At 37.2% G+C, this 112,581-nt stretch overlaps 2 protein-coding genes across 6 annotated transcripts; one reads left to right on the top strand and one right to left on the bottom strand.

Annotated features, from left to right (window-relative positions):
* Window positions 1–10,084: 10,084 nt before the first annotated feature.
* LOC113516605 (rho guanine nucleotide exchange factor 17) lies at window positions 10,085–107,866 on the top strand. 5 transcript variants are annotated; one of them, XM_052902009.1, is made up of 22 exons: window positions 10,085–10,538; window positions 36,264–36,409; window positions 37,021–39,058; window positions 89,625–89,702; window positions 94,115–94,297; window positions 95,135–95,363; window positions 96,280–96,592; window positions 97,447–97,538; window positions 99,467–99,755; window positions 100,548–100,639; window positions 100,751–100,881; window positions 101,124–101,350; window positions 101,637–101,729; window positions 101,987–102,182; window positions 102,218–102,365; window positions 102,779–102,796; window positions 103,490–103,670; window positions 103,947–104,014; window positions 105,109–105,239; window positions 105,324–105,501; window positions 106,154–106,324; window positions 106,594–107,866. In XM_052902009.1, exons 2-22 carry the CDS (start codon window positions 36,372–36,374, stop codon window positions 106,884–106,886), a joined length of 5,187 nt encoding a protein of 1,728 aa, XP_052757969.1. In that variant the 5' UTR covers window positions 10,085–10,538; window positions 36,264–36,371; the 3' UTR covers window positions 106,887–107,866. The 5 variants fall into 5 exon arrangements, with proteins under 5 accessions (XP_052757969.1, XP_052757967.1, XP_052757970.1 ...); XM_052902007.1 differs by having other exon boundaries at window positions 36,264–36,402; XM_052902010.1 differs by having other exon boundaries at window positions 10,086–10,538; window positions 36,264–36,402; window positions 99,521–99,755.
* A 1,587-nt stretch (window positions 107,867–109,453) lies between these two features.
* Window positions 109,454–112,377, bottom strand: LOC113516606 (uncharacterized). Its single transcript, XM_026901031.3, has 2 exons — window positions 112,292–112,377; window positions 109,454–111,406 (listed from the first exon to the last, which is right to left on the bottom strand). Exon 2 carries the CDS (start codon window positions 111,393–111,395, stop codon window positions 109,773–109,775), a length of 1,623 nt encoding a protein of 540 aa, XP_026756832.2. The 5' UTR covers window positions 111,396–111,406; window positions 112,292–112,377; the 3' UTR covers window positions 109,454–109,772.
* Window positions 112,378–112,581: the final 204 nt, after the last annotated feature.

A 112,581-nucleotide genomic window follows, 5' to 3' on the forward strand; every position in this document is an offset into this window, starting at 1 on the left:
TATTCATCCTCTTGCGCCTAGAACAGGGGCGCTCGAGTAGCCCACTCTCATCTCCACTGAAAAGACTTGCCATCGAGGTCGACCGCGATAACATGCTGTCGATCTCGCCCCAGGCCCCCAGCCAATTCCTCATCCGTCGCCGGATCCACCTCCAGACTCCGACTGGCCTGACTGGCACGACTGTGGTCGCCAGTCCCGCCTCCATTACTACCTCCTCCATTACAACATCTCCTACTCCACTCTGGCCTTCCGTTGCACCCCCCAGATACACGGGGCTGACCACCCCCGGCTGAACCGGTGCGGTGGTGGCGGATTCTCCGTCTCCCGACGGTACCGCCCTGGGGAATTCAGTTTTGCGACTGGCCATTCTCATGTTTCCTTTTTTAACGGGGAAGGTCCGGTTAAAGGCGAAAGGAAATTGAAAATGAAAAATGATAGAAAACAACAAAACGACAGAAAGAAAACAGAAGATAGAAAAGACGACAGTAAAGATTCAAAACAAAAATAAAACAAACAAAACAAAAACGAAGAATAACAAAAGGAAGACGAAAGAAAACGAAGAGCGAGTCAGGCAAGTCCGCAACACAAATAGTGCGTCACGAACTCGTCCCACCCGCGGCGTCGGAAGATTAGCCGTCAGTAAGTGAGATCTCTAAATAGCGAGAAGTCACTTACTGCCGTTGCCCAGGATGCACCAGGCCCCAGCCATTGTCAGCCACCGTTCCCGCCGGACGTATCCGCACCAGGACAAGTGACCGTACAATGAGCCAGGGCACTCTTGGAGGTTTTCCGACCCAGCACCCCAACCTAACCTAACCTAACCTAACCTAACCTAACCTAACCTAACCTAACCTAACCTAACCTAACCTAACCTAACCTAACCAAGGGTGCATTGCGAAGATTTCTCTCCGTTTATACAATGCCACTCTTGTCTGCAATTCGGACACATGAAATCGCGCTGTCCTAACGAGATCAGACGTTGCGCACATTGTGCGGAGAGTTCTCACACCGACAGTGACTTGCAAAGAATAGCACGCCCAAATGTTATAACTGCTCACAGAATAACTCCAGATATCAGACTGAAAATAACGTCAAACACAAGGCCACATCACCTTCATGCCCCGTAGTCATCACTGTAAAAAGGCGAATAACTTCTCGAATCAATTATGGACCAGAGTAAATTAATCAAGGTTATCCAATGCAATTTAGATCGTTCCAAAGGCGCTTTACTGGAGTTCACTCGCTTTTTCGTGGCCGGCGAGTACTCCATTGCTCTGGTTTCCGAGCCGTACGTCGACTCGACCAATCTTGTCAAATCCATCCCAGGTGTGCAAATATTTCAATTCCCCAATGCCTCATCTGATAGAATTAAGGCCTGCATCTTTGTTAAAGAGGGCATCCCCTGTTTTAGTGCTTTAGGCTTCACCCAGTACTCCTCGCCCAACCTATCTGTTGTGCAATTAAAAATTAGAGCGACCCCACTGTTTATAGTATCGGCCTATGTAGAGCCAGACGCTGACAACCTGAGCACAATCGAGCGTCTAGACGTTTTCCTCACCGGCATTGGCGATTCTCGCTGTGTCGTGGGTGGTGACTTCAATGGTTGGCATCCCATTTGGGGCAGCGAGAGAGCTAACGCCAGAGGTAGTGCACTCACCGATCTGGCACATGGACACGACTTCTTCTTCTGCAACACCGGAGTGACACCCACATTTGAGACCATAACCCATGGCAGACACAGGACATCCATCATCGATATAACAATGGCCTCGGCATCCACCGTTGATTGGATCGAAAATTGGACAGTCAATCTCGAAGCATGTCCTATCTCCCAGCATAACGCAGTCGTTTTCGATATTCATGCTCGTTGTGACCGACACTACGGGGGTAACAACGCGCATTCCACCTTCAGGTATAAGAGTCACAAAGCCAATTGGGTCAAATTCAAAATTGAACTTCACACACTCATGACTAACACAGATCTTCTTGATATCCCCTTATCCAGCCTGGATGAATACGGATTGGAAAGCTTTGTGGACAGGATCATTGAAACTATACATGCGGCTTGCACGGAATCCATGCCTGCCAAGGGTTCCGGCGGCCGCTACAGACCTCCTTGGTGGACCGATGCACTGGAAAGTCGAAAGGCTGAAGTTATCGGTCTCCATCGTCAGCTTCATGCTGCCAGACACCGCTCTCCCCAGTTGCAGGATGAAATTGACCGACTATCTCATGAAACCCAAACCAAACGCACCCTGTATGCGCAAGAGCTCAGAGATGCATCGACGGCTAACTTCCGCGAATTCTGCAATCGCCAGAGCAAAGAAAATGTCTGGTCCCTGACCAATCGTCTCCTCAAGGAAACTGCACCTCGGCGTCCCCCTATCACTCTCAAACTCGGTAGAGAGCACACCACCGATGCGCAACAAACCGCCAAGGTCCTACTTGACCACTTCTATTCTGATGATTCACTTGACTCCTCCCCCAGACACCGTGACCTCAGACAACGCACCAACGACCTGCCTGACACCCCGGATGAACCCCCTTTCGTTGTCGAGGAGGTACTGGAAACTCTTAAAATGATGAATCCTAAAAAAGCGCCTGGTTTGGACGGCTTGACCTCCGATATATGCATGCAATTTGCCTTGGCATACCCCAATCTCATCACGGACATTCTTAATCGTTGTCTTGAGTTGCAGATACTTTCCTAGACAATGGAAGAAAGCTTTTGTCAAAATCATCCCTAAACCAAATAAGTCCGACTATAGCGATCTTTCTTCTCACCGTCCCATTGGTCTGTTGTCTGTGCTTGGCAAGTTATTGGAGAAGCTACTCATAAAGCGGGTTACATTTGCTGCTGGAATTGCGGGGAAATTAAGTGACAGGCAGTTCGGCTTCAAAGGCAACTAACACAAAACTGTCCACAGCTCTTGATGTTATTAAGATCCGCTAAACAAAATAAGGAATTGGTGATCGCCGTTTCCTTGGATATCAAGGCGGCTTTCGACAATGCTTGGTGGCCAGCGCTTTTTGACGGCCTTCGTCGCATCGGCTGTCCCAAGAACATCTTCGGTCTCATCGGCAGCTACTTCCAGGATAGGGAGGTAGTCCTGAACTACGGAGATGAGCGCGCCACCAAGTCTTTGACGAAGGGCTGCATCCAGGGATCGGCGTGTGGCCCTATAATGTGGAATATAATTTTAGACGAGCTACTCGATATCCAACTACCACGAGGTTGTCAGCAAGAGGCTTTCGCCGACGATGTACTCCTCGTGGTACACAGGTTTAGAATCGAGGATTTACAGAGGCTCACCAACACCGCGTTACTCCAAATTACTGAGTTTTTACATAGCGTAAATATATTTAGCCCCTCAAAAACGCACGCTATTGCTTTCACACCTAAAGCCAAAGGAGCCACCATCAGAATGGCAGACACCGCTCTCCCTTTCATGAGAGAGCTTAAGCTTCTCGGGGTCACACTGGATGAAAAACTGTCATTTAATAGGCATGTACAGCTCATCATCGACAAAGCCACGCGCATATTCAACAGACTCTGTCTCTTCTGTCGTCCCACCTGGGGAGCCCATCCCGAAAACGTCAGAACTATATACCAGCATGTCGTCGAGCCGATCATCACCTATGCTGCTGGTGTATGGGGGCAAGCGGCTCTTAAGAAAGGTGTCAAGAGGAGACTGTTGAGTATGCAGCGAGGATTTGCGATTCGAATTATTAGGGCGTTTAGGACTGTGTCCACTACGGCAGCGATCGCGTTAGCAGAACTCACTCCTTTGGACCTTAAAGTTCTCGAAGTCCATCACCTTGAGCAAACCCGACTCACAGGATCTACGCATCTTCTGCGCAGTAATATGTCTCTTGAGCGTCCCACCCCGCCTCATAAGTTACTCCACCCTGCTGACAGAGTCTCCATCACTTCGCTTCCTTATTCCTCTCTCACCACTTCACAGTCATCCCTCACCATTTATACAGATGGAAGTAAGCTGGAGAATTCTGACACCGGGGCCGCTTTCGTCGCATATTCTCTAAATAAGCGAATCGCTGTTAAGAAGTTTAAACTCCATCGATCTTGCTCGGTCTTTCAGGCCGAGCTTCTCGCCATCCTGAAAGCTTGCACGTGGGCTAACTCGTTCCACTCACATTCACACATCACCATATTAACCGACTCCAAAGCGGCCCTCGCCGCATTGCAAGATCGAAGCAATACGCATCCTTTGGTTTCACAAACTCATGCACAAATCCATTCGCGCACATCCGGTTCGTTTAGCTTCGTGTGGGTCAAGGGACATATAGGCGTAGACGGGAACGAGGCGGCTGACTCTGCGGCCAAGCACGCTGCCGCTTCACACTCCTCTTTATCCTATGCTTCTTATCCCATGTCCTTTGTTAAGCATAACATCCGCGCTGAACACAACCGTATATGGCAAGCAAGATATGAGAGCTCATCTCAAGGTCGTCATACGATTTCTCTTCTCCCCAAATTAACTGACATCACCAGATTTAGACAGCTAGTCAAAACTTCATTTCATCTTACTCAAATATTAACAGGACACGGCTATACAAAGCAATACTTGCATCGCTTCAATATAGCCGCTGACGACGCTTGTCCCTGTGATGATTCTACTACGCAGACTTTTGAACATCTTCTAGAACACTGCCCTAGATTTAGCTCGAAGAGACTAAATCATGTCTTGCTTTGCAACAATCTGAGATTGTCCCCATTTAACATATTAGAGTTGTTAAAACACGAATCGGCCATCAGTTCATTCGACACTTTTGCGAAACACATCATCACCAATCTTAAAGCTTTCAACGGCCAACTAAGATCATGACAGACTACTTGCGTCCATATTAATATCACCTCACCTTCACAAGTCTTCACCTCTCACTAGTACATCTATCACACTCACCTCACCTCCATTCCATTGTATATTTGTCAATTCATCATCATCAATTCACCTTGTTCCCCCATTGACATTCGAGTGATCCTGCGGATGTGGGGTATGGATAGCCGTATCAAATCGCGTCTGCCATTCCCGCTGCCGCAGGGGCCTATGTGGGAACCATGTCACATTCATTAGCAAACGTCCACGGTGGGAGAAGCTCACGTATCTAATAGCGGAAGCTCTCCCTTCCGTCGACATCAGCGCAAACACATAGATGACAAATTAGCGAACATCACCGCATATGTTAGAATATCATACCACTGCGAACCAATGAAAATAAAAAAAAAAAAAAAAAAAAAAAAAAAAAAAAAAAAAAAAAAAAAAAAAAAAAAAAAAACCTAACCTAACCTAACCTAACCTAAACCGTAGGTAGTGGATGGTCTATCGGGAATATGTTGAACGTGAGAGAAATCTCGATATCGCCTTTTAGATTGTTTGTCTCGCCATCTATTGTGTAATAGCTGTATTGTAGTTTTAGGGCGCCATCTGCTGTATTGTCGATTTAGGGCGCCATCTGCTGTGGAATATGTGGAAGTGTAAATTGTTGTTATGGGCGCCATCTATTGTGGAATAGGTGTAAATTATTATAATTATTAGTTTTACCATCTATTGCGTAATAAAGTAGGTGTAAATGTGTAGTAGTTTGAAAATGCCCGTGGACTGTTTGTGATTAGGCTTGACCAGACTCATATAGCCCTTACGAAATACTACGGCACTATGACAAGTATTACAAGATACCGTTACGCACGACCGTTGTATCATTAGATTGTCTCAAGCCCGCCTACATCTACGAAGACTCAGAAGACTACACAGTTTCAAATACGACGAGTACAAGTCCTACTGCTACACCCGTTCCTGTTTCATGACAGCCTCAGCAACCATACATCACAAGATATGGCAGCAAATGTACGCTTTGCTACAGAGGGAGTCATATAGGTACTTAGCAACGCACGTGCTAATCATTACCTAATGGTTACTTGTCCTGGTGGATTCGCCCGGCGGGAACGGTGGCTGACTATGGTTGGGGACGGTGCACCCCGGGCAACGGCGGTATGCGACGTCTCTTTAGAGATCTCGCTTACCGACGGCTAATATTCTGACGCCGGATTGGGCGAGTCGGCGACTTTAAAGGTTGGTGTGTTCGCTTTTTCTTCGCGCTATTTTCCACATAATTTGTTGAGTTGAGGATCACATACTTAATTACAGTGAAGTTATAAATAGAGTTTATACACTTATTATTGAAGATGGATAAACGAAAATGTTTAATACTGGGACGCCTGAATGTAAGGTCACTTAATACCGGTAAGGATGAACTGATATACTCTGTGGAGAGGTATAGTCCGGATATATTAGCATTAAATGAAACTTGGATAACAAATAGAGAGACATCTGGAGCGCCGGTTATATCGGGATACATATTTAAACATACACCTCGGCCAAATAGCAAGAGAGGAGGAGGAGTGGGCTTTTATATACGACGGGACCTCCGTTTACAGATGCGTTCGCATCCACTGTCGAAATTGGAACAGACGTGGCTGGAGGTCTCTTTACCCGGTGGGATACGAATCGCCATAGGAACTATATACAGAACAGGCGACCTCGGTACTGAAGGCGGTGGATGCACTGAGCGACTCGGTAAGCACATTTTCATATTGTGACCATCTTGTAATTCTAAGTGACTTTAACATCGATATGATGACCACCAGCAGCAATTCAGCGCAAACACTCCTGACGGTACTGTCTCAACACAATTTGAGCAACTTGTTTTAACTTTAAAATAAAGATTAAAAGGAAAAAAAAAAAAAAAAAAAAAAAAAAAAAAAAAAAAAAAAAAAAAAAAAAAATTGTGGACCTACATAAAACGCAATTCATCTCTATGAAATACAAGTGTGCCTGACTTACCTATAAACCTGAGAAACCCGGATGATATTAATGACTATTTTTTTTTTTAATACGCCAGGAAGTTCAGTGCTTGATGTTAATACGTACCAATATTTCAGTAATAATAAGAATAGTGACGACGCTGTATTTAATCTGAAAGAAATTAGCGAAAGTGAGGTTTTAAATAAAAAAAAAAAAAAAAAAAAAAAAAAAAAAAAAAAAAAAAAAAAAAAAATATTGAATGGCATTAAGACACAAGCAGCGGGTTTCGATAACATCACGGCGGGAATGCTGCGTATGACTTTGCCAAATATCCTTCCGGTAATAACTACTATCATAAACACCTCGATAAAAAAAAAAAAAAAAAAAAAAAAAAAAAAAAAAAAAAAAAAAAAAAAAAATTTCCTGATCAGTGGAAATTAACAAAGATTAGACCGTTACCGAAAGGCAAAACAATAGAGGATTGCAAAGATCTACGCTCTATTAGTATTCTCCCGGTCATGTTCAAAATTATTGAAAGTGCAGTGCGTACGCAACTGACCAATTATTTAGAAAATGAAAAAAAAAAAAAAAAAAAAAAAAAAAAAAAAATACTGCCTATTATACAATCGGGTTTTCGAAATGGATGCGGAACAGATACAGCATTAGCGCATGTCACTGATGACATAATTACAGCAACTGACGCGGGCTTGTGTACTGTTTTAGTATTACTAGACTTCACCAGGGCATTGACTGTTTAAATACAGAGTTGTTACTGTTAAAAATGTCTTACTACGGTATTTCCACAGGTACTTTGGCGTGGTTTAAGTCGTATCTGAAAAATTGTAAACAATATGTAATAATAGAGGGAGCGCAAGGGGAAGATGCACAGTCAAAAATAAAAAAAAAAAAAAAAAAAAAAAAAAAAAAATCGACAGAGGGACGCCTCAAGGCTCTATCATCAGTCCGTTATTGTTCATATTGTACACTGCAGATTTGCACAAACAAGTGGAAAACTGTAAGGTACATTTATATGGTGATGACACACAGTTGTACTTCTCATTTTTTGCAAATGACATTGACAAGGCCATCGAACTAATTAACAAGGACCTTGATAAAATTATTTAAGTGGGCGGCGTGTAACAAACAATCTGATTTTGAATCCTAAGTAATAGCAATATATAGTGCTGGGTCCCCGACACCAGTGTGACTTGGTGGTAAAACACAATCCTAATATTGTGATAGATAGCCAACCAGTGGAAAGAGTGAGTATTGTAAAGAATCTTGGGCTCATGATGGATAGCGCTTTGCGGTACGAGGAACATGTAAATATGAAAATAAAAAAAAAAAAAAAAAAAAAAAAAATATGCTTTTTATAAACTGAAAGTGCTTTATGGGTTGAGGGACTGCCTGTCAGAAAAAAAAGTAAGAGTGACACTTGTAGAAACACTGGTTTTGTCACATTTCAACTACTGTGACACAGTGTATGGGCCTAGACTTCTAGCGCGAACCGCTCACTCCGTGCAACGGGTTCAAAACGCATGCGTTTGTGCAACGTTTCTGCTACAATATTCCGAGGCGAACACGAATTTAAATAATAAAAAAAAAAATAAAAAAAAAAAAAAAAAAAAAAAAAAAAACATCTTGCATGCCTGGAGTGCCGTGCCGTGCCATGCCTTGCAACCAGAGTATCTATATAACAAACTCACCTGGATGAGAGATTTACATCCTCTTAATACACGTAGCAAGAGTGGCAGCGGGTTATCATTACCTACACATAGGAAGTCGACAAACAGAGGAAGCTTTAAGTTCTTCGCGGCTAAAATTTGGAACGATCTGTATACAAATAAAAACTTCTTTCTTTTTTTTTTTTTAATTAGTATTGAGAAATAATTTTTGTAAGAAGTAATTTACAGTGGTACCCTGCACTTTGGTTGTTTTGTTAAGAGAGTGACTGGCTGAAAACCAGCGCTGTGCAGCTGTTCACATTGCGTTGGGACACTCACAGCATAAGCTGAGCCGGTTCCTTTTGCCTAGTATGGGACACTTTTGTATATGTTATTTATATTTGATATTGTAATTGTATGGCAATAAATGTTTCTATTCTATTCTAAAAAAAAAAAAATATTGAAGCGGTATGTATATTTCAATGCTTAGTCATAAAAAAAAAAAAATAAAAATAAAAAAAAAAAAAAAAAAAAAAAAAAAAAAAAAAAAAAAAAAAAAAAAAAAAAAAAAAAAAAAAAAAAAAAAAATAAAAAAAAAAAAAAAAAAATATTTTAATAAAATTTGGCACACAGGTAGTTTATAGTCTGGATCAATACATAAGCTACTTTTGATGGATGTACAAAGCATCGCCCGCGCAAGTTGTGGATAAAATCGATTCTATCTAATTATGTACTACAACTATTGAATCTAAAATAATGTTGATCTAAAGAGCAGGTAGCAACCCTGACCTAATTTTTAGAGGCTATTAAGCCGGCTAAATTCCTGCAAGTTATTCTATATAAAAGAAAATTTCAACTTTTACACAAAGCTAATTAAGACGGAACGAAATATTGAATAGTTTTTTATTTTTTTTTTTTTATAAAATCATATATCTGAACCTGATAAGATACCTATGATCGTCAAGAGTTCTACTCTTACTTTTGTAATGATCTATTCTACAAAATAATATATATATATATATATATATATATATATATATATATATATATATATATATATATATATATATATATATTATTTATTTAATATTTATAAATTTTTATACTCCTTTTTCCCATATAGTGCTATAAGTAACTTTTCCTTTTATTGAAATTTAATCAAATGAGTTGCTTATATAGAGCGTTCACTGTATATGTGTGTGTAAATTTATTAATATTAGTTTTAAGAATATTGTTACTTGTAAATATTTAACGGACTAAGAAAGTCCGAAACAAACATAATTATTATTAAGCCTACTTGGATGTAGACGTCGTTCTGTGCTCTGCGTTCTTTTCGTTAAATTTCATTCGAATTAATGTTCGTTTTGTGCTCGAGTTATAATTTCTTAAGCTATGCTATAATGTAATGCTTGTCGTGACGTAAGTTATATGTACTTACCTGTACTGTGTAGTGTAGTGTAGGCATCGTAAGCAGAGGCAGAGAGAGAGGCGCGAAGTGAGCCGCGCTGCGGGCGCGCTGCGGCCGGCGGTAGGCGCGCGGAGTGCGCGGGGGCCGTGGGGGCCGCGGGGGGCGCGGGGGGCGCGGGCGGCGCGGGCGGTGGCCGGTCACGATCGCGGCCGCAGTGCGTGCGCCACCACTTCACACCGGTCGGATCAGTTTTAGCTCGGTCTGCGCCCGCGCATGCATCCGCCGCGTCGCCGTCGCGCCTGCCGATATTTCCAACGCCGGCGCACCACCGAGTGCCATTACACTTTATTTCTGACAATTGAGACCGATTCCAATAAGTATTTTCAACATCATCTCATTGGAATACAGTAGCGAGTGGTGAATCGCACTATGTTTGTGTGACAGCTATACTTTTGTGCGCCGTCTGCTTCGCGATGTTTTTTTCGCGTTGCAACTTTTGCATCGTGTGTAAGTGAAGTAAAGCTTGTGATACAGTTCTGTACGCGTGAAGTCGCCTTTGCGATACTACGGAGCGCAGCGCTCGGCCGCTCAGGCGATCGCTCCTCGAGATTGTTGTGGGATAACATTCATATTAAAAGACTGGTAAGTAAATATAAAAAAAAAAAAAAAAAAAAAAAAAGAAACTAGTTCACTTTATTACCTTTGCTTCATTCATTGATTGTGATTGAAGCGGTGGTATTGGTAAATGGCTTACAACGTAAGTAGTTAGGTATAAGTACTCCTGAATTGAAGAGAGGTGTGCTCTAATTAAGGCTCCTCAAGGTGGAAGGGGACTGTGAGTAATGGGGCCTCATAGCGCTATGGCTAGCAATATAGCGTGCATTGCACCACGTTGCTGTGATGACAGAACTGAAATGAATACTTGTTTGCGTGAAGTCTACCTCGTCCTTATATAAGGAACTGAATGCTTTTCCATGAATAGGGTCCCAACATAGCTCAGATGAAGATGTTGAGATGGGCAGGAGGAGATGCCCTACTACACAAAATGAGAAAAAAAACTATATTTATAGTAGCTTTAAGATCCACACGGCTGAGGTGGCATGGTCACATTATGAGACAACTACGGAACCACATGAATAAGGAAGTTTTAATCCTTGATCCCCGTCCGAAAAGGCAAGGAAGACTTGGCAGTTCATTACAACAGTAACCTGAAGCGGATTCAAGCAAACTACTTGATGACCCAGGAGAGATGTATCTGGCGAAGGTTGAAGAAGAGAGTCGACCCCTATATAATAATATAATAATAATATAATAATGGAATAAGGCCAGGTAGAGAGATCGAGTTTAAAAATAATGTTGTTTAAAAAAAAAAAAGTATATAACTGACAGATGCATAGTTAAAAGTATTGTTTGTAATCTGTTGATGTACCACAGAAATAAATAAATAAATGTATATAAGAGAGAAATTGTTAGCAAACTCGTAAATTATTTTGTCACCTAATGTTCACAAAGGTATTGACAGATTCAAAGGATACTCGCTAACTTCAACACAGATAGCACAAGGTTTAATCACTGATTACATCAAATTATAGTCTAGATTTAATTTAAGCAAACCTATGTGAAATTTAAGCAGGTTAATATGTAATTAAATCATATTCAGAAATTTTATTACAAAAAAAAAATCTATACTTGATGTATCATGTCAATGGATATGGTGAAATCGTCGCCTCACTTCACCGATATGAGGGAGCGGTCCAGCCTGTCCAAATAATTACAAGCAGTTAACGTATGCTGACAGTGACATTTTCGAATTAATGATCATATTCATGCTAGCAGAGAGGAGTATCAACCTGCCTGTGAGCCAGTCTCAAGACTAAATAAATATTTTACTTTACATATATATATTTCGTAATTCTAGATGATGTATAAACAAAAATGTAATACTGAATACCTCTTATCGACCTACGAATATATTATTTTTTATAAACACATGCGACTATTTTTCCAGTTTTATTTGTTTTGTAGAATGATTTGCACAAAATTTACTTGTTACGTAGCATTTGACCAATTCACATGTTTAATACAGCGCAGTCATTAGCTCTGCTTGTTTTATGTAGATTAGTCTATACTATTATAGTTTACACTTTGGATATAATATACATGTCTGAGAAAAAAAAAAGCGCTCATTAGTTCCGATCATAGAGCGAGGCGCGCGAGCGTCGCGAAATGCGACCACTTTTTACTAGCTGTACACCGAATAAATTATAAGCCATTACAAGTATTTAAGATAATATCTTGCATGTTGATAAAGGTGTAATATGAAACACGCCATGTCATGGAAATGTCTCGACTTATTACTCACCTACAAGTACAAGTTTTTGTTGATTGTGTACATACTCGCACCAAGATGGCAAAGTTCAATAAATTAAATTTTAGAATATAAGTGCAACTTACTCGGAGAGGAAGTGTTCAAATATTATCTGCTTACTTATTTAAAGACAAACCAAATCTATTCAATAGATTGCTATAGAAACAGTCCTATTGCAAGGATGATATGTTAACACATTTTTCATTGTATTGTTCTACTAACGATCATCAATGGAAAACCTCTAGACATACTCGCACCAAGATGGCAAAGTTCAATAAATTAAATTTTAGAATATAAGTGCAACTTACTCGGAGAGGAAGTGTTCAAATATTATCTGCTTACTTATTTAAAGACAAACCAAATCTATTCAATAGATTGCTATAGAAACAGTCCTATTGCAAGGATGATATGTTAACACATTTTTCATTGTATTGTTCTACTAACGATCATCAATGGAAGACCTCTAGTCGGTGCCCTTATTTTTGCAATACAAATTTACTTCATTTATGCAACTTAGAATGGCAAACAAGCTGACGACTCACCTGATGGAAAGTGGTAACCGTGGCTTATAGACATGAGCAGTATTATGGATATAGCAGAGTATACTGTCTCCTGAGGACTCAGATGTTATTGCTCTCTACCGTATAAATTCACTGCCATATCCCACCCTTCAACCCGAAACACAGCCATGCGAACACAACTGCTTCAAGGTAGAAACACGAATGGGACAGAGGTACCAAAGCAAACGACTTTTGTACAAAGTTTTCCTCTAGTAAACTCACTACGTGTTCTTTCGGATATATCTACAAATCCCAAAAATATGCTATTACATTTTAAGTTGGTGTTTTTATAAAACTTATTTACTTAATACTGTAGACACTAGTAAGTTATTCTTGACCTTCCATACTAAATTCAAGATTTTTAACACTGAATAAGATTTTTAAAGACCGTTTAAATTTTTCTACTGTATTTTTTTTTTAAATATTCGTTGAAATGAATGAGACTTCAAAACTCTATGGAAGACCAATAATTCTTCATTAATACCATATAATTCATTTGTCTTCCTCAAATAATTAGTCATGGTAAAAAGTATTCAGGGCCATGTGTTCTAAATTGTATCTCTTGTTGTTATCTTTATTAGTTAATTGTATGAGGTTATTGCTGAAATGACAAATAAAATGCAAGGAAAGCATTTTCCGGGACCGCTGTAGGTGAAGAGCTCCCAATATTGACTCTGCTTTGACACTGGCCCGCCGCCGCGCCGCCGTTGCGTTGTACTGTTAAATACACACAAATGATAATTTCGCACTGGAATAAATATTTACTTTAGATATGTGGTGTCAGTTGACTTGGAGGTGGCGCTGACCATGTTTGTAGCATTTTGCAGAATTTCGCACAACCTTGTAGGACCGCATCGCTTGCGCGCATACTTGTGAAATGTTTAATGGCTATAATAATGTTATGGACATTGAACTCTGCTCACTGTCTTTTTTTGCAACTTAGAATGACAAACAAGCTTACGGCCCATCTGATGGAAAGTGGTAACATGAACAGTACCATGGGCATAACAGAGTATATTGTATTGCCCATGATACCCTTCATACGATGCTATTCCTGAGGACTGAGGTTGAGTTATTTTTTTTTAACTTAACAACAATGCGTGAAGTAGCTCGCGGTCATTGTGACCGTTCGTTGTACTTCAATAACATCGCTGAAGATAAGGATGCCACCACCACCAAATAACCTTCTGTTATAATGTGCGCGATGATATAACTCGTGCCTACTAGTATCTGTGCTAGAACATATTAAAGTATTCGCAGCACGCGACACTCATATGTAGATAGATAGATAGATTTTTTTTTATTCACAAGCACATGATTTATAATTTATAACCAAAATAAAAATTTAAAGATGGTTTTATGTGTCGCACCGGTGAAAAGGTTACTAACTCCGCTTTTAGCTGCGGATTATTACTTCGTTGGTTTGAGTCCTACTTAGACAATAGAGAGTTGAGAGTCGTAGTCAAAGGCTTTTTTACATCTCTTCCTTACAAATCCGTATCAGGAGTACCCCAAGGATCACATTTGGGTTCGATTTTGTTCCTGGTCTTTGTAAATGACATCGTCGAGGTTATAAAATATAGTAAATTCTCCCTTTTCGCCGATGATCTTAAATTATATAAGTCCATATCAGTGTCAGAGGACTCTGATCTTTTACAACAAGACCTTCAATCGGTACAAGAGTGGTGTGATGCTAATATTATGGTTCTGAATTTTTCTAAATGTTATCATATAAAATTTACTCGAAATGTTAATATAATACCCACAAAATATAAATTATTGAATGAGTGCATTGAGGAGGTGGCTAATGTAAGAGACTTGGGAGTGATACTGGATTCAAAACTATCACTTAATGGACATATTGATAATATAGTTAAGAAAGCCAATAAAATGCTCGGATTTCTTAAACGAACTTGTAAAGAATTTAGAGGTGTTAGGACATTAAAAATACTCTATAACGCATACGTCCACAGTACACTTGAATATGCTTCTCTGATATGGAATCCCCAATATCAATGTCATATCGATCGTATTGAGAGAGTGCAAAGAAGTTTCACACGTTACTTGGCTTATAAAGATAAATTATGTCCAATAACTGCATCTTATACTGATCGTCTGGAATTCTTCGGGATGAAGTTACTGAGTCAGCGTAGAAAGATTATAGATCCTATAATGTTATTCAAGATTTTAAATGGCCTTATTTTGATGCCTGATGTTCTTAAGGATATACGCTTGATAGTACCACGTAATTTCAATATTAGATCTGCTAAAATAGTTAACTTAGGATCCAATTCTCCCCTCAACAGAATGTTATCATCGTATAATAAAGCCGTAAACGTTGACCATGATATCGACATCTTTGGTAATTCTTTTGTGCAGTTTACTAGACTTATTAATAATATGGATTGGTAGTTAGGTCTTTCTAATTGTATAATTGTTAGTTAGTGTACATTGAAGCTTATCTGTGAGAGCTGTATACACCTTTAATTGATATGTTCATATAGCCTTAAGCTTGGTAGTGAGGAGTAAGATTTTTTTGTTCAAACTTAGATTTAAGCATTTTGTAATAGTAGTTTTTCTCTTGTACTTACTAATAACATTGTATATTGTCTACTTAATTATTGTGAGCATATTGTTGGTGTGTCTTTTATAAATAAATAAATAAATTATCTGCAGCGCTGATATTTTGCTGGTACCATGTAAAAAAAAAATAACTTCCAACTGTTTGTAATTATAAATAAGTACTCATACTAAAGTAGTTGCTAAGCTGAGTATTTTGTGCGAGGTAAATTTGCCTCTAGGAGAAATGTTTAAGAAATGCAAGAAAAAACTATTGAAATCAGAAAATTGTGTGTATTTTTTTTAATTTTTATGAAGCGTATATATTATACGAGTATGAGTAGTTGTATGCAATATACCAATGAAAGCAGTACGATGTGGTAAAGGTCAGCTAGGAGAGAGGTGATGCTAATGGAAGATTGTAGTGGCGGTTACGTAATATAATAGATTGTGGAAAATGGAACACAAGTCAAAAGTCAATCACATAATATACACAAATCACATATACATATCACTTTTATCATTTTGAAAATAAAAAACATTCAATTTGAAATTAAATAAAAAAAAATCGTCTGGCAATGTTGTAATAAGGAATAAAGATAATCTCGTATCGGACAAATACAAATGCCCGATAGGACAATAGGTATAAATAGAAAAAGTACTTAAGTGATAAGTAACATTTAGTTGTGCAGTTGATAACTGAACGGTTGATAAATACAATAAATCATAATATAAAATACAAACACAACAAAAATAAAAAAAAATAAAAATATCGTTTACAACAAAATTACATAGAAAATAGTTGAGATCACTCATGGTCAACCGTAGATAACTAGCACTGGCGTATTTAAGATTATTTTCCATGGAGTGGGGGGGGGGGGCTCTCTAAAGAAAACTCATGACTTCGACATGTCTTTGCCTAAAGCTGAAAGTTCCGCTTCTAATCCTGGGATGGGTACCAGACAATCCTGAGGTGGACACGGCTTGATTGACGACTTGACTCCCCTTCGCATTGAAGGGGAGTATAATAACTATGTATCTATATTGTATTAATCACAGTTAGAACAGAACAGAGAACAAACAGTCAACGGTTTATGGATATAAAGCACGATAAGCATTGAAAGTAATGTAGCGACAATATATGAATACTTTTGTATTTGAATACCTGCGTGGTAACAATTCAGCAGACTGCAGTCGTGCCGTGCGCAAGTGGTCGCGGCGCGCTCACTCAGCGCATATTATGAAAAGCTAGCAATCATTGGCGCCAGTCTTCTACAAGGCTGTGAACAACACCTTTTTTGCAAAACTTACGTCTCAAGGCAACCAAAACAAAAAATTGTAGTGTTTACCGAATATTACTTATTTTGCACGCCCATCATCATCATCATCATGTCAGCTGTTATCTGTCCACTGCTGAACATAGGCCTCCCATAGACTGTTATAAGGAACGGGGCCGTTCCTTATAACAGTCAACCATTGGAGGATTTTGCCAGTAGTTGCCACGCTTGGCAAGCGGGTTGGCAGCCACAGTTTGGCTTTTAGTGATGTTCTGGTGTCCATTCATCGACCATTAAGTTCCTTTAGTCTACTTTTACGACACCAAGGAAGATATATTCATATTACATCATAAAGTGCAGTGGCCAAATAATTCCCTGATGATGATCTTTTAATCAGACGACTGCGTGATTTATGAAGAGAGGACCGTGATGACATAACACAAAGACAGACTAAGGCATCACCTGCACAGGTTTCGTTTAATAATACGTTTTGGGCCTGAATATTGAAACAAACTGTTTTCATCTACCAAATAACATTAGAGAAGGAACAGCTCATACAGTGTTTAAACGTAAACTTAAAAATTGGCTGTTATGTAATGGGTTTTATACCATTAATGAATATTTCGCTAAAAAAACAAATGCACTTCACAACCTACACTAGAGATACAGTTGTTAAAATATTTTATTAATTTGGACAACTATTGTACAGGCTTTTGTTTTTTCAGTTTACTGTAATAAATAATAATAATATATTGTATGACTAAGGAAAGGAAATATAATGTAGATATATATATATATATATATATATATATATATATATATATATATATATATATATATATATATATATATAAATATATAAATTTATTATATTGTTAAAAATTTGCACGCCGACATAGAGGCAGAATGTACACGGGAAATATAAACCTATATCATCTAAAATTACCTGCATTCTAGCAAAATAAATTCATTTCATTTCCTATGTTGTCAGCAAGAATGTACTAGTAGTTGTCGGTTGGTATATTCGTACGTAGGAAGGTATGTATGTATGTATGAAGGTATAGATTTTTTTAATTTTTTTTTATTCCATAAATTTAAACATTTTTGTTAATTAAAATGCATAAAAAAATTAGTAAAACATTTTTTTTTTGCATTTTGTTAAAGATTATGATCATTTAAAGTCAAAATCGTGATCCTTTAACTTTTTCAAAAATTTGAACGAATAAAACAAACAAACGGCTCGATGGATTGAATCGAAACTTTGTGGGATTTTTGTGGGCATATTGAACTGTAAAAGGCATACTTAACATTACTCGTTTTCTTGGTATTTCCAACTTAGCACCTGATGATCTCAAAAGCCCTTTTTTTTGTATTTTCAAATTAACGTAAAGAATTTTTTTTTTCAAAACACCATAGCTGAATTTTGTCGGAAATTTATTCAAGATTTCAAAACCCTTGTGTGATCAGCGGTTGCTGAGATATTTATGGTTAAAGACAAAAAGATCCTTTTTCATTCAAAGTTCGATATCTCTGTAAGAAGTAGTCGTATCGAACTTTGCAAAAAGCAAATTAAAGCTGAATGACAAAGCTATCCGATCCATATAGTGGTTAAATTGGAAAAAAAATTCCCAAGTTCGTAAACAAAAAAAAAAGAACCGAATAAATTTTGAAAAATGTTTTGTTTCGGTATTCATTAGGATTGAATGAAACACGTTGCTTAAAAATTTTTTTTAACATAATATCTCTAAACTAGAAACTTTGAGCTTTATAATCCTTTTTTTTTAATTCCAATACGACCATTTTTAAGGGTAATACACCTAACCTAAAAAACCTTAAAAAATTTGGAATTTTGTTTTTTGATCCCTTAATTTTTTCCTCTAGTGTATAAAATAATAAAAAAAAAGTATAAATGGCCAAGGTTTATATTGGACGGAATTTTAAATAAGGTGTTATTCAATTAAGCCTCATTTAAATCAATAATAAGTATAAATCAAACCGTCCAAACACCGACCCGTGTGGGCACACACATTCGCAGCTAATGATTTACATGAAAGCTTAATGTGACGCTATTTTAAATGTATTGGCAAAAAAAAAAAAAATGATACATGTGGAGTTTATAAAGCCATTAAGAGAAACGACTTGTTATTAGCGTATCTGTATACATATGTATGGGAATATGTAATGCGCGTCGCACACACCGCTGCTCACCACTCACGACCTGTTACATATTCACTGACGGCACCTTCAAGTGGTCTGCTATTTTCAACTAGTTGTATCCCGCGGGTCTGTCTGCTTAAATTATGAACATTATATTAATGAGGAACATTATATCTCACGTATCAATATTGCATATATAAGTAATTCAAAGATTCATACAATTCATAGTTAGTAACCAGGTGTTAGTGCTTATGATGAAACATATTCATTTTGAAATTAGGATTGTAAACGGCATGATTGATGATGACATTGCCTGACATAAACATATAACAATAAGTATATGCCACATACAAATAACATTGTTTACCAAAATTAACATTACAGGACTGTAAAATTCATTCTTAATAAAATAATAATAATAATAATAAAGTATAACATTATTATGGCGCGGCTATCAAATCAAAAACGAAAAGTAAAAAAAAAAAAAATTTTTGTCCGTCTGTTGGAGAATAGAATAGAAATATTCTTTATACAATTAGACCTGTTTACATACTCTTTTAAATCGTATTTTTTTTATAATTCCACGTTCAAAGTACCTGATGCTGTACTGTATGGTAGTGCACGTCACTGTGGTTTATTGTTGATGACGCTCGTTTAACTGCTTTGTCTTATAAACAATAGCGATCATTTATTTGCTTTGAAGCCGGCGCTGTATAAGCATGATGTATCCTCATCGCTAAGTACTCGTTGCTGTACACAACTAACACATTTTTTTCCCACCATTTCGCTATTGCTAATAAAGTTATTATAAAGACCGCCTTTTTATTGCCAAAAATAATATATGATTTTATTATTCTGTTAGTGAATTAATTAAAACATTAATTTTTAAATTAATTGTATATATCTTAATAGACGGAAGGTGGATGTTTTGCACACTTTTAGATTTTGATGGGACTGCATGTTATTATATTTTTGTTTGTATCAGAGAGCAGTAAAAAAAATTTTAAATATTTTATTTGTTACTATCAGTGCGTATATTTAAATTATAGAATATTAATTTCAATACTGGTAGCGTATCACCCTCATCCTCTCTGATAAGGTCTGCAAATTGCGGCTTCGCCTAGGTTCTGCATCAGTAAAGACCTTCTATGCCAGTTCTTGTAGGCGGAAACAGATTCTTGAACTGAACTGAACAGTATAGTGTCCTCTAAACTTAAATAGGTAATGGATAGACAACACTCTGGGATAGTACGCAACTAATATAAATTAAATGTATTCGTGGAAAATGTCTAGACTATTACAGATGGACGTAGTTATATTACTGATGAATGTTACGTGTTATATAAGAGCATAGAACTTGCAACCGGCATAACGTGATCTGTAAAGGTTTTTGAATTTGTATCGCTCGAGATCTACCATGAGTTTGAGAGAATTGTAATATTCTCTTTTGTCGTATACAACATACAAACATAAAGCGAATGGAGTAAATTTTATTATATATATAATATATATATATATTATTTGAGACGGTTCAAAAAAAAAATGGTCCCTCGTCTGCGCAAGTCGCGGTTATGATCTGTTTTAAGTAAGTTAAGTTTTACAAAAAGTACGCGAAGTATAGTCCTTTATCCGGCTCGGCGTGCGCGCGAGGCGTCAATAAATAACTGCGTGTAGCAGTGATGCGGTGGTGGTTCCGACGACGATTCGAAAGGTCAAGTTTGTAAGTTCATTTAACTCGCGGAGGCCGCGCACTGCACGTTACCTTAGCCTGAGCCTAAGCTGAGCGCGCATCGACCGAGCGTTTTGTATTCGGTTCCCAAACCTTTCTTTATCTGGACTGTTCATTCAATTATATTTCATCGAAAAGTTTACAAATGCATACTGGTTCATTGATAATCGAGAAGCACATATGTCATAGGTAGTCTAAATCTTTACGACTTCAAGGTACATCTGATTGGAAAAAGAAAACCAAAAGCTTACTAGATCGGGATTGTATAATCGCATCAAAAACATACAATGTTAAATAATGCAAAGTTGCGCTTCGCAGTTCGCATCACATGTAAAACCAAATCAGTTTCATTGACGAGTACAGTGACCGTATCAATATAAGACATTTTTATTTCTTCACGGCAACATATTCTACTAATAAAATACTTTAAGTGCATTGCTTAGATGTAATATAAAACAAAATCTATTATTTCCATTACTAAAATGGAAATAGTAGATTTTGTTATATATTATTCTATTGTTGGCGTGCCTGCTGCTGCTGGGACGCTGCTGCCCATCCCTTGACTATTCAGTTTCCTTAGTCGCCTTTTATGACACCTAAGATAAAGGAAGGGGTGACCTATTCTATACGTGGACCACACCGTGGTTGAGAGAGAGTAATGTTTCCAAAATTGTAATCGCTTCGTCTGTTATGAAATGTTTGACGATAACAAAGAACTGCTATACGATATGTTATCTTAGAACTACAATGTCGAACTGTGACTGGTCATAACGCGCGAAGGACAAAGGCAGCGCGGGCACATTACAATATTTTTCTTTTGCCTTGTTATAATAAAAATAACATGGAAGAATGCACTCACTCAATTAAATACTAGACTTCTCGCTGGTGTGATCTGGGCGTAAAGCGTCAATCTATTAGAATAAAGGAGCAATACATTACGCAGTTCGGTATTTTTTGTCTGTTGCTTAATGATAAGTCACCATAAATCATTGTTCGCGTGGTAAATATAAGAACGTCGAGAGGAAATAAGAAACGGTTACGGGTCATTTAAATCAATATTAGACCTCCCAATGTCAATTGCTGACCACATTTGCATAGCTAATGAAGACATCCGAGCTCGCATGATACACGAGCGCAGCTCGGACGAGTCCAATACGTGATATTGATTAGATTTAGATTAGTATTCATAAATATATTATCCGTATCTTTGGAAAGAGTTTAGGTGAATGTGTGCGCGTCGGTTTTTATCTAAAGACAGCTGGCACAGAGTCTACAGCTCAAGTGCGTCCTGCTTACAATAATACTGTCCGCGTCTAATATTAAAAACAATTGTATATCATCAGGTATCAACAGGTATATTAGTAGGTATCTGGTACTTGCTGAATATATTAATTACATTGTGTTTTGTCCAATATTAGTAAACAATTATGTAGCGCGAGCATGTCTGTTGTAGGGGGTATACCTGGATAGTATTTGAGTATTTTGATACGATACGAGCTGGTACCCCCCCCCCCCTCCACCCCCCAAATGTATTCGTATAGTATTGTGAACCGTTTATAGTTTTTTTTTTTTTTATAAATAGATTGCGTACGTACCTATATAGTGTTTATGTTCAATTGATCCTTCAGAGGGACTCGCGCGCGGGGTGGTGGTTTATTTTTAAAACATGTTTCTGAGAAGTGTACAAATATCGCGACCACGCCGTGTGTTGCAAGCAATCGTTGACATTTTATATTTACCTACTAATTTAAGAATCTGCTAAATTTTTTTTTTTTTTTTATAAAACTTAGAATGGCAAACAAGCTGACGGCCCACCTGATGGAAAGTGGTAACCGTCGCCTATAGACATGAGCAGTACCATGGACATAACAGAGTATACTGTTTCGCCCATGATACCCCCATGCGTTGCCATTCCTGAGGACTCAGGTGTTATTCCTCTGTTAATAAAAATACGATTTAGATCTTGACAAAATTAACACGAAACGTTGATTTAAAAACTGGTGAAGTGCGAGGTGCGTTCGTACACGCCGAGTGTTCCTTACATATAAAGTAATATAATTTTTGTTTCCTTTTATTTCAATTTAATTAATTTGAATTAATATTAAGTATTTTATTTAGGCACATGTGTATAAATACTTAAAAAAAAAACTAATGTAAGAAATACCTGATCATTTGGTCCCGGCATAGATTAGGCCACCCCTTCATGTCCCGTGGGTTTCGTAAGAGACGTCTAAAGCAGATCGAGCGAAGGGCAGCAGAGTCCCTCTTCAAATATCTCGAAAGCGGTTTGTCGATCCGCCTGCCCAGCGTGATAACTCCTGGTAAAAACTCTCAAGAGGGAGGCTTATGTTCAGCAGTGGACAGTTGAAGGCTGATATGATGAAGCAATACTTAATACTATTGAAAAAAAAAATTCAAACGGTTGCTGATTATGCTGTGACAGACGAACACACGGACGAAGGCGCGCTCTAATATTTTTTATGTGTTTGATACGGAAACTGAAATAAAATTGGACACAATCATCAAAATTGATTTTCAATAATAAATAATTCGTATACATATAAAAAAAGATACGGGCAAATTGAGAGCTTCCTCCTTTTTGAATGTAGGTCAGTTGATATATACGAGCGGGCAGTAGGATGTTGCGTCGGCTGGAGGGGTCGTGTCATCGCCACTTCTAATTCATGCCATTTGCACCGCCGATATGTCAATATTATCTATTGGCCGCCGTCCAACTCTCTCGAGTGGATCATATACTCAGCCGCCAGTTCTCCAGTCCGCAACAACATCATTTCAATGCCTCACTACATTACACACCTGATTTATGTACAGAGAGAAAGAGAACGATGGACAACAATAGAAAACAATGATAATCATTAGACGGGAGGCAATCGAATATGATAGCGATATGTAAACCAAGAGTCTAGCTACGCTATACCGAACATACTACGACAGAGATTTCTTCGAAAATCAAACTTTGAAAAAAGTCTGTCAACTGCGACTCGAATTCGCACAACGAGGATTCCGTACAAAATTAACAATTTTAACTTGTGCTACATGACATTGCTTCTTGCCAAACTTCATGATTCCAGGTCAACGGGAAGTACCCGGTAACGGGGAGATATTTGTCTACCAACAATAAATAGTTATACATATGGAAAGAGTGCAATTATAATGGGTATTAAAGTATTTAATCATCTTCCCTTAAACATTAAATGTCAGGATAAGCATATGTTTAAAATTAAACTCAAAGCCTGGCTTTTTGATAATGTTTTTTTATAATTTAAATGAATACTTCAATCTTAAAACTAATTAAATTAATAATTAATAATAATTGACATGTAAGCGAAATTATGTTTATTTTATTTTAATTTGGTTATGATTATTCTTTGTCTTGTTAATTGTATTGTATAATATTTCATATTTATTTGTAATCAAGTAATGATAATAGTATTCGAATGTTTCGATGTTAATATAATTACCTGTTCTTAAATTGTTGCATGCCCGATAGGGTATAACTGTTGATACTGATGTCAAATTCAAAGCAATAGTTACTGCTATATGTATGTACACATTTAGCAATAAAATTCTATTCTATTCTATTCTATTCTACCCTAGAGGTTTTGATTTCTTTTGCGAATGTCAAAATATGCGACATGAAAGAAACATAAACGGTCGTATCTTTTGATTGCGTCGATTTAGAAGGTTCATTTTTTCACTTCTTTAAGAGATTGTAGACCTGAGTATGTGATATTAACGCCAACTTGATATCTCCTCGCGTTCCTAAAAAAAGGGTTTTGACAGAAGGACGGACGGACGGACATCGAAGTGATTCTTAAGGTTCCGTTTTTCCTTTGGACGCACGGAACTCTAAAAACGGAAAAGAAATTTAAGTCTCTCATACTAACTCAACAAGTAAACTAGCCGTGCTATTAGTATGGGAGGCCCAACATTTTTTATCGTTTTTCAACCTGTATTTCTTTGGTAAAAATATTCAGTTTCTCTGGTCGAACACTTCATTCGAAGACTGCTACCGATTTATTCGTATTCACAATCTTATTCTTAGTATTAGTATTATAGATCGCCTTCTGTGTAATTGTGTAAAATTTAATTTTTAACAAGTATTATAAGAATAAAACTGGCACAGTACAATAATATGATCACGAACTTGAAAACACACCAAATGCTAACTAACGGTCAGCAGGAACAACAATTAACGTATGGAAGCCGTAATAATTAAACGTAACAGTTTAAAAGTAACTAATTCACTAAAACGTGAAAGGACGACAAACGAGCATGCGGTTCATTTGATCGCGAGAGATCACCGCGGCCCTTGGACACTGACGACACCAGGGGTACCGCTAATGTATTGCCGGCCTTTTGAAAAAGGCACAATTCTCTTTTTGAAGGTCCCACTGTATTTACTAGGAAATGCCGCGTTTCTAACACTTTTTTAATGTTACATTAGTATTATCACTATGGCTCAGCGTCTGCCGGAAGAAAACTTACAGAGTTAAGCTCGTCTGTAGTACATTCTTATTCAAAATAAATTAAGACAATGTAATGTTCGTGTACAATAAAACATAAATAAATTATTTATTTATTAATAAGTCCTACAACGAAATAAAACTGTATATGTAAATATCGAGTGGGTGCGCGGGCGGCCGGAGCGTGGCGTACAGGGTTGCCTGAATGCAGGATAATTGCGATTTTTATACTTTTGCCCAAATGTCAAACATTTTTCTTCAAATTTATAGGGTTATATTTACGTTTACTCAATTACAAACTTCTGTCACTTGTATACTTGGCATGTAGCCACTACGCGAATGTAAAAAAAAAACAAAAGAAAATACCGTAGAGAACTACACTTGACTTCTTCACCTCATGTTGTACCTATACATATCAATGCAGGTAGCATTAGTAGGTATATACTTTACAATTCACAAATATTAAAACTGTCAACAATTACCTAAATCCTTCCACATTGTTACCATTATCCATAAAAAATTCTCCAACTATTTTATTTCTCCACAACTTCGCAATCATAATTTTTTTTATCCAAAATAGTGTAAATATACTTAATCTGGCAACGCTGCCAAACACAAGCGGCCGCACTCGCTAGAAATAATATAAATCATTCCCACGACCTGTCCACGGCTCTATTTCGAATTAGTTCTCTCTGTAATTCACAATAGATATCAAGGTAATTTTAGAAATGTATATTTATTTAGTGTTTTTCTTTACAGTAAACATGTCAGCAGCACACTTTAATAACAATCGCTGCGATAGATCCGATGCTGTCTATTTAAATATGCACTTTTTTCAATTTGCGCTTCGTATCTTTATTTTACCACTAATATTATTGTTTTTTACGGTTTTCTTCACGTGAATTAGAATAATAAGTAATCTATATGTCCAACTGGAATAATTGTGTTTTTATTTTATATGTTAGCGAGTAACACATACCTATACAAATGTCTGAACATCTCTAAATATCACTTTTATTCTTTATAAACGAACACAATTACTTTAATTATTTGCAAATCAACATGCACGAGTATAACGGAATACAATTGAATTTAAGATTCTAAACTAAACTTATTCAGATGAGGTCAAGCTCACCATCACTCTTGCCTCGTGGACATTGCCATACGTAATACTTGTACACTACACTACCTGCACCTACATATGGTATATTACTGTTTCTAGAAGCTCGCGAATGTTAGATTTCAAATGAATATTCCGGTGTTTCCCAACGTGGGGAACATGCTCTACAGGGGGGCAATTTGATAGTTAAGGGGGGCAATTAAAAAATGGACTCGAAGCGATCTTAACCCTCTTGTTCTGAGTCATTTAAATGCTACGAGTAGATATCGATGCCAAATTTAACAAAAAGAAGTAAATTAAAAAAAAATAAAATAAAAAGAATGCTGTAAATATTTATTAGGTATAATTTCGTTTGAAATTACCAAAATATAATTTGGGCGTAAAAATTATATATAGGGGCATAAAAATTGTTCAAGTGGGGAATGCACAAAAAAGTTTGGGAAACACTGGAATACTCACTGTATAGGATTTTTTTTATACAACTTAGAATGGCAAACAAGCTGACGGCCCACCTAATGGAAAGTTGTAACTGTCGCCTATAGACATGAGCAGTACCATGGACATAACAGAGTATACTGTTTCGCCCATGTTACCCCCCATGCGTTGCCATTCCTGAGAACTTAGGTGTTATTCCTCTATACCCAGTGAATTCACGCCATATCCCCACCCTTCAAACAGAAACACAGCCATGCAAACACAACTGCTTCACGGTTGAAACACGAATAGGACAGAGGTACCCAAGCAATCGATATTGTACAAAGTCTCCCTTTTATATTCATAAAATACCACATTCAAGTGGTAATAAAATAAAATAATAATTAAATACGAGCGTGTAATGAGTGTCGTATGAGCGGAGCACGTATTGTCGCGCGTCGATCGCGTCTCATTGAAGAAGGTGGCTAGCTATTTATAGGTTATGGTGTTCAGAAAGAGCGGCGATGCATTGTCGACATCGCCCACGGCCCGCGGGCCACGGGCCACGGGCCACGCTTGTCCAATATTAGATTGTGGTGATCACGTTTTACGTTACGTATGCACCAAAATAAACCCGTACATATTTTGTAGTACTCGTAATGTTAACGAACTGTTAATGTTCTCCGCTCACGAAAACTGTGCACACGCCACTTTTGAAATCCTTACCATACTACAACAATCCATTACGGGGCACAGATCTTTCTCCATGTAAAAGGATCTTACCCTTAGCTCGCTGGAATTCTCTTATACTGTCGTGCTTTGTTCTTACCTCTTATCCTGGGGATGAAAAGGAATAAATACTTGTCGGTCCAGTGCGTGTTCACCACGCGTCGCCAGCCGCCGCGCTGTCTCCGGACTTCAAAGGTTTGTTGCATGGACTAATTTTCGTTATAATAACATCACTAATTTAAAATTAAAACAAAAATGTTATTCGTTAATAAGTGCATCGTTTCCACAACGACTGTATCGATTTGGTAATCATTTAATGACTATACTACTGGTGTTCTGTGTAAACGAATCAAAGATGTACTTGGTGTGACCTGAGGTCCTACCATGAAATGTGTTCCGAAATTTTGGAGCCAAACGAAACAAATTTGATGTTAAAATTACATAATACTTTGTTTAGTTTGGAAATATTAAAAATGTTAAAATATCGTTCCTTTGGACTTTTATTATAGGATGTATGACGAACGAAATATTAAATTCCATTCATTGGTCCGATTGGTATAAACAAAAACACGAAATTGAGTCCGAAATTTCGGATATTCACTTCATGGTAGACCCGCTGGTATCTACTAGTATTTACTGACATCGTCTATCATAGTCATAACAGATTTTTTTTTAACTATAACATTTAAGTCGATTGGTACACATGTATGACTGTAACTACTAATAAACTGTCAGTTTTCTCTAATTGGGTTTGCTGGAAGAAATCTCTTTTGGAGATAAGCTCGCCCTTGTGCACTATTATATTTGTTTTTCCATTTCAATAACCTTTTGTGTACAATAAAGAATAAATATTCACAAAAAGTTCAATTTTAATATAGTTATTAAAGAAAAGATAATAGATTATGTTCTTCATTTCGTGAGGTACGAGGTAGATTAAGATACATTGGGATCAAATCTGATGTAACATTTCTTTAAAATTATCTCTAGAGTTTAAATTTCAGTTTGATTTCACAGTTAAATCTTTATTCTAAGGACCAATATGGACTAAATTAACAACAGATTAAAGTCAATATTAATATAAATTTTGATTATAATGGTTCACAAAACAATAATTTCGCAAAAGTATCAAATTAAAATATTACATCAGAGAAAAATTTAGAGAAATGGTGCCTCAACATCGACTCCAATCTATTCCATTTTTCACACGTTGTAAGAAGTGATTACAGGGGAACAATGCACAGTCTACAGTACATGTAATGTATAATATAATGGTACAGGAAAATAAAAATTCCGATTATCAGCGTCTTTTATGGCATGAAACCGGTGCTCGGTAGTGACACGTCAAATGATTGTTGTAGTATATAATGATTTGAAAAATAGAACCAGAGAATTCTGGTACCGAAAATTCTGGGAATTCTCGGGGATTTAAAAACGAGGAATTTTCGGTACTTTCAGGAATGAATTAATGAAAAACTTGTTCTTAGGCATTGTGTCATTGTTTTGGATATTGTCTTACGCGATTGACCACCCTAATTTCTGGTACAAATGAGTTTGCTAATTCCTACGAAAACCTTGCCTAAAGATTGTGAAATGAAGTTTCCCATGATAGGTCCTCTTCATTCTATAATCTCAGATCCTTCAAATGTAGCGTGAAAACGCACTCAGAGCGTTTCACACATCAAGTGGTTAACAGTTGAGAAAAGAACATCGTCCTTTCGGTTGATCGTACTCGTATTTATGGACCACACTATCCCTATGTTTACACAGGATTATGCGGTCGTACATAAATAAATAATAATAATTTTTATTTACCACTACAACTGGCGTTTAAATTGGGCATCAAGCTGTATCTTAGATATATCGCCAAGATATATATTAAAAAAATATAATAAAATATATATACCTGTTCTTATTTGTAGCACTATGCTTGAAATCATCAAGTGTAACATGATTTTAAAAGTACGTAAAAAGTATCGAAAGTACCGAAAATCTCGGTCCTTCGAAATATGCATAGAATGTGATGTCTGAGCATGTCTGCCATCACGTGGAACCAGCTGCCTCTCTATGCGCCTACTCCGTCTCTAGCGACGCATTGCATTGTATTATCGTGATGCTGACGCTGCGCCGGCGCTGGCGATCATTAGACGCGTGCACTCGACACGCCTTGCAGTGCCCCGTGTATTTATTCGTGGCTCACTGCCAGCTTATTTTTTCTCCACTGTTAATTTTATTAGTTTTTTGCACCTCCGCAAGTGTTTATGGGTTGTCTTTAATAGTAGGTTTTTATATGCCAATAAATATACTTAAATAAACTGTGAGGTGGGAGGACGTTTTTACATTAAGACTTATTGGGCGATATTAGTCAGGGAGGTGCTCCATGAAACGAGTCCGATACTAAACTGTAGTTCATAGTTCTAAAGACATAGTTTTCATTTCGTATTTGATGAACTCTATTTTGTTGTTATACCTGTACGACGACTCATGCATCATCACCCGAGCCATGAATTGTCTCAATGTAATACATTAGAGGATTAAAAGACACGTTTATAAATTATGTAAGTCACTCAGCGACTATCTTAATTTCGAGTTCATTCAACTAACGAGCGAACTATGTAACGAGCCGACAAAAACGTGTCAGATATACGAGGTGATGTAAAAATGAAACAAGTGGTGGAGCGGGGCTTCCTCGTCCCGTTTCGGAAGTAAGGTTTAATGTGACGGCGTCTCGTTACTGTGCGCGTGAACTTGAGAGACGCGGTCTCGACCTCTTCCGGCCGCAAATGTGGTGCTCGTATTGGGATAAATGAGATTGTATTCGTTCAGCACTATATTTAGACAGATACTGTGAATAATATCCTAGAAACGATATCCGCTGCTGCCTACGCGTGTAACCGTCCATTACCAGCCTGTTTACCATGAAAATCTTTCACTTTATAGAAAGGTTTAATATGACATATACTTCTTTATATTATGGTATTATATATTTTTATATGCTATGAGGAGTAAACGTCACGTAGTATTCTGTGCTACGATATGGATAAAACAATATTTGTAGTTAGGTCCCGATCTCAGTAGAACGTATTTCATCGTCGTGAAATTGGTTTTATTATTGCCTCGTGGGATTCAATTAATTCGTCTAAATAAAAAGTAACCATCATTGGAAGATAAGTTTAGCTATACGGGCAACTTTTCAAATTTGAATGTGCCTGAAATGTATTTATTTTTCATACTTTTACCGCTCACTTTTTACTTTGCTTCTTTGTCCATCCGCGACGCAGCCTAATCAGGGTGAATGTTACAATATATGTATAACATGAATGTTCATAGATATAGACATAATGTATATAGGCGACGGTTACCACTTTCCATCAGGTGGGCCGTTAGCTAGTTTGTCATTTTAAGTTGCATAAAAGATATTAAAATATTACAAAACAATGTGCACGCTACATATACTCGTAAACATGTCGGTAAACTTTCAATTAAAAAAAGTATTATTGAAATTAGTTTACAATTTACGTAGTAATACAACAAATATATGGTCGATCGATTCCTTTTTGAAGTCAATGTAAACCTCTTTGCTAATTCAATCAGGGTAAAGACTGGAAACAAGTTTAGTCTACATATTAGCATACTGTACAAAAGACGTCTGCTGGGACACCTCTATATCATTCGTTTTGCTGCCGTGAAGTGCTGTTGGCGTTTTAGTTCGAAAACTATCATAAACCACCTATTATAATCATTATATTAACTCTAATACGAGTAATAGTAAAGTGTTTTGGAAGAATTTGAGGGATAGAATATTAATAGATCCTTGTAAAAGTGATTATCTTCCTGACAGATTTAACGACCCTAATAGTATTAATAAATATTTTTACCCGGACCTGAAACAGTCCCTATTTCACAGCTAACCTATTTTGAATTTCATCGGTTTAATACAACGACGCCTAGTTTATATTGGAACCTATCAGTTCAAATGATGTTGCCAAGTATATTTTGTCCATACAATCAAACGCAATTGGGACTGATGGTATTAGTCGAGACATGGTTTTGCTTACCCTACCACATACTCTCTCTATTATTACTGATATAATTAACAAATCAATTGTAACAGGTGTGGTTCCTCATCAGTGGAAAAAGGCATTAATTACTCCTCTTCCTAAAGTTGACCATCCAAAGGAATTTAAAGATCTGAGAGCTATTAGTATATTGCCTTTTTTATCTAAAATCTTGGAAAAAGCCATATACTTTCAATTATTAAAATACATTGAAGTCAACAAGATACTGCCGCTTTTCCAGTCGGGGTTTCGAAAGGGCAGAGGCACTGTCACAACATTGCTTGATGTGACAGACAACATATTGGCTGCTCAAGATAATGGTCAAGGCTCTATATTAACTTTACTTGATTTTTCCCGCGCATTTGATAGTCTCAATATTTCATTATTACTCTCTAAATTGTCATATTATGGGTTTAATCATCACTGATTAATTGGTTTAAGAGTTATTTAGGAGAGCGATTTCAGGCGGTTAAATTGCTGAAGGATGATGGTACTTGTATGATATCTTCCCCCAGGTTGGTGAAGCGTGGAGTTCCTCAAGGATCTATACTGGGCCCACTTCTATTTATTATATACAGTGCCGACCTCCCTAATGTTATTAAGAACTGTAACTATCATTGTTATGCGGACGATGTACAACTGTATATATCTAGAAGTCAAATTGGGATATCTAATGCCGTTCAGAAAATGAATGAAGATTTAGATCGCATCGCTGCATGGTCTAATAATAATGCCCTTGTTCTTAATCCTTTAAAATCAAAATATATGGTAATTGGCTCGAAAAATCGAATTGAGAAGGCATCGAATAATAATCTAGTTGTAAAGATCGGTGATACAAATATTGAACATGTTTGCGAGGCAAAGAACCTTGGTGTGCTTTTTGACAGTAATTTACGTTTTGAAAACCATGTGTTGGGTTTGGTCCGGAATTGCTTTTATCGACTTAAAATATTATACAAGATACGAAATTTGTTGTCAGAAAGATCACGAATTACACTGTGAATCTCTTGTATTATCCAGATTAAATTATGGTGATCTGGTCTACGGGCCTCGTCTCCTTTCTTCATCTCGTCGAATGATACAGAGGATTCAGAATGCGTGCTGTCGCTTTTGCTTTGTTGTTTCACCTCGTAGTCACATTACACCATATTTGAATGAAGCATCTATGTTGAACATGGACTCACGTAGACGATTGCATCTTGCTGTACTTATGTTTGATCTTGTGAAATTTAAATCCCCTGAATATCTATATAAAAAACTCAAATTTCCGACTTTCAACAATTATTATGGATGTAATGTGTCTCGATCAACGCGGCCCCCGTTGGCGGTTCATAACCATAGGACAGTCGCTTTTACGGATGTTTTCGCCACCAGGCGACTAAATGCTGGAATAACATACCCCCTCCAATGAGATAGCTGCATCCAAATCAATTTTTAAAAAGTTGATAAAGCAACATTTATTAAATAAGCAAACATTTGGATTAGTTGCCTGGTAGCGACTGCTTTTAACATAATTACTGTGGTGAATTATTATTTGTATATGTTAAAAATTATGTTTAATTAATTAATGAAATATATTATTTATGCATCATCTATATAAGTATGTATCTATATATTATACCTTATATAATTTTACCTTTTGCTATTAAATTGGTTACACAGGTCAAAATAAAAGGTTAAATTGGTAACACTCTGGGTTTGTTGCACGCGTCCGTGTAGCCTTACTTCAGGTTGCAGCTGAAAATCAGTGCTTTGCTTTTAAGCAAAGGTATCACTGAGCTGTAGCCTTTTTGGGTCACTGCGACACACTTGCTGAAAACATATCTCCAATATTAATTTTTTTGTTTTATATGTTGTTTTATATTTGAAAAAATGTAAATAATCAAATTGTTTCATTTTATTTATTAATTTACGTGTGTTAAATGGCTCAAATAAAGTGTTTATCTATCTATCTATCTATCTAACCACCTTACTCCTCAGGAACTGCTATGTTTGAAGGGTATCATGGGCGATACAGTATACTCTGTGCTGTCTATAGCATTATTCATCTCTATATGTGACAGTTACCACTGTCAGTTTACTAGGGTGGATAGTCAGCTTGTTTGCCATTGTAAGTTGTATAAAAAAATGGGAATAAAATTATCATCAATTACCTATACTTATTTAGTAGAGATATATCTTGTAATAAATACATTGAAGGGCTCGTTTATAATGTAGAGTAACTGGAGTTATTTCACTGGAGTGGCACATCGCTGGTGTCGGTCGAGTCGGCGCACTCTGTGGTCCGCCTTGTTTGCATAATAACATATACACGTTATATGTTAACTAAATCTACTGCTAATAAAACATAATATTCTATCTGTCTAATATTACCAATGACCTATTAACAATAGATCGCACTCATTCGGTTACAGTGCGGTTTGTGGCGAGCGTCCGCGCAAGGACGTTACCAGGTGCTGTTCTCACAGCTCCGAGTCTAGCCTTTGGTAGTGCTTGTTAGAGACGTTTATCCCACCGCAACTACGACAATTTTTTTATACAACTTATAATGGCAAACTAGCTGACGGCCCACCTGATGGAAAGTGGTAACTGTCGCCTATAGACATGAGCAGTACCATGGACATAACAGAGTATACTGTTTGGCTCATGATATCCCCCATGCGTTGCCATTCCTGAGGACTCAGGTGTTATTCCTACTGACTACTTGCAAAAACCCCCCTTATGGGGAGGCCTATGTTCAGCAGTGGACAGTTAAACGCTGATATGATGATGATGATTGTAAAATTATTGTGACAATGTGTATTTCCGAACCGATACGACAACATTACCTTCAAGAAAAGAGCATATTCCTTTTTAAAAGGCCGACAGCACACCTGCAATGCCGTAGGTGTTGTGGGTGATCATGGGCGGCGGTAGTCACTTACCATCAGGTGAGCTGCATGCTCGTTTGCCCCCTGTGTTGTGGACATAACAGAGTATACTGTTTCGCCTATGATACCCCCCATGCGTTGCCATTTTTGAGGACTCAGATGTTATCCCTATAAATTCACGTCATATCCCACCCTTCAAATCGAAAAACAGTCATGCAAACACAACTGCTTTACGGTTGAAACACGAATGAGACAGAGGTACCCAAGCAAACGACTTCTGTACAAAGTCTCCCTCTGGTAAATGGACAATGTTTTGTCTCCATAATATGATGTGTAGGGAGGGTATATCTGAAAGTACATAATCTATGTTTTTTTTTAATGGTTAAAAATGCTTTTTACATTAAGTCCGCCATGTACACATACTTGTACTAATGAATAAATAAATAAATAAATAAAAATAGCATGGTAACCCCGTCTGCGTTATCGGTATACGCTGGCGGGGTATCAGTGAGGGATGATAGTTGAGGATGAAAAGGCAGATTCGTTAGTCCATCGTGACGAATTTAACGATAAATCAGTCACGATAGTTTCCAGGGAAGACCGCGTGGAGGTCGACCCGATAGAGTATATTGATAGCAATGGGGGCTAACTTTCCCATTACTTACAATCCCTTCCAAGTAATCTATGTTAAAACTATGGAGCCATATCTATGTTCATGCCTGCATTGCAATAAAATTGTTGGTTTACTAAGAAATTTAATAATTGTTAATTATGTATCGCCCCACCAGTTTTGAATTAATTTCCTATATTTGTATTTAGTATACAAGACCATTTTTATTTTGTCAGTTATAACCGAGCGATTGTAAATATATACATTTCCACAAACCTCGCCGTCTCAATACAATCTGCAACAAAAGTTATGCAGTTTTTTTTAATTCCGTTACAAATTTTATATTTTTACTTGGCGCACGACCTCACAGAGTCCTCAACTGTCATTATAAAGTTATTGTCATCACTAATTAAGTAGTTACACAACGAGCGATGAAGAGAGCAATGGCCAGATTTTTTTTAAGAGATAGATATAAAGTTGTGACATAGCTCATGGATGACAGTTGTAGAGGCAACGTAGAGTCAGAGGGTAGCGGTAGTGTCAGAGTAGGTGGGGGAAAAGTTACGGAAGGTTGTTTTAATACCGCGGTGTCCACTGATATCGGCCTGGAGTTGTGTGAATGATTCTTTATTTTTCTTGACCCCTTCGATTCATTCTCTCGCCAGGACTCTCATAGGGATCATTATATAATCTTAGGTAATCTAATATTAAGTTTACAATCAGTAGAGAAACATGAATAATAAGTTGTAGAAAAACGACAAAAAGTTAAGCTTTACTCACTAGCACAGTTTCTCCAATTTATTATTAGAACACTCCCTTAAAAACACACTAACAATTGATATCACCCTGTATAACCGTTTCTGCAAGGGGTTTCTCTAATTGTTTAAAATTACACTAGCAGGTTTATTTCAAATAAAAACACATTCAAATTGTACATCTTATAAGTAAAGAGACATCTACAGTGCGAATACAAAAGCTGCAGTTCGTTTTATTGAAAACAGCATAACATTATTTCAGTTCCTGAAGTCGCCCAAACGAATCCGCCCGCCCTAGAGCTCCGCGGTGTCGAGGCGATTTCACAGATGTCGCTGTAGATTGTTATGAAATAATATTCGTTTTCAATGTTGGAAAACTACAAAATATTTCCGTACAATGAATAAAACAACTAGCCAAAAGTAGTCTGATACAGTCTTCATATCAAATATGACTACGATTTTAATTATTAATAATATGATTTTGATTAATAATAGTACAATATGACTATTGAAATATTATTGAAATATGAAATCATATCCATATTTTATTAATAAATGATGGTTGCATTATTGTACAATATTCACAACAAGCTTGTCTACAAAATAAGTCAAATAAGAAAGCATTGCTGATATACTGTGTGTACGAGCGTGTGGTACATTGTGGCCTCTGTGTGCAGGTAAGGGAGGCGGGCGCGGGCGGTGCGGGCCGCGCGAGGCGCGCGCGCAGCATGCGCGGCGTCACGTGACGCGGATGGCGTCCGACGCGCGGCCGCGCTCGCCGCCAGATGGCGCGCGAAGGAGACGCGACTTCAACAGGTTCCCTGTATTTACCGATATTCAATATTATTTATTATTTTAGTATTAAAAATATTATAAGAGTTGAATTATTTAATAAGTACCTTGTTACTCGTTAAAATATTTTTTATCCAAAGTTTCTGCAGTAGGCACTTACATAGACCGACTTAATTATAGAAAGAAAAATAAAAAGAGACTAGGTTGATTGAATAGTGATTATTACGAGTTCCCTCTTGGACGATTATTTATATATGTGAAAACTGTAAACATTGGTACGAGGTCGCTGTGTCGCCAATTCGCCAACGTTCGTCTATTTATAGGCGAAGCGTCTTCCGTTTGTCTGTCAGCCACCTGCTGTCCTTGCCGCATTGATTGCACTTATGAAATATACTTTATAAAATAGGAATTTTTCGATCCACTACTCGATAGGTATATGTAGTGGTTGGAGAGAATTCATGTTCACGGAGATTTCGGTCCAATCTGGAACCCGGCGGACTGGGTCGCGGGGAATCCTCCCGGAATTCGGCGGCGAGTCGCGGGGGAAGCTCGCCCGCTCTAAATTTGTCGCACTCGCCGCCGAGCTTTTTGGCGAGGTGCGCGCGTCGACGTGTGCGCCTGACAGTGTGTTCGCGCCCGCAGGTCGCCGTACGTGACGCTGGGCGCGGTGCGGTACGCAGTGCGCCGCGCGCCGCCGCCGCGCGCCTGCCCGTGCCGCTGCTGCTCCGAGGAGGCGGTGGCGGCGTGCCTCGGCCGCGCCAAGCCCGACCGCCGCACGCTGGAGCGCCTGCAGCGCCGCCTCGGCCGCGGCGCCCGCGACGAGCGGCCCTCGCGCCACCAGCGCCTGCAGGCCCTCACCGAGCGCCTCATGCCGCGCGCGCAGCCGCCGCCCCCGCCGCCCCCGCCGCCGCCGCCGCCGCCGCACTCCGCGCCGGTGCTGCCGCCCGTGCCGCCGCCGCGGGCACGCCACCGCCACAGCCCCACACGCGGTGTCTCCGTCGACCGCTATGACGATTTTGACGCCGATAATATCACTCTGGTCCGCGTAGAACCTAGATCGATCGTCGGCTCCTATGCCCAAAAGACTATACCCTATCGCAGTGCGTCGTTCTCGCAAGGTGACTTTGCTCAGGACAAATATTATCGTGGTGGGGCGGTTCGTCAACATTCAATTTTTGACTTTGGAAAGCGTTCGGCAAAAACGGAAAACGTCAGTGCCGGAGCCGCATCGCATCGTGATGTCGAGTCTTCGAGTTTAGCTACTGATGAAAACGCAACCGAGGGTGGTTCGGTTGCATCGGTCGATTCGGCTGTGGGCTCTGATGAGGGCTTGTTGGCTCATGCATCACCTGCCGCACGATCTCCGCCACCAGATACTCCACACAAGCAACTCGGTTCTCGGTCATTGACACATCCCCTCCCTCGTCGTATTCCTCCTGTCAGAGAAGAAGGAGCGACAGATGCTGGTGGTAGTTTACCAGCGTTGATGGCTCCGCGAGTATTACACGAACTTCGAGAGGAAAGTGATGGTTCGCAAGCAGACAGTGCTCAAGCGCATAGTGAAGGAACTTCACCGCTAGATCCCGCCCAACCTTTTGCTTTTCCTCCACTCCCTGCTCCTCCTTCTAACGCGTGTGCTAATTTAGACTGTGAATGTGCTAACTTTCCAACAAATAGTGACGATTCCGTGAGTGCAGTGGAAAGTTCTATTCCCGTGCCTGTGTACGAGTGTATAGTGAAACAGTGGTCGAAAGAGTTACCGCCGGAAGAACCACAGCGTTCGGATCATGCATCAGATGGTTCGTTAGATAGAGACAAAGAAGATGAAACTATTACGAGCGAGCAAGTTGCAAACTTATTAGCCGCTGTACAAAATCCTTGCACGCCGGCGCCTATTGGAGCAAGAGAGCGACGGCGACCGTTTGACAAAATCAAAAGAAGAAAAGGCATATATATAACTACTGCTAGTGATGATGGAGGAGAGGAAGATATCTCCACCTCCATAAATGGATGTAAACGCGAGAATAGTGACGCATCTCTTCAAGAGATGCGTTTATCAACTGAGACTAGAACATCGTCATTACTGGGTGATAAGTCTGATGATTCATGTACAAATGGACCTCCGAGTCCATCGGACGTTCCTACTCTTATGTGGCCGAGATCTGAAGAATTAAGGGCAAGACGAGCGAGATTCTCACAACAAAGTTCTGACGAAAGAGATGATGATTCATATAAAACAAGACGTAAATATGGAGTAATATCACGAGGAGACTCGCCTTCCGAAGCTGAGAGCGACTCATGTTCACGAGATCGGACAGCATCCCCCTCTCCGTTCAGTCCCTCGGACACATCCGATGTAGAAGTGAAAAGACAACAGTATTCAGCAAGTAGAGGACCATTCGGAAAGAATTTAGAGGCACCTAATCGTTCAACGGAAACCGGGAGGAGAAGCTTTTCCGACGCCACAGTGCCTAGTCGAAAAACAAGTGCCGGAGCCGCGATACCTGTAAGCACGAGACCACGAGGGCCTACACACGTGCGAGCTACCTCGTCCCCATCCAAGCTGGTCGGTGTGAAGCCAGGCGCCGACCTGCTGGCTGAACTACTACGGGGAAGTTCAGAGGCACTCTCCAATTCCACAGCTTTTGATAACGTTGTGATAACTCTCCATCAACATAACGTGAGTACCTATTTTTAATTTAATTGTTTAATATTTTTTATATTAACTTAAGTATGATTTCAAACAAAATCAAAGAATAATCGCAAAAAAGTGTGAGAAATTAAGTCATTAAGTAGTTTTAAATGTTATTAATGCAACAAGGGTTTTAAGTATTGTACGTTGTAAATATTTAAGTACGTTTAATTTTAAGGTCATTGTATGTCCTTTGGTGCCAGTAAACAGGACATTTCTGTTAGCTTTTTTATTATTCCATTATCAAATTCACGGTCAAATGTTTTTAAATACATTACTGGAGTTCTGCGGCATTTCGCGGTCCAATGTCGTGTGAGTCACGCCGCAGCTGTTCCAGAAAGCATTAAAAATCGTAAGGGCACGAAAGTTTATTTACGCATCTGTCACTAGCTGTGATGATGATGTAAATATATATTTACGACGAAACGAGATTTTTGTTCGAAAACTGGAGGTTCAAAATCAATTTGCGACGAGCCTCCGTTTATATAAAACAAAGTAACGATATCTCGTAATGTTCTTTATCTGTGAGTGTATTGTTCTATTTTTTTACTTTTCAGATCAAAATATTATGTTTGCCTATTTCATTACGATTATTATCATTCAAGGCATTTGTAAGGCATGTGACTGTGTATGTAGGTAGGTACATGAATTCAGTTATACTCGTTGCTCTCACTGAATTGTTTGTACGCTGATATTCTTTTGAATCTGCTCTTATTGCTACTGCTTTACAGCTACAATCTTATAGTTTTACGCCGCATTTAATACTTCGACATTTACCAGTGTACTATTTCTGTAAGTAAGTTCCTTGGGAAGTTCCTGTTTATTAGGTTTATATTAATACATTGAAAATACAAGGAAACTGTTGTATGTACAGTTTGTCGGTTATGAAGTTGTTAGTAAACTATTGGTCGCTCCCGCTCGCTACCTACGAAATTTCAAGGCGCATGCGTTGGCCCGACCGTCGTCTCTCCTACGTGGGAACACGTCCTGCCCACACTTGAATATTATACAGAAATAATTCTTTTAGTCAGGACTCCAATGACAGTGCAACTATAGAGGTTAAAGATATATATTTATATAATTTGCGGGTGCCGTGCCGTATGGAAATCTCCGGTGCACGGCTGGGATCGATGATTCATTAGGTCAAGAAACTATGTAGTGCTTCTTTATTTAGATCCTGTCGATTACTGGATCGGTTTCACAATCGCAACTTTTATAAACGATAAGTACTACAGTCATACAGCGATCTGTTCGCGCTCAGCTCATACAAGCGTTGCAAATTGATAGTGAACCGTTGGGAATAGAATTAAAATTGCCATTGATATGCGTTAACGACGTGCTCGTGCAAATGCACTCGCATGCCCATGCACACATGCACAAAACGTACAAACACGACGTACACACGTACCTATACACACAATATGTTATGTGGCGTCAGTAGGTAAAAAATATCCTTGCGATATAAAATCTTTCCAAGTTTTTGGTACGACGTGAAGTTAAGTATTCATCTTTTAAGAAAAATACATATACGAGTACTATAGTGAAATTAATTAAATATTCTACTGAAATACGTGTTGTCTTGCGGAAATAATAAGCAATGAAATAAATTAACATCTCTTTCTACAGATCATTTAATAACAATAAAAGAAGCTTTCATGTTTGGTTTGCAATTTTCTAAAAGACACAGACTTTAGTTTAGCCGTAGCAGTAGTAATGTAGTCAAAATTTCCAATATGAGCTCTTATAGTCACAAAAATTCAATTATTATTTGACAATAGTTTAATTTGAAATTCTCTCCAATGCCCACCAGCGATTCTTGTTATTTACAGACGGCAAAACAATGTACAGGAAGTACTTACTGGTTGCTATACTGCACAGTCATGGTTTGTAGTAATACCTACTATAACCAATGGAATCTCAAGTTCCAAGAACCCAGCTAGTTACAATCAAATTTAAACATTGCTTTCTTTTCCTCTTATTATTAAACTGAACTTGCCCGTCAAGCTATTTATTAAATGCTTATAATCATAAATCGAGAAATAAACTAAAATTTATGTTTTTTTCTGCACAAAATACTGCGATCTTAGATTGTATAGATAGAGCTTCGAGCTTTAAAAATTGGCCAACTTTTTGTCAGCTAATTGTCAAATTCGTTGACTCGTTTTTTTATCAATGCTCTATATATTTACGCATAAAATGTATATTGACGTATTATTTAATGAATAAAATGAGTATTTACGCATTAAAAAGATGGAGAAATTATGACACAAAATAAATATATAAGTTATAAAGGAATCACAAAAAAGTCGAACCGATTTTCTCAAAGCTTTTCTATGGAGACCTTTTATCTATACAATTTGAGTCTGTGATTTACTTCGTGACAAAATTAACATGGGACCACCACGAGAGTAAACACAATCGCATACATAAAGAATTATTAAAATACGCTGTGGACGGTTGAACATATCGCTTAACATACTTATGTATACGTATTTTTCATTTTGTTTATTGTTTTTTTTATATTATAACTCAAATAGAAAAGAATTAAAAAAATCTGCACATACAAATACGAGTATATGGTACTTGTTATTATATGCTGGAAGAGTTTCTTACTTACAAGGTTATCCTAATTTGTAAGCCAGGGCAAAAATTATGTAACAGTGCAATTCTGTATTTTTTTTTTATACTACTTAGAATGGCAAACAAGCTGACGGCCCACCTGAAGGAAAGTAGTAACCGTCGCCTATAAACATGAGCAATACCATGGACATAACAGAGTATACTGTTTCGCCCATGATACTCCCCATGCGTTGCCATTCCTGAGGACTCAGGTGTTATTCTTCTGTACCCACTAAATTTAAGCCATATCCCACCCTTCAAAGCGAAACACAACCATGCAAACACAACTGCTTCATGGTAGAAACACAAATGGGACAGAGGTACCCAAGAAATCGACTTTTGTACAAAGTCTCCCTCTGTATTTGTTAATAAAGGTTTTACTTGTTTTGCTATTGATTCTCTTCTCCTTTTCAAATGTCATCTGTCTCGTGTTTATGAAATAGACATATGACGATTGATTCATTACTTTATATGAGCGAGCTGCGGGTACAAAGCATACAACCAGTGCATGGGAAGAAAAACTGGCAACAATCCCCATACAAAGTCCCCTGACCAGCGTACTAATAGAAGGCTAATATCCTGCTCTCATCTAAGAAGGAGTCATCCTCAGCACAGAGAGAACAATTTAAATGGAAATCCTTTTAAGGAGACTTCCTTAAAACCCATCAACATTTTACTTACGTGCTGTGCACGGGAATGTCAAGGATAGATTGAAAAGAAAACTGTTCTGCACATGTGGTTTCCAGGTGTAGATCTATTGTAGAACCTAGTGTTACGGAACTGGCGCAGGAGTGTACATAGAAGTATTTAGCGCATATTTATTGGAGTGCATAAACCTGAGAGCCACTGAACACTCTTCTCGTACAACTCAACTTTTTTCTATACAGTTCGCAAACAATAATGTGTCACATAATAATCCAATGTACAGAATGTGCAAATTGTACAATGACATTGATTGTGAATCGGTTATTGACATATTCTATCAGAAATTTTCATCGTATCGAAGCAATTTACATACATTGATAAAGTTTATAAGCATAATTTGGTAGTTTTGTTTTGATCCTTATTTTGTACGTAGTTTTTGTCATTCATACTTTTTGTGTTAAAAATCAACGTATTTCGTTTCATCTCTGTGAATGTTGAGTACAACTATAATTGGATTGCAAACTTATAACGCTACTGTTGTATTCTATTGTTAAAAGTTTTGTTTGTAATCTGTTAATGTACTACAGAAATGAATAAATATGTACATACTTATCGAATTTCCTTCGGATCATATGGGCGCGCACGAGGGCCTCCACTTACTCTCAGTTAGTTGCAAGTGCAATGTTTATTTTTGCAATGGAGTGTTTCACATCGATCGCACTGTGATTTAGATTTAGTTGCGGAGATTTCAGGCGCCGTCTCGTTTATTTTAGGTGGCCGCCACAATAATTAGGTATGTCATCGTGGTCAGAAAAACGACGGAAATTTATACGCGTAATGTAGTTTATAGACTGTACCAATGATACACTTCCATCACTTTACATATATGAAGTAGGTATTATTGTAAAGAAAAATATATATTTATTTAAAAAGGCTTGTGCCGTGTATTCTAGAAATACTGATAGACAAGTGCTTCCACAAACACCTGTACTGACGTAGTATATAAAAAACTCGCAAAGTATATGCATTAAAATTTATAATAAAATTCAAAATACGTTGAAAATGTTTCATATAAATATATTCATAAGAAAATACTATGAAATTTTAAACAAAGAACAGTTTTATAATGTTAAAGAATTCCTAATAATAAAAATAGTAACTGACTGCAGAGACCTCAATTATATTTATTTATTATTTATTTTGTCATTAAATTATTACTATTATCTAATGTCAATTTTTTACTGACATTAATGTACTTACATTTTTCATGCCATTGTTTTGGCAATACACGCATGTTCATATCATAATATTTATTAACATCTATATACCGTGTTTTTGAGCAAATAAATAACTATTATTATATAAGTGAATTTATTTTCCGTTGTCCAAATTTTAAGATAAGTCAAAACAAAAAAGTATTAATTTTTGGCGCATATGGCTGGCTCCGAAAGAATTTTTCACACCTTTTTTGAAGAACTACGAGTAGTCTGTACGCGTGCAATGGCGTTTACAATTTTTATTTATTACATTGTTTACGACGTCAGTTACGTTTCCGCTATTTAAAGCAAAAAATGTCCGTCGCCATATAAGGCGTAAAGTGAGTGGCAACAGTGGTGCGCGGTGCTCGCGTCGCCACGATTTATGTGGTACTTTGTCTCTGGAATATTGGCAACTTTCTTCAGTAATTAAGTGGAAATTTTCGCCCCTAGCTACGACTTTAATTAAACTTTTGTTGAGACCTCATAACCGAATATATTAAAAAGTATACGGGTACACGCGTCGTTAACTTATTTTCCTGGCGTTTTTTAGTAGTTTGTATGTTGGATCGATAAAATACGTTTTTTATTAATTTATATTTTTGTCTATTTCAAAAAATGTTTATTTTGAAATCAGAAATAATGACAAATGACTGTGACAGTGACATACAATAATGAATGCAAAGATATTTTTTTACTTTTGCGTTTACTCCAATTAGCAGGCATCGTTAAATCTCTTTTTACGAATATTATTAAATGTGAAATGTTTAAATATTTATTCTTCAATCGTAACAGCAAAAACTGTTATTCATAAATGCACTACAGCAAGCTAGTAGGACGAAAACGTCCAATAACAGTAATATAAAAATATAATGCGCTGATGCTTAATATTAGAAACATTTTAGCCTTAAAATGAGTAGCGTTGAATTAAAATAATATATTATTTTTCGTATATAAATGCAAATTCTTCATTTTTTATGATCTTCACTATGAATCAGTTGAAAGTGTGCGATTAATTACGAATAAATACATTATAATAATATGACACGCACACGACGGCGATATGACGACGTGATCGATCAATATCGTATTTGATTCATGACCGTTAATATTTTGATGTATTCTAACTTTTTTATTAATTACCATAGCAGATAGTATATTTTTTCAATTGTTATTACGAAAATATAATAATAGGAGCGGTATATTTACGAAAATTTTATTAAAATTACGTAACATTTTTGACAGCTGACTACAGCCGACTGTCTATGGCACTGTTTCCCAAACTTTTTGTGCCATTTGAACATTTCTAAAATTTTTATGCTTTTTTAATTTTTATGACTCTAATCGTCCAGTTGATATTTTGGTAACGTCAAACGAAATTATACCTAATAAATATTTATAGCATTTTTTTATTTACATTTTTTGTTAAATTTGGCACCGATATCTACTCGTAGCATTGCATTTAAATGGCCCGGATCAAGAGGGTTAAAATCGCTTAGAGTCCATTTTTTAATAGCCCCCCTGTGGGGCGTGGGCCCCACGTTGTGAAATACCGGTCTATGGTCTGTAGAATTCGACAAGTTCGCGAAACAATAACGTAAACCCTCCAATAAGTCTATTTTAGTTATTGAGAGCTGATTGAGTGTTTATGAATAACTCTCTATTAGAAACGTTCAGTAGCGTTATTTGACATTTTAGCTAAAGAACTCTTTACACTTACAATAAGAGTTGTCATGAATAAGACGGAGCCTGTGCCGTGTTGGTAGAGAGATCAACTTTTAAGTAATCGTGTCACTAATTCTTGTTATTATGAGTACGAGTTTATATGTGGTTGAAAAATATAGTGGGCCAAATGCGACGGCATCATTGAGTGTGGCTCGGGAGGCAGGGGGTAGGAGGTAGGAGGTAGGAGGTGGCCGTGCGGCCAGTGTATAATGGGCTATTATTAGAGCACACGCCGACTCAATAGGTGGGTGAACACTTCGTGTACACGTATGTTTTTATATCGCACGACAATCCAACTGAGGAAGACGCCGCGTCGTGTGTCACCGCCGACATGGACTTACATACTCGTAGATGTAGCAAGTGTATGTTTGCATACTTACGCCTTATACCGTTGATACGTTGCATCTCAATTTTTATCGCAGCATATATCCTCAACTAGGGATATATTTCAAATCAGATACCTACTGTAGTATAATAGTATTGAACGGCAGATTTATATGTATATAGTCGAAAATTCAATCGAAACAAGTGGATTGACTGATTAGTAATTTCATTATTTTTGGAAAAATTGTTTTTAAGTGGATTTTGCTCCGTTGCAATCAATTAGATGGGCCAAACACGCGAGTAAACTCTATCGACTGCAAGATAATGATCCAATCAGCAAAAATACTCGCATCGATTCTCTCTCTCTCTCATCGTCCACTTCATTAGTGAAGGTCGTGTCCTTGAAAGGTGGCTATTGCCTCTCTTATAATGTTATTCCATTTCGCACAGGCTACAGCTTCTCGCAGGGCAGCTGCAATGGACAGTACCGTCATGGCGGTTACTTGGTCCGACCATCGACTAAGCGAACGTCCGTGTAGTCTTTTTCCCTCTATCTTCTTTTTGGGAATCTTCTTGTCAAAGTCGTCAAGTGAAGAATTGTGAAAACAGCATTACAGTTAATGTTTTCTAAACGTCACTGAGCAGTTTAGCGGTGGCATGTACAATGTACATGTAGGTACTTACGCCGTCTTTTGCTCCGGCGTCTGTGTATGTCTCAGACTCACAATACCCTCTCCATACATCGGCGCCGACCAACAAAGGCCGGTGATTGCGCTAATTGAGTGATATGAACGGTCCACATCGACTCGGTTGAGTTCATTTTATAACAATACGTGATTATTTCATTATTAATACACCATAAGCCGGTGCCGTTTATTATCATTATTCACAGCCATTGATTTGATCTTTTCGACATAACAGAATTAAATAGTTAATTACTTTAAATACTATAATTTCATTCCGAATCAATAATTTGTTGTTTACTATTTTGCTTTGTAAGCATCTACAGGTCAACTTTCAATTATGGTCGAAGATGTCGTTCTACAAAAGTCAGTTTGGCTTAAGTCGTGTTATCTTAATTTTTAATAAGCGAGTTCGTTTGTTTGTTTTGTACAAACACCTATAGCTATTTTAGAGACGGCTTTGCTCTACTTTGCAGTTGGGTCCATCAACACGATACCTATTTAAGCAAATAATAATTAACGGTGCTGGAAACTGTTATGAGTTCGATTTTACGATCAATAAATCTCCATATTTGGTCAGCTCGAAACTTGCCATCAAATATCAGAATTTTTCAATAATATTCTTTACAGTGTCTCGTTATATTTATCCGGCTATTGGAATAAGGTATGTAATGTTTTTTTGAATATACATATACGTATATGTACATAATATACAATGTACACACATATGTCTAAATCTGTAGCACGTGTATAAGGCTGGATAGATTTTAATAAATAGAGTGTTGTTAGAGTCGCCTGCAAAATTACAGAAGCGATTATACGAGTACACTGTAAAAAATATATAATTCGACTATCGACTAATACGCTAGAAGAAAATCTTTCTATTCCAAAAAAATTAATACAACCGAATTGGGTACCTCTTCCTTTTACTTTTAATTAATTTGCCTTTTATTATGGGACTATCGCCATACATAAAACAACATTTCCTGTTTCTTGATATACGGAACCATCAAAGATATTGGTGTTAAATACAGTAATTCATCTAAGGTCTGCCTACTTTTGTCGAAATTTGCATTTAAACATCAAACGCCATTCGTGGCGCCGGTATTTTTACAACCGTTTTTACCAAAAATATTGGACTAGTTTTTAAAGTCGTAATTTTTTATCTATAGATTTATGAGATAGTTTATGTACATCACGGGGTGTATGATGTTTGTATGATCTAGTCCAGCCGCATGAAAACGTTACCGTGCCTAATACATGTACATACATTTCATTCACTAGTAGGAATCCTGTAAGAGACGAGTTATGAAAGTGTGGAAAGCAAGAAATGTATGTATGGATAGAGGGTTTTGGCATTTGGTTTTTTCTGCCTACCCCGCAAGAGATTTCGTATGTAGGAAGATAGATAATTAGGAATCCTTGTTTATATTGTAAATGTGATAGTGAGTTGGTCTGTTAGTTATATCTTGGCATTTTTAAGGTTCAATTAATGGTCATATGCACACCAAATGCATATAATATTTGGGATAAAGGAGGACATGGGCGACTTATAATCTTGCTCAAACAATACCATATATCTCGATGAATGTAGTCGAGGACAAACCGAAATATAAACGTGAGCATAGCTGCTGGCGACAGAAACACGAATGGACAGATGTACCCATTTTCACGACTGTTGTAAGAAATCTTCACCAATCTCTGGTATTTTATCAAAACAATGATTGCAAGGTACCCAGAACGTTTCCATCAATAGTTGTATAAGGTGAAGTGGTTCAACAGATACATGATAGACTATTCTTACAGGAGAAATACTGCAGCTGAATATTGTATTTATTCATAAAATTAAAAACATTATTGCTGTCTGTTTTCGGAAGAATGGCATGCGCCATCTCTCTTATTGGCGCCCCGCTCGCTGTATGACAATTGCCAGTTGATTCAGCCAAAAGTTTGTCGCGACCATTTGTCAGCCACACAGTGCCGTTTTCGTTCTTGGCATTTTATATACTTACGTACTTGAAATATATGATCTGTTCGATCAAATGATATCAGTGTAGATTCTTTAGCTCTTCAGTGAAGAATAGTAGAGATAGTAATTTAAATAATATTTCGGCTTTTATATCCTAATGTATCATTATTTTCACTCGTCGACGGTATCGTAGCAAAACTTAGTTGTTTTTGCCCTTACCTATTTTTATATTAATATTTTATGCTGGTAAACCATTATTTATTGTCTCTTCAATTAAATCTTTTATTTATTTATTTTTATTAAACCATTATTTATTGTCTCTTTAATTAAATAAGGATGGAATTTCATACTTTTATATTATATTTGTACATTTATTATGCAATTTTTCTATAGTTTTCCTAAAACTAACAAATCTGTGTTGCGGATCTGATTACTTTAACACATAAACAATGCTCTAAAAAAGAACTATCCCGGTCAAACGGGACGTACGGTCGTGTCAGCTCTACAACATATAAACGATAACGAAATTATCTATTGATAATGTTACTAATGAAAAGCAATATTATACTACTTATATCAAAAACACGTGGTGGATTTTACAATAGTATTATATACCTGCTTATATCAGTAGTACGGTGACATAACACTCGTATATTTCTACAGCTCATCTTGCAGGCAATAAGTTCTTTTTATGTAGAAACGTTTATGCAATTAAGTGTGTTACAATGTTCTAATCATAATGTTTGCAACAAATGCTTTCTTTGCATAAATTGGACTCCCGTTTGATTCTATAGTTTGTGACTCAAACTGGGGACATACAACGTTCTGACATATCTGAACAAACTTTTAAATATAATATTAGGTAACAAGATAGTGTAACCGTATAAAATCTTCTCTTAAGTGTACATGTGTATTCTAAAAGATTTGTAATAGGTATTTTTTTCTACGTGTCGTTTAATCAAACATAGCGTGGTAGTCTGTTATTGTCCATGTTTTTTTGTAAGAATTAAGGAAACATTCTTCTCATACATTATTAATGTCTGCCATTATCATAAGTAGCTTATGTAAATAAATCATAATATACGCTGAGAAGCCTTGGCCGTGTACAATTCACCTAGTTTGCAATAATAATCTGCACATATTAGTTTTATCTAGCGCGGGCAAACATTATTGCTTTAGTTTTGTATTTATATAAAACTCAGATGTTTCTACTATAGAATTTGTACGGCTATCATTAATAACAATAACAGTAAGTACCGTACATAACACAAGTCCTCATTTCTCGGTCAACCTAAAATACACTATTATAAGTTTTGATACCTTTTTTTTATACAACTTAGAATGGCAAACAAGCTGACGGCCCACCTGATGGAAAGTGGTAACCGTCGCCTATAGACATGAGCAGTACCATGGACATAACAGAGTATACTGTTTCGCCCTTTGATACCCTCCATGCGTTGCCATTCCTGAGGACTCCTCCTGCAAATCGGTTCCTTTAAGATTTATATCAACTCTATTGCTCCTATTAAATGCAGTAATTACACATTAATAACATAAGAATAAGGACTAATGAGATTAATTATTTTGGTACCAGTAGTTATAGGAAATCTAATTAATATTTTAAAGCTTGCTGTCGGGGCCATGAGATAATTGTTTTATTGTTTTTTTTTTTGAAGCTAAAGTAAATCAATAAAAAAAGTAAATGAAATGGAATCCGGTTGGGTTCCGTATGATGTTGTGGTAGGCCTGGTAGCTAGCGGGGTGTATTTTAGCAATGGAATCGCCAGTTTCTGTTAATAATTCTTCAGATGTATTCGATGTCCTGTACATATGATTGGCACATCGTGTAAGGTAAATGGCTCGAAATAGGATGAAATATATTTGTCTTATTTTGTGGAAGCGGTGTAGGTTACGTGGCGATTGCACAATTTAAATATGGCGGGCACAATCTGTCAAGTGCATTCTGTCTTTAAATTACGTACTGTGATAGGAATTTCCAAATAACGTCAGCTTACTCGGTTAGTTTTGTGGAAAGAATTCCATTGTGTGTTTTGTTTGCTCGTGCAATGATGAGAAAATGTTACTGATATTCACTGACATCACGATCTAGGTATTTTTCACAAAAACAATATTTAACATGATACATGAGCAAATATTGTAACAGGTACATATTAAATAGGTACATAATACCCATACAGTAATGATATGGACGAGAGAGAGGAAAATAAATCGGATTTCATTACTGTGTCAGTTTCATATCCTTAGAATTCGGGTAGCAGGCATGTTTATTTAATCTTACCTGTGACGTAGGAATGACTCTAGAAGATCCCAGTCTTTACAGCAAACAGATGACGTAATGAGTCTGGTATTCGGCTCTTCTTCCTCTTATATCTAGGTATCATCATTATTCAGCCGTTAACAGTTCACTGCTGAACATAGGCCTCCCTCTTAAACTGCCGTAAGGAACGCTCCCGAGCCAACTGTATCCACTGACTTCCTGCAATTAATTTGAAGTTCTCGCTCCATCTAGTATAGGATCATCCTACGCTACGTTTGCTTATACGAGGAAGCCACTCAAGAATCTTTCTTTTCCGTTAGTTGTCAGTTCTTTGAGCTATATGACTAGCTCAGCCACTCCATCTTGTTTATCCTTCAAACTATGTCGGTCGCTTTGATTCTTTTGTGAGTATCCTCATTTCTGATTCTATCACGCGAAGAAACTTCGAGCATAGCGCTCTCCACAGCTCGCTTCACATCTGAGTATGATTTATGTTAAATACTTTCAATCGTCATACTTTTTTTAATTCATCTTTGATAATTCTTTTCCTAAATGAAATCGAAGGATTTATCTTTGTTTATACTATAACAATATTATCAAAAAAGAAATAGCTTTTTGTAAAACGTTTTGTTATATAAATATTTCATCGTTTGATATTGCAATTATCTGCCTGATATTCATCTTCAAGTATCGTAGTATCGAGATTATTTAAAAAAAAAATTGTAAATTAAACTATAGGACAGGGACGTGTGTGTGTAAATTCCATTGATGAAGAAATTAGATAAAATTAAAAAGCGTCAAGCGCATTGTGGGTAGGTAGGTGTAGACGCCGCTGGCTGCCGGCGCGGGCGCACGGACGGCGGACGGGGCGCGCTTGCAAGTCGGTGAGTCGTCGCAGTCAGCTGGCACGGGCCCTGTTGACTCGCGTTTTACGTCAAAAATACACCGACGCTTTAAATAGTTCGCCAACGACTTACATATACCTACGCATATTTATTTATTGTATGTATTTCTAGTGTTTTTAAATCTCCGCAACTGCATCACGGATTTATAGAATGTTATGGTGAAGTGCATTGGTATATGCACCCGCGAGGTGGCGTTGTGTGGGTTCAGCCGCCGTGCAGGCGAGGTCGTGGTGGGTCGCAGGTTGCCGTCCACTCGGCGCGCTGCGCGATGCTCGGCTGACGCTGACGGTGCACTATCTATTTCAGAAGTACACCGAATGCCATTGCCAAGGAATTCTGTGCGCCTTATTGCGCAACACATATCCCTACCTACCTACCTACCTACTAACGTATTATGAATGGGATACACTACATTATTTTTAGTTCTCTACATTATAGTGTGAGTCATTTGTTTTGTCGTACGCGCCGCTCGAGTCCCAAGTGAGAGCTGGGGCGACGTAGCTGGGGCGACTGAGAAATGGCATAACTAGAACATAATTACAATTTAACCAGTTGTCGACAAGTAATTATTGATTCGGTCTTATGTGCCTCGTTCTTAATGTACATAGTTTTTGGTTTTTTTTTTTTGCAAATATAAAGAAAGAAAGAACCGAAATGTTTATTTAGTGCTTAATTGCAGTGTGTGCGAGGAGGTCGACCTGGTTGGGTATATTGCTAGCAATGGGATTCTTAGTCTCCATTACTAACAATCCCTTTAGAGTGGATGCTGTGATGGATGAAGGCAAAAAAATAGTTGAAAGGTCCAAGATAGTGTTTTAAATTTTACTTTACCATTCTATAAAATCTATTTACATTGGCTCAGTTGGAAGCATGGTACTCACTTATGGCACTTTACTATTTACTTGACCCGTGTACAGCCGGCTTTACTACTAAACAAGCTTGCGAGCCTAGTAACAACTGTGTATCGATATTGTGCGTTTCTTCCAATAAAGTAGATATTATTATTTGTTTACAAGAGATAGCATCGAGTACCAGGCGCCAAGAAAGCTATAGGTGTGCCTCTCGAAGAGTCATTATTGCACGTAGCGGACAACGACCCCTGTGTTATTACTTTATCAGTATGGCGATAAGATCGTATCAACACATTTTATAATAGTTTAAAACTTATAACTATATAATCTTTTTATATTACGTTATTAAACTACACGACGCGATCTATAATTCTATCTATCTATGTATGCAGCTAATCTAATCTATTCTTCTATTCTCGTCTATTCACCCTTTTTCTACAATAAACTGCCGCACAGTGAGGAAGTAGAAGTTTATAATGGTAATTAACCGACTTCAAAATAAAAGAGATTATTATTTGAATTTATATTGTTGTGGGTTTATTCCCTTATTGGTCTCATTCTAGTTTCATCAATACACAATACTATTAGACATTAAAACTGTCAAAGCGGTCAAGTGCGAGTCGGAGCAGAACAACAAGAACATTGAACCGTACCATGTTTAAGATAAATAAATTACATAGATTTGGTTTTCCATATTGTCTTGTTTTTTGAAGTTCGCTTATATTTCATGTAATTTTATATAACGAACGTGTTCAAGATTTACGTCCTGTTACAAGCCTAGCATGTACGAGTCGACATATCATTGCTGACTAACAATATCATTTATTTTCATTTAAATCAGCAGTATTATGCCCCTATATAAACTCATACAAACTCTCAATCCCTCAGTCGTAATTTAGCTAGCCAAATTACTGCCAGCTACGGATCTGGTTTCTGCCCGCCGGTCTAGCCGGTAAAATTAACTAGTTAGATTTACCATCTAGGCTCATAAAACCCTGAACTAAGTGCGTCACGAGTCAAAGTGAACCATCAAAATTAGTTCAAGTGCACTGTTAATTTTGCAAAGTAACTTCGGTGTCGGCAAAAGTTTTTCTTTTTATATTAAACAAGTGTCCCACAATAACTGTCTGTTTGTTCATATTCATAGAACTGTTCTGAAGCATGTACGTACGTAAATAATTTGGTTGAAGTCATGCGCGCACTACTCCGTGGAGACACACTTGACTAGTTGAACTGGTTTTAAATTTTATAAAAAATTTAATGGTCCTATTATTTTTTATTGATATCTGTTTTAAATTATGTACTTAAAAAATCTTAGATCTGTACGGAAGTTCGCAGCAATATGTCAAAAGCAATCATCATAATAGATCATTGTCAAGCGAGTGAGCAGCCGGCCAGCGGGCGAAAGCGACACGAGCTGGGCTCGGTTCGTTGACTGATGACGAGCGACGGATGGTATTATTCCGAGATGATCTCAGTATCAGCGTCCTCCACAGCCGCCGCCCCCCCCCCCCCCCGCCCTCCTTCCTCGCACCCGACGCCTCCTCAGCCCTGTCATATTACTGCCCTAAATACATTTATTGCCAATACATTATTGCATAGAACTTACACGTTCCTATGTTTACATGTCTTGTATATAATTTATCGCGATATTTCAAGACTGTCATTAAAATCTTCTGAATTTAATCTTAGTTACTTTGTCCCACAAATTACTTTATTAGTTTTAGTAACTCTCAATCGTATATACGTAGAATATGGTACGTGCAGATAACATACCATTCGTAGGCACAGTCGCGTGGTCACTCATAATGAGGCCGTACGTGTCTTTGATGACTATGCTAGGTATACAATTTTTTTTATTATTATTGGTGGGTAAAAATGGAATGGTAATCCCGCCTGCGCTAACGGAATACGCTGGCGGAGTACCAGTGAAGGGTGATAGATGAGAACGAAAACAGAACCGATCATAATGAATTCATCAGGAATTAACCATGATAGTTTCGAGGGGGTACCGCGTGGAAGTCGACCTGATTGGGTATATTGCTAGCAATGGGATTCTCAGTCTACATTACTAACAATCCCTTTCCCCTGCTAGGTATACAATTAAAATGATTGATTGCACTCATTCGATATATGGCAGCAGTGGTAGAGGTAAAGGTATAATATTATGAGATAAAGTACGTAGCTGGTGTCAGTCGCACTCGTGGAATAAATTCAACTTTATATTTTACAATTGAAAAGCATATGTAGTCCCATAGCGCGCGCTATCTTTGTTCTCACAATAGAAATGATGTTGATGATGATAATATTTTATAGGAAATATGTCGCTAACATATTAGAAGCTGACCATGATTAGATTTCTGTAACAGTACAGCGTATACTTATTAGACATCAGGTATTTTAATATTTCTTTATGTGTTCAACAATATATGTATGTTGTAAAAGAAAGGTCCTAGGTACGATCCCTGAGGAACTCCAGCTGGAATCGTGTAATTTTCTTTCACCTAAACTACGAATACGTGACAGATTAATTAAATAAGAGGTAACTTATCGTTACCGATCTTCGAGAATGTTAATGTATTGTAATTTTCGAAGATGTATATCATAATCTACATGATCGAAAGCTTAACAATCCTTTTTGACTCTAAAAATTATTCAAAAATAATGTTAATAATTATAGATTTTGGATTGAGATGTGCATTGAGAAACAAATTTAAAATCGAATGATTGATAAAATCGAATCAGATGGAGCTCGGAGTGGTGTGAGCTTAGTATGCGCCGAGAGAGCCGGCTCGTCTGCTTCCTCCAGAGAGCTCCGCCGGCACAACACAACGCGTCTCAATGTTTATGCTGCGAGAATGTTTGACTGACTGCCAACATTTTTGGGTCACGAACGCGGCGAACGGTTAAGTATAACTAACAGTTTAACGATGGCTCGTTATACCGCGTGATAGGATCGCAGCGTTAGATTTGGAAAGAAAAACAATAGAATCTTTACGCGTAAGGTTAATGGGGCAATATAATATAATACCTACTTAGAGGCGACGAGTCATCGTGTTTTGCAAATCAAATCCCTATAACAGTGTTCGTAACGTTATTTTAACTTTCAACATTATATTTTTGTATCTTATGCGATACGCGCTTTGTAAACATGTTATAGCAATTATTATACTAACAATAAAGGTTTCGCTTTTCGGATGGCTCCGTATCATTTCTGTTATATATTTAAGTGGGTAATTTTTGTAGACATATTTTTTTGAACAAACGAATCTGACAATCATATTATAAATTAGTTTATTTGTATTCCTCATTACCACAACGGATGTGAGAGCGCTATGGACCTGTTCAACGTAGCTGGCTATAATGAACGCGAGCGACCAATAAATCTATTAAAAGATACGACTTTTAGATTTTGGAATTTCTCAATATGTGTTATATGACTGATTTAGTATTGTGAATATTTAATTAAGTAAGTCACACTTTGTTAAGTACAGAATTTTAATTTGGGTTTTCGTGCAGAATTGTGCTTTGTTCTCTAACCACTCATCGCGACATCCTGGTGATGAAAATCAGCGGTGATGTGTCTCACTTTGTCACCTGTCACCGGTGTGGTGATGGGTGACTCAACATTCTCACTGCTATAATAAATAACACTTAACGTTAAAGCTACAAAGAGGCCAGTAACGTTATTATAGGAACTTGTCGATCGTGGCCGGTGGCGAACAAAGCTCTCTGTATTGGTGTAAATGAATTCATGTACCCAATAATACAGCTGCGACCAATAGTTCATTAAGTACCGCAGTACTGTTATTATATACATATACATATGTATGTACCTATCTCATGGTTTTCGCGTTACTTTTATCCAGTCATTGCAAGCTCACATAGGTACATACGCTATTTCAATTGATACTGGCGGGTCATTGTACCACATCGAGATGATTTTAATCTCTAAATTAAATTTGAATGCTGTAGGTATCTACTTTATCGGGTGGACTCGCATTATAATGTCATCTTTATTACGAAACAGTTCATTCTCTTCTGTATTACACTTGTGTATATGGCGCTTTATTCTTTTAATCGCCTCTTTTTTATAGATTTTTTATACTTTTTTTTTTTTATACAACTTAGAATGGCAAACAAGCTGACGGCCCACCTGATAGAAAGTGGTAACCGTCGCCTATAGACATGAGCAGTACCATGGACATAATAGAGTATACTGTTTCGCCCATGATACCCCCCATGCGTTGCCATTCCTGAGGACTCAGGTGTTATTCCTCTGTACTCAGTAAATTCACGCCATATCCCACCCTTCAAACCGAAACACAGTTATGCAAACACAACTGCTTCACGGTTAAAACACGAATAGGACAAAGGTATCCAAGCAAACGACTTTTGTACAAAGTCTCCCTTTGGTAAAAAATAATGGAACAATGGAATGGTAGCCTCGCCTGCTCTATCGGTATATGCTTACAGGACACCAGTAAGAGGTGATAGATGAGGATAAAAGTAGGCCCTCACCCCTTCGTGATGAATTCCATAAATATTAACCAAGATAGTTTCCAGGAGCAAACGCGTGGAGATCGACCTGATAGAGTATATTGGTAGCAACGGGCTTATTTCATGCGTGAAAATGACATGGTAACCCCGCCTGCGCTATCGGTATACGCTAGCGGGGTACCAGTGAGCGGTGATAGGTGAGGAGGAAAAGGCAGGTCAGTTAGCCCATTGTGACGAACTCAATGATAAATTGGTCACGATAGTTTCCAGGGGGAACCGCGTGGAGGTCGACCTGATAGGGTCTATTTATAGCAATGTGGACTTAGCTTCCCATTACTAATAATCTCTTCCCCCCGCAACAGGCTTATTAGATTCCCATCACTAACAATCGGTTTCCCCTCTAGTTAATTTTTAAGGTTAGTTCTTAATTGAAAAGGAGAATGCACTACTAGGACAGGACGAGTCGACGTTTTTTTAATTTTATTACAATAAGTTTTGCAATCATCTGTTCACTGTGGACTATCCACACGATGGAATTAAAATGCTTAAAAATAGTACAAAAACAGGGCGCATAATATGGCGCTCCCGAAATAGAGAGAGTGACGTCACGCGGTACCTAAACATACGCGTTTATAAAAAAATCAAAGAAGTAAGATTGGTCCGCGGCGCGCGCGCACTGCACGCTAGTGTTGCCTAATAGTCGTTACGAATCGATACCCAGTGAAATCATCAGTCCGATTGGGGTCGTAAATAATTTAATAACCGATTATATAATTGATAATACAATAAAATTATTTGAGCAATTAATCACTTATAATTGTATAAAACATTTGATTAATGTCAATTATTTGTCAATGACAAATTTTACATTACTAGATTATATATTCGACACAGTTTATGTATAAAATATGCAAGCAGGTTGTATCTGAATTTGATAGGGTTTTACGGCCGTATAACATTTTCTATACACTAGCCTGCTATGAAATGAGAAAAATAGCAACTGATAGATACACGAAATATACACCAATAAAAAGGACAATAGATGTCCTTTTTTGACTAATTATATTTGCATAAGAAGAAAGGAGGCAGTCATATGATTTACAGTTTTTATTTTATCATTCCTTCTATGTAATTCCTCGTTCTTAGATAATAATTGTTCAAAACTGAGCAAAGCTTCATATCGATATCGACAAGTCATTCGATGTTGATATATTCGATTAGCTGAGACTCGATCATTAGCAGCACTGGCGTACACGCGCGCCCGCCCGCGTGCGGTAACCTAACCGCGCTTGTAACAACAAGCGATACATGATTGATTTAAAAGAGTCGGCAGATTAATCAACCTATCAACTGTTCAATCAACCAGCATCGATGTGCTCGTATTATATTTAATATTGCAAACATGTCAGCTCTACATTAAATAATAACATTTTATTATTTTCGTATGTCAATACTTAGTAATACTGGCTGAAAACCAGCGCTGTGCAGCTGTTCACATTGCGCTGTGACACTCGCAGCATCAGCTGAGCCGGTTCCTTTTGCCGGGTGTGGGACACTTTTTGTATATGTTATTTATATTTTATATTGTAATTGTATGACAATAAATGTTTCTATTCTATTCTATAAATAGTATTTTTAAGGTTTCATGTTAGTTCAGGACCCTTCCGGGGTAAGCAGAGAGAAACGAGCGTTAAACGTCTCTATTATATAAAAAAAAAAACAACTTTTTATTTTATTAAGAAAATTAATATCATATCTTCAATTTTCTTTATATTTTTGACCTATTTGAAAATTAAAATTTGAGTCAAAAAATGGAGCCAGACAGAGAGTAGAATTTTTTTTTTATACAACTTAGAATGGTAAGCAAGCTGACGGCCCACCTGATGGAAAGCAGAAACCGTCGCCTATAGACATGAGCAGTACCATGGACGAAACACAGACATACAAACAACTGGATCACGGTAGAAACACGAATGGGACAGAGGTGCCCAAGCAAACGACTTTTTACAAAGTCTCCCTCTGATTAGAAGTAGTTCATATGGGGTTTCATAATTATTTATTATTTTATAAAATGTTTGTCAACATAGCACCTTAACAGCAAAACCAACCAACCAAATCTCTTTCCCATTCGTGTTGCAACCGTGAAGCAGTTGTGTTTCCATGACTGTGTTTCGGTTTGAAGGGTGGGATATGGCGTGAATTTACTGGGTACAGAGGAATAACACCTGAGTCCTCAGGATTGGCAACGCATGGGGGTATCATGGGCGAAACAGTACACTCAGTTATGTCCATGGTACTGCTCATGTCTATAGACTACGGTTACCACTTTCCATCAGGTGGGCCGTTAGCTTGTTTGCCATTCTAAGTTGTATAAAAAAAAATGTAATTTGGTATACACGTACTATTTGGATGCAGAAGGATATACGTTATTTTTCTCCCGGTCAGTGAACATATCCCGGTCACGCGGACCAAGTCGCGGGTAAAAACTAGTTATTCTATAAATGTATCGTTTACAAACTATAATCCGCCGCTTTGCCAGTGTGAGGGTCCACACCCCCACACTGGCACAGTGTGGAGGATAATAAGTATGGATTCAGTACTTTAAGCGTGATTAAGTAATAAACATACAAACATATTGTAAATTCTCACATTTATAGCACAAAGCAGTGAAAATTTAACAGAATATCGTTTTATAATTGACTCCGTTGTAATGACACTGAGGTGTCATTGTACAATTCTCTCTCTTAATTTGTTACCGTTAATGAATGCTTAATTACAGCTGTTGAATCATGTAAAACGTGAGATGTAGAGCGCGCCACTGTCGCTGTGTGCGCGGGAAACGATTGTCAACCGCGCATCCGATCCGCACGACCGAGTACCATTTACAAGACATACGATTATTAATGCCGTATTTATTTTAAATGTAATTAATTATGGCTCTGACTTGATGACTGTGCGGTTTGGTACCAACCAAGGCGACACTTACGATTTGTTAATCGAATAATTCAGATTCTTAAATTATATAGATGCGAGTGTCTCCATACAAATGCTTCGAGAAAAACAGGTCAACTTTTTCATACATTATATGTCATAAATAGTTATGAGTGGTTCCTTTATAACTTCTATATTTCTTTTGTCTTATAATTTCTGCATCTTTTTAATGCTTATATATCTTAATATATCTTTTATTTATTACATAATACGTCAAGATTGTATGCGTAAGTATATAGAACACTGATAAAAAAGAGTCAGCTAATTTGACAATTGGCTGACAAAAAGTTGACCCGTTTTTAAGGCTCGAGACTCTATCTATATAATCTATAGTAACGTAAACAGAACAAAAGTGTGCGTGAAATATTTGAAACGCTACGGGCAATTCTGGAACATCGTGTGAAAGACAGAATATAATGTCATTTCACAACACACATACACACACACACACACACAGAGAGAGAGGGAGAGAATTTATTGCATTCTTTGTTTTAATACGAACAGTGACTGTGTAATTTTATTTATTGGTCGAAGAAGCATTCGCTATTGTGTAATTGAAAATAAATTGCATAACACAAACGTCTCATTTGTAGAGAAAAAAATATGTCCATTACTATAGCCAATGGGGCAGTAGAGTGTTGATCACTACAAATAACGAAGTAACACTGACATGCTCGTACTTTGCCGAGCATATTACGAGTAGAATACAACATGGCTGCTGGCGAGTCTACAACAATCATTCGGATTCTTGAGTCTTTCTAGAGAAAGTTCAAACTATGTTTCACTTACAAATAGTTTCCATTACTCAATTTTGCTATTGTCTTTCCAGACGAACTTTATGATGACGATGAACATATCATCATATCTGCCCACTGCTGAACATAGGCATCCTCCATAGACTGTCATAATGAATAGTCCTAAGCCACCTGCATCCTCTGGATCTCTGCAATGCATTTGAGGTGGCCACTCTATCTAGTGGGAGTCGCTCTAAGAACTTTTCTTTCTTATTTGTTATTGGTTCTTCTAGCTATGTGACCAACCCATTGCCACTTCTTGCTCACTGCTTGCTTATTTTTCGGACTATGTCGGATACTTTGGTTCTTCAGTGAACATTCTCATTCTGCACTCCTTTATATAAACTAGAAGTGTGTCAAATTTCATACTCCTCCGTCCGCGCAATTTTCGTAAAAAGGGATACAAAGTTTTTGCTTCACGTATTAATATTTTAGCTTTACGTATTAATACATAACTATAGATGTATGTTTTTTTTTAATCATGATAATGGAATGGTAACCCCGCCTGCGCTAACGGTGTACGCTGGCGGGGCACCAGCGAGGAATGATAGATGAGAATGAAAAGGCAGGTCAGTTAGCCCATCGTGATGAATACACCTGGAATTCAGCACAATGGTTTCCAGGGGGGACTGCGAGGAAGTCGACCTGATTGCTAGCAATGGTATAGATGTATGTAGGTATGTGTAAGTATTATTATATAGTGTCCTTCGTAATAATGTTCATACCCCTCCGTTTATGAATATGATTATGAAGGGTTATGAAATTAATACAGCACTAAGACAGTTTACATTGTCGTCGTAATGGATGCGGTGTGTAGCCGCAGTGAAATGGGCCGCCGCGCCGCCGCGCCGCGCCGCCTGTGTCAGCGGCTTGTAACAACAGTTGCCGTTCCGCTAAACCATCTCAGGCGGCGGGCAGCCGAGTGTGAATGGCGGCGGGGACCAAAACAGCGCCTATTTATAATGAATATTCACAACATTCGCTTATAAATCATAATTCGACACGACAGATGCGAAGTGGGTCGGTGGCGTATTTATAAACGGAATTAACCCGAGATTATCGATAGTGGCGTGGGGAGAGACGCGCGCGGCCTGCGGGCCCGTCCCTCGTGCCACGACACGACACGACACCACTGCGGCTGGCGTCCTCTTTGTACTGCTTGCTATGTTGCTTATAGGCACACTTCATAAGATGTGAAGCGACCGCCAGGAAAGCATATCTATTCCTTTTGTTAGAATTTTCATAGTAGATTTGATACTGGTGGGAGACTATACAGTAGAATCCCCGCAATATGTGACGACTATAGGGTTGTTTGTTTGTATATTTTTTAGCGTAAAATCACATATATATTATATAATATAGATTTCAAGTTATAAATAAAATAATAAAGTACATAGGCGGAGTTATCACTTGAGGAGATTTCCTCTAGTGAACCTTGAGAACCTGAATGAAAGAAGTATCATCACTCCTAGTACCGCTTTACCGATATAGTGTAGGCGAAATTTGTTTTATTTATATATCATAAATGTAAAAGTAAAATTACAAGGTTCAAAGGTATAACGCCGTAGTCCTGAGAAATAGCAACAGATGAGACGTGGCATGACCGTGTAGTCAGTGATGTTTGTAGTCAGTTATGTTTGTAGTCAGTGATGTTTGTAGTCAGTGATGTTTGTAGTCGGTGATATTTGTAGTCAGTGATGTTCGTAGGCCGTTCCCTGCCACCTTCCATCGGCTTGTTTGCCATTCTAAGTTGTTTAAAAAGTAGTTCCAGTAGTTGCACACGATTAGTAATCGAGTTATACGCGTCGTGTACGTCGTCTATGTAAGCCGGCTCACTGCGCGCCTCTGGGCGGACAACAAGCGTTTCCTTTCAGTACCATTAAACACTTTTCGTCTCGCGTCTGAATAATTTGCTATTTTCTTATGGTTATTGACAATTTTCTTGGTGGAGAACTTTCTGTAATATGTTTATCAAAGGTTATTATGCACATACAACCATGTTTCGATATACTCGTACTGACAACAAAAATGAAATAATATTTTGTTATATGTATTTTATTTATTTAATTCTTTATTGTATACACCAGTTATTTATAACAATATATCAGAGGTAATCATGTTAGCAATGTATATCTGATTATACGAATACACTGTTAATAGAGGTTTAGTTTCTTTCCGTATTATTGGGTTGATTTTACAAAACTACAAACAAATACTTACATATTAAAAAAAGAAAAACGATAACTCGGCCTAAATCTCGAAATAACTTTAAATAATAACACCTAAATAATTGCGTTAATTTCTAGTTGAAACCAAAAAATCAATCTATGTTCTGCAGGCTTTATTTAAAACAACAGCTATTCTGATACATAAGTTGCTTGAAATGAAAATTTGATATTATTATTATGTATATTGATAATAATAATTCGGCGCTGTTTACCACTAAGCCACATTATTTTTTTTAATAAATAAGATTATTTTCTGAATTGTGAGTATACAACAGTTACTTTATTTCCAGTTTTGATTTTTTTTTTGTACTAACAAGAGAAGGATTTACAATAAAATTATATACTGAGATTGGATATATCAAGGATCAAGTCCGCTAGACTTGATCCTTCTTATATGCAAAGCCGATTATATGGGCACTTTAATTTTTAATGGATGTCAATGAAATGATAACCTCGCTTACGCTAACGGTATACGCTGACGGAGCATCAGTGATGGATGATAGGTGACAATGAAAAGGCAGGTCAGTTAGCCCACTGTGATGAATACACCTGGAATTCAGCACGATGGTTTCCAGGGAACCAGGACCTCGTGGAAATTCGGCTTGATAGAGTATATTGCTAGTCAGTCAGTCAGACAGGAAGTCAGCATTACTAACAATTCTTTCCCCCACTATACGGGTACTGTAGTCGTTCTTAGGTTGCATTTCGTATGTAATTGTGACAATTTCGTTGATATGGTCACTTCGCTGGTGAAGAGTGTTGGTGGTTTTTGTAGTTGGGAATAAAAGAGAGAAATACTGCATCAGTTAGTGTACCTGCGACCACAAGCCCATCAACATCGCCTAATCGGCCGAGCTTTAGATGCGTATTCCTTACGTAAGCCAGTTGCACCACGCCACGCGCGGCTCCTATCTCCGTTGCAGAAATACATTTATTCTCTTGCTTTTAGTTTTGTTTATATTAATATTGTTTATATTTATTATTTCCAACAATTTTATGTGGCACACAATCCTGTGCAGTCCTTGATACAAGAGACGTAACGTACAACTTTGTGCCTATCTTAACAGTATTTAATTTAACTTTATTGACAAAAATAAAATAAGGTACAAGAGTAACCTTTGGGATTAATAGTGAATCACAAAACTATTTACCGCACTTTATCTTGCTATTCTGGGCATTCGATTTGGTGCAGCGGTGCCACCTTAGATTGGATATTGCTTATAACAACACCAATGTACATAAGGGACAGATACAAGAACATGGTTTTAGTCTATAGTTTTCGACTATATAGTCTACAATATTGTTTATGTGTATGTAGTTTATTACGCTCATGATATAATAGACATACGAATTTATGAAATGAACATATTATATTATTATTGATTTTGTATTATTGACATTGCCCACAGTAAAAAAAAAATACATATTTCTATTGAAACACGACTGGATAAAACACTATGAAGAGAAAATTTATTTTCTTGATGTCACTGATGTTTTAAGAAAACCAAGTTTACAAATCGATTCTTAGTATACGTAAGGTAACGAAACGAAGATGGAAACGATCATGAAAGAAGGTGAATCTTTATAATTAATTTTTAAATTAATAATTTTCAGAGTTTACAATACAAAAAACTCGATTCATACGTAATCTACATACTCAAATAGGTATGTACCTCGCTAAACTGTCCTAATAACATGTACGAATCATTACAAATGTTATAAACGAAACGGGACATCATCACAATGACATTTCCGAACAGTAAAGATAGTAATTACTGTAACGAGCGTACACCTTGCTAATGGAGCGGCATCCACTCCAGCCGGCGGAACAAGCGCGCTCCAAACAAAAGGGACATCCTGATACCTATCTATAGGCAGTTGTAGCACGCGTTTTCCTGAAGCGCGCGTGTGCGATAAAGTTCAATTTCACTTGTTTGTGTAAACAAGTGAAATTGAACTTTATCCTGTCTGAAATAAGGTCGCGCCATAACGAAAATCGTAACTGCGTGTCCATATGGAACGTTCCTGTAGCCGAAGCCAGTTGATTTTCAGTCAGTGCCGCGCGCGGCGCCACTTCCAACGGTGGGCGTCGCGATGCTCTCCCAAAACAACCCCGCGCTTTTTATTCAAGTGACGGGAAATTCAATTTCAATATAGGGCTTTTCGCTCGTGCCGTCGGCGGCGGCTCGTTTCGTCCACACGCACCGAGTTGCCGTGCCGTTCGTGCAATATAACGTAATTGTCGAATTAGGCGGTCGATTGTGATCGGTGTTCCACTATGGTTTACTAATAACGATACAAAAATAGTGTTTTATGTGTTGCACGGTGTATACCGACGCGGCGCGAGGCCCTCGGTGCACGCGCGCCCTCTCGTCCTCCGACCGCTGGCCTGCTACTGCCCGACATCGTTATTACTACACCTATGTATTTATGACTACACCTGGCCTACTAAATTGTACAATTAGTGGCTCCTAAATTACATATATATGTATTTGCATACAAATTAGACATTTTTAACATAAAATAAATGTAAACAAATTGAAATTAGGTCATGTTAATAGGATAATGTTATTGAAGTTTTCAAATTCCTGGATAAATTATACTTATTACAGTCAAAACTGTGTGGGATCTACGTAAACTATTGAAATTGGTATTGATAACTTACATTAATCTTAATACAATTCAGATAATTTTATCGTTAAAGGATTTATTTACTCTGTTCGGTCCAAGTTCTTTTGCGTTTCTTTTGTTAATGGTTACTAGGTCTTATTTTTTTTATTTAAATGTGCCATTAATAACAATGTTCTACATAAAAAAGTAGTTTTTTAGACCATTTGCTTGGAAATACCATATTAACAAGCACATCTGTAAAACGAAAGGTGAATATGGATGCAGCACGAATACTAGGATAGAGTTCGTAGCAGCTCTTTCTCTCTGCCGCTCTACCTACCGAGAAGGCATACCCTTTACAGGGTAGGATAGCTAAATAGACAAAATTCCCGAGCTCCCGGGATATCGGGCTCGGTAAATGCCAAAGGTGATAAGTAGATACACCTACGCGCCCACGATGGTGATACTACTTGACGTACAGTACGTGTTGCCTGCCATTACAGTGTTACGAATTAATAAACATTTATTAAATGTTGCCATACAAAAGTCAGCCCATAGTCTTGGCAATAATGTTCAAATAAACAGTGTCCAGCAACATTTAATGTTACCAAATTGTAATAACAGTTCTTCCACAATAGGAAAAGTGAAGGTGCGAGCAATATACATAGCTTAATCTTGTATAAGTAGAAAATAATGAACCAATCAGTGAAAGACCGATTGCGCGAGACTGATTTTTACAATATAAATAGAAGACAAAGTCTACGGCAGTGCTTTTTGTTTTAAGCATGAAATAGTGAGAAAGTACGCCCACCCTGTAAGGAACTCAGTACGGATATAGATAGAAAGAAATACCTCGGTTTTGTCTTATAATTTCCATTCTGATAAACTTTTTTGATGGATGCCTACTTCAAACTAGGATTCTTTATGTAAATTTTAAGTTCCTTAATTAAGAGGTATTTTTTTTATACAACTTAGAATGGCAAACAAGCTAACAGCCCACCTGATGTAAACTGGTAACCGTCGCCTATAGACATGAACAGTACGATGGACATAACAGAGTATACTGTTTCGCCCATGATACCCCCCATGCGTTGCCATTCCTGAGGACTCAGGTGTTATTCCTCTGTACCCAGTAAATTCACGCCATATCCCACCCATCAAACCGAAACACAGCAATGTAAACACAACTGCTTCACGGTTGAAACACGAATGGGACAGAGGTACCCAAGCAATCGACTTTTGTACAAAGTCTCCCTCTGGATTGGGTTTATGGTAATAGGACATAATTCAGTTGGAATGGTCATATACTGTATATTTTTTATTTATAACATTACTGTGTATTCCTTTATATATATATAGCGTTTGTTACCTCATCTTAATTTTTATATGGTTCTATGTTATGGGAAATAATTTTAAATAATATATTCGCGTAATGTTCTCTTTTTAGATGAAAGCTGAGATCGTTTATTTTAATAACTTTTTATGTATTATGGAGATTTCGAAGTGTTGTCTATGATTCTGTATCAAACCATTATCCTATTTAATTTCTGCCATCACACAGGATGTGTAAAGTCTTACACTTGGGAATAAGTGATCATCATTGGTCAAAAGGCCATGAAATTCATACACTGCCTGCCTCTATTTGGTGCGTTCAATTTCTCGCTTGCTTCGAAACCTCTGTTAAGTTTAAATATATATATATATATATATATATATATATATATATATATATATATATATATATATATGTATGTATGTATATATACACGTATATATATTAGTATCTATACTTATGTAATAGTGCGCCACCTACCCTTTGTCTTTTTTCTCAATGTCCTCTAACCAAAGGTATTATATCACTAATTGTTAAAATAATTTTTATGTATTATTTTTATAAATGGCAAAACAATGTATTACATAAAGTTAAATAAATAAAGCGACACTAATTGGAAACCGACACCAATACGTAGCGGCAAACGCGATGCATGGTGGGCATGGTGGGTATAGTGGGCCCACCCCCATGTTATATGACGGAGCAACGGACTTATTTGTCAGGAAATTGAACGATGATGGATGGATGATTTCTTTTGCAAACGATAGGGTTTACTCCCGCGTGTGATGTAGGTATACTACATCACGTCATCAATTGACTCTGAATCTGTGAAATTATAATAATGTATTAATTCAGAAACGATTAAAAATGTTAATAGTTCGAATAACATTATAACCTAACTTTTTAATACACTACAAATTAAAAATACATAATGGTTATTTATTAGAAAGTTTGTAGGCATTTCAAGTTTTTAATATTATTTGGGATTTATAAGTGTTGAGTTAAAATTGTTTTGAACAAATTTTTATTTCATGCCATAATTTTTGGAAATTCATTCATTCCCTATAGGCCAAGGGTACAGGTTGGAACAGGCACTCTTGAGAGTTCAATTAGTTTATTAACGATAACGTTTGTTTTTATCAGTTACAACGACCAGAAGCTTTCATGTTCCTGGTTCCTTTACTTTAGTAGTACTCACATAGTGTTCGTTGCTTGTTCACTTTGCTCCCAGTCCCGGTAGATACGTGTGGTTTGAATTATATTTAGCGCGTCCTTGTTGCGTATTTTTATTGTAGATTTGTACTACACATGCAATGTCTTTTGCAACATATTTTACTGTTTCTTTTACGACTTCATAGGTATGTTCATGCTTACATTTTATTGGGTCATAATTATACGGATCTTTCGTTTCGGAAATTAATGTTTATCGCATCTCGCTCTTTATTGCATTTGTCGATAATTCACTATGTTGCCTTGGCATTGTGTTCAGATTCAGAGTAGTCTATGAATAGATAGTGTTCTTGTTTGGATTATTACAGATGGAAGGAATAAATCAATACATAACCCACTGCCACTTACAACTCTTGTTTTGGATGGTCGACGTTGTATCTGTTACTTTGTTAATTAGACTCTCTTTGTCGTTTCAATGCAAACATTGTTTCCTCGTCATTCCTCATCATTTCGTTCGCTCTCTCTTTACCGATACTGTATTGTATTTTTAATATATTCTCTCTATTTTGCTAATTTCATTCATTATACCTAAATATTACCATTTATTATTGCAAATTTGATAGGATCTTACTAACTTTAAACATTTGTCAGACAATGACGCTTTAGGAAAAAGTGGAATCGATCAGTTCAATAAGGAACAACCAATCTGTGAAAGTGAAGAAAATATTAAATAAAAAAAACTCGTACCAAAACCGCTTGTCTAATGTAATATAATAGTAGATTAATATCATATTGTTTTGGTGAGAGAATCCACGCTGGGAATACCCATAGACATCAGCAGAATCTCTGAAAATAAATAATTTTTACTCGTTGAAAACTACTCCCAATAGAGGTATAAACAGGTAAAATTTAATAATTAACTTTCGGATTCCTAAACAGTTGTTGCTTTTTAAAAATAGCTTACTTTGAAATGTTTATGAATACGATCCGAAAATGGAATTAATTATTTTCGTTGGAAATGAGACCACTGGATCAAGTGAATTGTTTATTATGTGAATAAAATATTTTATCGTTAGTTTCTACATTTTACTTATATGTAGTATGTATTAATTAAATATCTGGTACAAATAAATCGCCCGTAATATCGTTTACTTTCCCATTAATTATGTACGTTGTATACAGCTCATTAAATACAATAATATTTCGGCTCACATACTTGTACTAAATTACCAATCAATTACAACGTGATCTCATTTCTCAAATGTCAATCGAACCTGTTGATATTTCGAGAAGCTGCCTATTATAATGTAACCAAGGGAAAATTGTGAACGTCATTGTAGATGGTAGGTATTTGTTTATAATATGTATATTAACATATATACATATATTACATAGGTATTATTCTTCATTATTATGTGTCAAGTATATTAGTTATTCTGGCATCATTGTCATCATCTTTCTTCAACTTTTCCTTAGATTCATTTCATATATGAATCTAAAAGATTCCTATGTTAATATTTGTTTTTAACTCCTTATAAACAAGGGTTTTTCGTAGTATGCTATAATTTTTCGTTCTAAATTGATTCTGTCGTTGTTCAATTGACATAATTACGGCGCAGTAGGCTATTAACTAATAAACAGTTTTAATTGACCAATTATTAATTTATATGACAAAAAGATTAGATGACTAAGTTCATGACACTGAAATCTATATCATATAAATAAGTAATACCTGGGTTGCAGATTGCTGTGTTGTTATATTATATATAATATTGTTTATATTTAATATCTCACCGTCATCAACATTTCGATCCAATTTTCGATCATATCTAGAAAAAGAGAGGATAAACCAATCGTAATAAACTACACGGAACCATTTACACTATAAATTTACTGGAACTTGACCAAGTTCCCTAGACTTGCTAAGTTGGTGTCTATGTGAGCGGTTTACGTCAGTCGGTGGTGCGAATTACAATAAGCCGGTTACACAAGTGGATTACGAAGGACGATCGTCGAGGACGGAGGCCGGGGCACAGAGGGTGGAGTGTAACACGACCCTTACGTTACGGTGCGACGCGCTGTCTTTTGCGCGTTAAAGTCGTGCTTGTCTGTTACATTATTTGGACTATTGTCTTGAGAGATCCACGACTAGTCATGTGATTACCATAGGCTTATTATTCGAATTTAAAACAAAAGAGTATTAACAACTCGTAAAACACGTCTATGCTAACTTTATTTAGGCTTAAATGTTTATTCATAAATTATTAAAAAGTTGCCTTTTGTTGGTGGAGCTCTTGTCATTCATCACGCTTTTGGGCGTGTATATTTTAACATTTTGATACGACATTATTTCAATTTATTTTTTAAATCCTTCTGTAAATTAATTTCTAAAAGTAGTTCAGTTAGTCCAAATTTGTGAGTAAAATAGTCTTTTTTAACATTTTCGAGATGAATTGAAAAACATAGTTCACGAAACACGATCACAATCGACATGTATCACTGCGGTACTTTTAAATAATTTGTATTGAATCACGTTCGGTTTGCATACAGTAGTCAATCAACAATATAATGTACGTAAAAATAGCGCATAATTATTCAGTGATATTTAGTGAAGTAAGTCCCAACATTCCAATGGAGATCGACGCAATTAGTGTAGTGTAAGATGCGGCGCGACTGTTTGAAACTGCGGCTGAGTGACCCCAACGCCGGCCCCGGGAACCTGTCGTTGCATACGTCCGACTCAGATGACGACAGCCTGGAGCAGGCGGGCCGCGGGTGCCGCGCGTCCGGCGACTCCGCAGCTCCTGGACCTACTGGTGCCAATACCACTGTCGCCGCCGGGTTGCCCACAGCTGTGGCGGCGGCGCAGGTAAATATGCTATGTGTCTGCTCCATTATCGTATCTGGAACCTGGCAATCATCTGCTTTGTAAAGGTCTCTCGTTGACATAGTCATCCCATGTTAACCCAAACCAGTCAACTAAATTGTGGATATAAAATTTGTTTGTTAAATCGACCTGATCGGAAACAAGGAGCCACGTTTGAGTGTGTGACATTTGTGCAAAAGAAATGATAACTAACGATGTATTATTATTTTTTTAAATTTCTTCATTTGTATTTTTTTTTAGTTCATTTTACCGATCTAAAGTAATCATTTCATTTTCCAAGCGTTCGTTGGTATCTAATTCAGTAGAAATTTTGCGTATTTATGTAATTTCGAGGAAATGTTACGATATTATTTACAATATACAACTATGTAGCTGGTCCATTGATGGAATTTTCAAAATAAATCTAAGCAACCCCTCTAGTTGGGGCTCGTTCTATCTTGATGAGTACATGGGTCATCTCAATATATAAACATTTGAGTTCCTTATTAAAAAGAGAACATCAACTAATCTTAGGCTATAAAATGAAAATTCATACAAACCTATTTAAACCGATTACCATCATCATCATCGTCATCATTCGGCCATTATCTCTCCACTGCTGGACATAAGCTTCTTCCATAGACCGCTACAAGGAACCGTCCTGAGCAACTTGCATCCACTGGCTCCCTGCAATGCATTTGAGGACGTCACTCTATCTAGTAGGCGGTCCAATTATAATTAATATGCGGAGTCCATTTTGTAGTTTTTTTTTTTTTTAATTCCGCTACCATCAGTTTGTAGCTGCAATGGCTTGTAATACTGAGACACAGTTTAAAGGCAAATATGTTTGTCACATAATTCGTGCAAAGGGACCTTTTTAGGGTGTTTTGAATTTCAAATTTAATTTTGTTGTAATATACCTTCCACTGCAGATTTAATTCGGTGGCGTATTCAAGAAATTATATTTTGAATATATAACAGGGCAAAAGAGAAATATAATTTCTATTGCTTTGAAATAAGTAAGCAGAAACCATAGAGCGACATTTGCGTCTGTTCGTTCGTTATTACGCATCTCGGCTTCTCAGGCACCATTCAAATGATATTTGAAATGTATATCTACTATATATATATATATATATATATATATATATACATTTATATTATGGGTTTCCTCTTATGTTGGTTAATTTTATGGTGATCGATGTTATCATATTTTTCTGCAAAAAAAAAGTATTATTAAATAAAAAAAAATATATCAAAAATTAAGACGGGTTTTTTTATGGAAAATATATCTTAATATAAGAAATTCCGTATCACGATATTTGTCGAAACGCCGTTTGCAGGGTTATCTAGTCTATCATAATTATGAAAGCCTTACACTGTTCTTTTGGAATTTACACAGTGAATGTGCGTTTTCTTCTAAAGAGTAGCTTATTAGGAGAAATTATCCCTTGTTCTTTCCTAATTATTGATTGTCGAAATGATTGCGTTCAATTCACTTATACTGGTAGCCCTTTTGAGCAATACGTTGATAAATTCAATGTAGTACATGATATTGTTAGCATTTGTAGAGTGGGTATATTAATATGCTGTGTACCGAAAGCTTCTCGATAAGCTGAATGACTGATAACTGCGATAAAATCGAGGGTCCGGCTAATACTGGTGCTTACACTATGTTACACGGTTCATTGACGTTGTCTACTATTATTACGACCTACATCATCATCATCGTTTGAGCTGTTAACTGTCCACTGCTGAACATAGGCCTCGCCCATAAGGGAGAGTTTTGCTAATAGATGCCATGTTTGGCAGGCGGGTTGGCAACCGCAATTAGGCTTTTGTGATGATTTAATTAGGATGGTGCTGCTTATCTCACGACTGCTAAGTTCCCTTAGTCGCCTTTTAAGACACCCACGGGAATGAAAGGAGTGATTCATTGTATGCCCGGACCATGCGGCAATACATTTATTACGATATTAGGAAAAATATAAAAAGCAACTTCAAAAAGAAATTCAACTATTTGTAATCGTGACAAGATAGACACGGATCCTAGACAGCGGTAAACTTTATAGTTGCAAAAACAACTGTCAAAATCTATTCAGAAATGGCAATTAATTTTGTAATTACTGATGATGCCGTTTCCCTTTACGGAGCAAACTTGTGACGTGACCAATTGTCATGAAATTTGACATACACGTATTATTTGGGATGAAAAAGGACACAGGCTACTTTATATCTTGGTTAATATCTCATTTACGCTGAGAAAGTCGCGGTTTTCTTCGCGCGGACTTCAAGTAGGTTCCCAATTCAACAGTATTTTTACGAGTATATCTTCACCAATTGTATAAAATTTTTAAGCTTTATTTTTTCCATCGATAGAGTTAAGGTACTCCCATGGTAGTCATATGTTTTGTGATGATTGAAATAGATTTTTTTATAAAACCAGATCATATGAAGTTTGTCTTCATGTAGACTAGAATATGTTCAGTGACCTATTAAACTTTTTTTTAATCTCTGCCTTCTAATATCATAAACACACACAATTTTTTGTTATTACAATATAAAATGGACCAATAATAGTGTGCAACAGTAAACCGCCTCCGCGTATATTGTTACTACAAGTTACCTATATTTGCTTTATTCGGTACAATTTAAAATTATCATACGACGTGGTCGTTTTACTGTTTAGTGTCGTCGCCTACGCGTTCTTTACTGGTTTCTATATTATAGGTTTTAATACGAATATTCGCGTTATAACATTCCTTCTTCAACATTAATATTATTTGTCAAGTTAAATTCTTGATTGACTCGCAGTCACTGGAAAATACTGTTAACACATATAATAATCTTAAAGACGTCGATTTGAATGTCAATTGATCATATCTATCTAGATATGATCAATTTAAGATTAAGTATCCTTGCTATATCTATACCAAGGATACTTTTAGATAAAAGCAAAGCCCTTTTAATTGTTTAGTGTTTATTATTAAAAATATTAAATCCCAAAAAATATATATATATATATAAAAAAAACTAAAATAAGGGCATGAAGTAAGCATTGAATTAATTCTACTGTTAGCAGACTAACATATGTGCCAACTCGGACGGGCATCGATTATTTAACGTTAGACGAATAGCACTGGGAGACTTTGTATAAAAGTTTCTACCGTGAAGCAGTTGTATTTGCATGGCTGTGTTTCGGTTTGAAGGGTGGGACATGGCAGTGAATTTACAGGGTACAGAGGAATAACACCCGAGTCCTCAGGAATGGCAACGCATGGAGGGAGGTATCATGGGCGAAACAGTATACTGTATTATGTCCATGGCTCATGTCTATAGGCAACGATTACCACTTTCCATCAGCTGGGCCGTCAGATTGTTTGCTTTTCTAATTTCCATAAAAAAACTGGCTGTTATTTTCTACAGTATGAACTGCAAATGATGATGATGAATTATTAATTGTTGTTAAGTAATCACTCTCTTCTCTAAAGGACTCTTAAGAAAATAACAGAGAGAATAATTGTATTTCACAAGATTTCAAATATTTTGTTACATTATTTATCACGTTCTCGGTTACGTGAGAAATTGAGAAAGAAAAATGTTCTGTTTATATCAGTTCATATAATAGAACTCAAAAATATATTTATTCATGTAGATAATATGTATATTTTATTTGCAAGCGATATTACGGTAACTTCAGTGTAAGTGAACTTAAAATGTTAAATTTGATAAATAAAAGTGGAATAAAAACGAAAAACAAAATTGCAGACTGCGTAAATTAAAGCGGATGTCCGACACATGTGAATCCATAAAAATATTGATAATAGTGGTAAAACGTGACCTTGGCGGTTACAATGCTAAGTCTAGCTCTTCTTAGAAGTATAAACGTGAGATTGTGTAAACAAATATGTGTAATGTGAAGCATTGTTGCTGAATTGTTACAAGCAAAATTGTTATTACCATGTGCGCTGCGTGAGTAGGAATTCATTGTCATACTGCGTCCAGAGTTCTTTTATTGGATCTTGTAGATAGGTTTATTTAACTACTTGATCTTTCGACTATCCGTTCCACTGATTACGGAGCCTTTTCTACGGTGTTTGTTGTGGTACGGACGGTCCAGGTTATGTTGGTAGTTGTCGACGTTAGCGTAAATTGGAGGGTCGAAATAGGGAGTGACCAGCACTATCTCGCGAATCCCTACGCGAGTCCGCTGATTGCCACTTATCTCTTTAAATTAGATTTTGTGTACGTCTATTTATGTTTGAAGATATAGCACCTCATATTGTTAATTATATTACTATTTGTTTACATTCATAGTACCTGTTTAAAGATACGCGACTCATTTCGCAGCGATTTGAAAGGGAGGTGCTCTTAAATATTTTATTTTACTTCAATTTTCTTTATATTATGGAATAGAAAACTGACAGAAAGTGATACAACCATCTGATAGAATGGGGTGATCACCGCCTGTAGCAATGAACAGTAGTATGGTTATCACAATATATATTTGATGCTCGTGATATCCTTCACGTATTGTATTTCCTAAGGACTGACACGTTATGCCTTCGTACCCTGTAAATTCAAAGCCTTGTAATCACAGGTGTTTGGTGGTAGAAACACTAGTGGTACAGAGATGGCCGGCTACTAAAATAAACTTATGAACAGTTTCCCACTGGTAAAATTGTATCGGGTATTTTTTCTATAACAATAATTTCTCTAAGGTTTTTATTAATAATAATAAAAAAGGATATTGTAGCCCTAAAACAACAATCAAGGTACCAAGTACTCGTTTCTAAAGCTCCTTAGTTAAAAGTCGGTTTAAATCTGTAAGGAGCTTTGGTAATTTTATTCACCAGACTCAACACGACTCTACAAAGCATTATTTGGCAATTTCCAACAATTCGCAAGAAGGAGGGATTTATATTCTTTGTTTTCCTTCCTTCTCAAATCTCTCTGTGCTCTACTTTATCCGTCTTGTTATTTTATCTGCGCGAAGCAGATAAAGGCCTACTATAATTTTGTAAAGTGTGTTTATACATATAGGACTTTACATTTTTATTTGCGAATAATTTAAGTAGATACAGTTAACAATAATTATTAATTCTGATTGTAGAGATTTGTTCGCTGTAGTTTTATTCTGAGTAAATTAAACTTATGCTTGTGTGTGTAACGTGTAGGGTATGTAATCATGTAATGTTTTGATGTAAATATTCCAGGTGATTTTTTTGTACGAATGGGCGATAATAGAATGGTAATCCTACCCGCGCTATCGCTACACGCTGGCGGGGCACCAGTGAGGGATGATAGGTGAGAATGAAAAGGCAGGTCAGTTAGCCTATCATGATGAATATACACTTGGAATTCAGCAGGATGGTTTCCAGGAGGGACCACGGGTTAGTTGACCTAGTTTGGTATTCAAAGAGTTTATTTCGCTTTCTCCACATCAGTCTTAATACATGGTCTTCGGTCATGAATACCCACTTTACATTAGCTTATTTAGGGAAATCTCTTTGATGGACAAATAAATAGACAGAGACACAAAATCATCCCTTGTAAGGTTTCTTAATAGGCATATTATTTGTGTGCTAATAATTCATATTATACTCGTATGTGTGCTACGCGAGGGAATTTCCAAGTAAAGCGGTGATATTTACATAAATACTGGCACGCGTTTTCACCTTCAAGGATGCGTATCTATAGCAGCGAATACAGGCGTACAATACATATCGTTTAATGGAAATATTATTCATGGCTTGCTTTCCTTGAAACTGACTGGAACAGTTTCATTTGTACATTTATTTTACTTGAGTGTCAAATTTCGTAAACATTCGCCACGTTAACAATATGGGTTGATTAAATTGTAGAATATTTTATTTACTTACCTTCATAGCTGTAAATAGTTACATAGTTATGTATATATATATGTACATTATTATAGCTACATGTCGCATCGATGTGGTCACCTGGGGGATAAACAATTTTTTAGACGATTATCACAGTATTTTAGTAAGTTATGTCACAGTATCACAGGTTTTTCTGCTTGAAAAAGCCTGTTTTTCAATAATTATAGAAATTAATAAGTATAGAATATGTTAATTTTTTTTTATAAATACGATTCATATTGTGCGCAGTACCAGACCATTAATACGAGTTTTACGTTTTTAAAGCAACTATTAAAGTTAACAGTTTAAACTAAGTTTATCATAACGATTCTTGTGGTCAGTCGAAACAAATATTACTTGGATTCTTTTAAATCGTATTTTTTTGTGATTCTACTGTAGTTCTGAAATGTTATTTGTTGAGAAGAAACTACATGAAACAGGTCAGTTACGTTATCTGTATAAATTTATTTTACCATTATGTGTATTTATTTAAATATTTAAATAAAATGGTAATTGAATACTTTTTATTTTTATTTTAAGGGCTTTTACCTTCTTCAGGTATATCGGCCCTATTGTACCCTGAACTGATTTCTCAAAAAAGTTTTATCTACTTGCCCTAGTCCCGGAAAGAGAGAAATTAATGGGTAGTGGTTGAAAATAGTTTAAAAGCCCGTGTATGATCCGTTAAGAGCAAGCACCTTTGGTTGTTTCGAATTCTTTTTAAACTTGCTATCATTAGTATGTGTGCGACTGCCTACACTCGAAGACTGACCACCACTGTTACTATCAGGAGTTCCACAACTTTCCATATTAGCTATCAATCTCCGACTGCCATATTATTCACACACGTTTTGCGACACGTGTTTCACTTCTAAATTTTATCTTTATCTTCAGATAAATTATTAGATCCTTGCTCGGAGCTCAGTATTAACTGTTCGGAATCCAAACTGAGAAAAAACAAAATTATATCACTCGAATCGTAATCTTTGAGTAAAATTCTTTTATTATGTCTTCTTATAACTTATAAAAATATTCAACACGAGGTAATGTTGTTACGAATAAATTGAATTGTTGGCAGTAACGCACATACTAATAGTAACGGAGATAAACAAAATAATTCTAATAAAATAACCAGTGATATGAACTTCAACAAGATAACAACTAGTTCCAGAGGGAGACTTTGTACAAAAGTCGATTGCTTGGGTACCTCTGTCCCATTCGTGTTTCAACCGTAAAGCAGTTGTGTTTGCATGGCTGTGTTTCAGTTTGAGGGGTTGGGATATGGCGTGAATTTACTGGGTACAGAGGAATAACACCTGAGTCCTCAGGAATGGCAACGCATGGGGGGTATCATGGGCGAAACGGTATACTCTGTTATGTCCATGGTACTGCTCATGTCTATAGGCGACGGTTACCACTTTCCATCAGGTGGGCCGTCAGCTTGTTTGCCATTCTACGTTGTATAAAAAAATAGTTTAGTAAAATATTTATAAGCTCATTTATCCTGTAAACCGGGTTTTTCATATCCCTTGGTTTTACCTCTACACTCTATGCAGTCAGGCGCCCTTACCATCATGTCCTATGAACTCTTGTGGTATAATAATACAGTTGTTAAGTATAATATAGTAGCCTGCATCGTCGGCTACATCAAAGGGCTTGTGTGAAAACTCAGCGACGTCAGGGTGCGGACGTGTTCCGGTTGGGTTCTATTTCACATATTTTTTCCACTTATTTTGTCATGTTTACTTATGTTTGAAAATGTAAATGATTATTTGTTCACCAAAACATAGTTTTCAATAGTTTTATGTTGTATCACATGATTAAAAAGGAACTTAACGATCGAGGGATGGGCAGCAGCGTCCCTTTTAAAACAACATCAAAAGCCTAACTACAATTGCGTGTAGTGTGTTGAAGTTTAATCATCTGTAAATTGCAGGTAATGATAAATAAGAAGTTAACTGCGGTTGTCAACCTGCTTGCCAAGCGTGGCAACTGTTGAGAAAATCCCCCTTATGAGGGGGCCTATGTTTAGAAGGACAGTTCACTGTCGAAATTACGACGATGATAGGTGATAAGCATGGAAGATGGAAAAAGAACTAATCACATACTTGCAGACAATATAGTATTTAATTATGAATGAACAAACGACCCATAACCGCACGGTGTGGTGCACGAATTTTTTTATTTGTGACAGTGGAATGGCTTCCCGGCCTGTGCTATCGGTATACGATAGCGGGGCAACAGTGAGGGATGATAGGTGAGGATGAAAGCAGGTCAGTTAGTCCATCGTGACGGTATCAACAAGAATTATTTACGATGGTTTTCAGAGGGAACCGCGTAAACCACCACATAGGAGGCTATATTGCTAGCAATGGAACTGTCAAACTCCAATACTAAGATTCCCTTTCCCTCAGTGTAGGAATGTAAGGAGGGCGGCCTCCAAATAAACTGGGAACAGCCAAGAGAAAGAAGAAGAAGACAAACTGTGCTATAGTACAGTTATATACTCTTATAGAGAGTTACCACTACCACTTTCCAATACGAAGGTCGTCAGCTGGTTTGCCATTCTAAGTTGGCAGAAAAAACAATGTACATTACAGATTACACTGCCTATGATAGTCCGTGGTACCCCACCAGCGTTGCCATTACTGATGATAGAGCGTATAGGGTATTTTAATGGATGATAGTGAATAATAAGTAATAATAACACCTGCCTACGTTGTCAATATACGCTGGAAGGAAGAATTAATTAACCTATTGTGAAGAATTTTTCGCAAATTTAACCACGATAGTTTCCAGGACGACCGCGTAGTGGTCGACCTGACGGGGTGTATTGCTAGCAATAGGGCCGCTAGTATACAATCCCCTCCCCCTCGTATAGGGTTTTATTTCTGTGTCTGGGTTTTATTCCAAGCAAAATGCAAACATCGCTGCTACAAACACTATAGAAACAGAGGTGCAGTCTTTTACAAAATATCCCTTGGTATAGTGCCTAATACATATTAATAAGCATAACAATAATTAATTGAATACAAAGAGCGTAGCACTCTTTCTACTAGTTTCACTTCATTAACATTCACTTGACACAAGTAAGAGATGTTCAATTCCAACTCAATATAAGGAAATTAAAAAGTGTATAGAAAACAGATGTTACCATTTTCCTCGCGCGTACGGGGCGGGGGGGGGGGGGGAGGAATTTCATGGAAAGATAGAAACATTACGTTTATGGGCTAAAAAGTGTTTTTAAATGTTGAGAGTTGTATTTTAACCCGAAGGTTAATATTATGGCATGGCATCACATGTTACGTTAATAGACAAATTATTTATTGTATAATAATAATCAAGTATTTAATTAATGTAATTAACGTATTATAATTATCACACTCAATTTAGTTAGTTAACAGTATCTTTCTATATTATTAAACATTATTATAGGATAGGTCTGTAGTAAATAGTACTTTTGTGTTAAAAAGAAATTATTAAAATACTCGTACAGTGTGATATAGAAGAAATACAGCTGATTTGAGACACTTCTGTTTACTGAAGTCGGTTAAAAGTTAATAAAAGAGATTCAGTTATTACAAAGTACTTTTATCGTTGTTGATGTTTGGGGACTTTACGCTCGTCAAGTTGCTTAATATTCACGGGGAGGTGGCCTCGCGCGGGTCCAGCGTGGCAAATGCTGCATTAACTGAACTTTATGTTCCTAATTTTTGCCCTTTAAAACAGTATAGTCGTTACTGAATGTATAGAAAATATTTACATTGAACCGTCTCCTACGCCGTGATGATTTTACTGATGATGATGACATTTTTTTTAATATTATGTTCCGAAGCAAACGCTGGAACAAAGTCCACATGAAGTTTAGGAGATTTGATCGATCAAGACCCAGAAGATTGGATAACGCCATAGCATTGATATTGATGAATAGAACAGAAGATTTTAAAGTAGAAGAGAAAATTAGTAAAGAATTGTATTAAAATTTCTGGAAAGTTTTTCGGGAAAATTAAATACTTTCAAATTAAAAAGCTGAATGTGTGGTGATTATTCGAATGATGTACACGTTTTAACAATAATTTTTTTTCGTGTCTTTCTTTTGAGCGAACCTCATTTAAAACCAAGTGAGCAAATACTTTATTAGGTGGAGTAGGTTTATTGGAGATTTACACGTTCATAAATAATGCGGTAATCCAATATGCTTGGGTTTCTACGATGTCTTTCACCGCACAAAGCGCAATAAAGGTGCACTCGTCAGCTGCGACTTACCATACAGTCTTGTTATTAGATGCCAGTTCTCACATCATTTTCTTAATAACATGATGACTTGAAGTCACTACTCTATGGTTTTATGAGCGGATATAGGTACGCTAAGTACCAAATAAATAAGACATCGAAAATAACCGTCTAGTTGGCTACAATGTAATTCCAAAGAAGTATCCTTCCGTGAATATGTTTGTGAATAAGCTTGCTACCGATATTTTAGCTTTCACAAGAAATACACGCACGTGACATCCCTAATATTTTTCTATACTTATAATACCAGATAATACATCCTCTAAGTGATTTAAATCAGATGTAAGACTAATCTAGGGTTGCCAGATGCGCATTTTTATTTTTATCCAAACGTATGATATTTTAGGTTTTTAACCTGTCATAAAATTGTATCGTTTTCATCAAACACATCTTCAGTAATTTTTTATTGCAATGAAGAGTCTTATACACATGTAGAGAGTTTACAAGTACTAAAATTGTTGCATAAAATTTCCAAAAAGTATTAAAATTTTTCCACGAATTTCACTTCTCCAAAATTTGCGAATAGAAAAATATTTACTCTGTATTTGTTGAACTTATCTTAAATTCTTAAAATTCTTTCACTAGTATAAATCTGCGCTATTTTTGAATAATATATCCTATATTTTTCCATATGATCACAGAATAGAGTAGGCCACCTCCCTCCTTTTCCGTCGTCGACTAAGAGATTTTAATAGGCAGCGGTGTCCCTCTTAAAACATAACCAAAGCCTAACTGCAGTTGCCAACCGTCTGCCAAGCGTGACAACTACTGTCACAACCTCTCTTATGGGGAAGGCCTATGTTCAGCAGTGGTCAGTTAACGGCTGATATGATGATGATGATGATATCCTATATTTTATTTATTTCTCGCAAAAATTTCTTTAGAAATTTTTACAATTAGACTTTTCCAGAGCAAATTACAGTAAACAATTAGATAAAGTAACAAAGAAACATAAAGTCGTTTTGAATGTTATGAATGCAATAATTATACAATATACGTTTATCACAATGTTCGTGACGATAACTTTGAGTGTGATTTAATCTAATCGAGAGACATCATCAACTTCTATGTGTAATATATACTCGTAGATAACTAACCCAAACAGTAATGCACCCAGTGAAACAGTGAAATAAAATCTGACTTCTGAAATCTAAACTCAATTTTTAAGCGACTTTAAAATAGAAAAGAGATTTTCCTTTTGTATTTTTTGTTTTATATGTTACGCGATATCTTCGTAAATTTGGGATCAATACTGAAAAATAATATTTTTGCAATCAATGGAGTTTATAATACACCCGTGTTGGTTCTATATTATTTTTATTCCGGTTGATGCTTTGTTTGTGGAGCTAAATAGTACTTGATACGGAGTAAAAACCACTCGTAAACACACGACTCGACCTTATAAATACAGATATATTGGGGGGAAAGGGATTGTTAAGAATGGAGACTGAGAATCCCATTGCTAGCAATATACCCAGTCAGGTCGACCTCCTCGCGGTTCCTCCTGGACACTATCATGGTTAATTCCAGATGAATTCACCATGATGGACTAACTGGCCTGTTTTCATTCTCATCTATCACTCTTCACTGGTGCTCCGCCAGCGTATCCGTTAGCGCAGGCGGAGTTACCGTTACCGTACCATTTTCACCCATAAAAAAATACAGACTTGTTATTCGTTTTACAGTTAAGATTGTGTTCCTTTAAAAAAACGATTTCCCTTGTGGAAAAACCTGTTACTTTTATTTAAAAATTAAACCACTGAACCTGTCTGTATATATGGTATATATATTCTTTCAGAATAATAATTTTCCAAATCGGTTTGCAACTGACGGAGTTATGAGGTAATAATCATAAAACAAAATGCATCCGAATTGAGAAGTTCCTTCTTTTAAAGTCTGTCGAATATAAAAATAGCTTTATTTTTTTGCGGAGTTATACGCTATATTTACTACTTGTCTATAATTACAAAGGGATTTTGTCCACCAAGTATCGCACCCACGCCTCGCCGCCTCGCGCCGCGCCGCGCCGCGTCGCGCTATACCCAGAACACAACATTTAAAATGAAAAAAGTTTCACAAAAATATTTCTGTTTCGCTCTACGTTGTACTGTTTGGAGGTAGACTTTACGATAAAGGAATTCTTGCTTCTCTTTGATCACAATCCAAATATTTAATCGGTTTGTTCTATTCTTACAGTTATTAATATAAGACATCGAAGTGTTTCATATCTTTCTTTAATGGTTTCATTTATGATAATATAATAGTACACACACGATATATATATATATATATATATATATATATATATATATATATATATATATATATATATATATATATATATATATATATATATATATACTTACGAGCTATATTCTTTTACAACTTAAAATAGTCAAATAAATTAAATAGATAAGATAATTTATAATATTGCATATCAATTACAACAAGACTTAGATTGGCTGTCCACTGAACAAATATATATGTGTGTGTGTGTGTATATATCTAATGAACCGATTTTGATAAAAATTTTACGAGAACAATATGTAAAATGTATATACTTTCAGATACAATAAGAATTTTTCAAATAGGTTTAGAACTGACCGAGTTATGAGTTAACAAACAAAAACAAATACAATCGAATTGGAAACCTCCTTATATTTGAATTCGGTTGAATAAATCTGTTTTTTTTTTATATATATATATATATATATATATATATATATATATAGTTAGCCCATCGCGATGAACACACTTGGAACTCGATGGTTTATTGGTCGACCTGGTTTTATTTTATTATATACCCCAATAAATCTGTTTTACTCTTGCTTGCTTTTCTCCATGAATCATGATCCGTTAGAAGAGGTATGATAGGATATGGCAGTGAAATTACAAAGTACGAAGAACACGTTAATTCTCAGAAATCGTAATGTGTGAATCTGCGGATATTATTGCACTACAGGAAACCTGGCTTTTACCTTGTGAACTATCATATTTGGAGAATATACTGGAAGTTCGACACGAGTTTAGGTATCCTCAAAGGGAGACCATACGGCGGAGTCGCATTTTATAGTGATGTGTGTTCCGCGCATATCGGCTGTATTGATATGATCGGTCTGTGTTAATTAAGTTTTTTTTCGAAAATTTACCGGCAACGGAAAATAGTCGAAGAAAATAATGTTGAGTCGGTTTTTATTCTGGGAGCCGCATCCCGGTGAGCGTTTTTGTAACGAACTTTTGGATGGAAAGTGGTGCAGATACCGTCGATACTTTCACATTTCTAAGTGAAGTCCATGGATAAGGTAATTGAACAAACTCACTTTCAATTAAAATATAATATTAGTGTAATTTTAATGTAATTAAGAAAAAATATCAATTATTTTGAACAAATTAATGCGATGAATGTAATACGAGTTAAAAAACATAGAAGATGCAGTTTAAGGAATGTTATGGTGTATTGTGATCATATAAATCACAGATATATTATAAATAATATATATAAAAATATTGTAAACATACTATGCCAAGCTGCTACTAATACTTACATAAATAATATTAATTTAAATATGTGTAACAAAATGGGTGATTTTGGCAGGTTGGAATAGGCATGTGAGCGAGGCTCATTTGAGTGCCAACATTTTAGTGAGTGGTTATTCTTTGGAAAACCTTCCAGTGGGCCATTCTATGAACGTATGATCGAGTCACGTAAGATATTTTAGACTGAGATGGTGTCAGCGCCATATCAGAATGGACCAAATAGCCACGCATAAGGTGACTTTAAGAGATTCTGGAAAGCCACCAACAAGCTAATGAACCGATTTTGATAAAATTTTTTACGAGAACTCTATGTAAAATGTATATACTGTCAGATACAATAGTATGAATTTAAAATTAAATCATGAATAGCATTTGAGAACTGACTCGCAATGCTATTCAATGTATGTAAGTCACTCGTATTTGCCTCCAGATTTGACAAACAAAAACAAGAAATATGTCAGATAAATCAAATTATAGACCCATTTCCTTGGCAATATTATGAAGGTGTTTGATAGTGTGCTGAACTATTACTTACATAATCATATAAACCTTCATGACGGACAGTTTGGTTTTTTGTCTTATATTTAGGCACACTGTCAAATATTATACTGACAGACAGACTGGTTTATGCCTGTTTTCTAGATCTCTGCTTTCGATATGGTGTCGTATGACGTTTTATGGCGAAATTAAATGATAGCACCAGAGTTGAGTTTTTAAAGTACCTTGAACATGAATCGTTGAGATGGGCAGATGAGTCGGAGCCATACAGACTGGAGAGTGGGGTGAGACAGGAGGGTTAAGCTCACCTTTACTTTTTAACATACATGGATTCACTGAACTCAGTGGCATGCGCGTTGGTGTTACGTGGGTTTGTGTTAATAACTACTATGCTGATGACATGGTGTTGCTGGCTCCCTCGGTCGCATTAAGAAAACTGGTGTGTGGATCGTATGCTATTTCACACGGTTTGATATACAATGTAAAGAAAACTTATGGTCTTTCTCCATTGTCCAACATATATACCTCCAGTGTTCCCATCAATTTAAATCTGTTGACCACCAGCCTTAGAGACGATGTAGATATGGAGAGGGAGCGTAGGGCTTTGTCGGTCGAGCCAATATGTTGTCTCGCCGATTTGCGCGATGTACAGATGCAGTAAAAATAACACTATTTAAAGCGTATTGAATCGTTGTATTTGGCGAGTCAGTGGTTCCAATCATGCGAATTTAATAATAGTTTGTACTGTTTTCCGCGCTTCTTAGCCTCAGCGATGTTTGCCGACGCTCGCACAGATAGTTTTGACGCAGTCTGGCGAAAAAAGACAGCTTCGTTTTTACGTCGAATACGCGGGAGGCAGTATCCTGAACATGTTTGTTAATAAAGATAGTCCTCTCGTGAAGAACATTATTAGTAATTAAGTATTAACATAGTTTTTTAATTCTCAAAAATCGAAATAAATAAATAAATAAATAAATAAAAAAAAAGCTCTACCATTGACGTTATAGTGTTTACTGTAAAAAAGGAAAAAAAAAAAAATTTTATATTTATCAGATTCACGAGAAATGTATATTTTCAAGTATTGATTAGGTTTCATAGGAACCGAATCTAAGGCCTCATCTGTTGTCAGCAACAGGTTAAACCTTGCACTACTAGTAAATATAAATGTGTAAACAAACTCTTTAAAGTACGACCTAGACTGTTACAGTTAAATATAGTGTATTTGATACATTTCCTGTGAAACAAAATCAACTGTAGACACGTAACCGTACTAAGTGCAATGTAATCTAATATTTTCAGTCTAGTATGTCTACAAATTAACTCATCACTCGTCGTTGTTTTGTTACTATGAAGTCGACATTTTTCTGCGCAGAAAAATATGCTTGTCCCAATATAATGTGTTTACAAACCATTATAATCTGAAGCGGACAGCTCCGGTGGCACTTTGTTGTTTGAAGGTCTTTATCCTGTGACGTTTCTATTAAAAGTTTTCCACTTATTTCTATTCGAACAACGAGAAACCGGATAAAAAATACGCGAGCTGCGGCTCGGTCCGCCGGCACCAGTACATTAGTATAATGTTCAACGAAATGAACAATGAGAGGGGACACGATTAATACTATTTATTATGTATACATTTCTTAACAAAAAAAAAAATGCGCTTATAAAACAAACAAAGGGAACATTTCTAAAACGTCGTCTCCATTTTTGGATTTGTTTTGTTGCTTTTAATTATGTAGTCAAGCTTTTGTATAGATTTATGGATAATATATACTTTATTGGAGAGCCAATGTGTTGGCAAATAATGCCATTATGCAATAATATTATTTTAAAAAGTTCATTGTACAGTCAAGCATTCGAAAACAATGTCATGTACAGCATCATTGTAAAATGTTGTAGATAGGGGAAAGCATCAGAATTTAAGAAATTTAATATGGGATATTAAAAATTAGTATAGTAAAATGTTGACAAAAAATATCACATACGATAGAGTGACGCATCGAACAATAATGCCGTATATTAATATGTCGTTCATCTCCACATGCTAGAACCTAAATGCAGTTTCAGAGAAATTTCCCCACCGAACGTTTAGGCTGTGCAGTAAGCCCCTGCTGAGGTTTTCCCTATAGACTACAGTATGGGGTTCTTCAAAAAGGGTGTATTAAGGTTTCTTCAGGGTCGACAACACTATTTTACGAGCTGTATGCTGGTTTGCCACCTTTGTTACTTATAAGATATCGGCAATTAATATTCGACTTTTAATTTTGATACAACGTATTTTTTTTTGTTGAACTTAGAATACAAGCTGACGGCCCACCTGATGGAAAGTGGTAACCGTCGCTTATAGACATGAGCAGTACCATGGACATAACAGAGTATATTATTTCGCCCATGATACCCCCCATGCATTGACATTCCTGACGACTCAGGTGTTATTCTTCTGTACCCAGTAAATTCACTGCCATGTCCCACTCTTCAAACTGAAACACAGCCATGCAAACACAACTATTTCACGGTAGAAACACGATTGGAACAGACGTGCCCAAGAAAGAGACTTTTGTATAAAGTCTCCCTCTGGTATTTATTATACAGTATTGTATTGTGAGTAGTTAATACTCGTATTAACAAGTGGCGATATTGATGATTTCTAGCGAGGGCGTCCTACAGTAGCATTGCAGCAACAGGTTCGTGTTACCAATGAAGCTGGCGATACTTATTATTAGATACATATGTCGTAATTGAATCAATTAGGTGCATAGTAATAACCGTTAATGAAAACGATGCTGTATTATTATATAATAATTTTGTGTATATTACATAAATAATTCTGTATATATTTTCTTTATTATCATCATCACCTTATCACACGTTAACTGTCCACTGCTAAATATAGGCATCCCTCTCGGAGGGTTTGACCAGTAGATGCTATGCTTGGGAGGCAGAATGACAACTGCAGTTAGGCGTTGTTAAAGTTTTAAAAGGGACGCTGCTGCCCATCTTTAACAACATTATGGCGCGTGAAAAATTATTATTGTTCGTTATTCGTTATTGAACTTAAAAAGTAAAATTGTGTTTTTGATTTCCGTGCATTGTTTGAGAAAATTACTACACAAGCCTTGGCCACAACTAGGCATTGATGGACTCACGTATGTGTGCCTCGGCTACGCCTGGGCCCACATTTGCACGTTCGTCCATCAATGCCTCAGTTGCTGGCCGCTACAGTAATGTACTATTCTCACTCCTTCTGAACCTATATATATAAATATCATCAAGGCCACATCTACACTTCAACAGGTTGTTCTTTTTTTGTTTGTGTTATAATAATTCCGTCACTTGTAAATGGATTTGAAAAATTCTTTATTATCTAAAAAGATATACCTATTTTCAGATTAGTCTCATAGAAATTTTATTCAAAATAAGTAGGGTTGCCACGATTGAAGTGGATGTTTTTTTTGTACAACAAAATCTTAAATTGTCTTTCAATTGCGGGTGTGTAGGTAAACAGTAGACGATTTGAGGTTGTTATCAGCGGGCGACGAGCGGCTGGCGGCGGGCGGCGGGCGGCGGGCGGCCGCCACGTGCCCGCGCGACCTCGCGGCCGATCGATACCTCGTCAATCGTGCCGCTCGCAATCCCATGTTGATGGCCTCCCGTACGCAACGGATGCGATGTTCCAGCGCACATCTCAATATGTATTTCTCGTTTACCCTTGGAATTGCAGCTGTTTTTTTAGTACCATCTACTACAATAATATTATACACACTCATAACATTTGCATCGTAATATTGATACGTGCTATTGGTTTTTATTCTAATTTTGTACATGTAAAGGTTATATGTTACCACTTCGTGTCTTGATGTCCATAGTTTAAGAATAGTACTCGTACCTACTGTAGGTACTATCCTTTCTACGGTTAATGGCTCAAACAATCATCATGACGTTTCGCACGTAGTATTTGAGATTATACATGTGTTTTTAACACTTGAAGTTACAGTTAGATGTAGTCCTATTATACAGTATGTTATTATTCATCAATACGGTTTAATTTTTGGTTTCAAGAATAAATTTATATTATCGAAAACTAAAAAAAAAATTGAAATTTTCGAAAAATGAACAACCTGTGTTTTACCACTGGCACTACACAGTACATGCACATACAACTTAATATTATACAGTGGCGTTGATACACGTATATAAATTGTTCTTTTTTATAGAAATTCTATTTTTTTTTTACATTTAGTTTTCGATAATATTTATTAATTTATACTTTATTATACACAAAAATTACATTGTTATAATTTATTTTGAATAAAGATGTACTTAAAACAGGCGAGTTTAACTCTTTAAGAATTCTCTTCCAGCAAATCCTGTGTGGAAAGGAGCATTAACTACTAGCGGGCAGTGTGCTTACAATAAGAACCGCTTCTTTATGTAGTTTATAGTGTTTTTTGAGACCATAATTAATGAATACCAATACTGGTTTCAAGGAATCAATTTGATTAAGATACTATATTCGTACCCCTAGACGGGAGGGGGGGGGGGACTCCTGTACTGTAGTGAGTGTTTACATTTGCAAGTAATATGTTGTTGTTCGCAGGATACGCGGACCCACGTGGTGGTGGAACTGTACGAGACAGAGAAGTCGTACGTGGAGGCGCTGGAGATACTTGTCAAGGTACAAATCCGTCACCATAATAACTCATTAACTGTAGATACAATAACAGTGCGGGACTTCTGGGTATCTGAGTATGGGTCGTTCGCCATATAACAAACCTACTGAGGGGAAGGAATTGTTAGTAATGGGGAATTAGTCCCCATTGCTATCGATATACCCTATCAGGTCGACCTCCACGTGGAAACTATCGTGACTAATTTATCGTTATCATTTTCACGATGGGCTAACTGACTTGCCTTTTCATCCTCCCCTATCATCCCTCACTGACCGCCCGCCAGTGTACACCGATAGCGCAAGCAGGGCTATCATGCCATATTTACCCATTAAAAAAAAGAATAAACCTACTATTACAGCGCTAATCGTACGATTTGTATACTGTGTATTGTACATTGTTTCTAAATTGTTTTTTACCATATAATGAGGATAAAAAGAAGCGGTGGCTTTGCTCTCGCATTCATATTTTTTTTATACAACAATTTTATGGAACTTATAAACTTTTTATAGACATGAGCAGTACCATGGACATAACAGAGTACTGTTTCGCCCATGATACCCCCCATGCGTTGCCATTCCTGAGGACTCGGGTGTTATTTCCTTTGTACCCAGTAAATTCACGCCATATCCCACCCTTCATACCGAAATACAGCCATGCAAACAACTTCTTCACGGTTGAAACACGAATGGGACAGAGGTACCCAAACAATCGACTTTTGTACAAAATCTCCTTCTGGTAAACTTCATTCAACTTCGTCACTTCATTGATTATTAGTGGTAGGTATGTAGAATTGCACGGGTACGTTAGTATTTATTTTTAATGGGTGAAAATGGAATGGTAATCCCGTCGCGTCTGCGCTATCGGTATACGCTGGCGGGGTACCAGTGAGGGATGATAGGTGAGAATGAAGTAGGTCAATTAGCTCGCCGTGACCAATCTAACAATAAGTCAATCACGACGGTTTACAGGGGGAATCGCGAGGAGGTCGACCTGACAGGGTATATTGCTAGCAAGGGGGCTACTAAGCCTCATTACTAACAATCACTTCTCCTGTAGGTACTCTTGGTATTGTATTTGTACAGCTGACATTTATTTCACATAAGTAATATTTACTAATCTTGTATCAAGATTAAAAATTGTAAGATTAAAAATTAAAATGATGATGATGGGGAGCGCTCGCGATGGGTTTGCTGATCGATCGCGGACTCGATTGGCTAGGTATTATAAAAGGGTCGCGAGCGCCGCCTGTAATTGCTGACAACAGGAATGAATTTTATATGAGCATGGGGCCGATACTGAGGCGCCATTTCTCTAATTCTATCTCTAAAGCTAAAATTCTAATTTAATATCGCGGCGAAATCTTTGTTGTGATAAATATAATGAACAAATTTTCTAATAGATTTAAGTATTTTTAATGGGTGGTAATAAAATCGTAACCCTGCCTGTGCTGTCGGTATACGTTGCTGGGACACCAGTGGCTTTTGATAAGTAAGAATGAAAGTAGGCCAGTTAGGCTATCGTGAAGAATTTTACGAGAATTAACCACGATGATTTCCAAGGGGAACCACGTGGAGGTCGATCTGATAGGGTACATTGTTAGCAATGTTCCCCCTCCTTTCCCCTCGTATATATAAATTAAAATTATTATTACTTAGTTTAATTTGTGATGATCCATAAAACAGCAATTTCGCAAATTTATAAATATTAGTTTAATGATAGGTTAAGAGAAATAGAGCTTCAAAATCGACCCCCGTGACTTGAAAGTTAAAATTTCGATTACAAAAAGTCATCCAAATCGATTCAGAATTAGAGAACACATCGTGTAATGCACTTATATATATATATATATATATATATATATATATATATATTTTTTTTTGTTAAATTGTGAACAAATAGGTACCTTTGATGTAACTTATATTTGTTAATATAATGTTTTTTATAAGATTCAAATGCAGGTGTAATTTTTTAAGTTTCAGGATTTAATATGATTTCATGTTCGTGATCATTATAAACGACCGTGTCATAAAGGAAACGTCAGACAAATATGGGTGAACGAAAGCTGTCCCTCTTTACATTTTTCTTACGCGACCGTTCCACTCTCTATACTGAGCGTATTCAATTTTATCGCGGCCACAAATCACCAATTGTCCAGCGCGCCCACCAATTACTACATTTCGCGTACTTTCGCCGGCGCGCAGCCTCCATAAATTACTGGTATGCCGTAAAATTATGATAATAAGTCAGCGTGTCCGTTGATCTGGACTAAATTAACTGTCGACTGACAAATTCATTATACGTTCATATTAACGGCGCCGTTGATATCTCAGGGTTGCAACTTTGTCCGGATTGAAGTCTTCATGCTGTCGTTCGAGTCGTTAATTTTACCTGGAACCACTGATTTCTTTGTTCTATTTATATGTTAGTTTAATCAACTATTTATGAAAATTTTTGTATATATTTTTGTAACATTCAAGAACTCTCTAACGTTTCATTGCTGGAAACTGATCTCTTCCTATACCAAGAGGGTAATAACCTACTATTACCACAATGGTCAGGCGACATTAGGTTTTAGTTTTTTTTTCTTGCAGAGATGTATTGTGCTCTGTTCTTATAGTTGCTAGTGTAGTGTAGTCTTAGTTATGCTTTGTATATTTATATCATTATCCTATTAATAAATTTCAGTAATATTGTTTAAAACATACTCTTTATTTATTATTTATAAATTATGGATGATTATTCTTTGTAATGGATTTTGTCAACTCTTATATTTTATGCCTGATATTTGATATAAAATTTGTACATTTAATTTAAAATTAGACTCAGAGTAAAGACTTATTTTCTTGTCTCATTATTCCATGAGTTTTTGTCTATTGTATAGCATAAAGGTATTACGTCTTCCTTTTTAAGCGAGGTCAAAATAAAGAAGATTATTAGATTGTCTAATTGAACCAGACGGAGACTTTGTACAAAAGTCGTTTGCTTGGGCACCTTTGTCCCATTCGTGTTTCTACCATGAAGTAGCTGTGTTTGCATGGCTGTGTTTCGGTTTAAAGGGTCTGAAATTCACTGCTATAGCAGTGAATTTTCAGGGTACAGAGTAATAACACCTAAATCCTCAGGAATGGCAACGCATAGAGGGTAATATGGGTGAAACTCTATGTCCATGGTACTGCTCATGTCTATAGGCGACGGTTGCCATTTTCCATCAGGTGGGCCGTTAGTGTTTGTCATTCTAAATTGCATAAAAAAATTAATGGCTGTTTGTGCAATATAAGGTGGTCGCCGAATCGACTCGAAAAATTGGGTTTTCCTTCGTATTTGATTCCATTTTCTTTATTTGCGAAGAAAAATCTAATCGTAGAAATGAAATTTTGTGTTTTAAAATGAAATATTTTCAATGTGTTTACGAAACATCTCGTCCTGCATCGACGCGTATTGTAACGATGACAATTGATTTTTTTCTGGTTAATTGTTTCGAAAAATTTTATTTAATTCCGTTACCATTAGTATGCGTGCGTATTGCCAACACTTCAAGGTGATTACTATTATTATCCAATCAATACATCAATTTCCGACCGCCATTCCGTCAACGCGCAAATTGCGGCATGTGTTTCGCCTCCAATTTTTAAATCTACTTTTCAATTATTATACTTTATTTACTGGGGAGCAAAATGTACTCATTGTTGGCATGTACAAATAATGCAAAAGTTAAAGGTCATATGAAATGTGTCGTCATTGTACTCGCAGCTTGTATATATGTTATATTTCCTCAGCCCTGAGTAGGGTAGCTTGTTTGCTTGTACCAAACTGTCAAACTACCAAGTTCAGTTTGTAACTTTTGCAAGTAGACCGTTGAGATTTACCATTAACATTTACGTCTCGGCGTCGACAGACTAGAAATGTTAGAAAAACAACATAATATCTGTTTATATAAGTCAAAGCCCCATTTGGTCTAGTGTTTGAAAACGTATAAATATTATTCCAATTTCTAGGTAGGTTTTACCGAGAACATTGATAAATAAAATATTTTTTGTAGCTACGTTTTGCTACGAATTATTCAGGTTTGCTAGAATAAAACTCTTACAGAGTTAATAATTCTTTAGTAGGTTGTTTTTAATCAATAAAGTTATATCTGTTTGTGGCTAATAAAGTATAGAAATAAATATTTTTACAAGAGTCATTGTATTATGTGATGTTGTCCACGTCTAAAGGAAACGGCTACCAGTTTATCAGGTGGACAGCTTGTAAAAAAATCCAATAAATAAAGAGGAATTATATAAAAAATAACAGGCGCAGTAAACATACCAATAAATCTAAGGCAGTTGCCTACGTGTAAAAATAAATAAATGTTAATATGTGAACATACATTCCTAGTACATTGAGTCATTTCATGTGGTATAAATCGTTTTTCCAGAAATATCTCCAGCCGCTGAAGAGTCCAGAGAATGCGGGCCTGCTGGACGCGTTCCTGGTGGACGAGATCTTCTTCCAGGTGCCCGCCATCCTGAACGTGCATCAAGTGTTCCTGGAGCAGCTGCGATGTCGCCTCGAGCAGTGGGATCTGCAGCAGAAAGTTGGCGACGTGTTTATAGAAGTGGTGAGATTCATACAATGTTACACTTTTTATTTACTTTATGTATCCTGAGACTGAGAGACCCGAATACCAAAGGCCTCTTTTATAATATATAAATTATATTTATTTTTTACTATATTATACTAGTTTTAACTTACGTTCTTTATATTATCTTATGATCTATGATCACCTTGTAAATCATGGCATAGAATCGACTACCTCTTCTTTTCCCGTGAGTGTTTTAAGAGGCGACTAAGGGAGGACGAAGGATGGGCAACAGCGTCCTGTGTAAAACATCTGTAAAAGCCTAACAGCGGTTGCCAACTCCCCTGTCAAGCGTGGCAACTACTGGCAAAACTCCCTTTGTGGGGAAGGATTATGTCCACTAGTGGTCAGTTAACGGCTGAAATAATAATTATTCTATGAACTAGCAACAAACTATTACGCACGAAAAATAGTATTGAAGCGACTAACAATAGATTGAAAAAAAACAGTTTTCAAAAGTCGATTTTTGTAATATTACAAATGGACGATGTCTGTACATGGGAAATATTTAAAGAGAATTAACATAAGGACTTTAAATAGTAGTAATATAAGTCAAAACAATAATTTTTAGAAGTTTTGTCTGTCTGTATGTTAGTTCCGGCGTCATGCAAAAACTACTGCACCAAATTGGATGCGGTTTTTACAGTTGCTTTCCTGAAGGGCTACTTTATAAACTGCTGTATCTATCTACTATCTGGAAGTGGTTTATTTCTATTATTTTTTATTTTTAAAATCAGTGCATTCGAAGTGGCGGGTAAAAAGCTACTTAATAATAAATAAAAAAAATATTAAAAAGAAAAATCTTTAATATTCCAGTTCACAAAACCCACCGTAATGGAGACGTACATGTCGTTCATAAGCAACCTGAAGAAGGCGAAGGAGACCATCAAGTCAGCGGCGGCGTCGCGGCCCGCCTTCGCGCGCTTCCTGGAGGCGATGGCGCGGGACCACAAAGGCAAACTGGCCCTCGACAACTTGCTCATCAAGCCCGTACAGAAGTTCCCCAGTTACAAACTACTCATACAGAGGCTCGTCAAACATACAGGTTTGTGAATTTATAATTTTTATATGTAATCTTATATGTATTCTATACAGGTTTTTATAACCTAGTTCAGACACGGATGTTCAAGCTGATGCAAATGTACAAATGAATTCGTATCTACTTTTACTGTAATTTCCAGTGCTGAGTTTGTTACAATCATGGTTATGCAATAAAGTTATTATTATTATTCTGTTCTAAGGATAAAATTTTTATGTTCGCTTCTAAATCACAATACCAGAGGGAGACTTTGTACAAAAGTCGATTGCTTGGGTACCTCTGTCCCATTCGTGTTTCAACCGTGAAGCGGGTGTGTTTGCATGGCTGTGTTTCGGTTTGAAGGGTGGGATATGGCGTGAATTTACAGGATACAGAGGAATAACACCTGAGTCCTCAGGAATGGCAACGCATGGGGGTATTATGGGCGAAACAGTATGCTCTGTTATGTCCATGGTACTGCTCATGTGTATAGGCGACGGTTACCACTTTCCATCAGGTGGGACGTCAGCTTGTTTGCCATTCTAAGTTGTATAAAAAAAAACAATTGTTTTGATTTTCATGACGTCATTCGTACTCAACCGCAGACTCCTATTATTATTAATATCTAGAATTAAGAAATTATTTTTAAGTACAATATTGGGCCAATTTTGTATTTTTGTTTACATACTGTTTAAAATTTCAAATATTTGTCACCGGACATAATAATATTGTTAATGAACGATTTATTTTTTACAATTTTTGACAAGGAATATTAAAGATTTATTAAAATAATATCTTTAGTAAGTTTGACATATGTATAAAAGCAATAAAATAAAAAAAAAAAAAACAATAACAAAATCAAGTTAACCACAGGTTACAATTGACGATATAGATAAAATTAATGTAATATAAATTCTATATAATAATCCATTTTCTATTCCAGACCAATCACATCCTGACCATAAATTCCTATTGGAGGCTCAGAAAGAGATCCTGGAATTACTAGAATTAATAAACTGCACAGAGAGAGAAAGCTTAGAACTAGAACAGCAACAACAAACACTCAGGGAGCTGGAACAAGTGATCGAGGGCCTGTCGAACCTGGCATCAGCAGACAGAACCTTCTTGCGCCACGAGGCAGTCACCATACCGTCTGCGCAGGGCACAATCAAGGATAGAGCTTTGTTTCTATTCAATGATACGCTGCTAATAACAAGTGTTAAGCGGAGAACTGGCACAATAAAAAAACCCATTCCGTAAGTTATTGTAAATAGCTAATATCAATTAACACAACGTTCATCATCTTATCAGCTCTTAACTGTCCACTGCTGGACATAAGCCTCCCTCTTGGGGGGTTTTGCCTGTAGTTGCCACGCTTGGCAAGTGGATTGGTAACCGCAGTCAGGCTTTAGAGATTTTAAGAGGGACGCTGCTGCCCATCCCTCGCGTTCCCTTAGTCGTCTCTTACCATACAATATCAAAACTTGGTTTATAAGAGACAGGAATTAACGTTATCTTTTATGTAAACTATGATAATTTACGCGAGTTATCTCGACGTTTGAACCAGGTTACACCGGCCGTGGTCATGAGTAGACTGATGTTGTGTTACGTCTCCGTTTCCGATGCAGAAGTTTTTTCTTCTACCCACTCCACTCATTGTCTCACATCAAATTGTGTCCCTACACTGAGGGTTTCTGCGCACAACACTGGCCGTGTGGGGGGGAAGGGATTACTAGTATTACGGACTGTTAATCCCATTACTAGCAATATACCCTGTCAGGTCGACCTCTACGTGGCCCCCCTGGAAACCATCGTGCTGAATTCCAGGCGTATTCATCACGATGGGCTAACTGACCTGCCTTTTCATCCTTACGTATCATCCTTCATTGGTGCCGCGCTAGTGTACACCATTAGCGCAGGCAGGGTTACCATTTCATTATCATCTATCAAAAAAAAAGCACTGGGTCTTTATTCGAAGCATTTACCGACTGCACACTGAATCAGAAGTACGCAACGAGAAAGTTTAAAAGTTAATATCAAAACCGATTGCTATATTTTTTGGATTTTTATATGACGGTAATACTTAAGTTGGAAAATATTTTTATTGCAGAACGTACCAAACTAATATAGCAAGTCAAATGGAAGGTAACAAATATAAACTATTGATGAGAATATCGCTGGCCGACCTCGAAATAGTGAAAGGTAAGGTTTTATTTATATATTGTCATCAAATACGAAAATATATAGAGATATGTATATAATTTATTTACATCTATGCACAAAAATAACGACAGATATTTGTACATACTCGAAAAAACAAATAAAAGAATACTTATACAAAAAAAAAAAAGAAACAAAAGGAGGTAATATAATTTTTCATGAGTGTGCTACAGTAATACAAAATGGTCACAACTCAGTTTATTGCTTCGCTCTCAAAAGAGCATAACACTGATAATCTATTGGCTAAAAACCAAAAGCCAGCCGCTAGATTTCTCGACAAAAAAAATATATAGCCATGTCTATAGGCGACTGTGAACAGAAGTAGATGGAGACGCATTGCGAGGACCTCAATCGCGAAGGAGGGCCTCGTCGACGATCCACTATCTTTATAAAAACCACGACCGCCCTGTCAAGAGTGTACGACTGAAGAGAGAGATAGATGGCGGTTACCATTTTCCATCAGACGGGCCGTTAGCTTATTTGCCATTCTAAGTTAAAGAAAAAATAAAAAATATATGAATTAATTAATAAAATTAGGTGTGTGTCCATTACAATCATTATTCAATATTTTAATCTAAATTTATATATTTATAAATAAGAAATACCATTAACAATGAGATAGTCAGAGGTCACTCTTGAATAAAAATAACTACTTTATAATTAATTCTGTCTTTATTATTACTATTTGACACAAATCGTTTTGTGCACAAATAAATTAACTGACTGCCGAGTGTTTTGTGAGTTCCGCTCAGCAAATAACAACATTCCAACGTTAGAATTATAAAAAGGGACGATTTAAAAGAGCTTGTAAATATATTTGTTTAAATATGATTTGGCGTTCTCTTCCTTTCCAAAAATAATTCAAGGTTGTATTTAAAAAAAAAATTACGGATGTTAATTTTGGCAAAACATTTTATTTTGATTTCAGAACTTACCTACTGAATTTATTTTTATAAATTTTCTATAGGATCAATCTGTAAGTATCTCCTTTCAGATATAAAAGAATTTACCAAATCGGTTTAGAACTGACGAAGTTACGAGGTAACAAACATAAAAAAATACAACTGACTGATTTTTACCAGAGGGAGACTTTGTACAAAAGTCGTTTGCTTGGGTACCTCTGTCCCATTCGTGTTTCAACCGTAAAGCACTTGTGTTTGCATGGCTGTGTTTCGGTTTGAAGAGTTAGATATGGCGTGAATTTACAGGGTACAGAGGAATAACACCTGAGTCTTCAGGAATGGCAACGCATGGGGGGTATCATGTGCGAAACAGTATACTCTGTTATGTTCATGGTACTGCTCATGTCTATAGGTGACGGTTACCTTTCTATCAGGCGGGCCGTCAGTTTGTTTGCCATTCTAAGTTGTATAAAAAGAACTGTTTGAAGTCGGTTGAAAGATAAAATACAGATTATATATTATATATTGAACGTCATTACAATTGTAATCACAGCCATCTTGTTTCTGTGCTGTTCTATGGGGCGGGTGTGGACATTTTGCTTGTCCACTGATCCTTGTCAGCCGTCGCGGCCGGGCTTGTTTTTCTTTGTTCTCGTTGTCGGCCGTCATAGTTCACTTGCCGTAGATAATATAATAAAGGCACTACACGTATGTATGAATATTTAAAGTAGTACCCTGTCTATATTCATATCTAGTACTCTATCACTATACAAGCCGTATATCGTTACATTTCCCGTGGCTATATCGTAATATTAACCTGTAACCTTCATCAAGAAATAAGTTATCAAATATATAAGGAATTTTTTAAATTCGCCTAAGAGTTCCAGAGATTAGCGCGTTAACAAACAAACTTTTTCAATTTATTATATTAGTGTGCAAGAAAACATACGTCTTTACTGAAGTGGATATATTTTGAACCGGCTTCAATGTAATAAAAGTTGCATATAGACGTGGGAGCGGAGCAGTGTTCCCGTAGTTGTAAGTGCGGCGGGTGCGTTGCAGCGAAGGAGGAGAGCGCGCGGCGGCTGGTGGCGGAGGCGGAGGCGGAGGCGCTGCGCGCGGACGTGGCGACGCTGTCGCGCGTGGCGCAGGCGGCGGCGGCGCTGCGCGCGGCGGCGGCGCGCGCGGCGCTCGAGGCGCTGCTGCGCGACCAGCTGGCCGCGCTCGCGCAGCAGCTGGCCGCGCACGCCGCCGCGCACGCGCACCTCGCCTGCCTGCGCCTCGCGCTGCACACCGCGTCAGTACTGCGCACACACCACTACTTACGTATCTTCAAACTGAACCCGTTCCATTATATAATAATTACTTAAATCGATTTAGAAATCTCGGAGAATTTCGAGGGAGCACCTACATATAGTTAAAAAAATACTCGCCAAACACAATATGCTTTTAAAGATCAAAGTCCAATATAAAAAGAGAAATATTGGAAATCTAATGAATATAGAAAAAAATATATTTCCTATTAATATCACTTTTCTTGAAAAAAGTGTGATATCACTTGTAATACACTAATGGAAAAAATTAAAGGATCAAAAAATCAAATCAAATTTTTAAGTGATTTTCAACAGACTTTAATTTGAAAAAAAATCATCGTAGAGACATTTTTAAAAAAGCAAATTGTAGCTCCGAGTGTCAAGTTTTTGGGTCTAAATTCGAAAAAAATTTCATCTCAATTTTTTCAGACAATTTTTAAAAAACCACTGACTAAAAAGTAAAAAAAATTTTTGGTTTTATTTTTACGTATAAGGTATTTAACAATTTTTTTGACATTATCACTATATAGACCAGATAACTTGTTTATTTTATTATTTTTCAAGTTTAGACCCTAAAACTAGACACTTACAGCTACAATTTGCTTTTTTTAAAATGTCTCTACGATGATTTTTCTCCAAGTTACAGCCTGCTGAATATCACCTAAAAATTTGAATTTTTTTGATCCCTTAATTTTTTCCATTAGTGTATTTTGAGGATGATAAGATCAATATGTAGCTTGTGGTTCTTTACGTCTTTTTCTTCTTTTTTTTTTCAGTAATGGACCAGAAAACTTAACGATAATATTCTCGACGCCCGAGAAAAGAAGCAGCTGGGAGGAATTAATAAATGAAACCAAACAAAAATTATGTGAGTAGTATTCGTTGATCTGTAAAAACTACAGACGCTTACGGACTTCTTATTTGTTTTTAGCTGTTGTAAATTTATTTCAGTGCTAAGAAGGATTATTGTACCTTTCAGGCATATACGGACAAGAGAGGCCCGCCCCCGAGTTTCTGTCGCCGGTTCCGATCCGCAAGACGCGGGCAGGCCTGCAGTTCACCTGCGCCGCCCCCACGCTACCTCCTAAGGGGCAATCGCCTGATGTTTGGGTAAGAGGGGCTCTAGAGCATATGAGAGATCCTGTAAATTAATCAAAGTTGGTTATTCTTGATTAGGGGTGTTCGGATGGTTTGATTTTTCAAAATGTTCAAATTTTAACTAGTTTATTATGGTAACCGGAGATTCCAATACAGACGCTGTTCAGTTGTCTTAACTTTTGTTAATGAAATAAACTAGGAGTGTGTGTAGCGAGGAGTAACGAGGTGTGCGGTGTGCGGTGTGCGGTGCGCAGGTGTGCAACAGCGACGGGTACGTGGGGCAGGTGTGCGTGCTGACGCTGGCGGGGCGGCCGCAGGTGTCGTCGTGCAACGGCGTCTGCAACGCGCGCATCCTCTGCGTGGCCTGCGTGCCCGCCGCGCCCCCCGCCGCCTCCACCGCCTCCACCGCCGCCGCCGCCGCCGCCGCCGCCGCCGCCGCCGCCGTCGCCGCGTCCGCCGCGGACTCGCCGCAGCTCTTGACGTAAGCTGTTGTTCTCTAAGAGCTCAATACACGCAAAGCTCTTCCTTAAGAGGATAGATGGTAAACTAACAGTTGGCCGGGATTCAAGGTCCCAATGAGAGAGTTCGGCGTACTATGCAGGTAGTTTCTAAGAAAACCGCTTTTTGTATCTTTCCCGGGCGTGAGTTGCTTGTTTTGTTAATGTGTACTCTGTCCAAATTGTACGCAATCAAATTGCAAAGCATTACTCAATTGTAAACTTAAGTAGTTGTTACATGTATCAACGTCCGTTGTATGTTTATTGCAGGAGTACGAGCTCGCTGAACAGCATCAGTTCAGTGAAGCCCGGCATTAGTATATCGGACCCTGACGATAGCTGTAAGAATATTCGACTCGACAGGTACGACTGCACTTTTAATAGTTTCTCACCTACTTGGTATAGTTAATAAAGGAACTCAAAATTAAAATACAGTAGAAGTAAAAGTACAGTATAAATAACTACTTTTATTAATTAATTTCGGTAAAGATTTGAAGTAAATGACGTTAAGTTTATGAAGTCAGGTGGGAAACAAAAAGTAGTTATTGTCATTTAAAAGGAGAGGCTTAGTGAAGTTCATCTGAAAGTCGTAATGAGGTTTACTTAATGTATATTTTCAGCTCATCATCAAGTGATGATGACGACGACGGCTCCTCAACTAGTGAGAACCAAGACGCCCAGTCGGAGCGAAGTCAGGAGTGCTCGAGACTGCACTCCAGTTTTACAGCGAGCGTCGGTTCCGGGGGCGCAGCGAATACGGCTGCAGTCGCAGCGGCAGGAGCGGCAGCGGGCGCGGCAGCGGGCGCGGCAGCGGGCGCGGCGGCGGGAGCGGCAGCGGGGCGGCGGCGGGAGCGGCGGCGGGCGGCGGGCGGGGGCTGGTGCCCGCGCACAGCAAGAGCCTCAGCTCCCCGCACACGGGGCACAATATACAAGTGCATCCTGTCATGAAGTCCAGTTCTAATCCAGCTGTGGATAAGCAAGCCATGGGTATTACTTCGGGTAAGTTTTTCCTAGCTAGTGTCAACATATTTTCGTTTGTAAATATGTACCTAAGAATAAAAGAGATGAAGCACTATAATCAATAGTGAGAATGTATTACTAGGTTTCCAGGGGGAACCACGAGGAGGTCGACCTGACAGGGTATATTACTAGTAATGGAGTTAATTGACCCCATTACTAACAATCCCTTTCCCCCCTGAAGTGTATGATAAGATTACATAAATATATTCCTTTATTTATCTCTATGAACAATATAGCATGAATAGCTACAATAAGTTTTTTTTTGTGTACATTTGTGTAACTGCAAATCTATTACATCCGATTACTCACACAAAACCTAGAAATATAGTTTTAAGTTTAGAAATAAATATGCACTATATACTACACTTCTTCTCTATTTTAACGCTTCTTAGTATCCGGCCGAGCACTAGGTAATAAACTTAATATAATATTATATACTTACTTGTAAAGTGCATGCCTGCATGTGAAGTACAGTAGCACTACAAATATCTGTCTTATCGAACAATGTTGTTTACTTATGTATAAACGAGTATTTACATTTTTACGTTAGCGGGCTTTATAACCACCTGTTTACATTTATTGGGCAAATAAGTGGTAAATATTATAATTATCACTGAATAGATTTTTTTTGTTTCTTTAAATAATATTAGCGTTTGTAGTGTGGGTCTAAAGCAGTGGAAAAATGAAGCTTCTAAATCGACGCAATCAAAAGATAAGGCCGTTTATGTTCCATTTATATCGCATATTTTGACATTCGCAAAGGGAATCAAAACCTATAAGGTACTTTCCGTTGACCTAGAATCATGAAATTTAACAAGAAGCAATGCCATGTAGCACAAGTAAAGGAAAAAATATAAAAAGCATAAATTTGAAGTTATTTCACAAAAAAATTTAACTTGTTGATTTTGTGCGGAACCCTCGTTTCTCGAGTCCGAATCGCACTTGATCGCCTTTTTTACTATTGTTCTTAAAATTACCTTTAAAAATAACTCGTATTCATACTTGACGAATCTATTAAAGAATGCATACTAAACACGAATATTTGAAGCCTATGAAGAAATCTGCGCGACGTAATTTATAAGACAATCGCAAACCTTCTTCAGGTACATTGTCATCACCGGCGAGCCGGCAATCGTCAGAGGACAGCGGCACGTCTGCAAACCAGCCGACCATGTGGCTGGGCACCGAGGACGGCTGCATCCACGTCTATAACTGTCTGGACAACATCCGCATCAAGAAGAACAAGATCAAGTTACAGCACAACTCTGGCGTGCATTCCATCGTGTGAGTGACAACTTCTCGATTGATATTAGACTTCTGAACACAATAGAATCAAATAAGTCTGTTGGTGGATGATAGTTGGTAACTGTAGCTCGAAGTGGTCTAGGTCTGCATTACCAACCCTGAATAAATCTTATTGAAGAACAGTGTGTAATAGTCTTCAAGAAGAACTTTAGGAAGCTCAATATACAACCCGAGTCTCACATAACCGAAATGTTGGGTGTACTACCAGTTTGTCTATTAATCCTGTCAGTATGAAAAACATCTTTTCTATTTCAGATACATGGAGGGCAAAGTGTTCGTTGCTCTGGGCAATGGAGATCTCGTCGTATATAGCAGAGATATCGGTTAGTACCCTTACAATATATTGTACGTAAGTACCATACATATACTATAAACTTTTTTGCGTAATTAGATTGGGTTGTTTACTTCCATAGTTATGTTATATTGAGTATACATTAAGTGTTCACGTAATATACCAATCACTGCATGGGGGATAATGTAAATTGGACTCTATTTTCTGCGTTTAGCGTCTCATTTGGGCCGCTGTGCATATGAGTCGTGGCTAGTACAGTCAACCCAGCTCCGTCCAAAAGCACAGAAGCTTCCTGGGATCTTCACAAGCTTCACAGAGCGACCTCATCGTTCCAAGGATTTCTAAATGATGAACGATTGATGGGGGATCTGAAAGGGGCTTCGAGATTATTCAAGCGATGAGTAATGCTGGATATCGGCGTATGCAGACATCTATCAACACATTTTATTACTCTGATAATGAGGACGAAGATAATGATCAAGAAACTGCAGCCGAAACTAGCCAAACCATAACAACCCAAGTTGAGCCTAATCAGCCATCACAACCACCACAGCCCGCATCAACTAATCATCAATATGTAACAACTTATCAACGGCAACCCGTTGGACCAACAAACACATAAACACTTACCAAAAAACCCATCTCCTACCTCAAAACTAAAACCCACACTTAAAATTTACTTTTCACATCCACAAATTAAGTCAGAAAAACACAAATACAAACTCACACACACACAACTCACAATAACAAACATATAAACACTCAACAAAAAACCCTTCTCTCTCCCCAAACTCCTACAACTCATTTCCCAAATTCCAAATCAAACCCATAATATAATCCCAAAAACCACACTCATTTCCTAAATTCACAAACTAAATCATAATAATATAAACACAAACTCACATACACACAACTCACAAAAAAAATCGTTGATGGGTCACAGCTTCACATTTGCATGGGGGATAGTAACTGAAGTTCGTTTAAGAAAAGCTACATATAGTAAACTTTTAGGGCCGTGCAGAGATGTTGCTAAAATTTGTTCAGATTTTCCTAATTCATGGGGAGTGAACGGATAGCAGGCAGTTCAGGAGCCGATTAAAGGATATGACGCGTGGTTGCCGGCAGAGGGCGCGTGGGCGGAGCGCGCGCGCGTGGCGCTGGGCGGCGGCGCGGCGGCCGGCATGCTGCGCTGGGCGGGCCGCCTGTGGTGCGCCGCGCACGCCTGCATCAAGATCGTCGACCCGCACACGCTGCAGGTACGCCTCTCTCCACTCTCCACTCTCCACTCTCCACTCTCCAGGCCGTCGCTCTGCTCTTAGCCGACTCTTCTTCCTCGTCAGGTGGACGAAACATTCCAAATAAGTTGCGAGTCGAAGCCGATCAGCCACATGGCGGTCTCCGGTGGCGCCATCTGGCTGTCGCTGCACAACGCGGCGGTGCTGCGCTGCTACAGCGCCGCGAGCCGCGAGATGCTCGCCGAGATCAACATCACCCCCCACGTCACCAAGATGCTGCACGGTACGTATTAAACCTGGGACAAGTTGTCCGAATGGGTAAGTCCAACTTCGACCGAGAGGTCAATCGACGAATCCAAATCGGCTGGGCAGCGTTCGGGAAACTACGCCACATCTTTTCATTCAAAATATCTCAGAATTTGAAGACGAAGGTCTTTAATCAGCACGTGCTGCTAGTGATGACTAATGGAACCGAAACGTGGTCCTATATAACTGTCCATATGCAAAAGCTACAAGTTACTCAGCGGGGTATGGAGAGGGCTATGCTCGGAGTCTCTGCGTGACAGAATTCAAAACGAGGATATTTGCAAAAGAACCAAAATAACCGACATAGCCCGAAGGATAAGCAAGCTGAAGTGACAATGGGCTGGTCACATAGCGCGTAGAATCGATAACCGATGTGGAAGAAAGGTTCTTGAGTACCGACCGCGTATAGGCAAACGCAGTGTAGGACGACCCCCACTAGATGGAGTGACGACCTGAAATGCGATGCAGCGAGTCAGTGGGGATGCAGGTGGCTCAGAACTGTTCTTTATGGCAGTGTATGGGGGAGGCTTACGTCCAGCAGTGGACGGATGATGACTGCAATGATGATATAATTGTGACGCGGCGACAGCGGAGAGTGTAGTGTGTGAGAGTGTGTGTTGCGCGCGCAGGCTGCGACGACATCATCCGGCAGCACAAGGCGGCGTGCCTGCGCGTGACGGCGCTGCTGGCGCACGGCGCGGCGCTGTGGGTGGGCACGAGCGCCGGCGTGCTGCTCACCGCGCCGCTGCGGCACTCGCCCGACCCCCGCACGGGCGCCTTCACCGTGCCCGCGCTCACCGGTACCTACTCCTCGCCTCCTTCCTTCAATTTCACTTTTTCACGTTTTTACTGTTTATAACATACTCAAATATTCTTCATAATAATAAAATGTAAATTCCTCTTTTGAATTTTTTGTCTTCCCCTTTAATATTCTTGGGAGTAAAGTTCAGAGACTTTAATGTCACCCACTCCAAAAATTATTTGTAGCGTAATTTGTATTATTTTGTATTTCTAACGTCTGCAGTTTCGTTCTTTATAATAATGCTCATGATTAATGTCACAATTGCAGGAATTCCTTACGGACACACAGGGCATGTTAGATTTCTGACTATAGTCGAAAATCCAGTTCCTCCTAAGCAGCCTGCACAGAAATCGACGCAGCCGTCACTCAAGACGAAAGCTCTAAGTCGCCGGTCTGCCAACGCCGAGAAATTGCAGAAGCAAGTGGAATCTAACCAGAACAATAAGGAAACCCTCATCATCTCCGGCGGAGACGGCTACGAGGACTTTAGAAGTTCGACGAACACGGAGGACGCAGGCAGGGAGGATTCTACGAATCATTTGCTTCTGTGGAGAGTGTGAAGCGGCCTGCAAGCCTACAGGGTTCTAACTTAGGAAGCTTTCGACCGGGGGGCCTCTCGGAGGCCTGCTCTGGACGTCGTGCGACAGGCCGCGCTGGTGGCGCCGCGCCGCGACGGAAGCGTCAAGTTATTTTTAAATGTTATCCTTGAATGTGAATGTTAGTATTATTCCAACTTTCATTTTTACATAAACGTTGATGTATGCTGATGGTTAAAATTATAATAAAATTATGTGTTTCCCGCTTGTGAGCGTGATTGAGATTATTAACTGTTAGTTAGGGCATGAAATGTCAAATATCACCGTACATTTATAAATTATATCGAAAATTTTGAGATTTATTTTAACATAGTACAGTATTATTGAAAGTAAATAGTTAATTAATGGCCGCGCAAGTCACGGCCACTCATGTATCGGGTATATTTTTTACGACGTTGTGGACCTCTTTTTGAACAATTTACCATGTGAATCATATCAAGTAAATGCTGTATATGTAGTAAACTGTATATTGAACTAAGTATTAAAATATTGTGTGCCTAAAATAAATTTCATCATCAGTCATTGACAAATTTACTATAATAAAATGTTTTGGCAATCATCTACGAGTCACAATATATTCATATTTGCATCTGTACTCGTATTGAGGGACATTGTCAAATATTGAATGTACAATTAATCTACATTGCATATAACTAGATACTGTAAATGTCAATATTGTGAAACATATTGCCGGTAGATAAATACAATTAATTACCTAATTAGAAAATGTTCCGATCTGTTTAGTCTTGTATTAGTGTTGAGAGGCGCGCTCCCTGGTGGAAGAGAAATTTGAAACTAAAATGTGTGATTGCTCAAAATCTGAACAATGTTACCTGTATTCCCATACTGTAAGAGCAACAAATTTTTAAATAGTGAGTATATTATACTGTGGATGATGTATCCTATATTTATATCAGTCGAGAAATAAAAGGACGTCGCACTAATGTTTTGTTATTGCTTCCAATCTTTCAAAATATTCCTTATTTTGACCTTCAACGATGGAAATAAAACTTGGTCTCATCGTGACAAATTTGTGGCGATGGTTTCCAGAGGAGACCACGTGAAGATTGATCTCACATAGTTTATTGGCAATATACATGGATAGCAACTGAGAGTTTTTATGGATGATAATAGTATGGTAACTCCGCCTGTACTATCGGTATACGCTGGTGGGGCACCAGTAATAGATATTAGATGAGGATGAAAGCAGGTCAGTTAGCCCATTGTAACGAATTCCATAAGAATTAACCATGATGGCTTCCAGGGGAAACCGCGTGGAGATCGATTTGATAAGGTATATTGCTAGCAATGGGGCTTATGGATTCCACTATTAACAATTATTTTCCCCCCAGCAACGGAGATTAGGGACTCCATTCTTCAACAATTTCTGTTCTCTCCCCTCAGTGGGGATCTACTTTTCTTTTTAATGGGTAAAAATGGTAACCCCAGCTGCGCTATCGGTATACGCTGGCAGGGCAGCAGTGAGGGAAGATAGATGAAGAAAAAAGCAAGTTAGTTGGCCTATCGTTGCGAATTCAACAAGAATTAACCATGATGGTTTCCAGGAAGCGCATGGTGGTCGACCTGATAGTATGCTAGATCCCTTTTTCCTAACAATTCCTCTCAGTAGGTACTTACTAAGATCTAAAATCTAATATATTTACGTATGTATATAAATTAAATCTTCCGGACTGTATTTAGACATCTTAAAAAATGCGATAGTTGCTTAAATAATATGTAAAGATTATTACAATTCCTATAACATGTAACTACAAATATATCTCATATAATCATCCTGTATCTGTATAAATTGCTCAAAAGGCAAATAGATAGATAGATAGATAGATAGACAATTTATTTACATTACTTACAGCACACAAATTACAATAAAAAAAAAAAAAACATACTCATAATACACAGCAAAAGTGACAAATAAAAATAAAAAAAGCACAAATAAAAAAAAAATACAAAAACAAAATACATAATCTAACAATCTCCTTTGTTAACATTCCTTCATGCGTGTGCCATAGTAACACAAAATGGTCACAGCTCAGTTTATTGCTTTGCCCTTAAAAGAGCAAAACACTGATATACAATATAAATATACAATTTTATATCTTAGTAATCGTGTATGCTGTAGTGTTATTCGGTAAGCATCACCGAAACTCGATAGCTGAATCCGGAGTGAAATTATATCATGGCATTCTGTAAAACTCGATTGCGACTGCAGCGCCACAACGATGAGTTCGGTGGCGGGATTAAACATTCAATAGTGATATTTTGACGTTTGGTGCAGTCTACTGTAAAATTGATAAGTGAAAACCATTCTTCAGTTCACTTATGAAATTTAATAAACGAAATATGTATCTAAAAAAAAAAGAGAGAAATAAATAAAATAATTAAATATTACATTAAAACCAACGAAATAAACCATATCACCTTCTAATTTGTCAGTGGCGACATCTAGTATTGTATAGAGATGAGATTGAACATTAACAATCTATAATAAAATTATAACATGTCTGCACATGGGAGACATTTAAGAAAAAAATATATGAATGACTTAATAGTAATAGTTTCGAAACAATAGTTTTTGGATTTCTATTTATTTCATTGGTTTTCCTATTTCTGAAACCCACGCGTACGAAGTAGCATTTAAAAAGCTAGTCTACAATATAAGTTGGACAAGAAAAATGCAATCGATAAATTGTTACTTTATTTAATTTTTTCACATATAAACATTATAATCTATTTCTATTTAATTAGGACATAACAATATAAATAATTATTCTCTTTATATTTAAAATCGATTAAATATTGGTGGTAGACTTATGTTGACTCTTTGGGAAGCTAATTGCATTTTATATTAATTTCATTGATAAAATCCTCCAAGTGATCATCGGTGTTCGTTTCCTCTGATTTTTTCCCTCTGCTCACATAATATGGATCAATCTGTAGCTGAGCTGCCAATTTCTTTAATATTGTGCGCCTGTCTCTGTCGTTATCATCCAATTCCCTTTTTGTTTTATTGCCGCCATTTTTTATCGATATTAATTCAATAGTAGAACAGATAAGTTCCTTGGCTTTTTGGAATTTGTCATGCAAATCAGTCGAGTTACTGCCTTTAATATTTTCTAAATCCTTTTTACCTCTGGCTATGTAGTACGGGTCATTTCGTACTGATTTAACTATTTCCTCGATAGCACCACGTCTATCTCTTTCTGTTTGGGATAGATCATATTTAGTAGAATATTTTTTACCCCTTGAAATAAAGTAGGGATCGTCCTCTGTAGAAGAACGACTACTTCTCTCAACTATAATATAATGTGGTTCTTCTGCATACATTTGGTTATCATGCACTGTACCAGGTGCGGATCCTTTCAAGTCAATTGTGGGCCTAGTATTGTACATATTCGGTAAATGTGGTAGTCGAGCACTAACAGTTTCACTATACATATTTTTCAACCTACTATCTCGTGATCTATTAGCCCAAAATGAAGGTTGTGAATTACTACTTTTTAATCTCGATAGATTTTCTATATTTCCTTGTACATCTTCCATAGCATCCAAAAGAGATTCTTCTATTTCCTGTTTTCCTCGACCATGATTACCCCAAAAAGTGTCAGAAACTCTCCTGCCACGGTTACCCCAAAATGGTTCCGATTCTTGTCTTCTTCCTCGATTGCCCCAAAATGGTTCAGAATCTTTTCTACGACCTCTGTTACCCCAAAACGGCTCACTTTCTTCTCTTCTACCCCGATTAGCCCAGAACGGCTCCGTCGTGTCTCTTCTTCCACGATTTCCCCAAAAAGGAGTATCTTGACGTCTACCTCTATTACCCCAGAATGGTTCATCGTCTCGTCTGCCTCTATTGCCCCAAAATGGAGATTCATCCTGTCGTCGACCTCTGGTACCCCAAAATGGCTCATCGTCTTGTTTCTTACCTCTGTTTCCCCAGAAGGGACCCGGAGACAAATCTTCACTTTCTTCGTTACTACGCCTACCACGGTTTCCCCAAAACGGTTCTTCTATATCTTCTCTTCTATACTTTACATTTTCATTTACTTCATCATATCTATCATTAGATGTAAAACAAGTTTTACAGTATTTGTTAGGAAAGGCAGGATGACTGCTGAAATCTGGAATTGGATTTTCAATGTCATATATTTTATCTTGAGTAGGAGCGTAACGCTTACCTCTATTCTTCCAAAATGGAGATTCTTTCATGAGTTTATTTTCATAATCTTCTGCTAGTTTGTAGTTATTGTAATATTTCTGTCCTCCATTCAATTTCTTTGCATTCCTTTCATCCTCATCGTAAAGTGACCTTTTCATGCGGTCATTTAGTCGGACGTTGTTGTGTTTGGCTTGGCTGAGTTTTGCTATCTTTGCCTTATTAGAACCATTACCAAAAACAATATTTGTCGATATAATTAATAGAAAGAGAAGATATATATACAGCTTTTTACGCATCTTGATGCTATCTGGAATTAGTAAAAAAATATTAGTTTATATAGCATTTTTTTAATATGAGTAAGTAAAAAATAACAGCTCGATGTTTTTTAAGAAGTGATGAAGAATTTTTATTATTTCATTTGGTAACAAGTAATTTTATCCATCTGTAAGACTGTTCGGTGCATTGATAACTGACACCAAACAATGACGTCAAACTCATCGAGTTATATTGATGCGTTTGACCCAAAAACGTCAGTGCCGTGTCCGTCACCGTAACGTGCATTCATTAATATAACATTAAAAACATTTATTTAACATTTAAGAACTTTATTATTTGAAGTTCCCACCACCGCAACCCTACTTAACCCAACAAAGACCGAGGCACAATCAATGTGCCAATATAAAAAATAATCTAATGTCGTTTTCTATCCTAAATAGTCCATATAAACAAAATATTAATACAAATATAACATATAATACACGGTATGTTCCTACCAATTATTATTTAGTACTATTAGTACAGATATCAGTTGTTCTTTTTTTGAGATCATTTTTACTTTTTGGTAATATAACTTATTTAAAAAAAAAAAAAAAAAATTGATCTCCTTATTAATTAAATTTGGTATTCCAGACGAACTTTTAATTTTGTTTTGTTATACTTGTTTCTTATTTGGTTTTTATGATAAAAATATATAAATAATAAAAATAAAAAAAAAAAATAAAATAAACACTAGTTTTAAGAAATGAGTTACTTTATTTAACATAACATATACATACAATGAAAAAGGACATATCTTGGTCAGAAAACATATCCTTGTTACGAGGATGAAATTTTTAAGTATTACTTTTTAAAACTGAAATGAAAATAATAAAAGTAAATAAATAATAATTAAATAATTAAAAGTTGGACTTACATTTTGTAGATGTAGCTTCCAAATATCATATTTTTACTGCAACCGTCGCTAATGTGTTGTGTATACTGATAGCGAGGATGTGACTTTGTTTCTGATCCCTGAAGCAGCCTGCTGCAGCTTTTATAAAGGCCTGGCGAGTAGGCGTGCTCCCTAGGGCTGTCACAACGGATTCCATTTGTTGTTTTTTTGTTTGTTCTGTAATCCTAGTGGGAGTCAGTGGTTGTTATTAAATTAAAATCACGCTCGGTGCGTATTGCCTCCGACTTGTGTCACGGGACCCGTGTAAAGGG

This window comes from Galleria mellonella, unplaced genomic scaffold (assembly GCF_026898425.1).
Source record: "Galleria mellonella isolate WM207_F2 unplaced genomic scaffold, CSIRO_AGI_GalMel_v1 utg855, whole genome shotgun sequence".
Lineage (NCBI taxonomy): Eukaryota > Metazoa > Arthropoda > Insecta > Lepidoptera > Pyralidae > Galleria > Galleria mellonella.

Bases quoted from the DNA above. Each gene is read 5' to 3' on its own strand.
- LOC113516605 (XM_052902007.1), top strand. From the start codon at position 36,338: ATGGCGTCCGACGCGCGGCCGCGCTCGCCGCCAGATGGCGCGCGAAGG. The intron at 95,364-96,279 runs GTTTGTGAATTT...TTTCTATTCCAG, and splicing joins GAGGCTCGTCAAACATACAG to ACCAATCACATCCTGACCAT. The intron at 104,015-105,108 runs GTTAGTACCCTT...GGTTGCCGGCAG, and splicing joins CGTATATAGCAGAGATATCG to AGGGCGCGTGGGCGGAGCGC.
- LOC113516606 (XM_026901031.3), bottom strand. From the start codon at position 111,395: ATGCGTAAAAAGCTGTATATATATCTTCTCTTTCTATTAATTATATCG.